The sequence below is a fragment of the Nuphar pumila genome, chromosome 2 (assembly GCF_984573655.1).
Source record: "Nuphar pumila chromosome 2, dmNupPumi1.hap1.1, whole genome shotgun sequence".
Classification (NCBI taxonomy): Eukaryota; Viridiplantae; Streptophyta; class Magnoliopsida; order Nymphaeales; family Nymphaeaceae; genus Nuphar; species Nuphar pumila.
Genome location: NC_143250.1, coordinates 146,991,345 through 147,135,523, shown reverse-complemented (window position 1 = coordinate 147,135,523; position 144,179 = coordinate 146,991,345). Strand labels below are relative to the sequence as shown.

Below are 144,179 nucleotides of genomic sequence, written 5' to 3'. Positions count from 1 at the left end.
TATTTAGGACATATGTTTGATGTATATAAAGCTTCCCCCCAAAATATTTTTGGTAATAAAGCATTAGATAACATACATTTAACCATACAAAGAAGAGTCCTATTAAATCTTTTAGCCACACCATTTTGCTGAGGTGTGCCGAGAGTAGTAGTTTGTGGTCTTATCTCATTGGCTTTTCAATATTCAGAAAATTCATTTGAGGTATATTCTTTTCCCTGATTAGACCGTAAAACTTTAATTTTTCTACCAAGTTGGTTCTCAACCTCTTGACGATATTTCTTACATTTATCTAATGTTTCATACTTATAAGTTATAAGATATACATAATTGTATATTAAAAATCGTCAATAAATGATATAAAATATTGCATTCCTTTATGAGTTTGAGTCCTAAAAGGACCATAAATGTCAGTGTGAATGATTTCTAATAGTTCTGATGCTTTAATAGCATTTTGTGGAAATAATTTTCTTGTCATTTTTTCATAAATACAATGTTCACATCTGTGAAATGTCGATTCATTAAAGTCAGGTATTAATTTTAATTTAATAAGTTTTTCATCTTTTTTAAATTAATGTGTTCAAGTCTTTGGTGTTAAACATTTACATCCACAATAAGAACAATATCAATATAAGTAAAAGGTGAAGGAATTTTATTCATATCATAATCATGAATTTTGAATAATCAATGATTTTTATCAAATACCCCATCAAACAAGACTCGATCATGTTTTCTCATAGTAACCTTTCCTGTTAAAAAATAAACTTCAAAACCCTTGGCAACCAAGGTCGGAATAGATACTAGATTATGTCTCATGGATGGTACAAAGAGGATATTTGCCAATAGAATATTGTTTTTAGTGGTTTCAATGTCATATGTCCTGACACCTATAACATTAGAGTAGGTGTTGTTGCCCATGTATACCCGATGTTTACCAGGTTTATAGTCGATCATGTCCACCATCCCTTCCTTGGTCATTGCTATACGTCGAGTTGCCCTAGAGTCTACCAACCAATCAGAAAGAGCTTGGTTCTCATAGGAGCATTATGATATTACGCAGATTATATCTTGTCTCTTCTTTTGGTGGCTATCTCTTTTATTTATACATGTGTTTTTGTTTGACCGACTCTTGCAATCTCTCTTAAAGTGTTCAATTTTTTCACACTTGAAGCACTTCACATGTGAGGCGGTTGCCTACGGCTTACGGAATGTTGAACCTTTCTTCCTATCAAAGTTGCCATTGCCTTTAAAATATTTCTTCTTAAATTTTGGGTGACTAGATAAGCTATAGCCTCGAGAGGGAGCATCTTTAGGGAAGTGTAATTTGCTTTTCTTGTCTTGTTGCATATGTTGTTGCTTAATTTTTAGTTGAGCAGGAAGCTCCTCTAAGATTAGGTTTTTAAAATTCAACCAAAGAGTTGTTTGTACCATCTTCCAAGATGATGGTAAACTATGCAGAAAGGTGGATATTTGCATCCGGTTAGGAATCACATTCCTAATAATTGTCAGGTTGTTGGCCATAACAAGCATTTTATTGACATGGTCAACAACATTATCATTTTTCTGCATACGATATGAATTGTATTATTCTAATAGTAATTGTATGTGTATTTCAAAAGTAGTTTCTTATTTCTTTGAAATGGCTTCAAACATAGACTTAGTTGTAGGGTAATCTTCAAATACCCTAATAAGGTCATCATCCATATAAGTTAACATGATGGTTCTAGCCAACATATTGTTCCTTTTGTATTTTATAAAGGCAACTTTGACCTCTTGGGTAGCTTCATCACCAGGGTCCCTCATTTCGGTAGTGAGGGCATTTTTTATGCCCTCTAAAATTAAAATAAGAGGTATCCTTCTCTTTCAGACGTGAAAATTAGTGCCTTTAAGTTTGTCAGTTTTGGTTAGTTCAGTGACACAAACGCTACTTGTTATTTTTTTTATTTTTGGTTGTTTTAAGATGGCAAAGCATGATAAGTATAAGTTCAACATTCAACAAGTAGATAAGTAAGAGAATAAAAACTCATAAAATATAATGTTCATAATCAGCAAATTCATGATATCAAACTTATTATGTCATGCAAATACCAAAAAAATTGTATGACAATCAAGTTCATTGATTTTCACTAAAATTGAGCAACTTTGCAAATTCTGAGCACTTTTCTATAATTTTAAAAAAGTAAGAGGTCAACACTGCAAAGACAAATAATAACCCCCCAAAAATAGGACTTAAAAGAAAATAGGGGTTTTCTACAAAAATCAGAAAACTGACCATGTTTTGAAAAATATTTTCTGAGAGTGGGTCCTATTCTAAAATTACCAATAAAAATGAGGACTTTTATTGTAATTTAGGGATACAAAAGTAAAAAAACAACAAAGTTATAAAGGTACTGCTATAATTTTATAACTAAGAGATATAATTGGTGATTAAATTAAAAGCAGGGGCAATACTATAAATAAACTATAACAAGACAAAATCAGAATTAATGTAAATTATAGGGATAAACATGTAATTTAACTAATAAAGGGCTTGATCGAGAATACTGAAAAAAGACGTTGGTCAAATGGTAATATTACCTGACAGGGATGCGATAGGGATTTTCAAAAAAGATCAGGGGTAGTAGCATAATTTTACCTATAAAAGAGTATAAAATCATATTTCTTAAAAATTTCAGAAGCTTCTTGATGAAGCTTCTATGTTTTTTTTTCAGTCTGTGGAAAAAAAAATATTGGTCACTTGCTAGAAAAAAGGGTGATCTTCGTCGATTCGTTCGCCAAAAAAGGAAAGAAGAGACCGATCTATGTCGATGTGGTTTTGGTTTTGTTTTTTTGCAGTCGATGAGAGAATGTTGAACTCCTTCGGCTCGTTCACCAGAAAAAATAAGAAAACCGTCGAGATGAAAATGCAAAAATGCCAAAGTTGTAAGAGATCACTAAAAAATAGATAAACAAAATGGCGATAAAAAAAATGGTAATCTTTTTTTTCTTTTTTTTGTTTATTTATTTATTTTTAATCAGAGATTAAGAAATTTGATCAGGTGAATATCAATCGGTGTGATCTGCTTCCCGGATTGATCTCCAAAAAAGAAAAAAAAAAGGTTATTTGGTTTTCGATGATAAAGATGCCAATAAAAAAAAAGTTTATCCCCTTTAAAAAAAGAGTCAGAGAAGAAGATGTTGATCAACCTGTTCGATCAGCTTGCCGGAAAACAAAGAGGATGGCTACCAAAAAAAATATAGGTAATTGGATACTCAGAAAAAAATGGCAGATGTCCGGTGAGAAAAAAAAAAGATAATGGTTGTTCCTTTTTGTTTTGGTATATAGACCCTATTGCTGATTCTTAGATGATCGGATGATCAGATGATTGGATACTCAAATCGATCGAAAATATTTTTTTATTATTAAAATTGGGTATCGTTTGTGTGATAAACCATCCGGTTTAAACTCTTAGCCGGATGAATTGCCAAGCCAAAAAAAAATCACTAACGCAATAATAAATAAAAAAATTTATTTCTTCTACCCATTCCCTTCTCTTTTATTTATTTTATTTTTTTATATATTATCCCCCCCCCTTTTTTTTTTGCCTGATACAGGGGTTCGCCTGTTATTGACAACCCACTAAGTATGTGAAAAAAAACACACACCTCAACAACCAAATAAGGTTGTGGACTATTGGCGACCAAAACAGGAGGGTAACCTCCCATTTTAGGAAGGTGTCTGCAATCGAGAACCAGCAAACTCTGTATTGTGTTTATGTCCTCTAGAGAAGAAACAATAAAAACAGAGGTCGTCGGTCTCTGCTTTTGAAAAAAAAGAAAAGACTGACCTCTCTTTTGTTGTTGTTCCCCTTTGATGTTGAGTTTGACTATCGAAGGCGGAAGAGCCTCTGTCTGCGGCAACCTGGAAGCTCTGATACCACTGTTGGATCGAGATTAAGGAGTCGACAGATAGTTTATGATAGGTTTGATTGTATATGACCTTCTTCAAAGGGGGTTTATCTCACACACGATTCTACTTTAGTGAATCAGTCCTCCTTCTATTTGTAATAGAAGGGTTGCTGAGAATTTACCTCTTCTTGGGTAGCCGTTTACCCTAGCAGTTACTCTATTTCACTTGGAGCTTATTCATAATGAAGAGATCATTCTCAATAAGGGCAGTTTTACCCTTTAAAGAGAGAATGGGCCCTCCTCTCTCTTTAACGGATGAGATCCTCCATAAAACATGGCAACGGTGATGGTAATTAGATCAACAACCTAATGCATCTGAAGAGTTAGATTTCAAAAAAAACTATGAAAATCTTGATTCATACCAGCAAACATATTTTGTTGGTAAATATATTTCAGTTTTCATCAAACTCAAGTCAAACTCATGACCATGAGCAACGCGGCAAAAAGAATTTGCATTTTGGATCTTTAGCGGCATTCAAGACCGTCGTTGATCGCACAAATGTGATTGTACACTTTACCTGTTTGATTGTTATATATATATAAGAGACCACATTTGATAATTGAAAAAGTTTTCATGTGTATTGGGGATTAGGGTTTTGAAAGCTCTATACTCACATTGTATTTTCTCTTCCTAGTGGATTTTTGCTACTACACTCATGAACGTAGGCCTGAATGCCGGACCACGTAAATCTTGTATCTCTTGTTTTTTGTCTTCCTCTCATCTTGTGGTTTGCTTAGTATGGGTTGTGGTTTTGCATAACAATCAACAGATTCATTTAAAAAAATAAGTAAAACTATTACAAGAGGAAAAAAATGTAAAAAAAAATACATTTTTCACTGCAAAATATGGACTGTACACTAAAATTCACAACAAATTATATTATCTTCTCTTTACGAAGAGAAAGGAAGAAAGAGCTGATGATTAAATTACACCTTTCTCCCTGACACCTCCCTGATTATCCATCTGGTTAATCTGCTCTGATCCTCGGCAGAAGATTTGCATGTGGCAGTGATCCCAAGGTCTGATCCTATCTGCTCGTACTCTTTCAGTGCCACTTCCATCTCCATTTCAACCGTGGAGTCATCTGCGCCTTCCATTATCGGCACCTGCAGGACTTCTGCATAGTGTTTCTCCTTCTCCGGCTCATCATGGAAAAGATCTAGTAGGGCCCTGCTTGTGTGCAACAAATGTAAGTTTTTGCTCATGTTTTATGAATCTCAGATGAGCACTTGTTTTTGTTTGTGTCCAAAGTCAGAAATCAAAGTTGAAATCCAATGGGGACACAGTTTTATCAAGATTAGATGAAGCCTTACGTCTGAATCCTGCGACCTGAGTAAGAGATCGAGAGACGATGACTCTGCTTAAGCAGTAAAAGCAAACTAAAATATACAAGTAATAACGAATCAGATCACCAGAAATATTTGGAACACCCAGTCGAGTACATTCAGTTCACATTACTACTCAGCTCTCTTTATATCTCTCTTTACTAGCTAGCTTGCAGTAGTTTCATCTCATCTCCAGATGTTACGAAAAAAAAACTTTCAGCTAGCAAAATTACAAAACACAGTTTTCCATATCTGAGATTCTAACGTCCCATCCTGCAAATGAGGCATGAAAGTTACCTGACACAGTTCTGCATAATGTATGGAGATTTCACTGCTTTCATGATCAAACAGAAGGTTCCCGCCACCATCACCATCAGGGCAGAAGTCATTGAAAGATAACACGGATCCCATCATCTGAAATAGGATACATTCAATCCTAGCCATCCAATCAATGACTAGATGGTTCTGTTGCCTTAAAAATTTGACATACAGTAATTAAGTACGGATACCTAGCAGCAAATATATAATAAAGATGTAAAAGGAAGCATCCACAAGAAGATACAGTAAAATTCGAAGGACCCAAGTAATTCAGTTGCAGTTATTGGCCATGCATGCATGAAGGTAGATACCAACTACTAGTCTACCTCCCTCTGTGAACTCAAGCTAGCATTGACATAAATAAACTCCCAGGGATAACCAAAGTCCTAAGCGTACATATGGAAACAATGAATATATTTTATGTTTATAACCCGAAGAAACCGCACCCTACACGAAAACCTGGTTGCGCTGGTTCAGCCAGCCATACCTACGGTTGTCTTGCTGGCATAGTAAAACTTCGAAGATAGGACCCCCTGCCACTAGGGCATAAAACTCCGAGACAATAACCATTTTAGATGTGATTAGTTATATTTGGATCAAGAAGTCTTTATAGTTACTTTAACTCATATTACAAGTAGATTCATTTAGTATTGAGCTACACCATCCACTAGGGAACAACAGGATTTGTATGATGTCTATTTGGTCATTGGCAAGATGGTTATTGTCATTGACAGTTTCTTCGAATCAATGCATCAAACCGTTATAGATGGCGTTAACTTTGTGGTTCTTAAAAGTTGAGTGAAATTAGAAGAAATGAAAGCAAACCAGACTTGAGGATGAGTTTTTTTATTAACTTGGGAAAAATGATGCAGGAGAAGAGCAACGTGCAGGCCTAAGTTCAAGAGATATATTTGGATATGGTTTTAGTTTAAGCTTTTATTTATATTTGTACTTTTTAATATAATAAATCTATCTTGAATCCAAAATAGATCTAGGGTTCCTCGTGTTTTTTCTATAAATACTCATTGTAGGGGTTTTTGAATTAAAAGTTGAACGATTGAACCCTTTTATTTTTATTTTTATTTTTTTTAATTGATATTTTTTTATTTTTCGTTTTTCAAGCTTTCTTTTGTAGGAGTTGTAAATGTGACCTCAGCTTTACATCAGATGTCAATGGTTTGGATTCTGGCTGGATATATGAAAATCATTTCAACTTGATTCATTAAGGCTTTGTTTGGCAATCATTATTGGGAAAGGCAATAAAAGAGGCGACGAAATTTGTGGATTTTGCAGCATCCTTGCAAGGACCTCGTTGAGATACATCGATTTTTAGCACCATCACCCCTCCAAACTCCACCCCAATCTTCATCTCCCCTCCCAAATATGGAATCTCGATAAATGGAGATGATGAAAATTCCTTAAGGACATGTTTGAAAGCAAGAAAAACTCTCACTTGAAAAGAAAATTTTGCTTATGAGAAGTTTTGATATAATAAAATTTTTAAATAAAAAATATTCATTTGTTTGGGTAGCTTGAGAAAAATAAAATAGAAAATCTTTAAAAAAATGAAAGAGGACGAGGGAGTGGTGGTGGAGCTTCTATGATGAGGTTTTCGATAGGTGTGTGATGGTGGGTGGTGGATTGTGGTGGAGGTGGTGAGATGGGTGGTGGAGAGTGGACCTCACCATTTTCTCTCTTGTTTTTTTTCAGGCAAGTTGGGGTTAGGTAGACCCTTATAAGTTATACAACCATACCATTGGGCTTTGAACCTGACCCAATACAAGGTGACGTGCACTCACTGCTCCTATCAGACAACTGGAACCCGTTGGTACCTCCACCTCTCTCTCGAGGAATGTTTCCTGCCAAAAAGAGTATTTTTTTAGAAAAAAATCTCTCTCATTTGGTAGACTCAAAAAACAGTGAGAATTTTTCATCTCGCATCACTTTTTGTACATCTCTCTCACTTTATATTCTTACGCCACTCTCATCTGAGCCTAGCAGAAGTGACATCATACTGATATTCTGATTTGGATTTGAACTTGGGTCCCATAGGCATTGATTGTTGAATCCTAGAAAAACCTCAAATATTGGAGATCCAAAAGTCAGTTCCCATTAAACATGTAGGTCACATCCATTGTGTTACATGTGAAAAAAAAACAAGGGGGTTTCACTTCCACCCCTATCTGTTGTATACATGTCAAATTTCTGCCATCCAAAAGTCAGTCCCCACTAAACCAAACATGTGGATCACATCTATGGTGTTAGATGTGAGGGAAAAAAAACATAAAAAAAAGTGGTTCCAATTCAACCCCATCTTCTCGGTCGATTAGGCTTACGACTGTAGCAAATCTTAACCACACGTAAAATATCTCAAATAGCAAACCCGATGTGGACTCTGTATTGTTATATGATTCTGGATCCAGATAAAGCATATCCAATTTTACTCGGACCATGCCAAGCATAGGACTATATGGCTCCGACCTAGAATGTCGGGCCCATCTCACCACTGCGTATGACTAACTCATACAGCCATATATAGCTCAGTTGGGACTGGCCCATTAGCACGACTGGAGTGGACCCAGCCAGACCACTGACCCAGATCTAAATATGATCATATTCGGACTTATGTTGTCTGGCTTTTTTGGATTCAGATACAGATGGGATCTACATTTTTCGTTTGATTATACTTGGATTTAATTAGATTAAATAAGATCCATTCACAATTTGCACATGGAAAATACTTGTTTTTTGGGAGTTTCAGAATCAGCATATAAAACTCTGATCTGGGTTCAACTCTACATCATCGGATCTTATTTGGATCTGGATTAGGACCTATTGCTCAATGTTTAGATTCAGGGTTGGATCAATGTTCCAGCCCTATCCAACCCGCTTGCAGCTCTACCTAGTTAACAGAAACGCCTTGAAGCTAAAATGGGCCTTGGGGGATCCGAATAAGAAAATGGATTTAAAAGAAGAACATATTAAAGAAAATAAAATTGGAAATGAAAAGAAAAAAATACAACAGAAGAATCGAATAGAAGACGAACTCACGACCTTCGGATCCGAAGTCAAACGCAATAATCCACTGCGCTATGCAGTCGCTTTATTTAATATACCCGTAATTATTTAATATTATACTATATTGTTCAGGGAGTCCCCTGTTATTGGAGCCATCTGAATGAGTTTTAATAAGCCAACTCTTGGTGGGCCCTGCAAGGGCTTGGCACCCATAGTGACAAATATCGCGAGATTTATGAAAATCTCGCGAGCGAGAAATTTAAAACGGCAATTTCTAGCGAGATTTATGAAAAAACATAAATATCACGATTTAAACGCGATATTTATGTTTAAAATGGCTATTTATCATGAAAAAAATGTGTATTTTTATTTTTAAATAACTTTTATTAATATTTTCTTATAAAAAATAAAATTTATTTTTTTAATTTATTTTTTTATTGCCAAGATTTTGCCGAAAAAAATGCGAGAATTATGAAAAAATTTCAATTTATCACTAGTTTTTGAAAAACGAAAAATTGCCGTTTAAAACGTTTGTCACTATGCTGGGGTTTACCTTACAGTGACTCGGTGAGGGTTCTTTGTGAAAAAAAAAAACAAGCCAATTCATCACCGATGGACACTGCATGAGCATGAACCATATGAAAACAGGCGGAACTGATTCTGGTCCTCACCAGTGACGAGCCACATTGAGGTCAGGGTGAGCACGTGTCCACCCTAACCCAAAAACTCTCTAATGGGGGATTCAGATTAGGGGTGGGCAGTGCACATCCTAACCCAATGAAAGTAGAATCAGGGTGGATGCTGTTGGGCCAGTGTCCACCCTAATCTTTTGTGCCCCCTCCCCCACACGACTCTCTTTCTCTCTCTCCCAAAAATCTCTCTATTAGAGGGGTTTGATATGGCTGATAAATGAGCTGAGCTTGGACGGTTCAAGCTTGGCTTGTTAAGGCTACACCCCTGCCCTTTGTGAGTGAAGCATGAGCTGGCTCATCTTCTAAAAAAATTATTTTTTAACTGTTTTTTAAAGCTTGATAATTATATATATATATATATATATATGTTTAATCTATGTACAAAACATATATAATATGTATTTTATGCATATAATATATTAGACCTGTACGAGTCAAGCCAATCGAGCTTGCCATGTTCGTGCTCGGCTCATTTACCTAAAACTCAATTTCTAAGTTGAGTTGCGCCAAATGGCAAGCTGTTCATCTCGTTTCCCAGCCCTAGAGTTTGTGTCCACCCTAGGGTTTCTCCCCATTGTTATTAAAAAAAAAAAGAATAGAGATGAACTCAATTGTCGAGTGGCAATCATCACAAACTGGTAGGTTTTTTACAATGTGCCTCATCGCTGTCACCATGGAGAGCGGATCAAGTGCAATATGATTGCGCGCTTTTGGTGCACTGCTGCACCTGATCACCCATCATCTGCTGTTGGGCTCCACAGCTGACAAGCCTTATTCTAAAGATGGAAGGTGATCAGGTGCGGCACCACACTAAAAGTGTGCAATCACATTGTACCTGATCCTCCCTCAGAATGCTTCTTCCTTGTCATCCTCCTCTATGACAAGCAAGACGCTGGATGTGCTTGAGATGTAGTCTGCCATCTTTAGTCTCTCCTTCAACGTCTTTGTATCTATGAGTTCTATTTGTTTATATGGAGCTCTAGAGCTTAACCAATAAGCAATGTGCAACCCAGCGTCTTCTCGATCCTCTGCTTGCTTGTCATCTCCCTCGCCTTCACCTTATCGCCCCACTGATTCATATATCGGAAGATGTGTGATAAAAGCACATAATTCAAACTGTAATTCCGCTCAAATTTGATCAACCATCTGCTAATTCTCACTCCTAATTTGAGGCTGCTATCAATTCAGAACACACTAGGTAACATTCAGCACTCTGTTGCAAGGGGAAGCAAACACCTTAAAAGGGTACTAAGGTAGAATCTGTACCATAAACTAGGTAACACTAACCCAGGGGTGGCGTTCCTTGCCGCAAGGTCGAGGCTGGGCGTACTTCCCGGTGGCCACCGGAGACTGCAAGGGTTTTACCAACCAGATAACAGCCAATATGCAGTCGGTGATGGGGGTGTTTCCCTTGGACTATTAAAAAAATTGATAAACTAGCTGACGCTTATTCAGGGGAGAACTATTCATTAACTTAGTCATTCTCAAGATGTCGGAGAATCAATTTGGTTTTATGCCCAGAAGATCAACTATGGAAGGTATACATCTTCTTAGACAACTTATTGAGAGAAATAAAGAGAGGAACAAAGATTTGCATATGGTTTTTATTGATTTGGAGAAGGCATACGATAGAGTACCTAGGGACGTTCTCTGGTGGACAATGATGAAGAAAGGTGTTTCTCTCAAGTACATTAGTATAATTAAAGATATGTATGAAGGAGTAGTAACCAATGTCCGCACTTGTGGAGGGGTGACAACCAATTTTCCTATAATGATTGGGTTACATCAAGGATCTGCTTTAAGCCATTTACTATTTGCTACAGTGATGGATGAGCTTACGAGATCAATTCAAGAAAATGTGTCATGGTGTATGTTGTTTGCTGATGATATTGTTTTAATTGATGAGTCTAGAGTTGGGGTTAATGCTAAGTTAGAATTATGGAGACAGACATTGGAAGCAAGAGGTTTTAAGTTAAGAGTAAGACCGAATACATAGAATGTCGGTTTAGTAAGCAACGAAGTAGTGATGGGAGTGTAGTGAAGCTTGGTGAGCAAGAAATACCGGTGGATGATTGTTTCAAATATTTGGGATCTATCATTCAAAAGTATGGAGAAATTGACAAAGATGTAAATCATACGATAAAGGTTGGGTGGATGAAATGAAAAAGTGCAACTGGAGTGTTGTGCAATCGTAGAATGTCATTGCGGTTGAAGAAAGTTTTATAGGATGATTATTAGGCCCGCTTTACTATATGGTACGGAATGTTGGGCTGCCAAGAGACATCATATTCAAAAAATGAGTGTAGCTGAGATGCGTATGCTGAGATGGATGTGTGGAAATACAATAAAAGATAAGATTCTGAACGAGGATATACGTAAGAAGGTAGGCATTGTACCCATTGAAAATAAGATGAAAGAGAATCGTTTACGATGGTTTGGACATATTCGACGAAGGCCTAATGATGCTCCAGTTAGAAGGATGGAGAAATGAGAAAATATATTAGTTAAAAGAGGTCGGGGTAGGCCTAAGAAGACATGGATGGAGGTGATAAGAAAGGATATGAATGCTTTGAACCTCGCCAAAGAGGTGGCATTGGATAGAAATGATTGGAGGAGAAGGATTCATGTGAAAGACCCATAATGATTTTCTTTTTTGGTTCATATGGCCGGCCCCAATTGTTTTGGGATGAAGGCGTAGTTGTTGTTGTTGTTGTATTCTCAAGATGTGTATTTTTTGTGAATTAATACAAAGCATCCATGCATGCAAAGTAATAACTATGTTCACTGCAATGAACATCGAGAAGAGCCAGGTTCGAGGCCAATAAGCCACGGTTGGCTTAACTTTCAGGCCTGATTCATTGGTATTTTTTTATGAGAATAGCTGGGGGAAGGCCCCCTACCAACTCCCCTCAGAATTCCTCTCCACTCTCGACTAAGCCAGGGATCTTGGAAATGGCTGCTTCTGACACCGGCTCCCAAACAGAGACTTAGTGACGTTATGAGCCACCCCTGACAAGATGAGCAGAGACGACGACCCCCCCCCCCCCCCTCCCCGGATGATTTTCAACGTTGCCAACACATGTACATTATTTTTTTTTTAAGTAGTCCACAACAAACATGAAAGTTACTTTATACCAGTATCCCATATTGGTATCCTGTTAATAGAAGTCGTCACCAAAAGCTTTGGAAGAAATGAAAATTAGTCTGGCTGTAACAGATGATTCAGGTGCAAACGCAGAAGATAACCAGAATTTAGATAAATAAAGGTATATGGATACGAGAGGCATACAATTCATTAATATTAGGAAATGCCACGACTAAAGCATTTGTGGTTCTGTAGACCCAGGAAGCGACTGAACATTTGACTTGTACTACAGAGCCACCCACCTGCTACATTCAATAATGATTAAGAGACAGAAAAGAGATAAAAAGGCGCAAACAAGCCTCGAATGGTTAGTGTAAAATACTCGGCAGTTGCAGCATCAAATAAGCCATCACCACAGGCAGGCTGTGCCATTGCCAGAAGGTCTCCTGGCCAGACCACCAGGTGCAAAGTAAAAACGGAGAGTTGAAGTTCGGTATGTTTGAGTGTGTAAGAAAGTGAAGCAGATAAAACAGTGAAATTGAGTTGGGTCTGCAAGCAGAAGTAGATGGAGATAATAGAGCCCGCAGCGGTATCAGATGCGTAGAGGCCCACTGAGGGAGTCCCGGTTGGAATTCCCCTGACCATGGCTTACGGAGAGAGCAGCAAACTGTGAATCCAGATCCCTTGTGGTAGCGTTGGAGTTCTGCAGTTCATAGCAACGCTGCTGCGGGTATAGTAACATTCTCAACCTCTGAACCTCCCTCTCCAACACCTCCTGCTCCACTGCATCACCACATATATTTAGACAAGTCTGAAATTTCAAGAAAAAAAAAGATGCATTTATGCATGGTGGATGCAAAAGTGATCCCTGCGAGGGAAAGTTGACACACAAAAACACACACAGACATTGAGATCTAAAGGGATCTAACAACTCGCACAAGACTAAGTATTTAGATTCAAAAACTGCCTAGGGATCTAACATGACCTACATCATATGACTGAAGACAACTAAAGTGCCCTAAGTCTGTCTAAACAAGCACAAGTTTGCTTCCTATGGAGTATGCCAATGGTTTTTGTTTTAATGGTTTATATTTTGATGTTATGGAAACATTAGTAACAGAATTAAACTTGGGAAGAAAAAGAGAAAAGCAAATAATAGTAGGGAAGTTGAGCAAGATTACTTACAATACTTTAGAAGTTGTTCCTGAGCCATACTTTCCAAACGTTGCCTCAATGCCTTGTTCTCTAAGCTCAGTATGAGTCGCTGCTGGTCAAGAAACTGCAGCTCGGCTGAAACTTCAGACTCTTCAGCCTAAAAATATTACACATGAAATATAAATAGCCTGTCCATTGGCGCTTTTCACAAAACAGGAATATTTCTGCAATAAACTTGCCTGCAAAGCCTGAACATTTCTTTCTAGTTCAGCTATATACTGAAGCTTCCGAACTCGAGAACGTTGAGCAAATTGCCTGCATCGTGAAAATCATCAAAGGAAGATATAGCTTAATGGAAGGAAAAGAAGGAAACTTTATAAGAAGTGGACCAGTCAATAAGAATGATTTCCAATTATAGTTCTCCTTCCAACAGCAATTAATGAAAAAAGAAAGATGGAGGTAATCTTTCGTGTCAAAGGTTTTGACAGCTTTTCATTTACAATAAGTCATTATTTATTAGGGAAATCTATTGGGAGAAAAGGCTACCTTTAAATGAGAAGAAACTAATCTAAATAAAAACTGTCTAATAGATGAGGCAAAAATTAGTCATGATGGACTACAGTCTAGAGGCATCCCTAAGAATTGCAGTTCCAGTAATCATCCTGTGAAAGTTTCAGATATTTAACATGGATAATTCTGAAAGGGTGCTGTGTCCATGTTGACACGGTCTGACACAGGCACGGGCGTTGGTACTTCATTGGTTGACATCAGACCAGTTTTGGATCTGACCTGATCCAGACACAAGCCATTACCTCTTATGACAGAGTCATGTAATGTTCATCCACTTTTATGGTGCATAAAGTGTGTGTGTGTGTGTGTGTGTGTGTGTGTGTGTGTGTGGATGTACCACTATACCATTATACAAATTCCTGTGCACACCCTATGTACTCGCACCTGCACTTGTACCTAAATGACATAGGTTCAGGTCCAAGGAGATCAAACTCAATTACCAATAAAACTAATGAAGAGCCAATGGGGCCATATTGTGAAGAGTGAATCAAAAGCCTGGTTCGGGCCGGTCCATTCGGAAACCCCCAGCACATGACATGATATATGTATATAAAAATTCTCTCACACACACAAATGTGTATATATATATACCACATTGGGCAGGGCCAAAAGCCTGGTTTTGGGTAGGTCTAATTTATAGGCCCAAGCTCGGCCCGTGGTGGGCTGGGCTGGGCCAGGGCGCCCAGCCCATTGCCCATATCTACTAAAAAATGCACGGTCCTAACTTGTCCGAGTTACCAAGTCAACCCGTTGACTTGCAAGTCAAGGATCAGGCAACCCGAATCCGAGTCATGAGTTTGCCAACTGTGTAAAACATCAAATATATATATATATATATATATATATATATATATATATATATATAATGTATTGTTTGCATCCTTTTCCTTTTTCAGAAAACTAGGTAGGAGATCCAGGAGTCTGCAACCATTAAACATCAACAAATCATTTTAGGACCAAACCAGATGCATATAAAGTTATAAACTGCAGCAGGCAAGTCAATTAGAGCGAATGCAACAATGAAAGAGTAACCATCACAATTAAATGTGCAACTTACTGTTTTACACGTTTTGTATCCGCCTCAGCAAATGATGGCTTAGCTTGTGAGCCTTCCAATTTGTCAGGTGATACATTTTGCTCATGTGGAACAGAATCCCTTGTGTCTTGGTTTTCATTGGTTGCAGCTGATATGCCTTCTTTCTGAGTGGACAATGATTCGGAGGTTACAGATACAGTACTACTCCGTGCAGATTTATGATTGACAAAGTTTACATGATTTGGGGTTGATGACCATCTCCTATTTGATTGTTGTAATCCAAAAGAATTTGCATCAGAATATAAAGAAGCGTGATAATCATCTTTAGCCCATTGAAAGTCCAGAGAGCCCCGTAATGTCAAAGGAGGTATATTCCTGTACATGGGTTCCAACTGAGGAAAGCTATCTATATTAGATAAATTGTTAGGTGCATCTAAATATGCAAGAGAGTCACTCGATGATCGGCGATGGCCTCCCTTCTTAACAGGTGTGTTGGGCTCATTGAGCAGGTCATCAAGCCATGAAGGCTGCTCCTCAATGAGACAGCTCTCAGATGAGGTTCGCTGGTGTTGCTTATGTCCCTCTCTTGGCTTTGGAACACCTCTTGATGTTGTTGCATGAGCAGATCCATAATCCACAAAGGAAGGGTTTACACTTGGAAACGGGCTCTTGGGCGGAAGATGTGACTGCTGTCTTCCAGTGTATGACCACATACCGGTCTGTGCAAGGCTTTTGTTGTAGGCCATTGACAACTCCTATTGTCCTGAGAAAGTGTAGAAAAAAACGTTTTGAACAATGGAAAGCGGAAACTTAACAAGTCTCAGAAAGATTTTATTTGGATCAACATAGAAAAAGTAAAGTCTCAGAACCAAATCAGAAAAGGGTACACCAAGGAAACAAACCCAGTATTCAAGAATCAAAATTATATCACACTGTACTAGGTGAAAAAGCTCCCTACAATTATACATTCATGCATGAATCTGACTGAGCAATTACAAAGTTTTCTATGCCACTTATTCATAGTTTTCTATGCCGCTTTTCATAGTTGGCAATGAATAAGTGGCATAGAGATTGCTGGAGCATGAGAATCATAGGTACAAAATTCTCAATGATGGAACCACCAGCAAGCCAACCAAATGACAAGTTCTTACAATTTGATGGAATGGATTATGATTGCATCATTCAAAATATGCCCACAAGATTTCTAGCCACTAACCTTCATATGCTTATAGACCAATCTATCATGCTAAATGAAAAATAAAGCACAGAACTCGATCATCATCCTGCAGCACTAAAACCTTAAGAGTTGCTCATCAAGCTAAGTTGAAGGACAGTTCCCAAAGTCTAATGACCAGATCAACCTCAGGAATCAATGAGACAAATCTTACCACACACGCTGGGAATTTAAGTCCCTTCCATTAACACAATAGACATGCATGTACCACATATCAATGGAAAAAAAATCTATAACACCAAAGATAACCACAACAATTCCAACAAACTAAACATCAGTCTGCTCCAAAGCCGTTGTATTTGCCTAAACAATCACTGCACGTGGACAGCAGATTAAAATTCACTTTGGAGGGCCCAACAACCACAATAACTACCAGAAACTAATAAAAACTCAAGCAAACTGTCATTCTCCAAGGAAACTTAACCAACATGGAAAGTCAACTTTCCAGTTGAATTGGCATATCATTTTCCTATTTCTTTTAATCAATTTTCATATTATTTGCCAGTTGCAAATTACTATACAAGATGCTGATTTTGTAGAGTTTCAGATAATTTTGCTAGACCATGGTAGGTACCAGTCAAGGCCCCTAAAGTCTAAACAAATGGAAACAAATGGTGATAGCTTCAGAACCAATATCTTGGTAGCTTCCACAGTTCCACGGAAGCGCCCTCAAGCATTAAAATACTACCGTTTGACAAACACCAAGTCAAGTGTAACTCAAAATGAGACACAGAATCACCACCCCATCTGTTGTTTAGAACATAAACTTGACGACCAACAAATCTTCCCAAAAATAAATCTGTAAGAAAAAGTCCACAAAATAATGGAACGATCATGCTGTACATAAATCAAAACAAGGAGATTATATATACACTAATCCACATCAAAGTATAACATTTTCGAGGAATCCCCACCACTTCTTTCATGTGCAATACAACATTGATAAATAAAGAGAAACACCTCCTTTTAATGATTATGCATAAACACTGCACATGATAATAATTAACAAAGTATATACATTTACGGATCATGTATATTGTATAGATAATTATAAGAAAATGCAAAAGTCTAAAGTTTGACAGATAGTAATCAACATAAAACATCAAAAATTAAAGAATTCCATTACACATTCGCGTAAACAAAGAAAAAAAAAAAGCTACAATTCAAGAAAAGACAGAAAGCTAAACTTACCGATGAAAACAGAGATTGAATACAGAGACCCAAATACAGCACCGATCACCCTCTCAACTGAAGCTTCTTATAACCCGCATCAACAGAAAACTCACGGTCTCCAAATCCTGAAATCTTCATAATGGCTGTAAACTTAAAAATAACAGAAGCAAGCCTTCTGCATCTAAACAAGCTATTCGAGTATCTGCACAGACGGCCTCCTGAGAATTTTTCCCCCACCGGTGCTAGCAAAATCTATCAAAAACGAAGAGTGTTCCAGCGAGAGGAGGGGAGCAAAAGAAACCGTGTTGTACCAAGCAAATGACCACGAAAGTGAAGGAAAATACGAATCAGATCAATTTAACTGCAAAAGAAAGGCACATAGTAATCCGATTTCGATGATTTTGAGATCAAATCAACGATTTTTTTCTTTAAGAGATCCAAAAAACGCATCAAACTATGGACATATACCACCTCCAGCGGACTGGACAAATTCCCTGACCATCAACCAAAGAAAAGAAAAACACAGATCGGATCGAGCCCTGGGATGATGGAAAAACGATCGTTTTCGATTTAGACGATTACTAGGCCAAATCTAAAGAAAGATCGTAGGGAAACAACCAAAAAACACGATCATAAACTACAAAATCCAATTTTTTTTACCAAAAGAAGATCAATGCCACGAATTAGGACGATTCGAAAAGAAAAGAACAAAAGGGGGATAAAAAATACCGTGAGAAAACCCTAGAATCTTCGGGATTTGTGCCCTTTCGCTCCAGAAAAGGGGCGAAACTTAGGGTTTTGGTTCAGGGGAAGGAGAGGGTCGCCGGATTGTTATATTTTAGGTGTTTGGGGGTCAAAAACCAGGGAGCTGCAGAGCTGGAACCAGCGGAGTGAGAGGGAGAGGGGAGATGGGATCGGATTCCGGTCGTCCGATCGGCTCGGACACCGAATCGAACGGTTTTCCAGTAGGGTTTGGGTAAAAAAAGGGTGGGATGACAGAGGAGCGGGAAGAGGACGCCCTCTCCCCCACCTTTATTTATACGTTGCTCGCTCTCTCTCCTCTCTCTCTCTCTCTCGGCGAATAATTATCTCCTTCAACCGACCTACGAATCTGTAAGTGCCGTGTGAATGTGATTGCGGGACAGTTATTTTTCATATGAATCTGTTTTCAAGAAACGTGTATCGTCATAGATGACTCGCCAGCGGATTCGATTTTGGGACTGTCACGGCTTTTATGATAAGTATTGGAACCACTGAAAAATAAGTATTTTCTATTAATTTTCATGTGGGCAAAGCTAAAACGGATCGGGTTAGAGTTAATCATGACCTCGATGTGACATTTTCTGTTCATTGATTTCGACCTGAATTTGACTCTACTGAACTGTATTTATTCATTTAACGAATTAACTCTTAAACAAATGTTCATGCATAGGAGGTAGGGGACCAGGTGCAATCACATGGCACAAAATTTGTGCATTAATATCACCCTCATGAATTTTTTGTTATTTTGTTTTAAATCTAACAGTATCTACCTGCTTGGTTTTATAAGGACATCATTATGATGAAAAATGAGATTCTTTTGAGGCTTTAAAATCAATGGCTCATAATCTTTCAAGCATTTAAAAATTATATTTTTCATTGAAAATATATTATCAGCTGATATTTATATTGCTCAACACACCTACCATGATTGGATTTAAAAAAAATATTGAAAATGCACATATTTCTAGTTCTCATATTCTAGTGATTATATATATATGGCCACTATAATATGTTAATTGAAGTATTATCTAATATTTTTATAAAAAAAAAATTCTTAAATTTCACAGTCTTAATAGACTCTTGGATAGTCCAATTACAATGCATAAGAAGGATCTTTTTAATGCCTAAAAATTGATAGCTTAAAATTTTTATAAATAATCAAACATCAAAAAATCACATTTTTTTATCTAAAATATATGAACTAACAATTGATTTCTAGCAAATAGACCACACTGACTGCATGGTTGGATTTGCAAAAAAAAAATATCAAAAATGCCTAGTTCCCACTCTTATTCACATATTTCTAATTAACATATTTTAGTTTCTCTCCCTATATATATATATATATATATAGAGAGAGAGAGAGAGAGAAATGGTAGTTGTAAAATGCTTAGGTACTAAATCGGTGGTTGCTTCGCATGAGTTGCTGGATGATCATGCAAAAAAAATAGCATCAAAATGATGAGTTTTTTCGTCGAAGGGGCATTAGCAATGACAAAAGTCACCGTTAAAGGTCATAATGCTCGTTTTGAGCATTAGCAGTGACAATTTTGTCATTGCCAATGCCCCTTCGTTAGAAAAACTCATTGTTTTGATGTTTTTTTTATGATGGCCTTTAATCAACACACACGATAGACGGTTAGCGTGTTTGACCATGGGTTCAGTACATATGAATTTTGCAGCTACCAATCGCTATTTATATATATATATATATATATATATATATATATATATATTAGGTGGTAGATGCCTACCACTTCTCCATCATAACACTATGTTATTGGGCTTTATAAGAGTTTTTATATTTTTTTCTAAAATTTGTACATATGTGATCTACATGCTTGAATTTATAATAATTGACCTTTGGATTGTCCTGATCTAACATATAGGTAGGTTATTATAAGATTTAAAAACTGATGGTGTATAAATTTTATAATATTCAATGTTAAAACTTATAATTTTTATAACAAAAATGATCTATGTATCATTTTCTAGCAAAATGACTATGCCAAACACATATGGAGGGTCATATTTGCTCAAAACAACTCGATTCACTGGTTGTAAGTTGGCGATAAGCTCAAAAGTAATAGACAACTATATATATTGTTGCTAACCATCATGCTAACCAGGCTTTTCAAATAATTTTCCCATATATTAGGTAAATCTGACTATAGAGATATGTTCGGCAATGCCAATTTATTAGAAAATGAAATTTGGATCATGATTTTTCATTGAAACATGATTTTTTAAGCCCTGAATATTTAAGAAATTTTTAATTCAATGATGTTTTAAACCTTATAAAAACCTACCTGTGTATGATGATCTAAGAGTCGATTCCTATAAAATGAAGCAATCCGAAATCAGATGATCCAAGAGTAGATTCCTACAAAATGAAGCATGTAGAGAGCATTTGTACGATTAGATTTATAAAAAAAAAACATGAAAAACCCTTCGAAAATCTTGTTAGCACAGCATTAGCTAGAAAAGTGGTTAGCAACTACGGCCCTCTCTCTCTCTCTCTCTCTCTCTCTCTCTCTCTCTCTCTCTCTCTCTCTCTCTATATATATATATATATATATATATATATATATATATACTACATTCTGCTTTCTAAATAAATCCCATAGGTATGAACTTTAATCGATAAAACTAACTCCCCATAAGCATTCAACATGAGTTCCATTTATTAGGAAACACCACTTTGGACAAAGTCGTTTCAGCATAATAACATGAATTTATTAATCATGAAATAAAATTTTGGCATTGAATTTTGCAACCCGTGAAAATTTCGCTCATACCATGCAATCAAACAGACGATCGTAAGCATACTTTTGTCTAAATAAACCATACAAATGATATCCATGGGGTTCGACTCACAAAAAAAACTCAAGAAAATATGAAGGAATTAGCTGTTTCTACTTAGAGGATATATATATATATCAGATCCAATGAATCATATTGGACAACAAATTTTTTTTGATAGGCAAGCTTGGGTTAGGCAGATCCTTACCATTTATACAACTATACAGTTGGGTTTTGAACCTACAACCACCCAACACAAGGTGACGTGCACTAGCTGCTCTTACCAGACAAGCGGAGCCCCCGTTCCACTCAACAATTATGAATGGACCGGACTAGATCATATTTAGTAAACCAAATTACATCCAGTCAATCATATTGGACTCTTGAGTGGACCCAGTTGAACTAAATTGGATCAGATTGGATCCAATAAATCAATGTGTATCCCTCACTCTAGGGTTGCACACCAAACCGAGCTAGCTCGAGTTCGATCCCCGACTCAGAGCAATTAAATGAGCCAAGCTTGATCAGTCGTTCGAGCTTGATTAAGCTCGATTGGCCCGATTAAGCTCGGCTAATAAAAACATATGGGGACTAATTTTAGGATATGTAGTATTTTTGTTGACTATGATTCATACAACTTTTCTGTAGCTAAGTGGGTAACGTGTTTGACAACCACCGTGATAAAATTTCAAAATGACAATTCAAGGAACATGAAATTTTAGACCCAAATCCATTTCAAATAAAGAGCATGTCAGGAAAAGAATAAAAACATTTTTTACTGAAAAGGCTCAAAATTTTCCCCGTGGTAGATAACAAATGAAAATAAAGAAAGGGATAAATGATATTTGAGAGCTTTTTTACAGGTTGGTTGCAGTAAATTCTAGCAAGCAAAAGTAGCAGGGATACCAACGGGGACCGTTTGTCTGGTAGGAGCAGCTAGTGCACGTCACTGTGTGTTGGAACGTTTCAAGTTCAAATCCAAATGGTATCATTGTATAACCCGCCCCAGCTTGCCCTTAAAAAAAATAGCAGGGAGGCTAACAACGTAGGTAGAGTCTGAGAAGGAAGCTAGGTATGCATATGGTGCTCACCCGGACACAGGCGTACCCCACCTTGCGAGAAGGAGGACAGGCATGGCCCTGACCTGTCCTCTGCTGGTAAAGGGCATTCCCCCTCACCAACAGGGGCTTTGCTTGTCTGGTAGGGGTAGCTAGTGCACGTCGATTACAATATAATTATACCTGGTTTGATTTTTCTCTCAGATTTTTTCAGGAAAATATGTGTAGTTTTTTATTGTGGCTACTTGTATTGCGCTCTACCAATGTGCATTTAGTGGTTAATGAAATTTTCTTACAAAGTTCATTGTCTAAGTGCTTTATTCAATATCCAATATGACAATTAAGACACGTGTAAGAGACAACATACAAGAACCTTGTGTGCCCATAAGTGGCATGTGCAATTCTTTGGTTTGATGATTCTATGTGACCAAATTTTGAGGATGAACTTTTTTTTGGTGAGTCCTGACTTTTTATAACCCAATATTTTCTCATGTTTTAATCTATTAAAAATAATTCTATGCATAATTCATAAATTATATTATCGTATATTAGATTTTGTTAGATTTGAAACCCAAAATTGCCAAAATTAGGTTCGAATTTGATTTGATTTGATTCAAGGGCATAATCATAATTTCTCGGCAAGGGATGCACCTGAAAATTTTTAAAAAGGTGAAAGATTATTTTGACAAGGGGTTATGTTAGGTGTTTGCTTAAAAGTTCTTGTTTTTATTGAGAATGACAAAATGACAAATAAATTAACAAAAATAGGTAAAATGGGTTGAAAAGGGTTATGAAGAGCAATTTGGTTATTTAAGCAGGGGCAACTCTCATTGACTTAGACATCTCAGCCACCACCGTTTGATTTTGTTTAGCCACCTCTCAAACCCTTTTTATATGTATTACTCTCTCTCACTTACTCTCCCAATAGAACTCTATCTCACTCGTACACTCTTCTCAACCAAACGTCCCTCTCACTCACTTTTTTTTTCTCCTTCGTTTGCTCACCACTAAATCGTGAGCTTTCTCACTCTTCTCTCCCTCGGTGGTGGAGCGTCTTCCAGCGAGTGTGGAGTTTTGGTGTTGCTTAGAGAAATATTTTTAGTAGTTTTGACGCATGGCATGGATATTTTCTGGCATAGTTGTTACAAAAGACCTTGGTTCACTTAGATATTTTCTGGGTATAGAAGTTGCCAGGAGCCGTGAAGGGATGGTTTTGTCTCAACGGAAGTATGTTCTTGACTTATTAAAGGAAACTTGAATGTTGGGAGCTAAACCAGCTAATATTTTGATGCAATGCTACGGTAGACTCGGTACACACTGATCCACGATCCAAGATCCAAACGCACGCGGAAGCTGAAATGATATAGAGTTTGAACAAAACTCTGGAAAACTGATTTTCGAGATCTGTGCGCTCTATTTTGATAGAGGAGATCCAAATGAAAGTTGTGCGTTATTTGCACAACTTTCCAACGAATCCAAAAATACTAGATTTGGAGCAAGAACGACCGCTCCACGGACTCGACACCAGGACTGCTAAACAAGTCCAACTCAGATTATCGCATTTCAGGGACAGATTGTTTGAAGTGAATTTTGACCCTTCAAACGTTAGAGTTTGGACAAACTCACAATTGACGAAATGAAGGTCAGATTTAGACCTTTTGAGAACACTAAAGATCATAATTTTTTGATTTTTATATAATCTTATATGATTTTTTGAATTTTAGAATGGTATGAGTTATTGTTTCAGAAAATAAAATTCAAAGATTCGATAGTAGCAGAAAAGATCAATATTTTTGAGGCAACTAAGCAACGATTCAATCAAAACCAAAAACATAAAAGTTGTAGGTCTAGATTATAACTTTCTACAGAATAAAAAAAAATCGAAATTTCATTCAAGGAATCTCCAGTTAATCAGAAAATACTGAACACTATTAAGTTGGTTCTGTAGCAGAAATGTAAAGGGGACTTTTGTCAGTCTGACAACTTGACAGACAATTTCAGACGTTCGAAATGACGAATCGCAAAGAGATCTCAACTACAAAGTTGTAGACAATCTTCTTAGCTTTCCAGGAAGCTAAAGAACACAAAAATCCACTCAGTATTAAGTCTGATACAAATGTTTTATCAGGCACTTCTCTGTTAACTCGTAACAGCGATTTGGTCCTTTTGAAAGAACTCGAGTTCATTCACACACATCAACAACCCGAAATAACTTAAGATCAAATGAGACAAGTTTTAACATGAAAAAATACTTCTAACATGCCTTCGCAACTCTTTAATGGTCTAATACAATTTAGCAACATCAAATCATGAACAATCGCAACAAATGCGAATAAAAGTAGCTAAAGAAATAAAACGAAGAATTGATAGAGATATCCGGGCTGAAATCGATAATGTCCGTCTTTGGAAAGCAACCAACGCCACAAGAGAGATACGATCAGTAGGGATGGATGAGCAACCACCACGAACAAACTTAGAACAACCACCACGAATAGAACCTCTTCACAAGAGCACCTTTCACACAAAAATGAAGTTCGGTTTTTCTTTCACACTAAGATAGCTTTCTTTTTAGCACCAACCACACCAAAAACTTGATTTTTCTCACTCTAGAACCAGTCACACTACCAATTTCGAAAATGAACAAGACCCCTCACCCCTTGGACTACCTCCCTAGTTAAGGGCTTAGGTTGCTTGGGAAAAGCCACAATAAAGAGACCTTGGCCTTCTCAAGCTTTGCACAAAAAACGAGTGTGCAACCCTAGATTTTGTCAAATGCTAATAACTCCACCAACAGTCCATTTTTTACTTTGAGCTGGTCAACATGAATTCAAATGAGGTCCAAGATGGACCACACTAAAGTGGTGCCACCTAGGACCCCCCTCATGAAAACAGATCAATATCCGGATCCAAATAGGCTGTGAATTGGATCATGCACCAACACCAAGAGAGAAGCGAATTTGCAAAAAAATAAAAACTACTCTTGGACCCCATACACCCTCTAGTACCACAAAAAGATCCTACAGGGTGCCAGAACTATCCGGATCCGTAGAATCCGACTCCTAAAAAAAATAAAAAAATTACATGAAATAACTATTGATGAAGCAAAATCCAAAAATATGATTCTGTAATGGAATCAAAGCAATAAAAGGATCACGAAGAGCATCAACTAACTGGAAGATCCACTAGGACCACGGATGTCCTGCAAGCGTGTGGATCGCCTTGGGTAGCGATGTCCGGAACGGGTCTGAATATTTGGATTGGGATCTGAATCTACTTCTGTTTCTGGATGCTCTGCATCATATTCCCATGGATCATAAAGTTCAGTTGTTTGAAGAAGGGTCGAAATCGGTTGATAGCAAAAGCTATCGCTCACTAGTAGGGAAGCTACTATATGTAACTGTGACCAAACCTGATATTGCTTTAGCAGTAAGCAAAGTTAGCCAATTTATGGACAAACCAACTGAGGTACACTGGAATGCAGCTATAATGATTCTCAGGTATTTAAAATCTTCTCCTGGAAAAAGGTTATTATTCAAGAAAGGTAAAACTCTGGAGATAGTGGCTTACTCTGATGCTGACTATGCAGGATCTGCAGTGGATAGAAAATCTACCACAGGATTCTGTGTTTTTGGGAGATAACTTAATTTCATGGAGAAGTAAGAAGCAAAATGTGGTTTCTAGGTCGAGTGCAGAATCAGAATATAGGGCTATGACCCAAACAACTGCTGAATTAATGTGGGTTTGTACTGTTTTACATGATCTTCAGGTGAAGGTTTCCTCTCCTATGACCATGATATGTGATAACAAGGCTGCCACTTATATAGCGAACAATCTTGTCTTTCATGAGAGGACAAAGCATATTGAGGTTTGCCACTATGTAAGAGATATGGTTCAAGCTGGTCATATCACTACCAAATATCTAAAGTCGGAGGACCAAGTTGCAGATATGTTTACAAAGCCTCTTGCTAGACCAAATTTCTCAAAATGTTGTGACAAGCTGAGCATGATTGATATCTATGCTCCAGCTTGAGGGGAAATGTTGAGATTAAGAGGTTTTAAGTTTAAGTTTTCTTAAACTGTAGGATATTTGATATTTCTTGTTTAATGAGGGACTTGTATGTAAATTTTTACATTGGCCTCTCTCTATTTAACATAGAGATTAGCCCTAATCAAAATGAACGAGTTCTCTCTCAGCCGACCTCTCTCTCTCTCTCTCCTCTCGTCTGCCTCGGCTCTGGTGCTCCTTATTCAAGTCGCCACATTATTGAAGTAACATATTGGCTCTACTGCAATTATAGCCAAAACCACTCTATGAAAGGATTACAGATAGCTACAGAGATGTGTGTTAATAGGTCAGCAGTTTATTGTATTATAGAAGTGCCTTAGGATTGGCTGGTAGTTTAGTTTTTCGAGATAGATTGAATGCATTTCTATTATTTTATTTGAGAAAGCTGAATTGCAGAAGCCAAATTTATTTGTAGTGAAAATCCAAAAGGATAGGTTCACAAGCGGTCTATCAAATGCCTGATGTAGGTTAATTCGAAGACAATTTTCAACTTGGGGTTAAAATTCCGAAGTCATGTATTCATGGTTTAATTGTGATTTTGCTACATCTTTTTAACCTTTATGTATTTTATATCATGGTTTGTGGTAAGTATGTGATGTTAGATTTTTTTTTGCTTAATGCTATGTCACATGGGTGTGGGTGCGGCACTTTCAAAAACTTGGGTGCGGGGGTGCGGCAAAAAATATATATATAATTTGTGCAGGGGAGGGGTCGAGCTGCTGAGTTGTGGAGCCTCATTCAGAGTTTTTGCCTTTGCAGAAAGGGGGGTCCGGGGAGCAGCGCCCCCCAGAAGATTTTTTTTTAATATAAAAATTAGACACAAATGACCCTGGGTGTGGTCAACGCACCTAGAAATTGGTTGACTGCACCGGGTGCCGCACCCGCGTCGCGTAGACGCGGGTGCGGCACCCGGTTTGCCGAGTCCCTGTGACATAGGCTTAATGTTATTTTGTGTTTGCATGTGAAGTTTCTTCCCCTCTTGCTAGTTGTGAATTAGAGCTTAGGAATCTACTCACTTTTTGTAACTGCTTTGGGGTAGAACAATAATAGTTTGGCAGTTTTTTCATGTCTAGTATACACATTCTTTTATTGGTGCATATTAAGTGCACAAAAGCATGTTGACAGTTGAATGTGATAAAATTTAGTTTCGGTGGTTAGTTTTAATTATCTGGGATATTATCTTCCCCATCCGGTTCTTATAGCTCTTTGTATTTAGTTCATAATAAATTGGATGGACTGTTTAACCCTCCATCTGTATATTGCTTTGGTGTGAGTTTTGCTTAGCATCCTTTAGCATAAATCTGTTGAAAAATATTATCTTTACTACTTTTCAATTGTTATTATTCTTTTATTTTTCTTTTCTTTGTTTGCTTTTCTGTGTTTAGGTTTGATAAGGTTAGAGTTTTTTTTATAGATTCAGACTTTTTGCAAATTTTTTAGATGCTATGAGGCAGAGCAAAAACTTGAGAGGGATAGACACCCAATAAACAGTAGAGAAAAGCACAATCTTTTCCCTGTGAGTTGCTAGTAATATTTTTTTATTTTAATTAAATGAATATAGTGTAACTTTTATCCTTGGTTGTGCTCTTTTTATCATGTGAGTGATTTTATCCAATATTTGGCTCAAGGTGGTGTCATGGTTATCTAATAATTTGTACTTGTGTGCAGGTTGAAATTAGTGATGTTACTGCAGACACTAAAGATAAAGATGAGATTCTAGAAAGTGAATTTTTTGACACCAGACAAGCCTTTTTAAGTCTCTGCCAGAGGAACCATTACCAATATGATACTCTACGCAGTGCCAAACATTCTTCAATGATGGTTCTCTATCATCTCCATAATCCAACAACACCTGCTTTTGTGACTACTTGTAACATATGTTACCATGACATTGAGGCAAGTCAAGGATGGCGTTGTGAGACCTGCACCGATTTTGATGTCTGCAATGCTTGCTACCAGAAGGATGGTGGCATTGATCATCCTCATAAACTGACAAATCTGCCATCTACAGCCGATCGTGATGCTCAAAATAAAGAAACTCGGCAAAAGCGAGTATTGCAGGTATTACACCTAGTTTTTGCTTGCACAATACTTGCTGTTGGATTTGTACTTTATGCATTTTTTTTAGTTAATATATGTTGCTGGTTTTAACTGGTAAGTTGATAGAGTTAGTAGATATTATGTGTAGGAGAAAGATTGATATTTTATGTCTACAAGAGACCAAATGGGTAGGTGAGAAAGCAAAAGTGATAGAACCTTGGGGATATAAGATTTGGTATACAGGAATAGGAATGGAGTAGGGATTGTTATGAGCCGTGAGTTTATAAATAATGTAGTTAAGGTTCGTAGGAAGGGTGATAGGATTTTACTTATTAAATTAGTATTAGGTACGAATATTATTAATATTATTAGTGTTTATGCACCTCAAGTATGTTTAGATGATTCCATTAAGCGTCAATTTTGGAAAGATTTAGATGGAGTAGTACAAAAAATATCTTATAGAGAAAAGCTTTTCATCGGCGGTGACATTAATGGACATGTAAGCATTAGTAGAGATGGATTTGAGAGTATCCATGAAGGCTATGGTACAGGAGAAAGAAACGAAAGTGAAGAAAGGATTTTAGATTTTGGTTTGTCCTATGATATGATCTTAGCAAACAATTGGTTTAGGAAGAGGGAGTCTCACCTAGAAACATTTAAAAGTGGGGTTAATAGGAGCCAAATAGATTTTTTCCTACTTAGAAAGAGAGATAGAGGTTGTTGCATCGATTGTAAGGTTATATCGGGAGAAAGTGTAGCTACACAACATATAGTCTTAATTTTAGATCTTAGAATTAGACAATGCCGCAAAAGGGATAGACATATGATAGATCCTAGAATTAAGTGGTGGGAACTGAAAGGAGCTAAACAAGGAATGTTTGTAAAGCAGGTAGTTAATGAAGCTGATTGGTGTCTTGAGGAGGATTCAGAATCAATGTGGAATAAGACCGTGGGTGGCATGAGAAAGGTGACTAAGAAGGTATTGGGTGAGTCTAAAGGCGGTGCACCGCTAGGTAATGATACATCATGGTGGAATGAGGATGTCAAATTAGCTATTAAGGTTAAAAGAGAGTGTTATAGAAATCTAAGTAAGAGTCGTGATAATGAGAATTTGGAGAAGTATATGATAGGAAAGAAGGAAGCTAAAAAAAGTAGTTCGAAACACGAGGGATAAGGTTTATAACGAGGTTTATGACAAGTTGGATGCCAAAGAGGGCGAGAAGGATATTTATAGGCTTGCAAAGATGAGACATAGGAAATCGAGGGATCTAGGTATGGTTAGATGTATCAATGATGAAACACAAAGGGTTTTAGTCAAAGACAAGGAGATTAAGGAGAGATGGAAAGATTATTTTGATAAGCTATTTAATGGAAGTCATTCTCAGGATCTTGGAGACTTCTCCATTCATTTTCATGAGATGAATCGTGACTTCATGCGCAAGATTCAAAAGAAAGAAATTGCAGAGGCTTTAAAGAAAATGAAATCAAGAAGGGCAGTTGGCCCAGATGGTACACCTATCGAGGCTTGAAAATGCTTGAGAAAGAAATGTTTAGAATGATTGACAAATCTTTTTAACAAGATTTGACGGACAAATAAGATGCCTAATGAGTGGAAGAAGAGTACTTTGGTGCCTCTATATAAGAATAAGGGTGATATACAAGATTGCACAAACTATCGTTGTATAAAACTCATGAGTCATACTATGAAACTTTGAGAGAGGGTGATTGAGTCTAGGTTGAGGAAGGTTGTCATGATATCGGAGAATCAATTTGGTTTTATGCCTGGAAGATCAACTATGGAAGCTATACATTTTCTTAGACAACTTATTGAGAGATATAGAGAGAGGAACAAAGATTTGCATATGGTTTTTATTGATTTGGAGAAGGCATACGATAGAGTACCTAGGGACGTTCTCTGGTGGACAATGATGAAGAAAGGTGTTTCTCTAAAGTACATTAATATAATTAAAGATATATACGAATGAGTAGTAACCAATGTCCGCACTTGTGGATGGGTGACAACCAATTTTCCTATAACGGTTGGGTTACATCAAGGATCTGCTTTAAGCCCTTTCCTATTTGTTATAGTGATGGATGAGCTTACGAGATCAATTCAAGAAAATGTGTCATGGTGTATGTTGTTTGCTGATGATATTGTTTTGATTGATGAGTCTAGAGCTGGGGTTAATGCTAAGTTAGGATTATGGAGACAGACATTGGAAGCAAGATGTTTTAAGTTGAGTAAGAGTAAGACAGAATATATGGAATGTCGGTTTGTTGAGAAACTCTGTTTTGATGTCACATAATATGATACACTGTCGTATTTGATTTTATATGATATGATAATATGTCCTCTTGAAAAATGTTATATTATGACTGAATATGTTTTGCCATAAATTTAACGAGTATTTGATGCAAGGATATCTCACCCAAAAAGGATGGAGACTTCCTGTTCAAGTACAACTAGTGCAATCATACTTCTTGAAGAAAAAGCTTGATGAGTCATGCATTCCTAAAGATCAACTGAAGAGATCGGCTACCTCAAGATGAAGATTTTTTTCTTCTTTAGAGTCATATGTAACAGAACCTTCAGGAATATGCATATTGCATATTACATACTCATTCATAAAAACTATATCATAAAAGTATACGATAGTTTCAAAAAGCTCCTTTTTGAAAACTAATAATTGTACCTTCTTACAACCCTTTATAAAAAAATGTATTTTTGACATGATTTCAAAATGTAATAATTGTACCTTACATCATATACAAGACAACATGAAAAGAAATATAGGAAAAAGACAAAACATGAAATCGGCTACATAAAGAAAAACAAATATAATATGTTTTGAAAAGACTCTAGTTACCATCTTTAAAGAAATGTTTTCAAATATAGGAAAAAGACAAAACATGAAAATCGGCTACACAAAGAAAACAAATATAATAAAGGTTTTGAAAAGACTCTAGTTACCTTTTTACAAACCCATAGAATGTGGACTTACTTAAAGCCATCATTCTCTTTGTATAGCATTAAATACCTCCTGTAAGAAATCCTTGTTAAATATCCTTCTCAAGAATGCCGACTTTCTTTTAGTCCTCATTCTCTCTGAAGACTTTGAAAAACACAACATAAAGAAAACACTTGACATGACTATGTACAAATAAATATCTCAAAGCACTCATTGTACTTACACTCATTTAAAGTAAAGAAGTACTTATGTACCTCAAATCATTAATTAGAATAAAGACAAAACCACAATCCAACATTCAATGTACTATTGTAAGAAATAGACTTTTTACATAAAATATGTATTACCTAAAATATTACAACGACTAGTGTACCCTATATTTTACTTTTATGGAAAAAGACTTTTTCGAATTTCTTCAAAGATGTTTTTGAAATGACATATCATTTCACATCTCAAGAAGGCTACGATTTCAAAATGTAACGACTACTTTTTTAAAAGCTATATAAACACACTCAAATAAACTATTCAACATGGAATGGAATGGACATGTGAGCTTACAACGAGAAAAATTCCTATTCGATATTTGAAAAGAGAGCCTTGAAAAAGAAAGAGAAAAAGAAAAGAAAGAAAAGAGAAAAAGTCAAGTATAGCTCTTTGACAAAAAGTATCCTCTGAGTGACAAATAGAACATTCTGAGAATCCTTCATTCGTGCATTCATATCATTCTGAAGGTTCTATAGGAAGTATTGTAACTCTGTTATTCACTGTTTTCCTTCTTTGTTGAAAGAAGTACACCTCTGTGAAAGAGGGTGTTCCCCTTCTCTGTTGAGAGAAGAAGACCTCTGTGAAAGAGGGTGTTGTCCTTCTCTGTTGAGAGAAGAAGACCTCTGTGGAAGAGGGTGTGCCCCTTCTCTGTTGAGAGAAGAAGACCTCTGAGGAAGAGGGTGTTGTACTATTTATCCGGTGACTCGGATGTTATAGTGGAAAGCTCAAGTGGTTTGCTTGGGGACTGGATGTAGGTCTGGGTATTGACCGAACCAGTATAAATTCTGTGTTTTATGTGTTGTGCCTTATTGCCTGATTATTTTATTTTATCGAGCTTTATCGAATTTCACTATTCACCCCCCCTCTAGTGGAATTTCATTTGGTATCAGAGCAGGTTTGCTGGTTTCGACATAACAAGTCTTCCAGCACAAATGGCATCTACCTTTTATGCTCGTGATATTGAAGGTCAACACGCATCTCGTCCTCCTTTCTTCAATGGCTCCAACTATGGATACTGGAAGTGCAGAATGGCTATATTTCTCAAATCCATAGATTTTGCTGTATGAAAAATTGTTGAGCATCCATACACATCTCCATCCGCAGACTATAACTTATGGTCTGTTGAAGAAAAGAAAATGGCAAACCTAAATGCAAAGGCTATGAATGCCTTATATTGTGCCATTGATCAGAACGAATTCAATAGAATATCTATATGTGAATCTGCATATGATATTTGGCAGTCTTTGGAGGTTATTCATGAAGGAACCAACAAAGTGAAAGAAGCCAAAATCTCATCTCTTGTTAGAAAATATGAGTTGTTCAAAATGAACAAAGATGAACCCATCACAGAGATGTTTACCAGATTCACCAACATCACCAACGATCTGAAATCTCGGGGTGTAACATATTCCCAGACAGAAAAGGTGAAGAAAATCTTGAGATCTCTCACAACTGATTGAGAGAAAAAGACTACAGCTATTGAAGAAGCTCAAGATTTATCTAAGCTTACTCTAGACGACTTAATAGGCAATCTTATGGCCTATGAAGTCCACATGAAAGAAAGAAGGGAAGAAGAACAACCGATAAAGAAAACTCTAGCTTTCCCAGCTCTATCTGAGAATGAAGACTCAGATAAAGAATCCGAAATTGCGCTACTAACCAGAAAATTCCAGCGCTTCATGAGAAGGAACCGGCTTCCAAACAAGCACAAGGAAAGAAAAGATCCTAAGGAAGATCTCATGTGCTATCAGTGTAATAAGCCAGGTCACTTGAGGCGTGACTGTCCCCTTCTCAAAAGAAAATCCAAGACCGAGGAACCAAAGAAGAGGTTTTTCAAGAAAAAGGCTCTGCATGCTCAATGGGATGACTCAGAACCATCCACCAGTGAAGGGACAAGTGATGATGAAGCCGAAACTGCAAACATGTGCTTCAGGGCAAACGAAAGCTCTGTAAGTGAAATTTCTGATTTTTCCTTTGAAGAACTTCTAGATGCTTTTCAAGAACTATTTAAAGAATCTAGAAAATTAAGCTCCAAAAATAAAACTTTAAAATCTGAAAATTTAGAGCTTTCCTAGAAAAATGAAAAACTCAGCAGTGAAAACTCTGAGTTGAAAAAGAAAAATCTTCTTATTACTTCTGAAATCTTATCTACTAGCTTCAAGACTAAAAATCTGCAAGTAGAAATCTCAGAATTAAAAAGTAAAACTGAAAACCTTATGAAAACGGTTTTCAAGTTTACTAAAGGAAAAGAGAACTTGGATAAACTCCTATCTTCTCAAAAAGTCTCTTTCTACAAGAATGGTATTGGCTACTCTCATTTCAACAAGCCTTCTTGTATGAATCAAAAGACCACTTTTGTGAAAAGCACGTCTGAACCAAATAAGGAGTATTATAATGTTAATTTTTTTAACTCCTCTAAGGTTGTAGACAAACCCAAATCCAAATGGATATGGGTTCCAAGGTCTAACAAAAAGGGACCCGATTGGGTACCAAAAAGAAATTTTACTTAATGATTTGCAGGATCCAAACAAGAAGAACAGATGGATACTAGATAGTGGATGTTCAAAGCACATGACAGGACATCCAGACCTTTTTGTTGTTCTTCATCATAAAGAAGGAGGAACCGTCACCTTTGGAGATAACAACAAAGGTTTGATAATTGGCATTGGTAATATTGGTAACATAGATAAACCTCTTATCAAAGACGTTCTCCTTGTTAAAGGCTTAAAACATAACCTACTAAGTATCAGTCAAATGTGTGACACAGGTTATAATGTTAGCTTTAATCATGATGCATGCCTCATAACAAACATCAACGAAAACATCATCTTAAAAGGTATAAGAAAGAATAATATATATGAACTATACCTAGAAAACATCACAAAACATTGCCTTATAGCTAATAATGACTCTCAACATTTATTGCACATGAGAATGGGTCATGTAAATTCTAAGTACATGTCTAAATTAGCTAAAAATAAGTTAGTACGTGGGTTACCCAAAATATCTTTTAAAAAGTATTATTTTTGTGATGCATGTCAATTAGGAAATCTGTCAAAATCTTCTTTCAAATCAAAAAATATCATTTCAAGCAAAAGACCTTTAGAGCTTCTCCACCTGGATCTTTTTGGTCCTTCTAGGGTAGCTAGTCATAATCACAATAAATACGTTTTTGTCATTGTAGATGACTACTCAAGATTTACTTGGGTAATATTTTTGAAAAACAAAAGTGATACGTTTTGTCAATTTGAAATTTTATGTAAAAAATTACAAAATAAAAAATCTTGTTCTATTGTTAAAATCCGTAGTGACCATGGAGGAGAATTTGAAAATGAACTTTTTGAAAATTTTTGTAACTTGCATGGTATTTCTCATAACTTTGCATTTCCTAGAGCTGCACCTCAAAATGGTGTAGTAGAAAGAAAGAATAGAACCCTTCAGGAATCTGCTAGAACTATGCTCCAACACAATAATCTTGCTAAATCTTTTTGGGCAGAAGCTGTTAATACTGCATGCTACATAACAAATAAAGTTTTCATTAGACCCTTATTAAATAAAACTCCATATGAACTATTCTATGACAGAACTTCAAGAATAGACTATTTCAAAGTCTTTGGTTGTAAATGCTTTATCCTCAACACAAAAGATAGCCTAGATAAATTTGATGTTAAATCTATTGAAGGCATATTTTTAGGATATTCAAGTCATAGTAAAGCATACAGGGTTTTCAATAAGTGTTCTAAGTCTATTGAAGAATCTATGCATGTTAGTTTCTGTGAATCTATTGATCAATCTGTTCATAAGCAAACTAATGATGATGATGTTGAAAGTACAGATTTATTTTTAGATAACACAGCTAAGTCTAATGAAGATGATCATCAAAGAACATTTGTCGATATCAAAGATCATCCTCAAAAGCAGATTTTGGGAGAACTGACAAAGGGGGTTCAGACTAGAGCTCAGCTAAAACGGATTGCAAATATGGCATTCATTTCTCAACTTGAACCAAAGAAGATTGATGAAGCCATCATCGATGAGTTTTGGATGCTAGCCATGACTGAAGAACTGAATCAATTACAAAGGAATGAAGTTTGGGATCTTGTACCAAGACCAAAGGATCATCCAATCATTGGGACAAGATGGATCTTCAGAAACAAGCTAGATGAAACATGTAATGTTATAAGAAATAAGGCAAGACTAGTAGCTCAAGGATACAACCAGGAGGAAGGTATTGATTTTGATGAAACATTTGCTCCTGTTGCTAGACTTGAATCTATTAGAATGTTTTTAGCATATGCCATATGCAAGCTATATGGATTTCAAATTATATCAAATGGATGTTAAAAGTGCTTTTCTAAATGGTTTTATAAATGAAGAAGTTTATGTAAAACAACCTCCAGGATTTGAAAATGAACAATATCCAGATCATGTTTTCAAACTCAAACGTGCTTTGTATGGTTCAAAACAAGCACCTCGTGCTTGGTATGATAGACTTAAAACCTTTTTGTTAAAAACTGGTTTTTCTGTAGGCAAAGCAGACACTACATTATTTGTAAAAATAGTGAATAATCATACCCTAATTGTTCAAATATATGTAGACGATATCATCTTTGGATCTTCTAACAACACTCTTTGTGAAGAATTTTCTAAGTCCATGCAGAAAGAATTTGAAATAAGTATGATGGGAGAACTCGCCTACTTTCTTGGACTGCATATTAAGCAAACCAAGGATGGAGTTTTCATCAATCAATCTAAGTATGCTCGTGAACTTCTGAAGAGGTTCAACATGAACTCAACTGCTTCAAAATCTACTCCTATGAGCACTACTACTGTTTTGGACAAAGATGAAGATGGTAAGTCTGTTGATACAAAGGTATACCGAGGTATGATAGGATCACTTCTCTATTTAACTGCTAGTCGTCCAGATATTATGTTCAGTGTTTGCTTGTGTGCTAGATTTCAGTCAAATCCAAAAGAATCACATCTTAAGGCTGTAAAAAGAATAATGAGATATTTAAAAGACATAGTTGATTTTGGATTATTCTATTCAAAATCCTCTACATTTGATTTAATCTCATACAGCGATGCTGACTTTGCTGGAAGTAAGTCTGACAGAAAAAGCACAAGTGGAACATGTCATATGCTAGGGCACTCACTTGTATCATGGTTCAGTAAGAAACAAAACTGTGTATCCTTATCAACTACTGAAGCCGAATACATTGCTGCTAGCCTAGCCTGTACACAAGTTATCTGGATGAAACAAACCTTAAAAGATTTTGGTTTAAATTTTGAAAATACAACTATTTTCTGTGATAATACTAGTGCTATAAACTTATCTAAGAATCCTATTTTACACTCACGAACTAAGCATATTCAAATAAGACACCACTTCTTAAGAGAACAAGTCTTAAACAACATAATTAAACTGGAATTCATACCCACTAATCAACATTTAGCAGACATATTCACTAAACCATTGAAACATGAAGACTTTACACGAATTAGAAGAGAACTTGGAATATGCAAACTAAGTGACTTATAAATTAATCACACTTATAATAATACTTCTTATAGTTTTGTTAAAATCTTATTTTAAAGTTTTTCTTCTTATCGATTTTTGTTAGTCAAACTAGGTTTCCATATTCACGTACACTTTAAACTCTTATAAGACACATTCTTTATGTCTTTCAACTTGTCATCTTTCAAGTACACATCCATTATGACTGCTTGTCCTATCTCCTCTCACTCATATCCATAAAAACTAATTATATTAAAAGTTATCATAACATTGTTCACATCACTCATCTCATAACTCCTTTATTATTTTTGTCCTTTTGTGAAAACTTCTCTTACGATAAATTGATTCACCTTCAACATGATAACATATTAGTTTATGAGAACTCTTGCTTTTCAAATTATTAGTTAAAATCGAATGTTTATTTTGATTCTTTTACCTTTCTCTAAAGAACTAGTTGCTATGATCTCACGTAAATTTTTATTATATCATCTTTTATATCATAGCCTAAAGAACTATCTATTATCATCTCTTCATGCTTTACATCTTTTACAAAAAGTATCATAAAAACACTTGTACTCTACCCATTAGTACGTTTTGTATCACCTTTTTATCTATCTATCTCTCTCTCTCTATATATTATACGAAGCTCCTTCTCATATATTTTATATCTCTCTCCAATCGAGACTCATTAAAACCTTGTCCTTCATATTTTTTATTCTCATTAGTACCTTTAGTACTTTCTCTCTCTCTCATACGAATTGAGCCTCCATTCTTGTCAATTCGTGTTTGTGACTCCTTTACTAGTTTAAAACTTAACTTTATTCTCTAACAACTATGAACTTCCTCAAATCGAGTTTCTTTAAAAATATGTTTATCAAATAAACAATAACTCATGTCAATCATAACTTTATTTTATGTCTTTTATCTCATATCAATCATGATTTTTTATTACTTCTTATCCTACTCGAAAATCCATATATGTCATCTCACTTTTCTCTATGACTACTCTCACTCCTTCCTCACATATCCACAAAAATAATTCTTATATAAGCAATTATTACTCTTCACTCATGAATATCTTTTTGTCTCATTATCTCTCTCACCACTATTCATAGTCAAAGTATGTCCCTCTCATATTTACGTATACTCATAAAAATCACAAATGTGAAGACACATTAATCATGACACATTTTTTTAAGGCATTCTTTTCTTTCCAAAATGTCATATCTTTCAAACCACATATTCGTATCACCCTTCTTTATGTCTATTCATTCTTTTTCCACACATATCAAAATATATACTTATTAAATAACAAATTATTGCCTCTCACTCACTCATCTTTGTTTGTCTTATTCCAAAATCACTCTTCACGAATTTGGAATGCTTCCACATCAAGTAATATCATGTAGAAAAAGTTGTTTGTTTTATTAGGCCATTATTTTCTTCACTCTCTTCAATATGACACTCCATACTCAATTCATGACATTTCACACCACTCGATAAACTCTTCCATAGTATATTTGTTCAAATCTATGTCCTTCTTAACTTACATACCAATATGATACACTATCTTCCACCATTGATTTGATTTGTCATTCACAAGCCCCTTAACTTACAACTCACGAATTTCCTTATTCAAACTACAATCCAAAAATCATTCACTTCCATTGTCATTCAATTATTGTCACAATTATTTTCTCTCTTCTATTTAATCGATTGGTTTATTCCTCACCAATACCACTCGTAGCTCACTATCTTCATACATACCTTCAAACTCGTTCATCCTCTCTCAACTCTCTTTTGCAATGGCTTCCTCCTCAAACTCTATAATCACTGCCACAGATCTTAGGTATCCAGATCTTTTTCATGACTACAACTTACTTTGTTCTCGACCCATTCATGAAGGAAAGTTGGTTCACTATGAAGACTTCATGTTATTTGACCTAGACAACTCTCTCCCCGAACTCAAACACCTACTAGGATCTTCATCCCAAGCTGCCTACTATCCTGAACTAGTTCGACTATTCTATACAAACTTTTCTTCTGATCATGAACAAACTACCATCACCACCAAAGTACGCGGACGACTGATGTTCTTCGATGCTTCCGACCTAGGTAGAATTCTAAACCTACCTTCCACCGGCACAGACCTCAACAACATAGTACCAATCGAACGATCGGTACTACCAATCGAACGATCGATACTTCGAAAAATTCTTCTCTGCACCAACTGCTACCCACTTCCCTGGCACATGAGGAATCTCCAACCTCATGCTCAATTACTTGCCCAGATTCTTCTCCATAACATCTATCCCAAGCTTCCCCGCAAGGGATTAGTTTCACAAAAAATCTCTCTCCTTATCTACGCAATTTTTTCTTCTACTCCGATAAACTGGTCCTCCATTCTTTTCGACCTTTTTATTCGTTATAAAAAATTCAAGCCTCTTCTTTTCGGGTGTTTTATAACTCCCATCCTAAAATACTTCAAAGTACCCCTTCACAACGAAGTTATCCTCCATCCCTCTCAGGTCCTCGATGCTACTACCTTCAATCTAAGGTCCCTGCACCTGCCCGGCTCTGATGAAGAAGATCCAACATCCACCTTTAATTACTTCCCTGCTCTGATGGATGTCCAGCGTTCTCAGGATCGTATTCTTCGCCGTCAAGCCTCGTTGCAGCAAACTCTACAGACCCTCCAGTCGGATCAAGTCAACCGAACACATCAACCTACTCCACCTTCGGGATAAACTTATTTTTTTTACTGTAATATTTATTATTGGTCTGTAATAACTCTCTTACTCTGATCCCTTCCTTTTTGTCTATGACAAAGGGGGAGAAAACCTGCCTCCATTATTGGAGAAATACTCTCTTTAAACATTTTTCAATGTTTTATAATATTATTATTTCTATGCATAATGTCTTTTTGACAGGGGGAGCATATTTTGTCATCATCAAAAAGGGGGAGAATGTTGAGAAACCCTGTTTTGATGTCACATAATATGATACACTGTCGTATTTGATTTTATATGATATGATAATATGTCCTCTTGAAAAATGTTATATTATGACTGAATATGTTTTGCCATAAATCTAACGAGTATTTGATGCAAGGATATGTCACCCAAAAAGGATGGAGACTTCATGTTCAAGTACAACTAGTGCAATCATACTTATTGAAGAAAAAGCTTGATGAGCCATGCATTCCTAAAGATCAACTAAAGAGATCCGCTACCTCAAGATGAAGATTTTTTTCTTCTTTAGAGTCATATGTAACAGAACCTTCAGGAACATGCATATTGCATATTACATACTCATTCATAAAAACTATATCATAAAAGTATACGATAGTTTCAAAAAGCTCCTTTTTGAGAACTAATAATTGTACCTTCTTACAACACTTTATGAAAAAATGTATTTTTGACATGATTTCAAAATGTAATAATTGTACCTTACATCATATACAAGACAACATGAAAAGAAATATAGGAAAAAGACAAAACATGAAATCGGCTATATAAAGAAAAACAAATATAATATGTTTTGAAAAGACTCTAGTTACCATCTTTAAAGAAATGTTTTCAAATATAGGAAAAAGACAAAACATGAAAATCGGCTACACAAAGAAAACAAATATAATAAAGGTTTTGAAAAGACTTTAGTTACCTTTTTACAAACCCATAGAATGTGGACTTACTTAAAGCCATCATTCTCTTTGTATAGCATTAAATACCTCCTGTAAGAAATCCTTGTTAAATATCCTTCTCAAGAATGCCGACTTTCTTTTAGTCCTCATTCTCTCTGAAGACTTTGAAAAACACAACATAAAGAAAACACTTGACATGACTATGTACAAATAAATATCTCAAAGCACTCATTGTACTTACACTCATTTAAAGTAAAGAAGTACTTATGTACCTCAAATCATTAATTAGAATAAAGACAAAACCACAATCCAACATTCAATGTACTATTGTAAGAAATAGACTTTTTACATAAAATATGTATTACCTAAAATATTACAACGACTAGTGTACCCTATATTTTACTTTTATGGAAAAAGACTTTTTCGAATTTCTTCAAAGATGTTTTTGAAATGACATATCATTTCACATCTCAAGAAGGCTACGATTTCAAAATGTAACGACTACTTTTTTAAAAGCTATATAAACACACTCAAATAAACTATTCAACATGGAATGGAATGGACATGTGAGCTTACAACGAGAAAAATTCCTATTCGATATTTGAAAAGAGAGCCTTGAAAAAGAAAGAGAAAAAGAAAAGAAAGAAAAGAGAAAAAGTCAAGTATAGCTCTTTGACAAAAAGTATCCTCTGAGTGACAAATAGAACATTCTGAGAATCCTTCATTCGTGCATTCATATCATTCTGAAGGTTCTATAGGAAGTATTGTAACTCTGTTATTCACTGTTTTCCTTCTTTGTTGAAAGAAGTACACCTCTGTGAAAGAGGGTGTTCCCCTTCTCTGTTGAGAGAAGAAGACCTCTGTGAAAGAGGGTGTTGTCCTTCTCTGTTGAGAGAAGAAGACCTCTGTGGAAGAGGGTGTGCCCCTTCTCTGTTGAGAGAAGAAGACCTCTGAGGAAGAGGGTGTTGTACTATTTATCTGGTGACTCGGATGTTATAGTGGAAAGCTCAAGTGGTTTGCTTGGGGACTGGATGTAGGTCTGGGTATTGACCGAACCAGTATAAATTCTGTGTTTTATGTGTTGTGCCTTATTGCCTGATTATTTTATTTTATCGAGCTTTATCGAATTTCACTATTCACCCCCCCTCTAGTGAAATTTCACGGTTTAGTAAGCAACGAAGTAGTGATGGGAGTGTAGTGAAGCTTAGTGAGCAAGAAATAGCGATGGATGATTGTTTCAAATATTTGGGATCTTTTATTCAAAAGTATGGAGAAATTGACGGAGATGTAAATCATAGGATAAAGGTTGGGTGGATGAAATGGAAAAGTGCAACTGGAGTGTTGTGTGATCGTAGAATGCCAGTGCAGTTGAAGAGAAAGTTTTATAGGATGACTATTAGGCCCGCTTTACTATATGATACAAAATGTTGGGCTGCCAAAAGATATCATATTCAAAAAATGAGTGTAGCTGAGATGCGTAATCTTAGATGGATGTGTGAAAATGCAATAAAAGATAAGATTCAGAACAAGGAGATACGTAAGAAGCTAGGCATTGCACCTATTGAAAATAAGATGAGAGAGATGAAAAAGATGAATAGTGTTTCGGGTCTGGATCCTGTACCAGACCCGAATTCACTCATGCATTAGCCCAGACCCGAGTTCATTCCTATATAAGTCTGTTTTTTTATTTGTATGTTTTTTATTTGTATCCGGGTTCGGATATTACACCAGACCCGACCCGACCCACTGTGTACACTTAAGTGTATTAATATAGGCATTAGGTCACGATTTCTGTAATGAAGAAATCGTGAGCCGCAACCCCCTCTCGTAATCTTTTCTTTGTCTCTCTCTCTCTCTCTCTCGTTTTCTCAATACAGGTACCAAGGTGGAATTCTAACATGGTATCAGAGTTGAGATCTGTCTAAGGGCCGGAAAAGGTTTTCGTCAGGTGCGACAATCGGAGATTAGCACGTCTTCATCTTCTTCTTTCAGTGAACCCCCTTCATCTCCTTCATCTTCTTCAGTCGAAGCATCAAAAGCCGAAATCTTTCAGCAAGTCCTCTCCATCCCCTTCAGCCGAACCCATCAACAGGCCAATCTGAAGCCCTCATCTCCTCTAAACAGGTTCTGACATCCAATCAAAATTTTAAGGGTTTTTTTTTCTCTTCTTTCCTTATCTACTCTTCTTTTTTTCTCTTCTTCTTCCCTCATTCTTCTTCTCTTTTCTGAATTATTTTGTGCACCCACACCTCAAGTGGGTCTGTTTCTCTCTTGGATCTGAGGCTCACGTGAATTCTGTTCACGCGAACCCAAACCGTAAAAGGAGTGGTTGTGTTTCACGTGAATCGCTGAAATCGACTCACGTGAAACACCAGACCAATCACGATCCATGTTTCATTTATTGATATTGCCTGTTTGACATTTCTTTATTGCTTGTCTGTTCGATCTTCCTGGGTCCACCCTTCTCCTCGTACTTGCACATTCAAATATATGTTTATTGTATAGTTCCCTTCCTGATTCTTATTTCTGCAAATATATTTAACATGTGAAGGTGTTTTTCACACGTCGTTGAATAGCAATTTTCACAAGTTGAACCTGAGTTCCTGCATCCTCTGATTCTGACAATTTATGACCCTCTGTTCCAAAAAAAAAGGGTTAGAATTCTTGTGGATACTTCTGTTGATTCTAATTCTCAATGGATTCTTATCACTCTCAATCAAACCTTTCTTCAAGTTTTCTCAACCAGCTTATTTCTGAAAAGTTAAACACCACAAATTTCTTGATTTGGAAGAGACAAATTATTCCTTTCATAAGAAGTCAAGGCCTCTTAGGTCACCTAGATGAAACCACTTCAGTCCCACCAGAATTTATCTCGAGAGAAGAAAAAGATGACCAAGGGGCGAGTTCAATCGTGTATGTCAAAAATGTTGAATTTCTCAATTGAGAAAGGAAAGATCAATCTGTTATTGCATATATCACATCAACTCTGTCTCAAGAAATTCTCGTTGCCATTCCTGACAACTGTACAACGCTACAACTTTGGGAACGACTGGTTCAGACGTATTCGCAGGCTTCTCAAGCAAAAGTGGTTTTTCTAAAAAGGGAATTTCAGTTGCTAAGAAAAGATTCTATGACCATCATGGAATATTTGAACAAGATAAAGATCATCACAGACCAGCTTGCAGTTATAGGGTGTGTCGTTAGTGATAATGACATGGTGCAACACACTCTGAGTGGATTGGGATCTGATTACAATATGATAGTTACATCACTACTATGCCGTCTTGTTCTTCCCACCTTCGATGAGTTACGAGCCAAATTGATCCAGTATGAAATGACTCTGAAAGGATTCTCTGAAGAAACTCATAATCATCCAAATACTCAAGAAGTTTTGACCACATGAGTGACTTATGGTAGAGGACGGGGACGAGGAGGACAAGGGCGAAGTGGACACGGAGGGCGTGGTTTGCTTCCCACTCCAAACATGTCAGCTCATGCGCAGGGACAAAGATCCATTCCTACTTGCTTCCTTTATAACAAGAAGGGGCATATCAAGGCGAATTGTTGGCATAATCCAAAGAATAAAGGAAAGGGTCAGCAGACAGAAAACAAAAGAAAGTTCACAAATACTAGAGAGTGGAGAGATTAAAGATTTGCTGATATCTGCCTTGTCAGAGTTAAAATTGAAGCAGAGTGATGAAGGCACATGGTTTGTCGATTCAGGGGCAACAACTCATGTAACCGACGATGCAGGTAAAATTTCTAACCATATTCCTTATTTCGGAAAAAGTATGATTGTCACTGGAGACAGATCCCACCATCCTGTTTCTCATGTTGGAAAGGCTGTCATTCCCATGTCACATTCCACTCTTACTCTTTCTGATGTTCTTCATGCTCCTGACATTAAGAAAAATATTGTCTCCGTCTCCAAACTTATTGATGATAATAATGATTCAGTTGAATTCACTCTCTTCTCTGTGCAGGTCAAGGACCTACACACGAGGGAAACATTCGCTGAAGGAAAGAGACGAGGCAACATGTATGTCTTTGAAGAAGCTTCATGTCATGATGTTTGCCCTGCTCACCTGATTTCGAAGCCTTCGTTAGAGTCGTGTTCATCTTCTTCTTCCAGTGTTTTTAGTATCTCTGAATGTAATAAGCCATTCTTATGGCATAGTTGGTTAGGACATTGTGGGAGTCATTTTATTGAGAAGCTTGTTTCTAATAATCTTATTCCAAAAGAAAGTCTTAATGGGGATGAGAGTAGTCATAAATGTTCTAGTTGTCTTTCATGCAAGAGTCATGTATTGCCTTTCCATTCCATTAATAAGAGAGCTTCAAAACCTTTTGAGATTATTTGTTCTGATGTGTGGGGACCTGCCCCAATTGTCTCTGGGTCTGGAAGCAGATATTATCTAATCTTTGTTGATAGTTATTCTCGATACACTTGGATATATTTCATAAAAAATAAGTCATAAGTCTTCTCTTTGTTTCAAAATTTCCTTTCCATGGTCAAAAATCAATTTTCTGAGTCCATTCAATCTTTCCAATGTGATGGAGGTAGAGAATTCTCATCCCGTGATTTTATTTATTTTCTTCGAAATAACGGAATAGGAAGAAGGGTGTTCTGCCCTCACACTCCTCAACAAAATGACATTGCTGAACGAAAACATAGACATATTGTAGAAAGTGCCATGAGTATGCTTCATGACAACAATCTTCCCATCAACCTATGGACAAAAGCTTTTCATTCTGCCGTGCATGTGATAAATAGATTGCACATGGTCGTTTTGGAAAATAAGTCCCCTTATCACTGTCTCTTTGGAGCTCATCCTAGTTATCATGATCTGCGTGTTTTTGGATGTGTTTGCTATGTGCATATTGATCGGTCCCTAAGAAACAAGTTTCAGGACAAGGCCCAGAAGTGTAGGTTTGTGGGATACGCAGATGACTACAAAGGATATCAGTGTTATGATTCCACCAACAAATGTATCAGAATCTCAAGAAATGTTGTCTTTGATGAACAAAATTTTGATGACAGAGTTGATCCCATGAATATATCAACTGAAGTTTACTATCCTTGGTTGAGTTCAGAACTTTTTGCTGGCTCCAATGAAGCATGTTCATCAGATTGCGTGTAGCAAGAAAAAGAGATGTATGAGAACATTGAGACGTCGGGGCCACAGAATTCAGAGAAAGTACCGGGCAGATACAAAGGCATTGTCTATTCTAGACAGAGACCAACAACATCAAGCCATTCAGATCATGTCTCAGTCAGCAATCCGACTCCTTCTCACACTCTTGAGGTCAAAAAATCAAGCCGCATACGACATCCCATTGACAAGTGGGTTAGCTATAACAACTTCTCCTTGGATCTTCAACTCTTTTTAACTGCTCTCAATAAGGAAGATGAGCCCACTATGTACTATCAGGCAACCACTTCTACCAAGTGGGTAGAAGCCATGAATGATGAAATACAAGCCTTGCATGAATGTGGAACTTGGGAAGTTGTTCCCAGACCACCTGACAGAAATGTTGTCGGATGTAAAGGGGTCTACAAGATAAAGTACAAGCCAGATGGAACCATTGAACGATACAAGGCAAGGCTCTTGGCAAAAGGATTCACTCAAGAAGCAGGGCAAGACTATGATGAGACTTTTAGTCTGATTGTAAGAATGTGAACAATTCAAATTATTATTTCTCTGACTGTTGAACATGAATGAAAGTTGAGTCAGCTTGATGTAAAAAATGCTTTCTTGCATGAGGACTTGAAGGAGGAAGTGTACATGGAGCAACCCTCTGGATATCAAGAAAAAAATTGTAAAACTCATGTGTGCAGGTTAAAAAGAGCTATTTATGGTCTGAAGCAAGCATCTCGCTCTTGGTTTGACAGCTTCTCACTAGAGATTCAGAAACATGGATTTTCACTTTCCATGCTGGACCAGTCATTGTTTATTTTCAGAAGTCAGACTGTGACCACTCTGTTATTAATATATGTCGATGATATTGTTATCATAGGAAACTCTGCGGCCCACATCCAAGAAGTAAAAGACTTACTAGGTCAGAGGTTCAAAATGAAAGATCTTGGAGCTCTACGCTATTTTCTTGGTGTAGCAGTTGATAATCACGCTCATGGCTTGACACTCACTCAGCACAAGTACACCGTAGATGTTCTCAGCATGGCAGGCATGAAAGACTGCAAACCTCTGGGAACTCCGAGCGTGCTTCATCAAAAATTTAGCGCTCGCGATGGAAATCTGTGTGATGACCCCACCAGATATCGAAGCATAATTGGAATGTTAAAGTACCTCACATTCACTAGACCTGACATTGTTTATTCAGTCAATCAAGTGTCTCAATTTATGCATGTGCCACATACTGGACATATGGAAGTTGTCAAGAGAATCCTTAGATATCTGAAAGGGACTATTGGGGATGGATTGACATACTCACCACAACCATATGGCAAAGATGATCATAGACTCACTGTATATTGTGATGCAGACTAGGCAGAAGATCCTGATGAACGAAGATCTACATCAGGATATTGTGTCTTCATTGAAAGAAATTTAGTCTCTTGGAGCAGTAGAAAACAAAAGGCTATCGCTAGATCAAGTACTGAGGCTGAGTATAGATCTATGGTTGCTGCTACTGCCGAAGTCACATGGATCAGACATCTACTGACTGAAGTAGGATAAAAGATCTCCCACAATATCTTGCTATGTGACAACCAAAGTGCTATAAACATGTCATTCAATCCAGTATATCAGAGTCATGCTAAGCACATTGAGATTGACCAACACTTTGTGAGACAAAAAGTTGAAGAAAAAGAGATTGAGCCAGAGTTCGTCAATACTAAAAGACAAGTTGCGGACCTATTTACAAAAGGGTTAAACAAGGATCGTTTTTGGACGCTTAAAGGCAAGTTGTGCATGGTCCATAACCATGATCAACTTGAGGGGGGGTGAAAAAGGTGAATAGTGTCTCGGGTCTGGATCCTGTACCAGACCCGAATTCACTCATGCATTAGCCCAGACCCGAGTTCATTCCTGTATAAGTCTGTTTTTTTATTTATATGTTTTTTATTTGTATCCGGGTTCGGATATTACACCTGACCCGACCCAACCCACTGTGTATACTTAAGTGTATTAATATAGGCATTAGGTCACGATTTCTGTAATAAAGAAATCGTGAGCCGCAACCCCCCTCTCGTAATCTTTTCTTCGTTTGTCTCTCTCTCTCTCGTTTTCTCAATAGAGGTACCAAGGTGGAATTCTAACAAGAGAATTGTTTACGGTGGTTTGGACATATTCAGTGAAGGCCTAATGATGCTCTAGTTAGAAGGATGGAGAAATGGGAAAATATATTAGTTAAAAGAGGTCGGGGTAGGCCTAGGAAGACATGGATGGAGATGATAGGAAAGGATATGAATGCTTTGAACCTCACCGAGGACATGGCATTGGATAGAAATGATTGGAGGAGAAGGATTCATGTGGAAGACCCAAAATGATTTTCTTTTTGGTTCACATCGCCGACCCCAATTGTTTTGGGATGAAGGCGTAGTTGTTGTTGTATATGTTGCTGGTTGTTAAACCCATTCAAATTAGAGCTACTTTTTGATGAATATCATTCAATCCTATCTCCTTTTCTCCATAATTGTTGGGTGATTATCTTTAGGACGGTGAGCTGGATAGATGTCAGAAAGGATAATTTGCTGGTAGAAACCTTTACTAAGTGTATGATTTGAGTTTAGGACTTTGAATGGAATGCATACATTTCCACCTTGCACCTCTCTAGAAGTTTTAGTAGGATACTTGTTCACTTGATGAATATTTTGTTGTTTCCCCAACCCTCCCTTAATTTAAAAAATTGAATTAATGGTAAGTTTTATATGCAAACTCTTATACATTTTATGCTAGGCAGTTAAGCTATTAAAAGCATATGTGTTTCTCTTGTTAAATTATGTATCAACCTTGTAATCTTGTGTGTGTGTGTGTATATATATATATATATATATAGAGAGAGAGAGAGAGAGAGAGAGAAATACATATGTACTATGTGTATATATATATATATATATATATATAATATTTCTTTTTTGACTCATTGTTCACCTGAAAAAGGTATTTCTGTAAATACTTATTTTACGCATTTTCCATTTTGGAATATGATTGTAACTTTTTTAATTCTTTTATTTTTCTTCTTTTTCTTTCTTTCTTTTTTATTTTTGGTTTTTGTGCCACGTAGGGAGGCTCCCCAAAGAGTCGTTGGGGAGCCTCCAACGGTCACATATGTGACCGTTGGGGGCTCCCAACGACTCTCTTGGGAGCCCCCTATGTGGCTCCTCGTTTGGTTATAAATAGGGGCCTCTCCCCTCTTGTATTCTCATGGCTTTGAGTCAAAGCCCAAGCTTCTAATAAAGTTTGAATATTTATTTTTATGCCTTTGGTGAATTTGTGAGAGTTTGTGATTTTGTGTTTTTATGCACAAGTGTTCTAAGTATTCTTATTGTACATGTGTGCACATATTTGTTATTAAGAATATTAAGGTCTTGATCATAGTATCTTGTTGAAGATACTCTCACATGGTATTAGAGCCTCGTTTGAAGAAGAAGGATAGTGTGTTTGTTCATTTTTAAGTGCCTCAAAAAACGTGCCTTCAAGCTATTGTTTTTTGGAGTGGATCATCTTCTTTGGGCAATATTCTAGAAACATTCTTTATCAAGAAAGACTTGAGAAACCCTTGAGGTACGTATTGTTTTTCATCATCTCTCCTCTCTGATGGGTGAAAAAGACAATCATTTCTCTCTTGGGTTCAAACTCAATGGGTCCAACTATCATGTTTGGGCCGAAAATATGGAAAACTCACATTAAAGGAAAAGAGCTTTGGGGCTATGTCCAAGGCTCGATTACTGAACCGGAAACCAAGATAACCTCACTAGAAAAAGGAGATAAAAATTCTTCAAGGTGATGAAAGGACTAAGACTCTTGAAGAATATACGGAAAAGCATGAAGAATGGGAAATGGGGAATTTTAAAATCCTTTCTTGGATGTTTTCGTCCGTAGACACAATAATTAATGCAAATATCATCAAGTTCAAAAAGACTTCTTAAGCATGAGAATATCTTGAGAAGATGTATACCTCTAGGGATTTGTCTCATAAGTACTATCTCAAAAAAAGGGCGCTAACGCTTCAACAAGGGGAGATGACTATAAGAGAGTATTTTGCCGAGCTCTCTTCTATTTGGGACGAGCTTGCTATGCTCGAACCTAAGTGGAGTGGTGAAGCCATAGAGCTCCGCCGTAAACAATTGGAAGAAGATAGATTTTTCAACTTTTTGAATGGGCTTAGGCTCGAGTTTGAACAAATCCGTTCTTCTCTTTTATCCATTTTCACTTCTCCCTCTCTTGAATATGTAATTACTAAACTTAGTGGGGAAGAGACTCGGATGGGTATAAGCAAGAGCAACCCAAGTGTTCTTGCTACACCTTTCAACAATGAAGAAAATGAAGGTGTTAATGTCGTCTTAAGACCGGGGAGCAATTTAAGGACCTACAAGTCCCCTCACTTCAAGAATCAAAACTCAAGTGGTTAAGGATCAAAGAGGGACTATAGCAAGCTTACATGTCATTTCTGTAAAGAGCTGAGGCATATTAAACCTATTTGTCCAAAATGGAAGAAATTGCTTGCAACGACTATGACATCACAATTGGAGGAACGACCTTCATCGTCAAATGGGTCTCTTTCTCTTCAACAAATTGTAGAAGCTTTACAACCCATTCTAAAAGGAAGGATTTTCGGAGCCGCTATGTCTACTTCCTTACCACCCGGTAAGACATCTTGGCTTCTAGATTCTGGTGCATTCGTTCACATGACCCTGAGTGCTTGTTCTCTTTTCGAGTTTTCTAAAAATTCTTTTCCATCTTTTGTCTCAACGCTGGATGGAACACCTCTTGAAATTAAAGGAAAAGGTAATTTTGAAAAACAAAATTTCTTTATTCCAAAAATTCATCTTATACCAAAACTAAATTTAAATTTACTTTCGGTTTCTCAACTCTCGGACCATCGTTGCGATATAAAATTTTCTTCTAACAAATGTTGGATACAGGATCGCCGGTCCGAGAGATTGGTTGGGAAAAGCTCTAGGAGAGGAGATCTCTACTATGTTGATTTTCTTCAAGTTCCCAAAAATCAATTTTGTAATGTTGCTCAAAACAAAGATATTCATGTATGGCATAAGAGACTGGGGCATCCCAACATTGTTAAAATCTCTTATTTGCCTTTTATTAAACATCTTTGTAAAGAGGATTTTGTATGTAATGAATGTATTCTTGGGAAAATGAAAAGTATACCTTTCTCACAAAGATGCATGTTTACAACAAAACCCTTTGAAATTGTTCATTTCGATGTATGGGGTCCAACTCCTGTGATATCTAAAGGAAGATTCTCATACTATGTGATTTTTGTGGATGATTACACTAGATTTTGTTGGATATATTTTCTTAAACATAAACATGAAGTGTTTTCCACTTTTAAAACTTTTCATATGATGGTTTTAACCAATTCAATGGAGGTTTAAAAATTCTTAGATCTGACTCTGGTGGCGAATACCTTTTAAACAAATTCAAGAGTTATCTTGAAAGCTATGGTATCCTCCATCAAAAATCCTGTCCTAAAACCCCACAACAAAATGGGTTAGCTGAACGAAAGCATAGGCGTATCATTGAAACAACTAGAACCTTGCTCATTTAGCAAAATATTCCCAAAAAACTCTGGGCTGAGACAACCCTCACATCCGTCTATCTCACAAATAGACTTCCATCAAAAAATTTGAACAAGATTTCTCCATTTGAAAAATTGTATGAGAAAGAACGTGATTATAACAGATTAAGGGTTTTTGGATGTGAATGTTTTGTTCTTACTTATAAAAATGACAAACTTTCCCCAAAGGCCATTCCTTGCACCTTTCTTGGTTATTCCGAAATCCAAAAGGGTTTTCGATGTTATGATATCAAAAATGACAAATTATATGTTTCCAGAAATGTAAGTTTTTTGGAAAATCTTAGTGGTTTCGAAAACCTTGAATCTAATGACGAAAACGTAGATTATTCTTTTTTATTTGATCTGTTAACTGAAAGTGATGATATTAGTAATGATGAGTCAAATCAGAATGACTTAAGTGATAATGAAACCAGAGAAACCAGTCCTGTGTCCTCCCCATTTCCTCAACATGTTGATGAGGAACCTCCTAGGACTCCCATCACCTATACTCATAGAGATAAAAACACCTTCAGAAGTGCCTTTGAAAGATATGATGATGCTAGTAGGACTGCTCCTCAAAGTGAGGAGAACCTTCGTAGGACCGAAAAACATAGAAACACTCCTTCTAGGTTCATCTCATATGAATTCTTCTCACCTAAACATAGAGCTTGTCTAAGCGCCATTCATTCTTAATAGAACCTAGAAACTTCAATGAAGCACAAAAATGTTCTGAATGGATAGCCGCCATGGATAATGAACTCGGAGCTCTGAGAAGAGCCAAAACATGGGAATTTCAAGACCTTCCTAGAGGTAAGAAAACAATAGGGTGTAGATGAGTATTTAAGGTTAAGACTAAGAGTGATGGATCCCTCGAAAGATATAAGGCTCGACTGGTTGCAAATGGGTACAATCAAGAATATGAGATTGATTATGAGGAGACCTTTGCTCCAGTAGCTCGGATGGTTACTGTCCGATGTCTTATAACTGATGCCTCAATCAACAAATGGAACATCTATTAAATGGATGTTAAGAATGCCTTTCTAAACGAAAATTTAACTGAAGAAGTGTATATGAATGCTCCTTTTGGAATGTAGACTCCTAAAGGAAAGGTGCTTCGCCTTCAAAAAACACTTTATGGTTTGAAACAAGCCCCAAGGCTTGGTATGATAGGTTTAATTCCGTAATGATAGAAAATGGTTTTTCATCCTGTTTTACTAATACTGCTTTGTTTATTAGAAAATCCAATGTAGGTATTGTCATCTTACTGTTGTATGTGGATGACATGCTCATAACTGGTAGTGATTCTAAAGGAGCTAAGAGCATAAAATCAATGTTGAAAGATAAGTTTGAAATGTCTGATCTGGGTTTTCTGACTTATTTCTTGGGTATTGAAGTAGCATACTCTCATAGAGGGTATTTATTATCTCAAACTAAGCTTGCTTCTGAGATCGTTGATAGATCATGTATTACAGATAAAAAGGTTTGTGAAACTCTTGCTATAATAGGAGCTAAAATGAAGATTGATGATGGTGTTCTCCTTTTAGACCCTACTCCCTGCAAACAACTTGTTGGTTCATTGATGTATATGAGTATCACCAGACCAAATATCTCTCATGCAGTCCATACTGCAAGCCAGTTTCAGCATGCACCATCTTTCGTTCACATGAGTGCCATCTTGCGAGTCGTAAGATACATAAAGGGTACTCTAAATAAGTGAGTTTTTTTGTCATCTTCTTCGGATTTAAATTTAATTGCTTACACTGACTCTGATTGAAGAGGTGACCCAAATAACCGTCACTTCACTACTGGTTTTTGTGTGTTCTTAGGAGACTCACTGATTTGAAGCAACAAAAAGTGTCCTTATCATCAACTGAAGCTGATTATTGTGCCATGACAACTACTACCACGAAAATTGTATGGATCTATCAGCTGCTTGAAGACATGGGGATCACTATTGAAGGGCCCACTAAGCTATGCTGTGATAATAAGAGTGCAATTTACATTGCCAAAAATCATATTTTCCACGAGCGGACTAAGCACATTGAAATGGACTGTCACTATGTTAGTGAAACCTATCTAAAAGGAGTCATTGATCTACCTTATGTTACTTCAGAATATCAGTTGGTAGACTTTTTCACCAAAGCCTGTGCACCTCGATTCAACTTTCTTCTTGTCAAACTTTCGGTCATCATGCCCTAAGTTTGAAGGGGGGTGTTAAATTATGTATCAATCTTGTAATCTCGTATATATATATATATGTATATATATATATATATATATATATATATATATATATATATATATATATATATCTTTTTTGTCTATTGTTCACCCGAAAAGGGTATTTCTGTAAATACTTATTTTACGCATATTCCATTTTGGAATATGATTGTAACTTTTTTAATTCTTTTATTTTTCTTCTTTTTCTTTCTTTTTTATTTTTGTTTTTTGTGCCACATAGGGAGGCTCCCCAAAAAGTCATTGGGGAGCCTCCAACGGTCACATATGTGACCGTTGGGGGCTCCCAACGACTCTCTTGGGCGCCCCCTATGTGGCTCCTTGTTTGGTTATAAATAGGGGCCTCTCCCCTCTTGTATTCTCATGGTTTTGAGTCAAAGCCCAAGCTTCTAATAAAGTTCAGATATTTATTTTTATGCCTTTGGTGCATTTGTGAGAGTTTGTGATTTTGTGCTTTTATGCACAAGTGTTCTAAGTGTTCTTATTGTGCATGTGTGCACATATTTGTTATCAAGAATATTAAGGTCTTGATCATAGTATCTTGTTGAAGATACTCTCACATGTCTATGGGGTTTATGACGGGATATATGCATTTCTCCGACTGTGAAGCATGTTGATTGGTATGGCAGTCATGCGGAACTCTGCCACCTCTTATGTGCAATAAGATATGAGTAGTTACAATTTGCATTGCTTGATCTCTTTGTAATTCATTAGGATTTTTCTTGGCTGCTTTGGTGAGGGAACAACGTGATTTTTTGGTGGCAAACCTGTCAATGATCTAATGCTTGCATTGTGAAGATGATTATTGTAAAACTTACACATAGTTGGTTATGGTGGATTGACTGCGAAAGAAAAAAAGGCTGTTTGTACAGCCTGATAGCATTTAAGGCAGCATGGTTTTTTTTCATCTTCTTCTTGTTCTTTTGTTGGTTCCATGATGACAAGCAAGTCTGCTAGAGTAGTAAAATCTGTAGTGCATAAGGAACTTGATAGATATTCTTCTTTTTCCTTTTTGGATCTTGGCACGGCTTCCCCGTCTTTTTATTCACATAGTGCCAGGCCAAGATTGGCTGATGCGTGCAAGTGATGACAGTCCTTGCATTGCATATTATCACTAAGATTCTCTTAGGGTTCTTTTATTCATGTTCATCAGCAATCAAACATGTCTTAATTCTTCTTTTGCCTAAACCATGACCTCTTAATATCGTGCACGTGATAGGCTTTGGCATCATTATGTACCAATATCACACCCTCAGCCGATTCTATGATCACCTTCAATGCATATATTATGAAAGTTTATACATGTATTGATCGTTGGGTGCATGCATGCCTGACTACTGATGATTGATTATGGTGTACAAAAAGATTGATCCATGTCGGGGTATCATGTCGTGATGTGGACCAGAAAAACAATGCTGGTCTATCAAGCCATGGGGAAGTCTATGCATGACCTATTGTGATACACTAAATGGTAGCCTGCTTATACCTTCCACTTTGGGTGCGCTGGTTCTGAACTTCATGGGTTCGCTTCCGGGTCTAATGGATAGCCACGGGAAGGAACGAGAACCTTTAATGTAAGAAAGGGCGACGTTCAGGGAATGTTTGATTACCTACGAAAAAACAGCCTCTTTCCTTAGCTTAGATAAGGTATCAGGTAGGAAATGTGGTGTAATTGAAGCACCAGTACCCCACCGATAGCTTCGTCCGAGGCATCCGAGTGTACCTCAAATGACAGCTAAGTATCTAGCTGTCTCTGATTAGACTGACACACCTTCATGAAGCATACCATTGTTTATAAATAGGCGTCACTAACTGTTGAGATCCTTTCTACCCTGGCATTTTGGCAATCTGAAGAATCAGAGTGGAAAATGCACAAAAAAGGACTCAGGAATTCAAGTTATCTCCCCTACAGGTGTTGAACAGGGTTTCTGTTGATGATGCTATTTTTTCTGCTTTTCTAGTATTCAACAAACTCCACACTTAAAGAACAGTATATAGATGATAAGTAACAATAGTTTTCTTTTAGATCTTCGAATGCCAAGGGGCATCTGAAAAGTGAACGGGGAGAAAAGGGATTCTAGGCTGTAAAATATTAAATTGTGCCCTTTCCTAATCACGTCTTTGCTGTTTTCTACTGGAGAAATCACCTTATTTGAAGGATGGAACAGTTTCACTTCTGAATTCCTTGCTGATGCATCTTGGTTCCAGTATTTACTTTTTTCTTTAGGAGTCATTTGGAGTCACTGTTGTGAATGAAGCTTATCTGCTCTTTAATGGTTTCTACTTATTTCTCAACGAGTCATATCCGTTGATTATTGTCATGTTTTTTCAGTAGATTCTCTCTCTTTAGAACAAAATATATGGCAATTTCTGTGGTTGTAACTGCTTTTGTTACTGGAAAGATTGGGCTCAATTTCAATTAACTGACTGTTTTGAGCTTGTCTAGGTTACAGTTCTAGCCAGTTTTGCTCAGTTGTGGACAGTCTCCATATTGGAGATTTTTTTTTTGAAATTGGTCTAATGCTTTCCAACATTGACATTGCTGCAGTTACGTAAGATGCTTGATCTTTTGGTGCATGCTTCTCAGTGTCACTCAGCACACTGCCTATATCCAAATTGTCGTAAGGTTAAGGGTCTCTTTCGTCATGGTAAGCTCTGCAAAGTTCGTGCATCTGGAGGTTGCCAACTATGCAATAAGATGTGGTATCTCCTGCAACTGCATGCTCGAGCTTGCAAGGAGTCCAAATGCCATGTGCCACGTTGCATGTGAGTTACCGTATTCATGCAGCTATACTGTTTCCTACCATCATCATCCATTTTTTGTGGATATTTACGTGTTAAAATTGCAGGGATCTGAAAGAGCACTTGAGGAGGCTGCAGCAGCAATCTGATTCACGGCGCAGAGCTGCAGTGATGGAGATGATGAGGCAACGAGCAGCTGAGGTTGCAGGGAACACAGGGTAGCATACTGTACAGATGGATGGAAATGATCAGTGAGTAGTAGCATTCTGCTACTGTATTGCAATGAGAAATCTTGGTCAATCTGCAGATAGAAGAGCGGATGATGCTTTTAGATGCAAGGCCTGATCCACTAGAACCGAGAGCAGCTAGGCCTCAAAGTGGCAGCTCGCCATCCAAATTTGTTGGATAATTTTTCCAGCTCAAAATCTGTCTTGCCACGGTGTAAAACGATGAGCATCCGGTCCACCCAGCCACTCACTTCCAACACTAAGAGCATGCTGACAAGGGTTATTGATGGCTGCCCACCAGCATCATTTGTTGTTTTGAGGGGTTGTGATTCTTTGATTTATTACCTTGTATTCAGGTGCCATTTAAGAGATGGCGGATGTATAATATGGCCTTAATAATTTGATTATCACTCAAGCTAGGGAATCCGGTGGAAGTGTCGTTGATCAGGTTGGCGTTTCTTGTATTTAGATGCCATCCAAGAGTTGGCAGATGTATGATGTGAGCTCAGTAATTTGTTTGACATAAAAATGAGAGAAAAAAAATCCAACAGATGCAATCTTATTTCCCCCATCTGAAGGAAGCTAGTAACTGAGTTGATGTCCACCTGGCGTGACAGCTTCAGTTATTGGTTGGCATTGTGTTTGGTTGATAGTACAATCATTTCTTCAGCAGCGCATTTGCCTGTTGCAGCAGGAGGCTCTGCGTCATGTCACGCCGCGATATGGTGCCTCCTTCCGCGGAACAAAACAGGGCTTGTTTTCTTTCCAGAAAATGGCTCACATGTAGGGATGGCAGTGGGGCGGGGCGGGGGACAAGATCTCCACCCCCGCCCGGGCTCAAGATTTTATCCTCCACCCCCACCTCCATCCCCGGCGGGGAATGAATTTTATCCTCCATCACGGCCTTCATCCCCGTTTCATGTCCTCCATCCCCGGTTCAAACGGGGATGAGGCGGGGCGGGGATATTGCGGGGAAAAGTGGTCGGGGCGGGGTTGGGGCAGGGATGAGGCGGGGTGGGGAAAAGTGCATGTCTATCCCCGCCTCCACCCCAGACGGGGATGGATTTTAACCTTCGTCCCCGCCTCCATCCCCGTTTCATACCCTTCATCCCCAGTCCAAACAGGGCGAGGCCGGGGCCTGCTTTCCCCGGGTCCACTGCCATCCCTACTCACATGTTTGTGTTGCAGATGAGGGGCCTAACGAGACGTAACTAAAATATTTGGTTTTAAGTCTTTTATGATAGATCTAATCCGTTATATATGTTTAGCATGCTTGATTTAGCCACTTTTAGATCATGTTTTTTCAACTGAAAAAATATATTTTTCTGAGCTGAGAAAAACTGATACCTTCGTAGCTATTGATTTTGGATCACCAAAAAAACCTGGATACAGGTCATTACATCTACAGTGTTAGACGTAATAAAAAAAATACTGAAAATTATGATTTTTTTAGGGGCCTAACAAAAAAAAAGCATAAACAATACATTACTTTATATATATATATATATAATATTTGCATAATCTAGGGAAAACCTCTCTCTTTCTTTCCCTCCCCCAATTATCGACCGGCCTCGGGTTGGTAAAACTCTTGAGGTTTTCCGGGATTTCATTCAGCTTCTACCTCCTGGTGAAGGACACCACCTGTGGGTTTCAAACTTGTGATGTTCGGTCAACTTTGTGACATACATAGTTGTTGTGGCAAAAGGAATATTTGTTTTGCTAAAGGATGATAAATGTGAAGAAATTGATTTCTAGCTTTTTGCATGGAAGTTATGCTCGTAATCAGAGAGGGTGACTAAAGCGCCCTTGTTTTTGGTTTGTTAAACATTGGGACAAACCTTTGGTTGTATTATGCAGTAGCTTGTTTGGTAGGAGCAGATAGTGCACGTCACATTATGTTAGGCCTTTCAAAGAAAAATGATGAAAAGGTTATTTTATGCCTCAAGAGGTCATCTGAAATCCTCTTAAAATAAAAGTAGGCAGTTGAATGTGATAACTGAAATATTTGGCCGTTCTTGGTGAATAATGGTAAGTTAGCTGGTTTTTGATAAATTACTCCTTTTCTTTTCGTCTTCGTTGCAGAGGAATTCCCGAGAACAAGTCTACTTTCGCGGAGAGAGAGAGAGAGAGAGAGAGATTTCTTCGTTTCAAAGGAAGCCGATCTCTCTTCGAGTAAGATTTTTGTTTAATACTATTTCTTGATGTTGGTGGTGATGATGATGGATCTGATGCGGTTTCATGGATTCCATTCCTTGGAAATTTCTTTCTCGGAATTCGGTTTCTTTGGAACTTCGAGACACATTTCGTTTTCTTTTTTCTTTCTTTTGCTTATTTGCTGGGATTTTGTCGAAAATCGATGGAATTACGGTTTCGGTTTTGCTGTTTTAGGCGATCATTGAGAAAATCAGATTTCTTTCTTCTTCTGTTTAGTGAAAGTTTTTGCTCCGTAAGTTGGGGTTTTCATATTTTACTAGTTTGAGGTAATTGTGGTTGTTCGTGGATGAAATTATGTTTTTTTCTTTTTTTATATATTGTTTGGATAGTGATTTGTGTCTTTTAGACTGTCCTACATAGATGGTATTGCTTTCTTCTTCTGCTTAATTAGGGTTTTTGGTAGTTTTAGGGATTTAGGTGGCTGCAATAGCTTGGGATCAGTGTAAATGGTGAGCGAACCAGTGGAGAAGGTCAAGGGTTTGGATGTTTCGAAATTTGTGGTTCGACGCTGTTCGGAGGCGCTGGACATGGAGGAGGAAGAGGAAGCACCAACTTATCTGAACACCACGAACGGGTGCGGTTTCTTGGTGGTGTCGACAGATAAGCTGTCGGTTCAATATACAGCAAATGCTCGACATGGGCATGATGTGGGCGCTGTGCAGAGCAATTGCCCCGCACCTGTTCGTCGGCTTATGTATTACTTTGAGATTTATATCAGGGATTCTGGTCAGAAGGGAACGATTTCAATTGGTTTCACGGTCGAGCGGTTCAAGATGCGGAGGCAGCCTGGGTAAGGCGGAATTTGTTTCTTTGTATCTATTCATCTTTTTAATGACATGAGAGAGAGAGAGAGAGAGAGAGAGAGAGAGAGAGAGAGAGAGAGAGAGAGAGAGAGGAGGGGGGGGAGGGCTTCCCTCAAAATCTTGGTCAAATGGGGGCTTTGACCCCCATTTGACTTGGATTAATTGAGGCATGCCTCGCCCTAAGGCACACACCTTAGGGATTTTACGCTATATGCTTGCGCTTCAAGGCACAAAGGGCCTCGCCTTGGGGCAAAGCGTGTTTTTTGCGCCTTGAAATGCCCTTTTAATGACATTGGTTAACACACTTGATAACTTATAAAAGAGTATGGTCTTTGTTTTCCAATTCGCTAAGTAACTTTTTTTTTCTTTCCTTTTGAGAAGGCTGGATACCCTATTTTACTAATAAGATAATCTGAATTTTTATCTTTCAAGCCTTGAACCGATACTTTGTTGAAAACACATACAAGAACCAGGATATCTGGACTGCTATTCTGACCAGACCAAAAAAAAAAAAAATGCACACACCTGAATATGAATCGTTTGCGGCTGGTTTAGATGATGGTGCCTAGCTACAGTGGGAACAAAAGTACCAGTGGTGGATGGCATGAGTTTTTTTTCTCGTTAATGTTTCTTCTTCTCTCTCTCTCTCTCTGTATCTTTATTTTATTTTTCTTAATATATCCATGTTTAACACAAATTTTGTCGTAATCCTTAATTAAATGCTCTTTTATGTATCCACATTTTTTTGATGGGTAACATGCTGAACTTTATTATTTCTTCTCCATCTATGCTTCATTAGTTTTTTTTTTCTTTTCTTTTGTTGTGTTATGTCCTTTTGGTTCATATGAGATATTTTTCTAGTTCTCATCTTTGACAGTTGGGATGCTGGTAACTACGGATACCATGGGGATGATGGCTTGCTTTACCGTGGACAAGGAAAGGGAGAGAACTTTGGCCCAACATTTTCGACTGGTGATACAATTGGTGGTGGTATAAACTATGCTTCACATGAACTATTTTTCACGTATGGGAGTTCCCTATTTCTCCAAATGATTGTTTTAATTTCTAGGCCCTTTTGTTAACTAGATGCTAACATGTGGAATCAATTCTACATGATTTTTTTTTCATATTTTTCTTTGCAAAATTAGTTGCTTCCTGAGTTTGTGAATGTGTAACTTCATTATTCACCTGTGCCATTATATTTCTAAGTTACTTTTCTGATAACCTAGCATTTTTAGTTTCACAACTCTTCTTATCAAAATTAATTGTTTTCTGAGTTTATCAAGGGCTAACTTCATTATTCACCTTTTCCATTACATTTCCACGTTATTTTTTTGATATCCTAGCATTTTTAATTTTTTATCTCTTCCCACTGATATGTGTCTGAAAATTGGTTACCTAGAATTTATTCTATCAACATAATCATCATTGTTGTTTTTATTATTGATTTTCCAGTTAGAAACTTATATTGTGTCACATACAGCAAAAATGGAAAACTGGTTGGATCGGTCTATGAGAATATAAAGGGCCCTTTGTTTCCAACGATTGGTGTTCACAGTCCGCATGAAAAGTATGTTTATCCTACATCCATTTCTTACTTGAATTTATTGAAGATTTTTTGTAAGTTTTCTTTGTTAGTGACCTTGTTTGCAGTTTTGTATGGTGTTTATAGTTGTGATTACTAGTCATTCAAGAGAATATCTGTTAGGAAACGCTCAAGCAAGAAAACAAAGAAACAAGAACAATCAAAACACAAAGAAGGGGGACATACAGATTTACGTGGAAAAACCTCTCTTCAAACTAGAGAGAGAGTAAAAAACCATGGCCGCCCAGAGAAAAATCTTATTGCTCTTTTTCGACTGTTACAAGAGAGAAAGAAAAGAAAGTATTTATACAAGGCAAGGGCGACAACCCTAAACCTAAACAAAACGGGTCTGATCCATAAGACCCGTGCCGGGGTGAGCCCCCGGACCCCCCTTCCTTCAAGGGTAAAAACTCTGAATCAGGCTCCACAACTCATCAATTTCTGTATTGGATCAAATGGAAAAAGTCTTCCTCTGCCTTTCCCTGCAAGACTTTTTAAACTTGAAGGTTCATGTTATCTGATTTGTGCTTAACATCCTTTCATTGTCACCATACAATCTAAACTGCACTATCAAATGTGGTGTTTAAGGAATTCGTTGACGGGAGGAATTTATTTAAGAGATCCAAGTACAGTATTGCATAAAGCAATCACTTGGTAGGAAGGGTTAACTAGGTTTCTGGAAAGACCATGCTGCCTGACTCTTCTTGAAACATGGTGGACACATGCCCATGGTGGTGGCATGGAAATGAGGCCGATCTCCTCTAGGATTATTTGTATAGGAAGGCCTTTAACAGAAGAGAACCTTTGAGTAGAGAATCCTTGGAGGAGGGTGAAGTCATCTTGCAAGCAAATGTCTTGTGTACACTGGAGTTTGAAATACTGAAATATTGTTTTGGCAGATTTAATTGCTTTATATGCCTCTTTGCTTGGATAATGTGAAAGTGTGATGGACACAACAAATTCTGATTGCAAGCTGGTCTTGAGGTGATTGGAATAATAAAATGAAAATCTAGACATGGCGGGTTGTAGAAACTTGAGCTCCTATTTATTTTGAGAGGAACAGAGTACTTCAAAGTTGAGGAACCATGAGTGTACAAGGTTAGTGGGGATTGGGCCAAGTATCCAATGGCCTTTTGTGTACACATGCCAGAATGGGCTGGTTTGGGCGTCAGCCTGATTGAACTGGGCCATGGCCTGGCCTGTTGTGAAAGCAGGTGCTCAGGTCTGGCAAAGTTTCTATGCCAGTGGAGCTTACCGTGGTCCAACTCCAGCCCAGCTTTGTGCCACACATGAACAGGGCATGTTCTGAGGCCTGGAGTGATAAGCATTGTGCAGTCTTAGTCAGTTTCTAAGCTCAATTAGGCTCTTGGGGTTCTAACCGATACCCAGCCCAAGCCCAGCCAACACCCTAGCTTTCTTTCCGTATTCATATCCAGAATAGTATGATAGTCTGTGCATCTATATCTAATCCAAACAAGGACTTAGATTTGAGTGGTTCCTGAGATAGAAGTCTCATTGTTATGTTTCTGTTAATGTCTCACGACATGGTTGTTTCTAGGATTTTGCCAGCAAATGCTTGTCAACCTGATGCTGTTTAGCTAATTTTCTTGTTAAAAATTTTCTTTCATATTTCAAACAAAGGGGGCTTTTGCACCTGAGATATGCTGCAAAGATACAGGCGGCTGTAATAGTACAAACATTTATAGCCAATGGTTTGCATATGGCAAAAGACTGTACTTTATTGTATCTGTTCTGATTTTTAAGCAGATATGGAGGAGATAAATACTAAAAAATAGTGTTGAAATGAAAGTGTTCATCAAGATAACAAGCCTTTAACCAATGGGGGGCTCCGACCATCTGGTAGGAGCAGTTTGTGCAAGTCACCATGTATGGAATGTTGATGGGTGGTTGAATAACTGCTTGACTGTTTGGGTTGCCTAAAAAAGCTGTTCGTAAAAGGGTGGGGCTCTAATTCCCTCAGTCCTGTTATGAAAAAAAGAGAACAAGCTTTTAAACAAGTGAATGCAATAGACATCTTAATAGATCCAAGGAGCAATTATATTCTTCTCATTGTGTGAATAGGATATCAGATGGATCATTTTAGTATTTGAGTGGAGCATACAGATAGGAATGTGAAGCATGTATGATATGGGAAAAGATATGCATTATTCACCTGCATCAAAACAATGTAGTTTGATTTTTATAATGAGCTTTGCTTCCGAACTATCAAGAGTTGGTTACTTAGTTATGATTTAGATGTACTGGCTCATATAATGATGTGAGTTGTACTAAATAAGGCACAAAAGTATAACAAATTGCTTTGATTTTGTTATATGTACTCAAGATGCAACTCCCCAATCTAATATTTTCCTGTCAACAGTCTCTTTCCTCCGGTGACTCCCTCAACCCCTACTGAGTGTTAAAATATGGAAGAAATGGTAGAGTAAGCCTAGTCTATGACACATTAAAACGTTAACTAAATATGGAATAACTGAAGATCTAAAACAGTAGAAATGAACACTTAATGTGGAAAAGATGAAAGCAGCATGTGGCCGCAAGTGTTACAGCACTAAATTTTCCTGCTCTATTGTATGCTGCTGCCAGTTCTTGTCTATTATATAGGTTCATATTGTATGCATAACGTAATCTTGATGCAGAAATCTTCGCCATGCTCTATTTTATTATGCTTCTCATAGTTCACATTAGTAGATGTATACTCTGTAATGTCAACATTACTAGAGATCTGATATGCATAGATTGTTTTGTTGATGTTATTGTTCAGGGTGGATGTCAATTTTGGACAGAGACCATTTGTATTTGATATTGAGGTTAGTTTTGTTTATGAGATTGACAGTTTTGCTTTTATCAATTGATATTTTTGTACCATGTTCTCAGGGCAAAGAATTCTGTTCGTTCTGTATTATGTTTCTCATGGAATTCTCTCAAATTTTTGAGTTTTCATTAATGACCTTGATGAATGTTGACTGCATATCCTACTGGATTTTCTTATAGGTAATGATAATTTTGGTTTCTTTGTTTTCTTACAAACTGAAGCATGTTGATATTCTTTATTTGCTTCTTTTGTATGACTTGAGTTTGCTCAATGAAAGTGAAGAAGTATTTTTAGTGAAGGTAAAGTTTGACAACCATATTTTGGAATTGTAGTTGTTGCAAAGTTGACTGCTGAGTTGAGTCAACTGGTTATCTCGGAAACTAGTGAATAAACTTACTTGATATATCTTGGACATAACTTTGTCACTTTGTCAAAGTGGGATGATTCAACTGAAAGTGATGGAGCTACCTACAACTTATGTTTGAACAGCTTGGCCATGATGGACCTTGGTGTAGAACTTCTCTAGAGTATCCAATGTCTGCCGTTTACACCAAGTTCATTGTGTTGCTTGGAGGCAAGATCAACTTGATGTGGGTTATCCAAATGTATGAGCTCTTGCTGTTATAAAATGGTCTAAGTTGTCCAATTCACTATATCAACATGATAGTGACTTATTTCCCTTCTGTTTTTTCTTTTCTATTTGATTGGCCATTATTGTGTTCCACTTGAAGTTTAGGTGGTTGGATATGGCCTTGATAATTTGATATGGACTTGGTTTCTTTAATTCTTACCTAGGCCACTATATTCAGTCTTGAATAATAACATTGACTTTGAATCATCCGACTATGGTAGCATGTTACTTTGATGTGTTCAGTGCTGTGTCAGATAGGTACAAGCAAGGGTACGGGGCATGTCATATGTGTGAAGGGTACAATACCAAAATTTCTATAAAGATGGGTATGGATATACAGTCAGGCAATTAGGCTACATCTTACAAAATACCTAGGAAATTATAGACTGTGAATCGTGAACTAAAAGTCTAAAACCTGTCAAGGATATATGGTTAACTAACAATTAATAATCAACAAATATGTGGTTAACTTGGACATTTCTGATTTCAGACCTTGACTGCAAGTTGACTGGATCATAGAATGGATATATGGGTTGGTTTAGATCCAAAACCCATTTGACCCATACCCAGAAGTGGTCAGTGCTAGTAGCCGTGTTGGTGTAGTATGACATGGGTACGGGGGCCTAGTAGAAATACCCATGTTACATAGGTTCAATAGATGTGCTAAGGTGGTTTCAATAATCTGATTAGGTCCTTTCTATGACAGTTTTCCTTTTAGTATACCTGCTGGATCTTTAAATATGTCAATGTGTCATGCTGCTGTTTACATTATAATTCCTTCTTGATGATCATATATGGTACAGACTTTCTGATATGCGAATTATTTCATTTGCCTTTGTTGTTTATAGAAGGTTTTAGCGAGCTTTCCATTAAAAAAAAAGAAAGTTCAAATGAACTATAATTGGCAGTTGTTGATGATAGATAACTATGAACAAGTTGGACTTTGCTCTAATTAATGAAAGTATAATTGAGTATGAGATTTGTCCAAGTGGTATTTGGATGAAACTATGTAATATAAAATTCATAAAAAGTGTTGGCATGTCTTCTTATTGGTTTCTGTTATAGAAACCCTTTAAGATTGGTGACATAATTAGAAGGCAAATGATTGCGTGATTTGCTTGTCGCACTTCCAACCCTTGTGATAGCTTGCTACCATGCCCAGGAGTGTGGTAGGCACCCAATCTCCAACTCTGAATACGAAAGAAGGTTGAATGTTTAATGTTTTTTTAACTTGTGGCATATATCAGGGATTCTTCAACTTTCCCTCGTGTTGTGTCCTTTTGTACACTGTTTTAATAGAAAATTGTAAAAAAATAGTGTGTCTCATGTCCTTTTACCTGTGCCCTTGTGACATAGCTTGTGGCTTGCCCCAGAAACAACCCTGGCATTATACACATCTGCATGGCTATTCTGGTGTGATTATATTGGCAACCACCCTGTCCCTTTTACCCAGCTGCATAATGGGATGTCCTCCCAATTATTTCTTTCATATTTTATTATTAAAAAATTGTGAGTTTTGGTCACTGTTATTGAAATATTAATGAGGTTTGGGATGTTGTGGGGCTCACTGTTGGACATACTCAGATTTACTGCATCTGTTGAGCATGCCATATACCAATACCTCCAGAGGTTGCCTAGGAGCCATGGCATGATCTGATTTTTATGTTTGTTTAAGTACTTGAAGTGCTTGATGGAGCTTCTTCTCGGATCTGATATTCGTTATCCTTGTTTATGAACTGTCAAAGGGATTTGGTTATGTTAGTTAAAGGTTTTTAAAGGCATGAGGCTTAATGTGGTATTTTTTGAAAATATGAATGAGGCATAGCGAGGCATAAGCCTCAATATTTTTCAAGGTGTAAATAGTGTTTTAAAACCCAATGTCTTGGGAATTGACTTGGCAACCACTGGAACACCAGAAGTGCTGTGTTCCAATCACGCTGCTCTATGAGAACGATGGTTTGTTCCTTTGTGGTGAGCCTTCCAGCCCAAGGCTTTAAGGCATTGCCTACATCACCATCAACCTCTAAAGATCGCAGCATCGGTCAAGTCAGCTTGGTGACTCGGCCAGGTTATGATAAATTTTAAACTTTTAGACATCTAATTACATATGTATATGTATATATGTATGTATGTATAATATATACATATATTACACAATTATACAAGTGTACATACATATATACTATGTAAAATATATACAATATATTATACATATATATGCATACACAACAATTTGACTAAATCATAGTGTGTGTGTATATTTGTATATAAACTTTATAATATACATATATACATAAATTTTTATATGATGTTTTATTATGTCAACATATACCCATTATCTATGTTACGTGGACACTGGCATGAGTGTCGGTGTTGTACGCTGCGGGCCTTGAAAACCTATATATGGAAACAACTATATATATCTATATCTATATTTATACTTACATATATTAAGATATGAAGGGAGAGAAAAAGAGAAGTAATCAAGTAAAGCATAAAAGAACTATATCAAAAAGAGATAGGGAGACAATGCTGATTTTCCTTCTCTTGTATGTAGTGTTGCACAATTTGATATGCATTAAAACTGAGAAAAGGTTGAGAGTCAGCTCTTAAATGGGGTTAAACCAGAGTTACCGGAAGCGCCTAGCTAAAAGGGGAAGCGCGCTTCCCCGAAGCGCGCTTCGGAAGCGCGAAACGTCGCGCTTCCGAAGCGTGGGGGGAAGCGTCCCCCTTTTTTGGGAAGCGCGCTTCCCTTTAATGGGGGACGCGTTTCCCTTTAATGGGGGACGCGCTTCCCTTTAATGGGAAGCGCGCTTCCCCCACGCTTCCCCAACGCTTCCCCCACGCTTCCCCCTCGCTTCCCCCACGCTTCCCCCACGCTTCCCCCTCGCTTCCCCTGTTTTTTCAAATTTTTTGTATTTTTTATTTTTTATTTTTATTTTTTTCGCTTCCCCCTCGCTTCCGAGACGCTTCCTGGGTCGCTTCCGAGACGCTTCCTAGGTCGCTTCCGAGACGCTTCCCGAATCGCTCCTAAGTGGTCCCACGCTTCCCCGCTTCCTAAAATTTTGAAAGTGCCTCGCTTCCCGCTCCCGCTTCCCGTATCGCTTCCCGCTCCCGCTTCCTCAACTGGCAACCATGGGTTAAACAAGGGAGGAGTATCGTTATAGCAAGAGAGAATTGGTTCAACCCTTTTTTCTTTGGATAGGAACTCACATGCAGAGAGAGAGAGAGAGAGAGAGAGAGAGAGAGAGAGAGAGAGAGAGAGAGAGAGAGAGAGAGAGAGAGAGAGAGAGGGGTCCCATGACCAGGTTCGTCTCTTTGACACTTTCAAGTATGAAATGAGAGAAAATAAAGTTTAAATAGGGAAGACGTCGCTCAAAAGTGTTGGACAAGCAAAACGTTTTTTGACACTTTTATGTTAAAAAATTTTCGTGCTGCGTTTAGGGGTGTCGATGTAAGTGTCAGCGCCTAGAAGTGTCAGATACTGACACCTTGACCCTGTAGAAGTGACAAACATAGCTGATTATATAACACACACCTGACTTCTTATAATATCATCTATTTGTTGTTTCGTATTGAAGGTATGTGTTTATCCAATAAAAAGTCTTATATGTGACTTCTTATAATATCATGTGTTTTTTGGAAAAATGATTGACATATATCATCTACGAAAAATTCTTTATTAAGTTTTGATTCCCTTACCTAATGTGTCCTTTTTATATAAACAATATTTGATTAAGAAGGCGTCTTATAATACCAGTTGAATTAAGTTTTAAAATGGTCTTATGGAATATGGTTATTCTCTTTACATCTTTACACTCTTAAAGATTCTTCAAATTTGATTTCAAGAGTTTGTCTCATTGTAAAATTTATGGTTTTCATTAATGCTTGTTGCATATTTATTGCATTAGGAGTTGGTTATAACCTATTAAGTCATGTTTTTGATAAACTTATGAGTTTTGAATTTTTTTCCAATAAATATTTGATTTTAGAGATTTATGCCATAGTGCAATCTTATTTTGTTGTAAGGTTTTTTAATAAACCTATTATTCTTCTTTGTTGGGATTTCTCCCACTTTAATGAAGTTTTTCCTCTCCTTTTCGTGTATACTCTCCTTTGGGGATCTTGTGTGTTTTTTGTGTTTGAACTCTCTTCGAGGAGCCTTTTGGTCCTTGTAATCTTTTTATGAGTATATACTCTTTATGAATATTTCATGGTTATTGTGAGAAGATTGGTTGTGAGCATCTTTTTTAAGTTACAATAGTGGTTTTCATAAGATTTTCAAACTTCATAATCTTACCATCTTTATGAATGCCTATGTTGTCTTAAATTTGTTATTTGCTCATTTAAGATTATTGTCATTCGACATCTTGTATTGCGTAAAAGTGCGTGCTTGCTCACTTTTTTTTGTATTTTACATATTTGTACAAGTGTGGTGTAAGTGCATTTGTGCACATTTGTTTATCAAGTATTTATGCTTGTATGCTTATAGCCTTTGTGCACGTGACATTGCTTAATATTTTATGTTGTGTCTGTTGCATGATAAACCTTTTTAACTTCTTTGAAGAATTGATCATGATTAAGCATAATTCATACTTATGCAAAATTGTTGTTATAAAGCATATTGTTGTGATTGATTATATTAAACCTTTGATTTGATTTTTTCAAATCAGCCCTCTTTGTAAAATCACCTATTTGGAAAATGATTTTCCTAAGTGTTCATTGCCTTTTTATAGCATTTATATTTATTCATCACAAGTTGTTATATGATGCATCAATCCTTTTTGGCCTTATTATTGTTATATTAGAGATGTTTGTTGAGGTGAGTTATGGGCACCTCGTGTTATGTCATTTTAGAATGTCAACTTGTAGTTTGACTCTAAAATGACTTGTTATGTGATCTCTAATTATGAGTGTGTCACTTATTTATTTTTGACCATTGTTTTTATTGATGCTCTTAATTATATGTACCTGTGATAGATGTATGGAGTTTGAAACCTTAAATGTTTTAAGGTATATTGAAATTAATGCTTTATTTGTTAAATGTTTGTCATTACAAGTCTTATTGCCTCAAAAGTCTTCTTCTTTTTATACCTCTTATCTAAGTGTCATCATATGTAGACAAGACATATTATTACACATTTGTGTGTTGGTAGCCCTTTAGTGGCATATTCTTATGCTCTTTGTCTAGTAGCTGAACACATTTGTCTTGAGTGTCATTATATGTAGACAATGAACATCACCATTGTGTGTGATTTTAGTCTATGTTGGCATTTGTGTCCTTGTTCTAGTCGCTAAGATGTATGCCCATGGTTGGCTTCTTTCACTCATTTCAAGTGTCATTTTATGTAGACAAGAGATGTTTTGTCACACCTTCGTGTGTGTTTTTGCCCATGGTTGGCTTGATACTCTTGTTCTAGTAGCTGAACATACTTGATTTTGAGTGTATTTTTACGTAGACAATAGATGCTTTTGGTCCATGTTGGCGTGTATTCTCTTGTTCTTGTCGTTGATGCACTCATTTCAAGTATTATTATATGTAGACAAGAGGTATTTTTACACACCTTTGTGTGTGTCTTTGGCCTTTAATGACATCATATTTATTTTCTTGATCTAGTAGCTTATACACTTGATTTATGGGTTTTGGAGGACTAATGAGGTACTTGCTTGTAGTGGATGAACTATTGTTGAAATTTGCAAAATTTCATTCATAACTTGTGTTTTAAGATACTTTAGTGGATCATATAATTGATATGCATATTTGGAAACCAATTTAATATTTTGGCATTTAACTTATATATTAAGTGTTTTTTTATTTTTCGGCTACCTAATGAGTTTTTGTATTTGCAAATATTTGAGTAAGGATTTCCTCAATGTGTAAGGCTTTCTACTCAAATATCTTTCACTCTTGACTCTTGGGTGAACATTTTTAGCAAGATCACATGTGACATTTGTTTAGAATTTCTTCTCTCTAAGATGTGAAAGAAATCATTAGATCATCTTGTGTTAAAATGTCTCCCTATTATTGATTTGTGTGTCAAATATGCTTTCGTTCATATGTTCTTTTTAGGGAGCCATTAGTTCTTATGTGAACATTGTGTTCTTAAAGATATTTGTAATACATGAAACCTTTTTAATCTTAATACAAATTTCATAATTTTGTGTCTTTGTGCACTTGTGAGTGTTCTCCGTGCACACACTTCTTACTACCAAACATTGATAAACCCTTTGTGAGAAATATCTTTGGCATCTGTTCTAAATATATAAATTGTGCATTTGTGGGTGTCCTCTCTTGTACCTTTTAAATACATTTATTTAAGTATTCTTAGTATTACCTTTGTGCACAAATCCTTCTTCAAGAACATAGTGTGTTTTATCAATAGAATATTTAAGTTTAAGTTATTTTTGCATAATACTCAATTAAAATGCAGGAAATATCTTTTAAATAGTTGTTTTGATAAAATCATATGTCAATCTTATTTATCTTTTATTTGATTAAGATACGAAGATATTTTTTACTTGGAGTTCTTTTGGCTTGTTCTACAGGATCGCCAAGATGAGACGAAAGAAGTATCTATGATACATCGTGGAAGAAGCTTGAGAGTGATCATTAAAGACAATTAAAAACTGACATTTGCAAAGTTCTTTCATGTACTCTAAAGATGGTGGCTTCCATTGAAGATTCTTTGAAGACCTGGAACCCTTATTTTTGTATCTTTAAACTTTTCGTTATCCCCACGTAAAGTTTGAGGGGGGGGGGGTGTTAAAATATATATGTTCTCACGTGTATATATATATATACACGTATATATATGTGAAATACTCGATAGGGATATTTTTGTCATTTTATATAGTTGTTTTTAGAAACAACTATTTTATGTAAATAATTATTTTTAGTTTTTTATTTTTTCCTTTTATTTTGAATAAGGGATCCACGCATAAGGGGCCCCACATAGAGTCGTTGGGCCCTCAACGGTCACTATGGGGAGCTCCCAATGGCTCCCCCTTTTCAGCCCTCTTTCTTGTATAAATAGGGGTCTCTACCCCATGTATTTCTATGGCCTTTTAGGCCCTCATTCAATGAAGTATGTGCAACTTATGCCTCTTTGTAGGCTTCTTGTGGTGTTCCTTAGTGGACCATTTTGTTATTCCCCGTTATGGGGTTGTGTTTGTCCAATATTGGACTTTATGAATACATTATGCATTCTTGTAATTCATTTTCGCATACTTTCTAACAGTTGGAACATGCTGAAATTGATTAGCAGAGTGAACAACATGAGCTACGTCTGGTCTGGTGATAGGGGTGTCAACGAGTCACGTTTGGTTCATTCGAGGTGTAACTAGACTTGGACCAGATTTTCGGCTATGGTATCGGGTCCGGACCTGAGTCTAATCAGGTCTATTATAAGAGAAACCTTAGCTAGACTTGATAAGAACTACATGAACTAGACTCGGATCATACTCATAAAATAATATTTTTATCATTTTTACATTGAAAAATTATGGGTCTTAATCGAAACTCGGGTCGGGCTCAGGTTTGGTATAAAATTTCACAAACTATACTCGGGTCCATGTCTTAATCAAGTCTTCTTATTTGTCACCATACTCTGACCCTATAGGGTTTGGTCCGAGTAAAATTGACCTGTTGATTATCCCTATCCGGTGAGAGTCAAATAAGTGATTGACCCAATCAATTGTCTATACAATGTAAGGTCTTCCACAAGTGTCCCATCTTCAAGTCTTAGTTTTGCATTGATTATTTCAGGAGTCTCCACTTTCTTGTTGTCTATAATTTTAGACTTAACGCAAATATCACTAGAAAGCTTCATTTGAAAAAGCTTGAGGTTATTCTCCATAGCGGAGACCCACATCATGTAATTGGTACCATTGAGTTTGAAGGAGAGATCAATTTTGTGGTCATACTCCATTTTGAATGAGTGGAGAGATCGAGAGAAATATAAAAGTGTGGAAGAATACGTCTACTCGAGTCATCACCAGCACCACGAACACACAAACACTTTTGGATGCTTTCCACACGACCAAGAGCAACATGACTCTAATACTATTTAATGAAATGAGCGGAAGATAAATAAGAGCCGACTAAGGGCATACAAAAGTACAATTAAATGTGCACAATTACAAGTCCACTAGGGACAATACAAAGAGCCTATTAGGGCTTACAACAGACATAAAAAATATGAGACTATTGATAATATGCTTAGCAAAAAGCATAAAAGAATGAGGACAAGGTGTCCCTATTTATACACATCAATACAAGAGGCAAGGAGCCTTGGGAGCTCCCATAGAGTTGTTGAGAGCCCCCAACGACTCTATGATAGTTTACCATAGAGCCCTTCTATACTTTAATAATTATAATTATATAAAAAACAAAAATTAAACTAACTAAACTGTAAGACCCGAGATTTTAAAAAAGAATGTATCGGATCCAGGTTGGATCTAATCGGATCCAACCAAGATCCGGTTCCCATTAAACCCCTGTAGGGGGGGTTTCTCCTTACGAAAAGAGGAAACCCCCCTTACACTCTCTCTCTCGCTCTCCCTCCCCCCTGCACTCTCTCCCTCCTCGACTCCGGCACTAGCTCGGCGGAGCAGCCACCCTCCCAGGTACGCACCCCTCTCTGCTTCCCTGCTCTCTCTCCCCCTTCCCTTTTCTCTCTAATTGATGCCGGCAGGAGGGCACAAACCCTCCTGCCCCCTCTCTGCTTGTTCTCTCTCCCCCTTCCCTTTTCTCTTTGTTTGATGTCGGCAGAAGGGCGCCAACCCTCCTGCCCCCTCTTTGTTTCCCTATAAATCAAGGCAGAGGAGGGGGCACCACCCCTCCTGCCTTCTTTTCCCAACAAAAGGGCAATGCCCTCCTGCTCTCCTTCTCTCTTTTGACGACAGCAAGAGGGCAGTGCCCTCCTACCCTCTCTCTCTCTTTTGACAATAGCAGGAGGGCAACACCCTCCTGCCCTCCATCTTCTCTTGACGGCAGCAGGAGGGCAACACCTTCTTGCCCCCTCTCTTTTTTTAGCTGCAGGAGGGCGAGCACCCTCCTGCCCTCTCTCTTCTTTTGGTGGCAACAAGAGGGCATCACCCTCCTGTCCTTAATTTTTTACCGCAACAGCAGGAGGGTAGCCTATTGTCCTCTATCTAGGTTGTGGCCTACCCATCCATGGGCTGGAGTCATGCTGGGTAGGCCCGACCGAGTTGAGCTTGGCCGTTACCGAGCCCAGCTCGGTCCCCACCTTCTGCTGGTCGGACGCAGCCGAGTTGAGCCCAGCTAGCATCGAGCCCAGCTTGGTTCCCACTGGCATGAGCTTGGCTCAGCCGGTCGGCTCGAACCAGGTTCGGGTTCGACCCTGCGACGCAAGCATCGCTTATTTCAATGATTTAAAAAGGTTTCATCATTTTTTTTGCAGCACGATAAAATACCTTTTAGCACACCCCATCGGTGCAACGGACGCGACACACGCACTAAGGCACGAGCCCTTGAAAACCTACGCTCGGAATCATCTGCTAGTCCGACAATCTCTGAGCGAGGGTAAAGTTGCATGCAAGAACAATGGCAGAACACTTCTAACATATATATATATATATATATATATATATATATATATATATATATATATATATATATGCTTTTAACTCAAGGATGCAGTTTTGCGTATTCTTGTTTATTTAAATTTATGTCATTTACTTTGCTGCCACGTTGTTACGTGCACAGACTACTGCTTACGCAATTTACTTAGCTGATGTACGATTTTGTACATTGTGCATCACTTACGCAATTTATTTAGCTCGATGTGTGGTTTCACACATTGAGTTTGGTTTTATTTTATTTATTTTGCCGCCGTGCTGTTACGTGCACATGCTACTGCTTACATAATTTACTTAGCCGATGTACGGTTTTGTACATCGTGCATCACTTACCCAATTTATTTAGTTCGATGTGTGGTTTCGCACATCGAGTCTGGCTTTATATCATTTACTTTGCCGCTATGCTGTTACATGTACAGGCTACTGCTTACGCAATTTATTTGGTCGATGTACAATTTTGTACATCATGCACTGCTTACGTAATTTATTTAGCTCAATGTGTGGTTTTGCACATCGACTCTGGCTTTATATCACTTACATTGCCGTCGTACTGTAATGTGCACATGCTTATATATATAGCTTTATAAGGTACACAGTTTTACGTACTCTTGCCTACCTTGCATTACGCTTGCATTTAAAGACGCAGAATGATGCATGCTCGCCAAGTCTTTAAAGAAAAAAAAAATTTCATGCGAGATTCCAATGTTTGTAATATTTGTTGTTTCAAAAAGCAAAAACAAATATCTGGTGGTTGCTTATTCGCAATCAAGCCATTCCCTAAACCCTGCGTAACTCTAAGCGGTACGTATGGTCTTTTGTTTTGATATCCAAAAATGACTCGGATATCTCCAACCTAAAGCACATGTCATTGAGATTTTCTAAATAAATTTGGGGTTTCTTTTTGAGAAACCGATACCCCTCTCATATTAACAATACTATAAGACATGCACGACATGTTAGTATTACGATGATTGGATGAGAGGTTTATGGTAACCTCGTAGCGTGCAAATGCACAATGATAACATGAAAATCATATAAATGGTGATAATCGCCTTCACAGGCAAGATGCTTGAGTTGGTTTGAAAGATCAAAGCATGTAGAATGAGTCGTCAGTTAAAATAGAACATGACATACCCATTTGTATCTTTGGTTCCGTCAAGAGAGAGGATGAGATGATACAAAAACTCTTATGGACAGGTTGTTAACAACTACGCTCATCGAGTAACAATTGACTCAGTGTCCTTGGTCATCGGAGTTAGGGGACAGGGCTATCAAAAATTATTCTAGGTGGTAGTTCCCATGGACTTCTGCATAAGTTGGATGCATTGGCCGTCCTCTTAGGAACAGACTTAGATAGTTGCCCGGTGTATCAAAATATACATAGCATAATAAACCTCTGAGTAGTTTAAGTTGTTTCTAAGTTTTTCCTGCTCTATCAAAACAAGGTTATCATGTTCATTTTACTTATGTTGAATTGCATATCATGAAAGAAACAATGAATGTGTTAGTCTTGTTCTAAGTTGTTAGATCTATGCACGTACCAGATTTTCATCAATCTGACCCGTTTCATTGGTACATGTGATGATTAGGTCGAAACCGGAGGCGATGATGCGATGACGAGATGATATCAAGATCCCATTGTTTCTTTGGCATTTTGTTCCTAAGCACGCATTTTTGAAAATTTTGTACAAGGGTTTCCTTGGGAAATTATACACTGCCGGTCCCAAGCCCGGATAAAGGAGGAGGGTTGCGGTAGGCCTGTGACAGCCAGCATAAAAACTTTGTCATATCCTATGAAAATGAACCAATATGAGAATTTCGTTGGGGCGTTCCCTACTGAGCGACGCGCTGTACTCTCTAGGCCCGGAGGCAGTGATAAATGTGCAAGGGTTGCTAGGTCGTCGCCCAGAAGCGACGCGTCACACCGGCGCCCGGGTGTGGTGTCAAATAGGCAAGGGTTCCCTCACTTTGTTGGACGGGTGGGGGTAAAGAAGTTAGTCCAAGACCATAAAATTAGGTTAGCCACTTGGAACATAGGGTCTTTAACTGGTAAGTTGGTAGAGTTAGTAGATGTTATGTGTAGGAGAAAGATTGATATTTTATGTCTTCAAGAGACCAAATGGGTAGGTGAGAAAGCTAAAGTGATAGAACCTTGGGGATATAAGATTTGGTATACAGGAATAAATAGGAATAGGAATGGAGTAGGGATTGCTATGAGTCGTCAGTTTATAGATAATGTAGTTGAGGTCCGTAGGAAGGGTGATAGAATTTTACTTATTAAATTAGTATTAGGTACGGATATTATTAATATTATTAGTGTTTATGCACCTCAAGTAGGTTTAGATGATTCCATTAAGCATCAATTTTGGGAAGATTTAGATGGAGTAGTACAAGAGACATCTTATGGAGAAAAGCTTTTCATCGGCGGTGACCTTAATGGACATGTAGGCATTAGTAGGGATGGATTTGAGAATATCCATGGAGGCTATGGTATAGGAGAAAGAAATGAAAGTGGAGAAAGGATTTTAGATTTTTGTTTGTCCTATGATATGATCTTAGCAAACACTTGGTTTAGGAAGAGGGAGTCTCACCTAGTAACATTTAAAAGTGGGGTTAATACGAGTCAGATAGATTTTTTCCTACTTAGAAAGAGAGATAGGGGTTGTTGCATCGATTGTAAGGTTATACCAGGAGAAAGTGTAGCTACACAACATAGAGTCTTAATTTTAGATCTTAGAATTAGACAATGCCGCAAAAGGGATAGACATAGGATAGATCCTAGAATTAAGTGGTGGGCACTGAAAGGAGCTAAACAAGGAATGTTTGTAGCGCAGGTAGTTAAGGAAGTTGATTGGTGTCTCGAGGAGGATTCAGAATCAATGTGGAATAAGATAGCGGGTGGTATGAGAAAAGTAGCTAAGGAGGTATTGGGTGAGTCTAAAGGCGGTGCACCACTAGGTAAGGTTACATCATGGTGGAACGAGGATGTCAAATTAGCTATTAAGGTTAAAAGAGAGTGTTATAGAAATCTAAGTAAGAGTCGTGATAATGAGAATTTGGAGAAGTATATGATAGCAAAGAAGGAAGCTAAAAAAGTTGTTCGAAACGCGAGGGCTAAGGTATATAAGGAGGTTTATGACAAGTTGGATACCAAAGAAGGCGAGAAGGATATTTATAGGCTTGCAAAGATGAGAGATAGGAAATCGAAGGATTTGGGTATGGTTAGATGTATCAAAGATGAAACGCAAAGGGTTTTAGTCAAAGATGAGGAGATTAAGGAGAGATGGAAAGATTATTTTGATAAGCTATTTAATGATAGTCATGCTCAAGATCTTGGAGACTTCTCCATTCCTTTTCATGAGATAAATCGTGACTTCATGCGCAAGATTCAAAAGAAAGAAATTGCAGAGGCTTTGAAGAAAATGAAATCAAGAAGGGCAGTTGGCCCAGATGGTATACCTATCGAGGCTTGGAAATGCTTGGGAGAGAAAGGTTTAGAATGGTTGACAAATCTTTTTAACTTGATTTGGCGAACAAATAAGATGCCTAATGAGTGGAGGAAGAGTACTTTGGTGCCTTTATATAAGAATAAGGGTGATATACAAGATTGCACAAACTATCGTGGTATAAAACTCATGAGTCATACTATGAAACTTTGAGAGAGGGTGATTGAGTCTAGGTTGAGGAAGGTTGTCATGATATCGGAGAATCAATTTGGTTTTATGCCTGGAAGATCAACTATGGAAGCTATACATCTTCTTAGACAACTTATTGAAAGATATAGAGAGAGGAACAAAGATTTGCATATGGTTTTTATTGATTTAGAGAAGGCATACGATAGAGTACCTAGGGACGTTCTCTGGTGGACAATGATGAAGAAAGGTGTTTCTCTCAAGTACATTAGTATAATTAAAGATATGTATGAAGGAGTAGTAACCAATGTCCGCACTTGTGGAGGGGTGACAACCAATTTTCCGATAACGGTTGGGTTACATCAAGGATCTGCTTTAAGCCCTTTCCTATTTGCGATAGTGATGGATGAGCTTACGAGATCAATTCAAGAAAATGTACCGTGGTGTATGTTGTTTGCTGATGATATTGTTTTGATTGATGAGTCTAGAGCTGGGGTTAATGCTAAGTTAGAATTATGGAGACAGACATTGGAAGCTAGAGGTTTTAAGTGAGTAAGAGTAAGACTGAATATATGGAATGTCGGTTTAGTAAGCAACGAAGTAGTGATGGGAGTGTAGTGAAGCTTGGTGAGCAAGATATACCGGTGAATGATTATTTCAAATATTTGGGATCCATCATTCAAAAGTATGGAGAAATTGATGGAGATGTAAATCATAGGATAAAGGTTGGGTGGATGAAATGGAAAAGTGCTACTGGAGTGCTGTGCGATCGTAGAATGCCATTGCGGTTGAAGGGAAAGTTTTATAGGACGACTATTAGACCCGCTTTACTATATGGTACGGAATGTTGGGCTGCCAAGAGACATCATATTCAAAAAATGAGTGTAGCTGAGATGCGGATGCTTAGATGGATGTGTGGAAATACAATAAAAGATAAGATTCGGAACGAAGAGATACGTAAGAAGGTAGGTGTTGCACCCATTGAAAATAAGATGCGAGAGAATCGTTTACGGTGGTTTGGACATATTCGGCGAAGGCCTAATGATGCTCCAGTTAGAAGGTTGGAGAAATGGGAAAATATATTAGTTAAAAGAGGTCGGGGTAGGCCTAGGAAGACTTGGATGGAGATGATAGGAAAGGATATGAATGCTTTGAACCTCACCGAGGACATGGCGTTGGATAGAAATGATTGGAGGAAAAGGATTCATGTGGAAGACCCAAAATGAATTTCTTTTTTGGTTCATATCGCTGACCCCAATTGTTTTGGGATGAAGGCGTAGTTGTTGTTGTTTCCTTGGGAAATTTCATTTTTGTATGAACTCTAAATTATCAAAAACTTCATTTTTGAATATATAGTTTCAATGATTGTACGGAGATACAAATCCGTTGCTTAAAGGAAGGTTTGCCGTAATACGCCTAAGGTCCGTTGGCTTGTTATTTTAAATACCATTTTTCGCTGAACTGCTATTTTAAAACTCTGAAAAAGGAAGGATTATGAGGCTTTTCAATTTTTTCCTAAAAGTTAAAGTCCAGGATTTTGAGGCATTACATAAACTGTCCCTATCAGACAGACCTAGTTATAGGAGATGAAATGACCAAAATGCCGCTATTGGGCATTATTACAACAGAATTTTTTTTTATATATATACTTTAATAGTATAAATGTCTCTTTTCTGTCCAGAGCTCAGGAAAATTTGTCTGATACTTCATGTTCTGTTCTATGCCTGTGAAACCTTGATCAGCAGGGCTACTAAATCTGAGAAGACCTGATGTGTAGCTTAAGTGTGAAATATATTGACAAGTGAGAGATAATTAACAGTCCAATGAAGGATTCTGATATCACGCCAACAGGAGGAACCTTTTTTTCTTTGTGGCCTTTCTTATAGTGACCTATTGTTTATTCTCTTTTTCCACTGGCCATATTTTCCTAATAACGTCTCCAAGTGCTATCAGTGCATGACTGGGTCCATGATCCTTACCACTGGATGAATTCCTCCTAATTTACCCCAGATTCAATTTTTTTGGGTAACATTTTTACATATCAGATGGATTTCATCTATGCCACATACGCCAACTAATGTAAAAGCAAATAATAATATATTTGAAAATCTGAAATTATATCTGAACAATTAGATTCAATCTAATCCAATGGTTTAGATACCTCATAAGCTATGTCACAGGGATTCAGCTAGCAGGGTGCCGCACCCGCGTCGATGCGACTCGACGCGGGTGTGAGTGCGGCACCGGGTGCGGTCAACCCGATCCTGGGTGCGTTGACCGCACCCAAGATCATTTAGGTCCATTTTTTTTTTTTGGATTTAAAAAAAAAAATTGCCCTATGAAATGGGCTGCGGAATTTAAAAAAAAAAGGTCTGCTGACAACTGCTTGCTGCTGCTGCTCTTGTTTTATAAAGGGGCACTTTTAAAACCATCTAAAATTGAAGAGCCTTTTCAATCCATATCTTTCTTTTTCGTAAAGGATTTTCTCTCTCCATAATAAATGATAATGATGGTGGTAGTCTTGCTGGCTATTAGTATTCACTGTTCTCCTGACGAGATGAGTGCTCTAGCTGTAGCCTTGTGTAGACCTCTCTTTTCCACATGTCCAATCCAATAAATTTCTTTTAGCTGTCGTGCAGCTGTATATAAAATGAAATTTGAAGAATCCTGTGGCGTGGCAGTGGAGTCGTAGGCCTCATGAAGATTTTCTCTCCAACAAACCACATCAAACCTTGCGCTTATATTTTTTTTCGTGAAGATCAAGAGTTTCAGACATGATTGAATCATGACAGTCAGCAGAACGCAGCAGGCTGGGTCGATCAGATTGCCAATCCTTTCGTTTCATCAATTTTGTCTCGTTGCCTCAAACTACACAACAAGCAGAACGTGGGTAATGAGTCTTCAAACAAACACACCAGCAAAAAATTGGACCCCCGGACCCCCTTATATATATTTTACATTTTTGCCCCTGCCGCACCCTCGCACCCGGGTTTTTTGGAAGTGCCGAATCCCCGCACCCGCACCCGCACCCGCACCCATGTGACATAGCTCATAAGTGATGGTTATAAATGAGTTTTCATGTATGGATTATCACATAAATGATGTTTAATTAGTTACTTGTCTATGACCCAAATTCTGAAATTAAATCTGACCCGAATTCTGAAATTAAACTCTAGCCGTTGGAATGATGTCATAAATGCTGCACACAGAATTTGACTATATATATCTATGTAACACGGTCTCTTCTAACCGGGCACCACACCTGCGTCGCACCCGCACCCATGTGGGTGCGACACTTGGACACGGCTTCCTTTGTGTCAGGTGAAGTCAACCACACTGAGGTCTATTTCTGTCTAAAAGTAAATTTAGTTAACCCTAACCAAGTTCACTTATATATATATATATAGATAAATACATAAATGCACACGTACATGCATTGTTAACTTAAAATTGTTACAAATTATATATATACCCTCCCTGCACCCCCACATCCAAGTTTTTTTAAAGTGCCACATCCTCGCATCTACACCCGAACCTACGTAACATTATATATATATATATATATATATATATATATATATATATATATATATATATATATATATATTCCCCAATGGAAAACCCTGCCAAACCTCCCAAATGGACTTTTTATTGGATTTTTGGTGTTTTTTCAAAATTCCAACCGTACAGCTGTGATCTATATGCTTGTTTTTCAAAAATCAATGGCGTACAATTTTCATAAATTTTCGAGACTCCAAATACCATTTTTTTATCCAAAATTCATGATTCAAGTGTTGATTTCTAGTAAATCAATCATGCTGAACACATCTGTATGGTTAGAATTTTGAAAAAAAGCACCACAAAAATTTTCATTTGGTAGGTTTGGGACAGTTTTAATTGGGGAGGTTTTCATTCCCCTATATATATATAGGGTGCTTCTATGTTGGTACTGTAGGTGGTATACACTATTTACATTGATCCAAGCTCCAAATACCAAATCTAACCTTTGGATCATGTTTAACATGTTTTATTTACTATTTTTGTGTGTTAAAGTTGACTGAAATATGATGTTCTATACCATTTCCCAACCACCCTTATTTTCATGAATTGTGAGTGGTTGATTTTCACTGTCTCAAAAATAGGATCTTATGATGCATTAAACATGATAAAACCTTCTAACCTAGTAAATAAACCATGCCAAACACATTTGTACAATTAGATCTACCATTTGATGATTGGATCCATACAAACAAGAGTGTGTACCACCATATGGTATCATTAGGGGTGCACACAAGCCGAGCTCGAGCCGAGCATGGGCTGTTCAAGCTTGGCTTGGCCAGAAATGTCTTTTCGAACTTGGCTCGGCCAAAAATATGTCTGTTCGAACTTGGCTCGAGCTTGAACAACAGTATCCAAGCTCGGCTCGGTCTCGAGCCGAGCTTGACCGTATTTCAAAAAAAAGTGCTTTGAAGTTTTCAAGGCAAGATTTAAACACGCCACCTCTATAAAACTGTACAAGGCCTCACCACTAGAGTAGGCCGTCCTTTACTGATACAACGGACAGAGAAAAGGTATATTAATTAGACAATGTTAGTCACATTTTTATAAAAACCTCTACAAAACAGATAGGCCTGGCAAGGTAAGCCTCCTTTGCTGATAAAAAGGACAGAGCAAAAAGTACATCAAGTACACAAAAGAAAAATAACATTAATTACCATTTGACCAAAAGCAATAGCCCTGCTCATTAAGGCAAAATTGGATTTTCGTATCACATACACAATACCAGATCGAGCCTGATCGAGCTTACCGAGCTTAGTGCCTTGATCAAGCTCGGCTCGTTTATCTAGGCCAAGCCTAATCTGATGTTCAAACTCTGCTCATTTATCTTCACAAACAAGCCGAGCCCGAGCCAAGCTCGGGTTAGCTCGGCTCGTTGTGCACCCCTAGGTATCATGGTACATAACCACCTTATGTTTTTCAATATATATATATATGTGTGTGTGTGTGTGTGTAGTTTATTCTCCCTTCCCTGTATGTATGTATAAATGATAGATTGGCAGATAGATAGATAGGATTCCAGTGCTTATTTCTTTTGCACTTGCATGCCCCCTGTTTTGATTGACATATTTTGACATTGTTCTTTGTGACCAAATCTTAATCCTCAATGCAGGCATACATGTTGGAGGAAAAACAAAAGCAACAGCGGGCTATAGAGAAAATACCTTTGCCTTTGAATGTCAGCCACTGGTCAGTAATTATAACATTAGTATTCCCCTTTCATGAGATTCACGATGGTGAAAATTTAGTTTTGAGTGTTTTTTCTGATATTATTCATTGTTGCTATTTCATTTGAGGAGTTTATTGTTATGGACCTAACACGTTATTTATTTATTTATGAAACATAAGAGGGGTGAAAATTGGTGATTCTGTGACAAGCTATTGTAGAATTGAAATACTCAATTTTTTATGGCTTCCTTTTGTGGTTTGTTTTGGTTAATCTTCAATTTAATTTGAATCCATATTTCAAAATGTTTTCCACGTGTACTGTTCTCTAATGCATTTGAATGATGGAAGAATGTACTGCCGCCAATCCATCACCCATCAACATTCATGAACGCTGAACTAGCTATTTCAACAAATCGTGTCTTTTTCTCCTTACGAGAACGGTTATGATTTTATTTTATTGCTTATTGTCTGTTTTAGGGCTGTCAACAGGTCGGGTATCAGACCCATGGTTCATTGAAACCTGCCCAAATAAGAGTCAGGTAAGTTTGGGTTCAGTTATGTCAGATTGAGAAAATGGAAGCGGAAAGTTGACCCAGATAAGTTATTTACAATATATATATATATATATATATATATATATATATATAGAGAGAGAGAGAGAGAGAGAGAGAGAGAGAGAGAGAGAGAGAGAGAGCTGCTAACCATTTTTCTAGCTAACCGTCATGCTAACCGGGTTTTCGAAGGGTTTCCCCATAGTTGGCAAACCCATGACTCGGGCTCAGATTTCCCGCCCCTTGACTCGTGGGTTGTCTTGGTAACTCGGACGGGTTATGACCTATTTTTTTTAGTTTTTTTTTTTAAATAATACTTTAAATATTGAATATAACTATGTTTTCTACAATGTGTGCAAATAATCAACTCCATGCCGCAAATTCACTAAATCAAAGCATCAAAGAACAAAAACTACAAAATATCTGCATAAAAAATAAATAAGCTTCATAACTGCACATAGCCCACATATATAAGAGCGATAATGAAAATTGTGAAATGAATATTAATAATTAAGCTACACAGGTAGAAATAAAACAAGTAAATAATGAACAAGTAAACTAGTAATCACTACCTTTCTAAGTTTTAATAATTTCTAACAGCATTATGCATTAAGAATTAAAAATCACAAAATGCAATTAATGCATAACATAACAGAATAAACTAATAAAGAAGCCTACCTGAAATTTTCAATTTCCAAATTTCAACCTGTTGCAAGCATCATTTTGTAATATTTTGGCACTAATAAAAAGTTCAAAACTATAACAAACAATTAACAATTTATCATCAAACTTCAAAATATGCAATCAGCCTGTTTCACAGTTCACAACTTCACAAAATTTAGATTTTAGATAAGTTAAATAATCCCATACGTGCCACCATATGCAATCAGCCTGTCACAATTAGAATTTAGAAGCACCAAATTGGCATAATGCACAATGCAAAAATGTCAAAAACCCAAAAAAGAAACCATCATCTTAAAAGTCATAACTCCTAAGTCCTATTCAGTCCTACAAATCATGATAACCATCATCTTCTTCACCGTCTCCACTAGACACCAAATCCATCATCTCAACCAAGTCCTCATTCGTATTGTCATTAGTAGCATGCACTCTATGTCACATGGGTGCGGGTGCGGGTGCGGGTGCGGGTGCGGGGATTCGTCACTTCCAAAAAACCCGGGTGCGGGGGTGCGGCAGGGGAAAAAATGTAAAAAAAAATTATATATATATATATATAAAATTTTGAAGTTTTAACAGTTTAACATTTAACAGTAAACATTGTCATAAACTCATAATATGATTCATCATGCATGCAGTATATCAACCTAAATATCAAATTATCAATCAAATAAGTAAAGCAATTACATAAATCGACCTAAATATCAATCAAATAAGTATGCATAAAAGAACTAAATTACATACCAAAGTATATCCTGATGAAGTAATGGATGCTAATAATTTTCTTCTTCATCATCAAATGCATCATTAGAAGGAATACTGGGCTCAGCTAAATCTATGTTTGTTACGTTGAATTCATGTTCTCCCTCGAAGTCACACTCTTCTGGGTTTACATCCCAAAATTTGGATGTTTCTTGTCTGCATTATAAACCCAATTTGAAAATGATAAATACAATACAAGTATATTTAAATGAAAACTAAGAAATAATCAAATAACTAAGAGAGCAAATTAGTACCTGTATTCATCATTGCTTCGCGAAAGTAATCGAAGATTTGAATGAACATATACTAAATCCTCTGCACGCTTGCTGGTGAGTTTATTTCTCTTCATGTTGTGGATTTGAGAATATGTGCTCCAATTTCTTTCACAACAAGATGAACTAGCAGGCTGCGATAGCAATCTTAATGCAAGACGTTGCAGAAGAGGTGTTTCCGATCCAAATGTTGACCACCATGTGATAGGATCTATATTATCTTCTTCTCTCGCGAATAATGCCGGTGCATATAATCTCGAAGATGAAAATTTTCCAAACTCTTGTGTGACTTGATGTAGAAGATGTGCTTCTGGAAAAAGTTTTGTCATACACATATTTCTATGTCTTGATAGCTCTGGGTCTAAATTTGGAGGGACACGACCAATACCACCAGCCCGCCACTTATTTGCATAATATTTTGGATTAAGAGAATGTGCCATGCAATGCAAAGGAGTGTTGCTCTTATCCCATCTTCTGACTAAAATTGAATGAATATGATTAAAAAAATCTGAATCATCCAATGCAGGATTTTTTTCTTCATGCATGAAAACTATAGCTTGTATTTTTTCAATCATATTATCCCACATTTCATAAACTCTGTGAAGCATGGGCTCATCCTTATCAACTTCTCTTAACATTTCCCAAATAGGTTGCGTAAATTGAAGGAAGTATACCACTTTGTCCCAAAACTCATCATCAAGAATGAATTTCTTAATTTCTTGAGCCTTCATATCATCATCAACACGATAGAATGTCCAATTTTCATCAGTCACCATGTTAATCAAAGCATTCTTCACTCTTTTAATCCTCTTCATCATCACAATGATGGACGCAAAACGTGTTTCAGCGACCTTCAACAATTTCAAATCAGAATGCCTATTAAATATAGCATTAGCACGATGGTGGTTAACAACAAAATTCCTAATGCTTTTGACATTTCTTTCTAAATCTTCAATCCATGAACATAAAGCATATGCTTGTGAATTTTCTTCTTCTTTGGGGTTGCATATGCTCTTTAGGGCTAGATTTAAGCTGTGTGCTACACAGGGAGTCCAAAAAATATGAGGGTACTCACTCTCCAAACTCAACGCTGCACTTTTACAAACCGGAGCGTTGTCTGTAATGATTTGTACCACTTTCTGATCACCCACTTCTTTTATCACTTCTATAAACAATCCCTTCAAATACTCTGCATTTTTATATTCCCCAGATGCATCAACTGCTTTCAAGAATATTGGGCCACTAAGAGAACAAGCAATAAAATTGATTAATGGACGCCTTTGAATATCTGTCCATCCATCAGACACAATGGAAACTCCATTTTGCTCCCATGAATATTTTTTAATTTCTAGCAACCTCTCCACGTTTGCCCTCTCTTCTGCAAGAAGTGTGGTTCGTATTTTTTCTGAACTTGGAGGCACATAACCACTCAAATTACAATTTGCCAAGGATGTTACTAAATCCTTCCAATAAGGATTTCTAGCCGCATTAAATGGGAGTGAACCAGAATAAAAGTACCTCCCAACTTTTCTATCCAATTCTTTTCTTCCATATGTATTGAATGCTGCTTGTATCGTTCCTCTACCTCCTAGATTGACTTTTCTTTTGTTTTTCAGCATCTTCTTGGTGGCTTGCAAATGGCACACTGAGTGCAGAAGAATCGGCCATTGCTTTCTCTTCTCATATTCTTCTTGTATTTTCTTGTATTGCCTTCGCATTGCCTCATCAACTTTTCTGCAAGCTGAAATGCCATGTTCTGGTATCTTCAACAAATGAGCCTTCACTCTTGTGTAAGACCCAACAAAATCTTTTTCGCAGAGCTTGCATCGAAATCTTTTGTTTCCACCACCTCCTTCTCCAGTTTTTGCAAGTTTATCTACATGTACCCATAGTGGCCCCACATCATCAATCCCACTGCAACTATCAGCACAACTAGCAGCAGAACTCACATGTTGGGATGAGGATGACGCAAGTCCTTTCCCTTTATCCGTCATTTTTATCCTGATAACACAAAAAAAAATACATTACAATTTTTAAATCAATTCGAAAACACAGGGAGAAGGGGGGGCTCAGCCCCTCCCCTGCCAACCCAACAAGAGAGCGAGAGCGAGGGGGGCTCGGCCCCTCCCCTGTCGACCCAAAAAAAAAAAAAACAAATGGGGCTGTCGACCAAAAAAAAAAAGATGGGGGAGGGGCTGTCGACCCCCAAAAAAAAAAAAACAGATGGGGGAGGGTCTCGGCCCCTCCCCTGTCGACCCAAAAAAAAAAAAGATGGGGGAGGGGCTCGGCCCCTCCCCTGTCGACCCAAAAAAAAAAAAGATGGGGGAGGGGCTCGGCCCCTCCCCTGTCGACCCAAAAAAAAAAAAAAGATGGGGGAGGGGCTCGGCCCCTACCCTGTCAACCCCCAAAAAAAAAAGATGGGGGAGGGGCTCGGCCCCTCCCCTGTCGACCCAAAAAAAAAAAAGATGGGGGAGGGGCTCGGCCCCTCCCCTGTCGACTCCAAAATCGACCCAAAAAAAAAATGATGGGGGAGGGGCTCGGCCCCTCCCCTGTCGACCCCAAAAAAAAAAAAAAGATGGGGGAGGGGCTCGCCCCCTCCCCTGTCTACCCCCCAAAAAAAAACAGATGGGGGAGGGGCTCGGCCCCTCCCCTGTCGACCCAAAAAAAAAAAAAGATGGGGGAGGGGCTCGGCCCCTCCTGTGCCGAAAAATGAGGGAGCAGGGGAGGCTCAGCCCCTCCCCTGCCGACCCAACAAGAGACCGAGAGAGGGGGGGGGGTGCTCGGCCCCTCCCCAGCCGACCCAAGAAGACGAGAGACATACCTGCCAGTCGAGAGGAGGAGCCGAGAGGAGGAGTCTGGGAGGCGGAGCTGGGGGCTGCGGCGCTGGGGGCGGCGACGTTGGGGGCGACGGAGCTGGGGCGGCGATGGGAGAGCTCGAGCTCAGGGGGAGAGAGAGGAGAGATTAGGGCAAAATTTTTTTTTTGCCCTAATCCTCCTTTTCATCGGGGGGGGGGGAATTTTTTTCGCCCAAAAATTTGGACAAAAATGACCTTGGGTGCGTTGACCGCACCCAGGGCCATGTTGACCGCACCCGGTGCCGCACCCGCACGCGATCCCGCGTCGCGTCGCGTCGACGCGGGTGCGGCACCTGTTTTGCCGAGTCCCTGTGACATAGTGCACTTGTGTTGATGAACCTGTAACAAAATATGCAGAAATAAAAACAATGTCCTACAATGGACATTCACATATAGAAAGCAAATAACAAGTCCAAAAAGGACATACACAAAAGCCAACAATGGCTTGCAAACATAAATTCTTATAAATGCAAGAAAGGGTTTCAAGAAGCCATGCTTTAGAAAAGGGGAGACCCCACTTATTTATAGGCAAGGAGGAGTGAGAGAGAGGGAGAAAAGTAAGGGAGAGAGAGACCACATTGGGAGGCCCAACAAGGTGTTGTTGGGCTCCCAAGAGTCACAATTGTGACCGTTGGGGGCCCAACGACTTTTAGTTGCCCCCCCCAATATGAATGCATTAAATGCATTTTAGGAAAAAAGAAAACAAAAAAATACAAGAAAGAAAAAGGAAAAAAAGAAAAAGAAAAACAAAAAAAAAAATAAAAAAGACTACAATGCCCCTATTAGGCAGAATTATAGAAATACCCTTATCGGGTATGATTGAATATATATATATATATATATATATATTGATTACATGTATTTTAACACCCTCCCTCAAACTTTACGGGGATATAACCGAAAGCTTGTTGAGAAGGAACATAAAATGAGGAGCAGCAATGGCTTTAGTGAAGAAGACCGCCAACTGGTATTTGGATGTAACATAAGGCAATGCTATGGTTCCTCTTAGGTATTCATCACGAACGTAGTGGCAGTCCATCTCGATGTGTTTAGTACGCTCATGGAAGGTGTGATTGCTTGCGATATAGATTGCGCTTTGTTGTTACAACACATCTTCGAAGGAATAGAGATGACTATGCCCATATCACCGAGGAGACTTTTAAGCCATACGAGCTCCATGGTTGTAGTGGCCATTGCACGATACTCCGCTTATGTTGAGGACAATGATACTTTGTGCTGCTTCTTGCATCTCCAAGAAATCAGTCACCTAAGAAAACACAAAAACCAGTAGTTGAGACTCTATCATTGGGATTTTCTCTCCAATCAGCATCAGTATGAGCAATTAAATCAAGTGATGACAAAGAGGAAAGAAAAACTCCCTTAATTATGGTGTTTTTGATGTATCTGACTATCCTTAAGACTGCACTCATGTGCACAGTTGTAGGTGCATGTTGAAACTGACTAACTGAGTGAACTGTATGAGTTATGTCTGGCCGAGTGATAGATAAGTAGGTCAGAGACCCAACAAGTTGGCGGTAGGGAGTAGGATCCTCGAGGAGAGTTCTATCTTTCAACCTTAACTTTGCATTGATAACTTCAGGGGTTTTTGTCTTCTTATCATCGGAGATGCCAGACTTGGAACAAATGTCAGCAACAAGTTTTATCTGAGAGAGAATGTACCCTCGGGGAGAGTACGCTAATTCAATTCCTAAAAAACATCTTAAGAAACCAAGGTTAGACATGTCAAAATTCTCTTTTAAAACTTTCTTAATATCATTGATTCCTTGTTCATCACTTCCAGTGATGATCATATCATCAACATAAAGTAGTAGAATAACTACTGAAGACCCTGCAAGGTCTTCACTTTTCACAAACAAAGCAGTGTCAGTATAGCATGAGCGAAAATTTAAACTTGTCATTACATTGCTAAATCTATCATGCCAAGCCTTTGGAGCTTGCTTTAAATCATATAATGCCTTTTTAAGTTTGAGAATTTTATTTTCACCAATACATACTCCTGGTGGAGGATCCATGTAAACCTCTTCATTTAATTCACCATTTAGGAATGCATTCTTAACATCTAATTGATAAATAGGTCATTTTTTAACTGACTCAACCGCAATAAGAGTTCTAACACTAGTCATCCTAGCTACGGGAGCGAAGGTTTTTTTATAGTCTATACCGTATTCTTGAGCGTATCTTTTTGCTACCAACTAGGCTTTATAGCGTTCTAATGATCCATCACTTTTAGTTTTAATTTTGAAGACCCATCTACATCCAATAGATTTCTTTCCAGTGGGTAATGAGGTTATTTCTCAAGTTTTTGCCTTTTTAAGGGCACTAAGTTCTAAGTTCATGGCTTCAACCCATTGGAGAATGTTTTTGGCTTCATTATAATGTGAAAGTTCATGAAAGAGTGTAATACAATTAGACACACTCTATACTTTGGTGTTAGAGACTCATAGGAAACAAATCTATTAGGAGGATTGGAGATTCAGCCAAATCTCCTTAAAGAGGTTTCTTCTATGTTGGAACCTTGAGAGTATTTTTCTAAGGCACTCATGGGAATTTGTTGACCGCGCCTAACATAGGTTTGGATGGGTCTATCACTTTCATTTTCAACATTGTTAAGAGGAATATCCTCTAGATCATTCAACAAATCATTAGAGATTTCCTCTTCTTGAAGAGTCACATCTTCTTGAGAGAGAAGATCAAATAAGAAAGCATATTCGCTTTCGTCAATATCTTTAGTTTTCTCAAAACCATTTTCATTTTCTAAAAAGGTTACATCTTTAGATACATATAGTTTGTTATTTTTAAGGTCGAAGCATCTAAAACCCTTTTGATTTTCTCCATATCCTAAGAAAACACATTCAATAGCTTTAAGAGATAATTTATCTCTTTTATGTGTAAGGACAAAACATTTACGCCAAAAAATTCTTAATATATTGAAATCGGGTGTTCTTTCAAATAATTTTTCATATGGAGATGTATTTTGTAAGGATGAAGATATCATTCTATTTATCAAGTAAGTTTAAATTAAAGCGGCTTCGACTCAATAACTTTTTGGAATTTATTTGGAAATAAGAAGTGTCCTAGTGGTTTTCAAAATGTGTTTATCTTTCTTTCGGCTAGACCATTTTGTTGAGGAGTCCTAGGACATGATCTTTGATGACAAATTCCATTTGTTTCTAAATAATTTTGAAATTCATTTGATAGATATTCCACCCGAATCAGATCTAAGAGTAGAGATGTTACTTGAAAATTGATTTTTCACTATCATATGAAATTTCTTGAAGAAGTCAAAGACTTCGGATTTTAAATTGAGAAAATAGATCCACACATATCTAGTATAACGATCAATGAAAGTAACATAATAGAAGTATCCTCATTTCGATATGATTGGAGAAGGGCCCCAAACGTCCGAATGGACTAACTCAAAAGGTTTAAACACAAAAGTTCTATTTGGAAAATGAGTGGATTTCATTTTTTTAAAAATACAATTCTTGCAAACAAAATGTTTCTCATTACAAAATTTCTTTCCAAAAGGAAAGGAGTACATTTTTGAGAAACTTGGATGTCCAAGTCTTTGGTGCCAAGTTTCAATATTTTTATCTTGGACATGATTACAAAAAAAGTTAGTGGGAAGTTTCAAGTTGCTCATGTAATAGAGATCTCCCCTCCTGTGGCCTTGCCCAATTTGCTTCCCAAACCGGAGATCCTGTATAGAGCAATCCTTAGTTGGGAAGAAGATTTCACATCCATGATCACATATTTGAGAAACAAAAATAAGATTTAAATTAAGTTGAGGTACCACTCTTACGGTTGGCACAAAGTGTTAAATTATATACTTAAATATATATATATATATATATATATTTAAGTATATAATTCTATTGTATTACCAAAATACCCGATAGGGGTATTTTGGTAATATCACTATGTATTTTACTTTTAAATATTTTTTCTTTTTCTTCTTTTTTCCTTTTTTCTTTTATTTATTAGTTTTGGACCACATAAAGGGGCCCCACCTTCTAGTCGTTGGGGCCCCAAACCGTCATAAATATGACCGTTTGGGGCTCCCAACGACTAGAAGGGAGCCCCTCTATGTGGTCCCTTGGGTCCTCCCTTCTCTATAAATTGAGGGCTCCTCCCTCATTCATGTATGACTTTTAGCCAATCCTTTTCTCTCTTTCAATAAAGTTATTTTTTCCTTTGAAGGCTTTTCACCCCTTAGTGGGTTATTTGCACTTGTATTGTGCTTGTGTTCTCTTTTGCACATTGTGGGCTTGCGTCTTGCTTCTCCTCTATTCGCATGTTGGTGCTTCCGCGTCTTTTATTACATGGTATCAAAGCAAGGTTGGTGATCTTGCATTCTTGTTGAAGCCTTTGGGAAGCGTGCCTCTTAACTTATTTGAAGAACAAAATCCTTTTTGGTATCTATGGGGTCCGAATCAAAGGTAGAGCTCTCTTTTAAGCTCAATGGATCCAATTATCTCATGTGGGCTTCCGCTATGGAGAATCACTTAAGAGGTAAGAAACTTTGGGGTTTTGTTATGGGAACCTCTCCCGAACCTTCTCTTAATCTCACTAAAATGGAAGGGGATGTTGAAAAAGCTTTGGATGACGATGAGCGCATCAAGGCAATCAATGATCACCAATCCAAATTAGAGGATTGGGAAAGTAACCATGCCAAAATTTTGGCATGGTTCATGAACAATGTTGATATAAAGAATTATGCCAATATTGCGAAATTTAGAAGAGCCAATGATGCATGGTTCTTTCTTAAGGGTATATATAGCCAAAAGGACCTTGCTAGGCAATTCTTTTGTCAAGAAAAAATTAGATCTACCAAACAAGGGGACATAAGTGTCCGGGATTATTTTAGTGCTCTTACTCCCCTTTGGGATGAGCTTGCCCTCCTTGAACCTAAATGGATGGTTCCGGAATATATTGAATTAAGAAGGGAACAAGTTGAAAAAGAGCATTTTTTTCAATTCCTCCATGGCCTTAGACCGGAGTTTGAGCAAGTTTGGGCATCTCTTCTTCATCGTAACAAAGCTCTACCTATTGAAGATGTTCTTGCCGAAATATGCCAAGCCGAAACTCGTCTTGGCATTTCCCTAAAGAATGATGATGTATTGGCCGTTACTAGGCCCGAAAATAATGTTAAAACCTATAGACTTCCTCATTTTGGAAAGAACAATAGAAGATGTATCATATGTCACTTTTGTAATGAACCGGGGCACATTAAGCCTGTTTGTCCCAAGCTTAAAGCTAAGGTTGCCGCTGTTGAAGAAAATGCTTCAAAAAGGGAAGAAGATGGAGGTGATATTAAAGTAGCTCTCAATCTAATCTCCGAAGTTCTCCAACACCTCAAAAATTCATCTTCCTCTACCTCGGGTGCCGCAGTTGCCTGCTCTTCATCACCTCTAGGTATGTGGATTCTTGACTTTGGCGCATCCTTTCATATGACATCTCACAAAAATATTTTATCAAATGTGTTTACCGACCCCATACCTTCATATGTTTTAACGGTTGATGAGACATCTTTAAAAATTGATTGTATTGGGACACTTGATTTTAATCAAAATTTTATTCCAAAGGTAAGAGTTGTTCCAAAAATCAATCTAAATCTTCTCTCAGTTTCTCAAATTACCGATCACGGTTGCCAAGTCTCTTTTTCACCCAAAGGTTGCACCGTGTAGGATCTCCAGTCAGAGAAGCTGATTGGGCGTGGCCATAGAAGGGATGATCTTTACTAGATGGATTTTTTGTCTCTTCCAACAAAGGCATTTTGTAATTTTGTAAATGCCAAAAGTATCGATATTTGACATAAGAGACTTGGCCACGCTAATTTTCTAAAGATGTCTCTCTTTCCTTTTTTGAGCAATTCTTGTAAAAACAATCACATGTCTTGTAAAGATTGTATCTTTGGAAAATCTAAAGCTATTCCCTTTCCTCAAAGAAATTTTGTCTCCACTAGGCCATTCGAATTAATTCATTTTGATGTATGGGGTCCCTCTCGGGTGGTATCCAAAGGAGGTTTTTCATATTATGTCCTGTTTATTGATGATTTTTCTAGATTCACATGGATCTATTTTTTAAGTAAGAAATTTGAAGTTTTCTCATTTTTTAGAGAATTCCATGCAATGATAAAAAATCAATTCTTAGGTAACTTGTCCATCCTTAGATCCGACTCAGGAGGCGAATTTATTTCAAATGAATTTCAAAATTACTTAAAAGAAAATGAGATTTGTCATCAACGTTCTTGTCCAAACACCCCGCAACAAAACGGTCTTGTGGAAAGAAAACATAGGCACATAATTGAAACGACTAGAACCTTGTTGATTTAAAAAAGCATCCAAAAATCTTTTTGGGCTGAGGCGGTTCTAACTTCCGTGTATTTAATTAATCGAACTCCCTCATCTTCTCTAAAAAATATTTCTCAATTTGAAAAGATTTACAACATGACTCCTGATTACCAAAGGCTAAGGATTTTTGGGTGTCAATGTTTTGTCTTAACTCGCAAAAATGATAAACTTTCTCCAAGGGCGATTGAATGTATATTTTAGGGTATGGTGAAAAACAAAAAGGTTATAGGTGCTTTGATGTAACAAATAACAAATTGTTTATCTAAAAGGATGATACATTCTTAGAAGATGAAAATGGATTTTCACACAAATCAAATGAAAAGGTTGATCACTCTTTCTTGTTTGATTTATTACCACGTGATAATAGTTCTGAAGAAAATTTTAATGAACAACAGTAAATACATATAGATGATTTGGGTTCTGAACAACAAGATAATGTAAATAAACCTATATCTAGGCAAATCCTCCTTGTGCTCTTGAGAGATACTCTCAAAATAACACAATGGAAGAATCATCTCAAAGAAGGTCAAGTCGTATAATTAGAGCACCAAATAGATTTGTATCCTATGAATCTTTTTCACCAAATTTTAGAGCATGCTTATTAGCTTTGCATTCCTTTCATGAACCGACTCATTATCATGAAGCTAAACAATATGATCATTGGGTTAAGGCTATGAAACTTGAACTAGATGCTCTTAAAAGGGCACAAACATGGGAAATTGTTGATTTTCATAGCGGGAAGAAACCCATCGGGTGTAGATGAGTTTTTAAAGTTAAAACAAAAAATGATGGGTCTTTGGAAAGATATAAGGCCCGATTGGTTGCAAAAGGATTTGCTCAAGAATACAGGGTAGATTATGATGAAACATTTGCTCCTGTTGCTAGAATGAATAGTGTTCAAGCTCTTATTGATGTTGCTTTTATTAAGAAATGAAACATTTTTCAACTTGATGTGAAAAATGCATTCTTAAATGGTGACCTTAACGAAGAGGTTTATATGGAATCTCCTCTAGGTATGAATCTAAATGGAAAAATCTTAAAATTAAAAAAGGTCTAAAACAAGATCCTAAAGCTTGTTTTGACAAATTTAGTAATGTCTTGATTAATTTGGGTTTTATATCTTGTTATACTGACACTGCTCTCTTTGTCAAGAAAACATGTGATCTTATAATCATTCTTCTTCTGTATGTTGATGACATGATCATCACAGAGAATGATAAAAAGGGAATAGATGAGGTTAAATTCGTTCTAAAGGAAACTTTTGATATGTCTGACTTGGGTTATCTGAGATATTTTTTAGGTATTGAAGTAACATATTCTCCTCGTGGATATATCTTGTCTCAAATGAAATTGGCAGTTGATATTTGCACTAAGTCAAGGATTTCAGATGCCAAAATTGTCGAGACCCCGAAAGTTATAAATGCAAAACTCTGACTTGAAGATGGTGTTCTCCTTGAAGATCCTACGCCTTATCGCCAACTGATTGACTCTCTCACCTACCTATCCATCACCCGTCCGGATATAGCTCACGCTGTTCATGCTGCAAGCCAGTTTCAGCATGCTCCTACTTCTGTACATATGGCGGCCGTGACGAGGATTGTGCGCTACATCATGAACACCATCTCTAAAAGGGCTTTTCTTATCCTCTTCTTCATCTCTTGACTTAATTGCTTATACTGATGCTGATTGGGGAAGGAATCCCAATGATCGAATCTCAGTCACTGGTTTTTGTGTTTTTTTAGGAGAATCACTTTATCTCTTGGCGGTGTTTGAAGCAACAAAAAGTTTCTCTCTTCCACTGAAGCCGAATATCGGGCGATGTTAATGACAACTATGAAAATAGTATGGATTAAAAGTCTTCTCAGTGACATGGGCATCTTCATTTCTACTCCTACGAAGATGTGTTGTGACAACAAGAGTGCCATTTATATTGCTAGAAACCACACTTTTCATGAGCGTACAAAGCATATTGAGATGGATTGTCACTATGTTCGAGACGAATACCTCAAAGAGACCATTTCATTGCCATATGTTACAGTTTCAATTAGTAGACTTCTTCACCAAAGCTCTACCAGCTCCAAGATTTATGTTCCTTCTTGACAAACTTTCCATCTTCTCCCCGTAAAGTTTTAGGGGGTGTTAAATTATATACTTAAATATATATATTTAAGTATATAATTCTGTTGTATTACCAAAATACCCGATAAGGGTATTTTGGTAATATCACTATGTATTTTACTTTTAAATATTTTTTCTTTTTCTTCTTTTTTCCTTTTTTATTTTTTCCTTTTATTTATTAGTTTTGGACCACATAAAGGGGCCCCACCTTCTAGTCGTTGGGGCCCCAAACTGTCATATATATGACCGTTTGGGGCTCCCAACGGCTAGAAGGGAGCCCCTCTATGTGGTCCCTTGGGTCCTCCCTTCTCTATAAATTGAGGGCTCCTCCCTCATTCATGTATGGCTTTTAGCCTCTCCTTTTCTCTCTTTCAATAAAGTTATTTTTTCCTTTGAAGGCTTTTCACCCCTTAGTGGGTTATTTGCACTTGTATTGTGCTTGTGTTCTCTTTTGCACATTGTGTGCTTGTGTTGTTGGCTTCCTTGCTTCTCTTCTATTCACATGTTGGTGCTTCCGTGTCTTTTATTACACAAAGAAATCTTTGAAAAAATTTAAAGTTCCAAAACTTTTTACTTGTAAAGATGTATCATCGACGGTTGAAATATAAGAGTTTTTAGAGTTATTATACAAATCGGAAAGCCCATTTTCAAGGGGGGTCATATGAAAGGAAGCTCCAAAATCAAGAATCCAGGAAGGCACGCCTGGATGAGACGAAGAAGCTATGGTGACACCCGAAGTTGATGGCGATTTGAGTAGAATTTGAAGTGCTTCCGATAGTTGAGCAAGAGAGAAGGACTCCTTCCCTTTGATAGTGTCCTTCTTTTGAGTCATTTCTTCAACGGAGGCAACCTTACTTTTTGGTGCTTCATTTAGCTTAGGTCCATTAGGTCTTATATCACCCAATTCTTGGCAATGATGGCAAATGACTTTTCTATAGTTATTTTGCCTCCCAAAGTGTAGAGGCTTATAGGCTTTCACATGATTGCCGGGTTTAGACACGGCCAAAACTTCATCTCCTTCCTTAATCATGCCAAAACGAGTTTATTCTTGGCATATTTTGGCTATGACATCTTCCAAAGGAAGAGGCTTAGATCTTTGAAGTAGGAAAGATCTAAATTGTTCATATTCGGGCTTAAGCCCATGTAGAAATTGAAAGAAATGATCTTTTTCCATTTGTTCTCTTCTTAGTTCCTTATCTTCACTAGAAACCCACTTTGGTTCTAGTAGAGATAGCTCATCCCATAAGGGTTCATGGGTGCTAAAGTAATTTCTTACACCCATTTCCCCTTCTCTAATAGTCCGGATTTTTTCTTGGAGAAAGAATTGATGATCAAGGTCTTTTTGAGTATACATACCTTTCATAAAGAACCATGCTTCATTTGCCATCCGAAATTTAGCAATGTTGGCACAAATTTTAAGCTCCACATTGTTCATGAACCAAGCAAGATTTTTTGCATGCTTGCTTTCCCAATCTTCCACTTTAGATTGATGATCTTTAATGGCCTTCATGCAGGCATTTCCTTCAAGAGTTTTTTCTTGATCACCATCCATCTTGATGAGTTGGAGTTGCGGTTCCGGAATAGTGCCCATGACGTATCCCCAAAGTTTTTTACCCTTGAGGTTGTTTTCCATGGCGGCAACCCACATCATGTAGTTGGAACCATTAAGTTTGAAGGAAAGATCAATCTTTTGTTCTCCTTCTATTTTAAACTCAAGAAGACGAACCGAGAAAGAAGAATACAATATGAAAAATATAACTAGTCAACTAGCTATATCAAGAATCAAGAACATACACTTGACTCTGATACCATGTAACAGAATATACGGAAATAAAAACAATGTCCTACAATGGACATTCACATATAGAAAGCAAAGAACAAGTCCAAGAAGGACATACACAAAAGCCAACAATGGCTTGCAAATATAAATTCTTATAAATGCAAGAAAGGGCTTCAAGAATCCATGCCTTACAAAAGGGGAGACCCCACTTATTTATAGGCAAGGAGGAGTGAGAGAGAAGGAGAAAATTAAGGGAGAGAGAGACCATATTGGGAGGCCCGACAAGGTGTCGGTGGGCTCCCAACGGTCACAATTGTGACCGTTGGGGGCCCAACGACTCTTAGTTGGTTCCCCCAATGTGAATGCATTAAATGTATTTTGGGAAAAAAGAAAACAAAAAAATACAAGAAAGAAAAAGGAAAAAAAGGAAAAGAAAAACAAAAATAAAAAAGACTACAATGCCCCTATTGGGCAGAATTACAGGAATACCCTTATCGGGTATGATTGAATATATATATATATATATATTGATTACATGTATTTTAACAGAACCAACATCCTCATTCTCTTGATCTTCATTTTTCTCTTCTTCACACCTTACCAATTCCATGTCCACATTCTCTTCTTGAGAATCATCATCCTACATTTGTAAGAGAGAAAAGTATAAGAAATATTTCAATTTTCAAGGATATTTCTACTCAAATGTTCATTATAAACTAACAAAAGGGTAAGATATATTTAATATTAATACAATAATCTATTATACTTAAAGTCTTAAATCCTTAAATTGTTAAGATATTAAATCTATTATACTTAAATCCTTAAATTGATAAAATAAGCAAATAACAAACACTTGCTTCACCAGTCACACCATTTTCGACATCTCGTAGTAACAAACACTTGCATTTCTTCACCCTTCTCATCTTTCCAATATCTTCAATGATGAGATCCAAGCAATGGGCGGTGCAAGTAGTAAAATAAATTGTATTTCTTTTCCAACATTCTTCCTGCAGCAACAAATTTGCTGCATTATCAGTGATCACTTGAAAATAAGAAATGGAGAAGTTAAAAAATAAACAATTAATATATAGAATTAATTATATATTGAATTGGAACAGGAAAGAGTAAACTGAAAATTGAAAATGCAAACATCAATTAGAAGGTTCGAAAGTTAAAACAATAAAATAATTACCTGCACAACATTCTTCTTTCTGACATAAAGCACCGCTTGCTCTAACATCTTAAATATATTGTATGCATCTTTAACAATATCAGATGCATCAACAAATTTAAAAAAATATACCCCTTTTGGGCAATAAACCAAGAAGTTGATCAATGTCCTGCTCTGATTATCCTTCCAACCGTCAGCCATGATTGTGCAACCAGTTAAGCTCCATAATTCTTTAAACTCTTTTAAAGATCTTTCAATCTTTTTTATTTCATCATTAAAAAACCTTCCTGCAATTTCCTCTATGCTTGGAGATTTCAAACCAGGTCCGACTTCACCCACAACTCGTAACATCTCATGAAAATAAGAACTGGCTGCATTGAATGGGATTGCAGCATGATAAAAAACCTTGAAATTGCTGTTTCCATTCTTTGTCTTGCTTGTTTATCCATTGCAGTTTTCAGGTTTAATTGTTTGAGATGTATGAACTTAGGCATTTTGTTCACTAAAAACTTGTCCAATGATCCTCCAATCTTTAAACCTTTCTGTATATTCTCTCTTGTGTTTAAATCAGATCTTAATGCTCTTGGAGTTGGAGTTTCTGCAACAAATTTTCCTTTTTCCAATCTAGAGGCATTCAATGCATCTATGTTTTCATCTTCACTATCTTCCAAATCAAATTAAGCCATTTCTTGCCTCCTATTAATGTCTGATTTTGCAGATTTATACCCTGAAAGATTTTCATACATTTCCTCTTTAATGTCCTTTGAGTTTGTTTTACATGGAAACACCTCTTCTTTCACATGTGCTAGATGTTGTTTTAAGCTATTTATTCCAACAGACATCTCCTTTCCATAATAAGAACACCTAACTCTCTTCCTTTTCTTGTCAATAAGCACTCCATGGTCCCAACCATGATCTCTATCCTTTGTCTTGCTGATCTCTGATGTGTCTCCCATATTCCACACTCCACACAATCCCACACTGCACATACACAATATGGTGAAAACACCCAAAAGTGTGCATCATGCATTACCTCTCAGAAGCTCGCCTTGCTGAGAGAGAGAGAGAGAGAGAGAGAGAGAGAGAGAGAGAGAGAGAGAGAGAGAGAGAGAGAGAGGCTGGTGGTCACCGGCAGTCATCGGTGGATGCTGACAGAGAGAGGGTCGTCGAAAAATGGAGGGGAGGGGAAGAATGCTCATCTTAGTAAAATGGGGGAAGAGGAGGGGAAGAGTCAATTCAGTAACAAACCAGTACAAATACCGGTTTGACCCATTGAATCGGATCGGAACTGGTTGGTCATGTATCAGTCCTGAATTGTCCGATTCAGGACTGACTCGGCGAGTTGCTGAGTCGGGTGATTCCTAGCCGATTCACGCCTGAACCTGGCTAAAACAGGTTTGGGCTGGATCGGTGGCCTAGTTACTGGGCGATCTGATATCATTCGAACAATTCCTGAGTCGGATCTCCGGGTTTTCCAACTATGATTTCCCCCATATATTACTTAAATCTGATCGTGCAGATGTGTTTGTCCCGATCTGTTTACTAGGAAACAATACTTGGATCATTTTTTTTATGAAAAAATGTAGGAAAATCTTAGACCGTCGATTTTTTAAGCCTTATAAAAACCTACCTGTGTATTGGGATCGGATGATCCAAGAGTCGATTCCTATAAAATCAAGCATGTAGAACACATCTGTACGGTCAGCTTTAAGGAAAACATGGGAAAACCCTTTGAAAGCCTGGTTAGCACGGCGGTTAGCTAGAAAAGTGGTTAGCAGCTACCACGTGTTACTTGGGTCGGGTTCTGGTTGACCCAAATAACATTCAGGTCAGTGTTTTTTTTTGCCCATATCTAGTTTTAGGTCGGGTTCGTTCCAGTACCTGAGACAAATCTGACTCGTTGACAGCCCTGGGCAGTTTGAATGTTTTGAGGTTTCCTGCAACTTTATAAAGGATTTAAAATACAGTTGTGAGCCAAGGAATCGAGTTTTAAATGTTCTTCATTTCATTTAAACAGAATCTTTAGCTCTTGGGCACTCTGTCAGCCACTTTCTGTACTTATGTATTTCAATTTTGATATTAGCTGATCCACTTGTTGTCTCGATCCCAATATGGGCCTTTTGTTGCTTTTATTTTGTACTAATAGTACGACTCAAGCTGGAACGAGAACGGAAAGGGAAGAGGAAAATTCTCTTGTATCACAGATTTAAAGAGTGAGCCTTCACATGGATACTGTTAATGGTCAATTTAAATGCCTAATTAACAAAACCAACTGTCATTCAGCTTTTATTAATGTTATTTATTAACAATATTGCATTTATGTCATTCGCTTTGGAATTTTTTGTCTTTGGTAGGACCTCTCTTTGGTTAATGTTTCTTGTGTGTTGGCAATCAGGATAGTTCGTTCATATTTATTACACTATGGTTATCAAGATACTCTTACCTCATTTGATGCGGCAAGTAGAAGCACATTTCCTCCTATATCAGTTGGTGGGGAAGATAATAATGCAAATGAAACTGAAGGCTCATATGCACTAGGCCGTCGGAAATTGTTACGTCAGGTGAATGGAAGTTTATTGCTGTTTGCAGGATGGGAAACCTTTTCTTATATTTAGTTGATGAAATTTTGTGTGTTACCAAGTTTCAAACGAATGCAGTTTTGGTTCCAATATGTTGACTATAGTTTTCCTAGTTATACAAATAGCAATATTTGGTTTGCTTAGAATTTTTTCTTATTTTCTGATCCTTTTCAAAGTGTCCACTAAACTTTCAGTTCTGTGTTGTTTTAGTTTTTGCTGTGATTGAATTTTTCTGTTTTTTAACTCTTGATGTTTTCATGTTTTTATTGGTGAGGAAAGAGCTATTGTGGTCTCCTTTTGATTGTCATAACCTTTATTATCTAAAAGTTATAGTCCTTCATAAAAAAAAGAAAAGATTATAGTCTTTTGACACATCAAGTTCTAGCAAGCAGAGCAGATGTATGGGTATTTTCACAGTGTTTGGTGACTTCAGTGTGCATAATTCCATGGGTTTATCAGCTCATGTTCTGAATACTGACAAATAAATTGCTTTATGTTAAGGTGGCCAGGCCCACTTTTTGGGGACCCTGTCCAACCGATCTACTTGCTGGGTAGCCTGGTCCAAAATGGACCTTTGTGGGGCCAATGCAGCATGGCCTGTGCCCAGCCCTTTGGAGAAAAAATGGGTGACCGTCCGGCTGCCCATGGTTTCTGCAACTTTATTGTAAGCAAAATAAATAGGGCTTGATTATATGTGTTTTTTTTTTCCAAAGATGTATTCGTTTTATATACTGTAGTCACCCTTTTCCTTCCACCACGCACCCCCATTTTTTTTCTTGAAGTTGGTTAGGTTTTTTAGGTTTTTCTAATGCCTCTTAGAAATCTAGATCGTATTCTGACATATAATTATAAACTTGAGACTTATTTGTTTAAGATGTGCTACTACTGTCTCTGAAATGAAGGTTTTGTTTACCTAAAAATGAAGCTTATTCAGATTGGAGATATTGATGCTACATTCAGTAAACTTCGGGAATGGTATCCTCAGCTTTTGCAGGCAAGAACTTTACCTCAAGTAGCCAGCAAGTGTAGAATATGTTACCTTTTTTTTATTGCTTGTTTCTTTCGTGAGTTTATCTGTATTTCTTTTTCCAGTTAAGTAAATTTAGTTTGAAACAAGTAAGCCTTGCATCTTAGTTGTTGTTTTTGCCATATTCAAGAGGAAACTTTGTTTGGAAAGTGCTCTTGATGGAAAATAATATTCCCTAGTGATAATCTTTTGGAATTTAGATATCAGACAAGCACCTCTGGGTATGACAGTTGCCAAAAGCATGAATTTCAGCTCACATCTATTCTGGATTCATATCTAGGATTACTGAGCAACATAGACTTTTGTTTTGCTATGAAGACACTGCAACTCTACTTGTTGGGTGCTTTTATCGAAGAAAATTTGAAGTACACTGGCCTCCATTTAGCTTCCTCAAAAAGTGCATTTAGCAAGAACATCTACAGCTTATATTGTAATTTTGCCCCTGATTGTATAGTTCTCTTATGCAACGGTGAGTTGTAGCATGTGAAACTTACTTTTGGGGAAAAAATGTTGTGAAATGCATAATTTTGGGTACAGGTACGTGAAACCCTCAAAAGTTTTGGGTACGTTTTGATTGAAATGAGTTTCTAAAAAAAATTGGTATGAGTTTCTAATAAGCATTGGTACAAGGTTTTGGTACATGATTTTCTTAACATTGGTACGAGCTTCTAATAAAATTGATACGAGTTTCTAGAAATTAGACCTCATCATTTTCCTTGTAATAATAATATCTTATATATTGAGATAAAAGAAAAGCTAAGAACAAGAGCAAAAGAACTAACTTTTAAAATCAAATAATCACATAACTTCGCCATGGATAGCTATAGCAATGGGCTAACGTCTCAAGCTATATGCAAAATATTGAAAGCAAAATGTTTTCAGACAATAATCAAATAAAAAAACATGGAACAATATCAAACTAAATACAAAAGAATTATAAGGAAAATGGTATGAAGATTTTCCATATACAAACTTCAAGTGCATATCATCTATGACGGTAACGCCCCAAAATTTCAAACTTGCAAACCTTTCAGAAAAAAAAAAACAGACGAGACTAAAAAGGAATCTCTTTATCTCAGAGATGGTTTACGAAATCAGCGGAAGACTATAATTTTGTTAATTTCAGAAAGGCAAGCTGACAACTTTGGGCGCGTTAGCTAAAAGAACCAAAACACACAACCCATGCTACTTGCAAACACTTGGAAAAGCCACTTTCATTTAAGAAGTTCTCCAAATAGTATAAAATTCGGATATCCCAAGGAAAATCCGTTACAAAACCCCAAACAATAGGACACGAGCTAAGAGCAGGAAGAAGAACGTCTTGGAGCCATCTTGCCATGACGCCATCGCCTGTGGTGTACCTAATCATCACCTGTACCCATAGAATGGGTTAATTTCACGAAAAACTAGTAGGTGCACAAGAAAGACTGCAGGAAACTGAATTATGTGCATTTAATTCAGCAGGTTACGCAGTTTAAAGCAAATATGCAGTCAAACAGGTAAGCAATGCACAAGGTAAAATAGTGCAAACGCAAAAGTAGTGCAAGCGAATAAGTAGTGCAAGCGAGTCAGTAGTGCAAGCGAATAAGTAGTGCAAGCGAGTCAGTAGTGCAAACGAACAAGTAGTGCAAGCGAGTCAGTAGTGCAAGCGAGTTAGTAGTGCAAGTGAGTCAGTAGTGCAAGCGAGTTAGTAGTGCAAACGAGTTAGTAGTTTAAGCGAATCAGTAGTGCATGCTAGTCTCACGACCCAACGACAAGTGTGAACAAACATTATGTTTCGATAATTACTAGCCTGCGGGTACGCGCAGGCAAAACATAGAAACAACTGAGACTAGTTCGGGCGTCTGTTATTCTATCTATTTTCAATAACTCGAATAGCTAGTTGAGTTCGCTACAAAGGGACGGCTTTAGCCGAGAGAGGATTCCCCAAAGGAGGCAGTGCCACGGATGCATCCAACTTCTGCAGAAGTGTTGAACTAACTATTGTAGCCTCTTTCCCCTAACTCCAATGATTGGGGAGGCCGGATCGTTGCCCGTAAGGTGGTTGTTAACAACCTGTCCATTGAAGTTTGTACCGCTCTGTCCTCTCCCTTGACAGACATATAGAAGCGAATAGGTACGTTAGGGGTTGCTTAACTAACGACCCATTCTATGTTGTGGTCTTTAAACCACTCGAGCATCTTGCCTGTGAAGGCGAATGCGAGGTCATTTATATGATTACAGCATTGTGCATTTAGCACTGTTCGAGGTCGCACGACCATCTCATCCGATCATCGCAGTACTAGACGTGTCGTGCACGACTACAAGTATTCTAGGATGAAGGGGGTATAGCTCCTCAATAGAAGTCTCAACAGGAGTGTCTCACAAAGATGTAAAGTTTATCAACTTTACTTTATCCTTTGAAACAACAGTACCTTGTGCCAACATTATGCATGTGATTTTCTAGAACCTCATCCGCTATCGGGGTATCTACATGCCTCGCATGACTCGATACCGGTCTCGATAGACGGGATACATGTTTCTTAACAGAACCCCAACTCGTCTGCAGGACTGCATACTCAAGGAGTCAGGATCCTTGCAAGGTATCCCTCTCCTTAAACGAGGATGTAACGCTAGCTCCCAACTCAACTCTCGTCGCAAGAGAGAAAGTGATAAATGCCCCTTGCATCCTCCACGAGGATGCCCTTAAGGCATACGCAAAGGGCAAGAACCTGCATGTCATCTGCAATAGCAAGGCAATACCAACACATATGCAAAAGCAAAAGCCTAGGCGCAGAGTGCGACGTCAAGGTAAGCGCGGTAAGCAGAAGTGCGACGCTAAACCTCGGCAAGGATCGCGAAACTGCGTCCATGAGTTAAGTGCATACTCGTATAAATATATATATATTTGTATATATATTTATTTAATGGTCATTTTTAGTTTAATTAAACTTAATTCAATTATCCAAGTCTTTCGTGCAATCTTCCCCTACCTCGGAGAGTTACGAGCTTGCTGGCGTCTGCGGATGTACACGACTGACGGCTCGGGTCGCGGAGCGCGAGTGAGATCCGTTGTAGCTGCAAATATGCGACAATCTTAGCACGCTAACAACAAAACAGAAGGTCGGAGTCATTGCCACTGACCTAACGTGAAGGAAGCAGAAGCAGGGGCAGCGCCCCCCTGTTGACCTGCTTTCGGCAAAGTACGAGGATAGGGGGTTGTACCCCTGCCCTCAAAGAGCGAGGGCAGGCAGGGCTGCGCCCCTGCCTGACGAAGAAAAAGAGAGGCTGGGGGCTTCACCCCTGCCTGACGAACATGCACAGAGGTAGGGGCTCGGCCCCTGCCTAATGAAATGCGAACAGGCAGGGGGCGAAGCCCCTGCCTGATGCCAAGGAAGAACGAGGCGAGGGGGCTTGCCCCTGCCCCTGCCTAAAGAATGAAGAGGCACAGGGAGGGGGCTCGGCCCCTCCACTGCCATAATAAGAAGCAGGGAGGGGGCCGACCCCTCCTCCCCTACTTACAAGGTTGCAGGGAGGAGCTGGGCTCTGCCCCCTCAACAAGAGGGTATCGGGAGGGCTCAACCCCTCCCTTACCAACCACAGCACAGGGATCCCTCGCTAAAAAGAATCGCAGGGAGGGGGGCTTTGCCCCTCCCCTGTGATTCAATGGGGCAGAGAGGCGGCCTGCCCCCCCCCCCCCCGCGCAACGAAGAAACGAGGGGGAAAGCGAGAGAGACAGACGAGCGAGGGAGAAGAAGGGGAGGAAGAGCGTACCTGGTGGTCGGCGGCGGAGAGAGTCGCCGGCGGCGATGGGCTGATGCTGGTCTCCGGCGAATCGAGGAAGACGAGAGGCGGTGGGTGTCGGGGAGAGAGATGAGAGAGTCGAGGTGGAAGGGCGGTGAGGAGGGTTTCGTAACCCTCCTCCCGCCTGCCTCGCTGTCTTAAAAGACAGCGAGAGGCGGTGGTCCGGGTCCGGATCCGGCCCGAATCAAAACAATTTTTTTTTGCTGTTACAATGACTACATCCCTTTTCCCTTTGAGTTGCTAGATTGACCTATTGGCTGATTGGTTTCTTTCCTTGTCTTGGAATTCTGCTTCCACCTTATTTGACCTTGCTCCAATTTGTATACTGACATTTCTTCTAAGGAAAAGCCAATCTCTAAGCCCACCATCATGTTACTTTTTCCAGTTTTCTCAATACTTGAGAAGTCTCCTGCCTCCAAAAACATAGGACTAAGCAATTTGAAATAATAACATTAACTAAAGCTTGGTTTTGCACATTTGTCCAACCATCTTATATAATAGAACCCACATAAATTGGCCACTTTTCTCGAATGCTATTCAATTCATCCTTTAACTTTTGCTTTTCAATATTAAGCAAAGTAGTTCGTGCGGTCTCATATGGACTCTTGAAACCTTGTGGAGCATTATTAATAGCTTCAATCATTTCTGTCCAATAAGGATATCACAACACATTAAATGGCACTCCACATGCACATAAAAATCAGTCTTTGATGCTACTGCTGCCCTCTCTTGTTCTTTGAATATTGTAGTTAGCTTTCCTGAGCCGATGTTTTTAGAGCTAAAAGAACCTTGGACGGTGCTTTTTGTCTTAGATCTTTTCAATGGTGGTCCTCTTATAACTAATTCTTTGCGATTTTTTCAAACTCCTCCACTATATTTTACAGCTCCATAATCTTTTTCTTGTTATTTTTTTAAAGAGTCACAATGACAAATTCCTGCCTCTTTTGGTTCCCATGAGGCGTGCATAGACTCAAGTCTATGAGCCTTAATAAGTATTCTTGCAAAAAGAGCACTCCCATGTCTTAGTACCACCATAAGATTTTCCTTCTGTCTGAATAACTTTCACAAACTTCCATAATGGCAATTCTGTTTCTTGCTCTGAAACTACTGGACCTGCTTCTATAACTGAATCATTGAAGTCATGAACACTTTGGCATGGAGAGTCGTGCTCCTCTTCAATTGTGTTATTTTCTTCCGTGATTTAGTAGAACTAATTGAAAACAATAGCAAATATTAGTTCATTCATCCACACAAAATAAAAACATTAAAAAATATATAACCATGAAATTTTTTTATTTATCAAAAAGACATATTGCAACAACTAGAAAGTTAGGAGCATGTATAAATTCAAATCACTGTGACAACACTTATAGGCCACAATCAGAAAATCATAATAGGAAAGGGCTATCTAAGAGGGTTACATAAGCTTTGTATTGGAACAACCAAGTCGTAATAGGGTTACATAGGCATGTGTGTATGCTACTAAGGAAATAATCATGTATATGTAGCCAAGTAAATAGATATTCCAAAGCTTAACTTCATTGCCTGTTATGAAACTTATTAACACATTATTTCATCTAATTTCTGCCCCCAGTTAAGAATAATGTAAGTTAAGCAATTGCAACATGTAGATTTCAAGATCAAAATCTAAGATTAAAGGCAAAAATTTAAGGGAACGACTATTTATCTGTTCATCATAGAGTGACAATGATCCTTTAGCACTGATTTGACTATGAGTAATTCTAGCATAAGTGCAACAGAAAATAAAACTCATTTTTTTAACAGGGGTGACCTTAGTCAAACTTGCTTAGAAAGTGGGACTTGAACGTATATGTCCTGTATACTTAACTGGACCCTCCCGTTAAATTTTTTCCCTGCTTCTAATATCATAGGGATGGGCTGATTATGGGTCTCAAATCTTGATTGCATATCAGATCCACGAGCTCCATTATCTGACTTGGTAAAAAAGCTAAAAAACTATGTACATCATTCAAAACGTGAAGAAGAGGTTATTTAAGACCTTTAGGTTCTATTGTAACTGGTTGTTAGCCATGCAGTTGGAGGTGGTGGAGCAGATGCTGCCTATCACACTGTTGGTGTTGAGGACAAAAATGGGGTTATATGACATAGAAGAAGGATGGGAAGAGTTAGATTGAGTCTCACAAAAGGGAGCTGCCTCTGATCTGTACATGGTGTGCGGTGCAAAACCTGGTAACATGGATATTTGAACTATATGCACACCGTTTATGAAGAGACAATGCAACCATGCATACAAGGAACCAAGAGAGAGAGAGAGTTGTGTTGGATTTAGGTTAGAGAAAAAAGACGAGAAAGGTTTGGGTTGAGCTCTAACGATTCCCAATATAAAAAAATTGTGCCTCATTGTGGCTATTTATATTCACTTTACACAAATACATCTTTACTAAAACACCCTTATTAACACAAAATACAAGAATACTAATAAAGGGTATTTTAGGAACACAACATATAATAAAATGCAATAGGAAACTAGGAGATGTGAACAATAACGTCCTGAACAGTAACATCATGAACAATGGTGCAAGTGATATGGATATTGATCAAGATCTAGATCTGACCACTTCAAACCTCATGCTCTAATAGCCTCCCTCAAGTTGTACATGGTTAACAACCATGGACAACTTGCTTCTTAAATACCAAAACCTATTCTTTGTGAGGCCTTTAGTGAACAAGTCAGCCACTTGGTGTCTCAATCTCCTGATCCTCCACTTTCTGGCGAATAAAATGTTGATCAATTTCCATATGTTTTGTCTTTTCATGTTGAATGAGATTTACTGAAATCTTGATAGCTCCTTGATTATCACACAACAAGAGTGACTTGGGGATGAATTCTCCCAAATCATATAACATGTGTCTAGTCCATGTCATCTCAGCTGTAACTGCAGCCATGAACGATATTCAGAAACTTCATGGGAATCTTGATTCCCCACGCTTCTTCTATGCTTCCCATACACATGGTCTATGCTTTCTATTTTCTTTTCTCATGTTTCTTTTCATGTTTTCATGTATTTTCTCTCACGCTTTCACTCACTTTCCATGTATTTTTCTTTATATTGGTAACCATCTTTGTTAGATTTTAACAAAAAATTAACTCTTTTACTGAAAAATCACGAAATATAAGAATGATCAATTTTATTTAGTTTTTATTTGTTTCTTGTTCGATTCCTATTCAGTTACCATATTGCTTCATTTTTTATTCATATTTCACTTTTAAATTGATACTTTACTTCCCGCTTCCTATAAATTTTAAAATGCCTCGTTTCTCGCTTCTGCTTCCCATAGCGTTTCCCGCTTTCACTTTCTAGTTTGACAACCTTGATCTGGATCAAGATCCACATCCGACCACCTCAAACCTCATGCTCTAATATTTTGTACTAGCACCAACAAACCGAGTACAATGATCTCAAGCTCTCTTCTTCCTCTTTTTCCATCAAGTGCAACTTTGAAAGGCTCAATACCATCAATCTCAAGCTCTCTAGGTTGTTGTTCTTCTTTCTCTTGTGTTAATGAACTTAGAGCTTAGAATTTAGATAGAACATGAGGGACATGCATAGTAGAATAATAGTTCTCATGTAGAATTTTAGTAGGTTATTTATTACTTTTTCTCTATGTCACATAGACAACTAAATGGCCCACGTACTCGTGTAGACATGGCTTGATACGGGGACGGTACCGGGCACGGCATGAGTACGTTCGGGCCCAGGTTGAGTCTAACCTGGACCTAACTCGAAACCCAAAAACTCTCTGTTTTTTGTTGTTTCATAAAACCCTCAAAAAAAAAGTGGGGAGGAGAAAGTGGAGAAGAGGAAGAAGGAAAAGAGAGAGAGAGCACCATACCTCCTCCTCCTCATTCTTTATTGCATCGAGAGAGAGTAGAGAGAGAGAGCAACAACGATGGCTTCTCGTTCTTCTTCACATCAAGATCGAGTTAGAGAGAGAGAGCATCTCCACCTCTTTCTTCTCGTTCTTCTTCTTCACATCGAGATGGAGAGAGATTGAGAGGGAGAGGTGGTGGGAAGAGATAGAGTGAGAGAGAGCAACAACACCGAGAGATCGAGCGAGAGATCGAGCGAGAGATAGAGAGAGAGTGTGCGTGTATGAGGCGGTTGTGAAAGTATCTTCAATAAGATACTATGATCAAGACCTTAATATTTTTGATAGAAACACGTGCACTCATGCACAATAAGAACTCTTAGAACACTTGTGCACAAAAGCACAACCCACTAAATCTCACAAATGCATAAAAGAATAGGAAAGCCTTATTAATCACTTGGGCTTTGACCCAAAGCCATAGAAAATACAATAGGGGAATGCCCCTTTTTATAGAGGAAGTGGATGCCTTGGAGGGGCTCCACTTCTAGTCGTTGGAGCCCCTCCAACGGTCACAAATGTGACTGTTGGAAGGGGCCCAACAACTAGATGGTGGGCCCCTCCAAGGTGTACATTTCCTTTTACAAAAAAGAAAAATATAAAAAATAAAAAGAAAAAAGAATTAAAGAAAAATACAACATATTCAAAAAAGAATATGCCCAAAATGACTAAACTACCCCTACAACTATTACAAGAAATAAGTATATATATTATATATATATGTAGGTAGGTACACATGGACATATATATGAAATATATGTGCATGTATCTTCCTATATATATAAAATATATATATCATTACATAGATTTGATATTACAAGTTAACACCCCCCTCAAACTTAGGGCATGATGACCGAAAGTTTGCCAAGAAGGAAGTTGAACCGCGGAAAATACAGTGCTTTGGTGAAGAAATCTGCCAACTGATATTCTGAAGTGACATATGGAAGTTCTATGATTCCTTTCAGATAGGCTTCCCGAACATAATGACAGTCCATCTCAATGTGTTTAGTCCTCTCGTGAAACGTATGATTTTTGGCAATATATATTGCACTTTTATTATCACAGCATAGCTTGGTGGACCCTTCTATTGTGATCCCCATGTCTTCTAGTAGATGATGAATACATACAATTTCCATAGTAGTAGTTGCCATAACACGATATTCAGTTTTAGTTGAGGATAAAAACATTTTTTCCATGAGATCAATGAGTCTCTTAAGAACACGCAAAAACCAGTTATGGAGTGATGATTATTTGGGTCACCTCCCCAGTCAGAGTCAGTATAAGCAATTAACTTTAATTCAGAAGAAAAGGACAAGAATACTCCCTTATTTATTGTGCCCTTTATGTATCTTACGACCGCAAGATGACACTCATGTGGACTGATGTTGGTGCATGTTGAAACTGACTTGCAGTATGAACTGCATGAGAAATATCTGGTCTAGTAATACTCAGATACATTAATGATCCCACAAGCTGTTTGTAAGGAGTGAGATCGAAGAGAGGAATACCATCATCAATCTTCATTTTGGCTCCGAATATAGCAGGAGTTTCACAAACCTTATTATCTGTAATACCTGACTTGTCAATAATCTCAGAAGCAAACTTAGTTTGAGATAAAAAATACCCTCTATGAGAGTATGCTACTTCAATACCAAAAAAATAAGTTAAAAATCCCAAATTAGACATTTCAAATCTATCTTTCAAAATAGTTTTTATGCTTTTAACCCTCTTAGAATCACTTCCGGTTATAAGCATATCATCCACGTATAAGAGCAGAATGACAATCCCTGCATTGGTTTTTCTAATAAATAAGGCAGTGCTCGTGAAACAGGATGAAAAACCATTTTCTAACATTACAGAGTTAAACCTATCATACCAAGCCTTGGGGGCTTGTTTTAAACCATAAAGTGTTTTGCGAAGGCGAAACACTTTCCCTTTGGGAGTCTCCATTCCTAGTGAAGCATCCATGTATACCTCTTCATTTAGATCACCATTTAGGAAGACATTTTTAACATCCATTTGATAGATGTTTCATTTATTGATTGAGACAATGGTGATGAGACATCGGACAGTGACCATTCGGGCCACATGGGCAAAAGTTTCTTCATAGTCAATCCTGTATTCTTGACTATAACCCTTTGCTACCAATCAAGCCTTATATCTCTCAAGATGTCAGTTTTTACCTTAAATACCCATCTATATTCTATTGCTTTCTTACCCTTAGAGAAATCTTGAAACTCCCAAGTCTTTGCCCTGTTGAGAGCTGAAAGCTCACATTCCATTGCTTTTAGTCATTCATCATTCTTTTTGGCTTCTTCGAAGTTTCTGGGTTCTATATAGGAATGAATGACACTAAGGCAGACTCTATGTTTAGGAGTAAAGGAGTCATATAAAGTGAACCTAAAAGGTATCTTTCTACTTCTATCAGTCCTTCGTAGGTTTTCATCATTGGTTGAGTTGAAACTACTAGGTTCACCGTATTTTTCAATTGCACTCCTAAAATTGGTTCTATCTCTATGGGTATATGTTATGGGATCTCTTAATGCTCCTTCATTACTATGTTGGGAGATAGGAGGATGGGAAGAATCATCTTCTTTATCATTGACTTCATTATGAATGAGATCATCATCACTATCATCATCATGAGCTTACATTTTAAACAAAAAAGAGTAATCCATGTTTTCTTTTAAGGGTTCACTCCTTTCAAAACCATTGACATTTCTAGTAACATATAGCTTATCATTCTTAACATCATAGCAATGAAATCCTTTTTGAGTTTCGGAATATCCAAGAAAGGCACAGGCAATGGCTTTAGGTGAAAGCTTGTCGTTCTTGTCAGCAAGAGCGAAGCATTTACAACAAAAAATTTTCAACCGACTATAATCGGGTTTTTTGGTGTATAATTTTTCAAAAGGCGAGATATTGTTCAAGTTTTTTGAAGGTAGCCGATTTATCAGATAGACAAATGTTAGAGCCGCTTCAGCCCAAAAACCTTTTGGGATATTTTGAGAAACAAGTAATGTTCGAGTTGTCTCTATATGTCTATGCTTCCTTTCGGCTAATCTATTTTGTTGAGGGGTTTTCAGACAAGACCGTTGGTGAAGAATACTATAACTTTCAAGATAATTTTTGAATTCACTTGAAAGATATTCTCCACAAGAGTCGGTTCTAAAAATTTTTAGATTCCCATTAAATTGATTTTTAATCATCATATGATAGGTTTTAAAAACCGAAAAGACTTCATATTTGTGTTTAAGAAAATAAATCCAACAATATCTCGTGTAGTCGTCAACAAAAATGACATAATATGCGAAGCCTCCTTTAGATAGGACGGGTGCCGGTCCCCATACGTCCAAATGAACAATTTCAGAAGGTCTTGTTGTAAACATAGATCTTTGACAAAAAGGTAATTTTTTCATTTTCCCAAGTATACAGTCGTTACAAGTGAAATCACTTTTACATAGACTTTTAGCAAAAGTTAAATGAGAAATTTTTACACTGTTTGGGTGTCCAAGTCTCTTGTGCCATACATTAATATCCTTTTGTTGGACAACATTACAAAACATTTTTTTTTGAAATTTGGAGGGAATCGACATAGTATAGATCGCCCTTCCTAGAGCCTTCCCCAATAAATCTTCCAGACCGACGATCCTGTATCCAACATTTGTTAGATAAAAACTTTATATCACACCCATGATCCGAGAATTGAAAAACGGAAAACAAATTTAAGTTTAATTTGGGTATAAATCTAATTTTTGGAACGAAGAACCCATGTTTTTCAAAATTTTCTATTCATTTTACTTCAAGAGATGTTCCATCCGCGGTTGAAACAAAGGAAGGAGAGAAATTTTTTGAATATTCAGAAAAAATTAAAACTTGGGGTCACGTGAAAAGAAGCACCGAAATCTAAAAGCCAAGAGGTCTTACTGGGAGGAGAGGAGTTGAGTTTGACATGGCGGCTCCGAAAATAGCCCCTTTTAGAAGAAGTTAGTTGCCACATCTAGTAACTTTTTCCACTTTGGGCAAATAGGCTTAATGTGCCCCGGTTCCTTACAAAATGGCATAAAAGCTTGCTATAATCCCTCTTTCCTCAACCATTTGAGTTTTGATTCTTGAAGTGAGGAGGCTTGTAGGTCCTTAAGTTACTCCCCGGTCTTGATACGACATTAACACCTTCATTTTCTTCATTATTGGAAGGTGTAGCTAGAACACTTGGGTTGTTTTTGCTTATACCCATACGAGTTTCTTCCCCACTTAGCTTAGTAATTACGTCTTCAAGAGAGGGGGAAGTGAAGACGGATAAAAGAGAAGACCAGATTTGTTCGAATTTTGGCCTAAGCCCATTCAAAAAATTGAAAAATCTATCTTCTTCCAATTGTTTATGATTAAGCTCTATGACTTTTCCACTCCACTTAGGTTCGAGCATAGCAAGCTCGTCACAAATAGAAGAGAGTTCGACAAAATACTCCCTTATAATAATCTCTCCTTGATGAAGAGTAAGAACGCTCTTTTGGAGGTAATACTTATGGGACAAGTCCCTAGAGGTGTACATCTTCTCAAGGTACTCCCACGCTTGAGAAGCCTTTTTAAACTTGATAATATTGGCGTTAATTCTTGTTTCTACGAATGAGAAAATTCATGAGAGGATTTTAAAATCTTTCATCTCCCATTCTTTATGCTTTTTGGTATAGTCTTCAAGGGCCTTTACTCTTTCTTCGCCTTCAAGGATTTTTATTTCTTCTTTCTCCATCAAGGTTATCTTTGGCTCTGGTTCGGGAATCAAGCCTTGAACATAGCTCCAAAGCCATTTTTCTTTAATATGAGCCTCCATGTTTCCTGCTTAAACATAATAGTTGGACACATTGAGTTTGAAACTGAGAGAGAAATGAGTTTTTTTCACCCAGTAGAGAGGAAAGATGAAGAAAAAAAATACGTACCACAAAGGATTTTTAGATCTTTTTTGATAGAAGAATCTTCTAAAATATTGGATGAACAAGAGAATCCACTCCAATCTTCAAAAATTCGAGAGCACGCTTTTTGAAGCACCGAAAAAGGTAGAATCCACGATCTTTCTTTCTCCAACCTTGCTCTGATACCATGTGAAAGTATCTTCAATAAGATACTATGATCAAGACCTTAATATTCTTGATAGAAACACGCGCACTCATGCACTATAAGAACTCTTAGAACACTTGTGCACAAAAGCACTGTTAAAATGTATCTCTCTTTATGTAAATATTTACATATATAAAGAGAGATACATATACATATATATATCACGTATATATGTATCTATCTTTATATATATATATATATATGTAAATATGTATGTTTCATATACATATATATATCACGTATATATGTATATGTATCTAACTTTATATATATATGTAAATATGTATGTTTCTTTTCTTTTCTTGTAAAACCCACAAGGGTATTTTAGTCATTCACCTTTTGCGCATATTCATAATTATGAATATGCTGTAACTCTTTTTGCTTTTTCACTTTTATTCTTTTTCTTTTTTTTTCTTTTTCGTTTTTGTCCTTTTTTGTGTTGACTCAAAGTCAACTTGGAGGGCTCAACACTAGCTGTTGAGCCTCTCCAACGGTTAGAATTCTAACCGTTGGAGGGGCTCCAACAGCTAGTGGAGCCCCTCCAAGGCTTCCTTTCTCATTATAAATAAGGGGGTTCCCCCTTTGTAATTCTCACTTCTTGGAGCTTTTGTTCTCTAAGCTTCTCAATAAAATTCTTTATATTTTGTATGCCTTTGTGCATTTGAGTTTCTTTATTGTACCTTTGTGTACATTTGTTCTAAGTGTTCTTGTGCATTTGTGCACATTGGTGGTGTTGTGCTCATCGCACACTTTATCTCTTTTTTGAGATATTTTCACATGGTATCAGAGCTAGGCTTAAAGGAAAAGAAGATCGTGCTCTTTTTTCTCTTCGTTGGAATACCTCGTAAAGCGTGCCATTAAGTTGTGGTGGTTGAAGTGAAGACTCGGCTCTTCATTCTATATTTTGGAAGCTTCCTACATCAAGAAGGGACTCATTTCGCATTGTGGTACGCATTTATTTCTCTTTGTATCCTCTCTAATGGGCGAAAAGGATTCTCACTTCTCTCTTGGCTTCAAATTGAATGGAACGAATTATCATGTATGGGCCGGGAATATGAAGGCCCATATAAAAGGAAAGGGTCTTTGGGGATATGTTCAAAGAACTATTCCCGAACCCGTACCAAAAATTACTACCCTTGACAAAGAAGAGATAAAGGTTCTTGAGGGAGAAGAAAGAGAAAAGGCTTTTGAAGATTACAATAAGAAGCATGAAGAATGGGAAATGAAAAACTACAAAATACTCTCATGGTTCTTCTCTTCGGTTGAGACCAAAATTAATGCCAATATTCTAAAGTTCAAAAAGGCATGTCAAGTATGGGAATATCTTGAAAGAATGTATACTTCAAGAGATTTGTCCCATAAATACTATCTCCAAAAGAAGGTCTTAACCCTCCAACAAGGAGAAATGTCCGTTAGAGAGTATTTCGCCGAGTTATCCACTATTTGGGATGAGCTTGCCCTCCAAGAACCTAAATGGAGTGGTGAGGCTATTGAATTGAGAGCCAAACAATTAGAAGATCATTTCTTTAATTTTTTAAATGGGCTTAGACCTGAGTTTGAACAAACTAGATCCTCTCTCTTGTCTTCTTTCTCTTCCCCTCCGTTGGAAGATGTGCTTACCAAATTAAGTGGAGAAGAAACTAGATTGGGAATGAATAAAACCAATCTAAGTGTGTTGGCCGTCCCCTCTAAAGATGAGGATGAGGGTGCTTATGCCGTCTCAAGACCGGGGAATAATGTTAAAATCTATAAACCCCCTCATTTTAACAAAAATCAAGGAGGAAGAGAAAATGGTGGGCATTATGGAAGGAGAGATTATAGTAAGATCATATACCATTTTTGCAAAGAACCGGGTCACATTAAACCGGTATGCTCTAAATGGAAGAAGATGGTGGCTATGTCTACTACTTTCCAATCAACCAAGGAGGAAGGTCCTTCTACTTCCAATCATGCTACTTTGGCTCTCAATCAAATCATGGAAGCTCTTCAACCACTCCTCAAGGGATCCGTTTCCGGAGCCGCCATGACCTTCTCTCCTCCCGGTAAGACTCTTTGGCTCTTAGACTCGGGTGCATCCTTTCATATGACTCCAAATGTTTTTTCACTTTCTAAATACTCAAAAAATTTGTCACCCTCTTTTGTCTCCACCGCGGATGGGGCTTCTCTTGAAATAAAAGGAATTGGTGATTTTGAAAGACAAAGTTTTTTTATTCCAAAAGTTAGATTTATACCAAAACTAAATTTAAATTTGCTTTTCGTCTCTCAACTATCGGATCATGGGTGTGATATCAAATTCTCATCAAATAAATGTTGGATACAGGATCGCCGGTCCGGGAAGTTGATTGGGGAAGGCTTTAGGAAGAGAGATCTTTATCTCATGGAGTTTCTTCAAATTCCAAAAACCTCTTTTTGTAATGTTGCCCAACATAAGGATATAAATGTTTGGCATAAACGCCTTGGGCATCCAAATATTGTCAAGCTTTCGTATTTACATTTTGCTAAAACCTTATGTAAAGACAATTTCAATTGTAATGATTGCATTCTTGGTAAAATGAGAAGCTTACCTTTTGGACAAAGAACTATGTTTTCATCTAAACCTTTCGAAATTGTGCATTCGGATGTATGGGGACCGGCACCCGTTGTGTCTAAGGGAGGTTTTTCTTATTATGTTATTTATGTGGATGATTTTTCAAGGTATAGTTGGATATACTTCCTCAAACATAAACATGAGGTTTTTTCTACTTTCAAGATCTTTCACATGTTAATACAAAATCAATTCAATAGTAAATTACAAATTTTTAGAACCGACTCCGGGGGAGAATATCTCTCAAATGATTTTAAAAGTTATATTGAAAATAATGGGATTGTTCATCAAAGGTCTTGTCCCAAAACTCCCCAACAAAATGGGTTGGCCGAACGTAAACATAGACACATAATTGAAACTACAAAAACTTTGCTAATTTCTCAAAAAATTCCAAAAAGATTTTGGGCCGAAGCGGCTCTTGCATCGGTTTATCTCATCAACCGACTTCCATCCAAAAACTTAAATCAAATATCTCCATATGAAATCTTGTATAAAAAAGAACCCGACTACAATAGGTTAAGAATTTTTGGTTGCAAATGTTTTGTTCTCACCGATAAGAATGATAAATTATCTCCCAAAGCTATTCATTGTGCTTTTTTGGATATTCGGAAACTCAAAAAGGGTTTAGGTGTTATGATATTAAAAATGATAAACTATATGTTTCAAGAAATGTAACCTTTTTAGAAAACATAAGTGGTTTTGAAGAACACAAAAATCATGAAGATAATACCGATTATTCTTTCTTGTTTGAACTTTTATCTAGAAATGAAGATTTTTTTAGCGATGATGAATTAAAAGAGAATGAGGATATAAGTGAAAGTATTCCTCAAATCATTCATGATGAAGAAGAAATGATAAATGAACCCATTACCTATACTCATAGAGATAAAGGCACTTTTAGAAGTGCAATAGAGAAATATAGTGATCTTAGTGAATCTTCTAACAACTCTCGAAGAACTGAAAGATCTAGGAAAAATCCTTCTAGATTTATATCCTATGAGTCTTTTTCTCCAAAACATAGGGCATGCCTTAGTGCCATTCACTCATATCAAGAACCTAGAAATTTTAAAGAAGCTAAGGAAATGATTGAATGGAGGGATGCCATGGACAACGAACTTAGAGCCCTCAACAAAGCCAAAACGTGGGTTTTTCGATGTCTTCCAGAAGAAAAGAAAACAATAGGATGTAGATGGGTTTTTAAAGTCAAAACCAAGAGTGATGGCACTCTCGAAAGATATAAAGCCCGTCTTGTCGCAAAAGGATATAGTCAAGAATACGACATCGATTACGAAGAAACCTTTGGTCCTGTTGCACGAATGGTTACTGTAAGGTGTTTGATTACCATTGCATCTATTAAAAAATGGAATATTTACCAAATGGATGTTAAAAATGCATTTTTAAATGGGGATCTTAATGAAGAAGTCTACATGGATGCTCCTCCTAGTATGAATGTACCAAAGGGGAAAGTCCTTCGTTTGCAAAAGGCGCTTTATGGTTTAAAACAAGCCCCTAAGGCTTGGTATGATCGATTTAATGATGTAATGGTTCAAAATGGTTTTTCCTCATGCTACACTGACACTGCTCTGTTTGTCAAAAAGTCTGATGCAAGAATTGTGATTTTACTGTTGTATGTTGATGATATGTTGATAACAGGTAGTGACATAAAGGGCATCAGAAACATTAAAACCACTTTAAAAGAAAGGTTTGAAATGTCAGACCTGGGGTATCTGACTTACTTTCTTGGTATCGAGGTAGCCTACTCTCATAGAGGCTATTTTTTGTCTCAAACTAAACTTGCCTGTGAGATTCTTGACAGATCAGGTATTACTGACGATAAAATCTGTGAGACCCCTGAAGTTGTGGAATAAAAAATGAAGATCGATGATGGGAAACCTTTGGAGGATCATACCCCCTACCGGCAACTTGTGGGATCTCTAATGTATCTTAGCATCACAAGGCCGGACATCTCTTATGCCGTGCATACTGCAAGCCAATTTCAGCATGCTCCTACATCCGTTCATATGAGTGTCGTTCTCCGAGTTGTCAGATACTTAAAGGGAACTTTAAACAAGGGAGTTTTCCTTTCCTCTTCTTCTGAGTTGAATTTAATTGCATATACTGACTCTGATTGGGGAGGTGACCCAAATAACCGTCACTCCACTACAAGCTTTTGCATTTTCTTAGGTGAATCCCTGATCTCATGGAGATGTAAGAAACAACAGAAGGTGTCTCTATCATCCACCGAAGCAGAATATCGAGCCATGGCGTCTACAACTATGGAGATTGTCTGGATTCATCAGTTGTTGCAAGACATGGGGATTCCAATTCAAGAACCCACAAAGTTGTGTTGTGATAATAAGAGTGCAATCTATATTGCTAAGAATCACACGTTTCATGAGCGGACAAAGCATATTGAGATGGACTGCCATTATGTCCGAGAGACATATCTACAAAAAGTCATCGACCTTCCCTATGTAACGTCAGAATATCAGTTGGCAGATTTCTTCACCAAGGCGCTTTGCTCTCCAAGATTCAACTTTCTCCTTAGCAAACTTTCGGTCATTGTGCCCTAAGTTTGAGGGAGGGTGTTAAAATGTATCTCTTTATGTAAATATTTACATATATATATAAAGAGAGATACATATACATATATATATCACGTATATATGTATATGTATCTATCTTTATATATATATATGTAAATATGTATGTTTCATATACATATATATATCACGTATATATGTATATGTATCTATCTTTATATATATATATGTAAATATGTATGTTTCTTTTCTTTTCTTGTAAAACCCGCAAGGGTATTTTAGTCATTCACCTTTTGCGCATATTCATAATTATGAATATGCTGTAACTCTTTTTGCTTTTTTACTTTTATTCTTTTTCTTTTTTTTCTTTTTCGTTTTTGTCCTTTTTTGTGTTGACTCAAAGTCAACTTGGAGGGCTCAACACTAGCTGTTGAGCCTCTCCAACGGTTAGAATTCTAACCGTTGGAGGGGCTCCAACAGCTAGTGGAGCCCCTCCAAGGCTTCCTTTCTCATTATAAATAAGGGGGTTCCCCCTTTGTAATTCTCACTTCTTGGAGCTTTTGTTCTCCAAGCTTCTCAATAAAATTCTTTATATTTTTTATGCCTTTGTGCATTTGAGTTTCTTTATTGTACCTTTGTGTACATTTGTTCTAAGTGTTCTTATGCATTTGTGCTCATTGCACACTTTATCTCTTTTTTGAGATATTTTCACAACCCACTAAATCTCACAAATGCTCAAAAGAATAAGAAAGCCTTATTAATCACTTGGGCTTTGACCCAAAGCCATAGAAAATACAATAGGGGAATGCCCCTTTTTATAGAGGAAGTGGATGCCTTGGAGGGGCTCCACTTCTAGTCGTTGGAGCCTCTCCAATGGTCACAAATGTGACCGTTGGAAGGGGCCCAACGACTAGATGGTGGGCCCCTCCAAGGTGTACACTTCCTTTTACAAAAAGGAAAAATACAAAAAAAGAAAAGAAAAAAGAATTAAAGAAAAATACAACATATTTGAAAAAGAATATGCTTAAAATAACTAAACTACCCCTATGACTATTACAAGAAATAAGTATATATATATATAGGTAGGTAGGTACATGTACATATATACGAAATATATATGTGCATCTATCTTCCTTTATATATAATATATATATATATATATATCATTACATAGATTTGATATTACAATTTAACAGTGGTGGGAATGGGAACGGGACCCCCTTCCCTTAAAAATAAAAATAAAATTCAATCATCCCCCTGTTTTTTAAAAAAATTCATTTTACCCGCCATTGTTTTTAAAAAAATTCACTTTACCCCTTATAAAAAAATACAAACATCCCATTGAAATATTTTTAAATATTTTAAATAAAACAAACATCCCCCCACCCCATATATATATATATATATATATATATATATATATATATATATATATATATAAAGAGAGAGAGTGGTGCTTAATGATACATGCTTAATGGGTTTTTCCGCTCTTTCGGTTTTTTTTTTTCGCAGTTCTGACCCCATAAATGCGTTGGGCATGGTTGATTTACGAGGAATCCACACCTGGATCATATGAAAAAAAATGATATTTGGAGCCTAAAAAATTTACAAAGATTTTGGACCGTTGATTTTTCGAACCTTATAAAAACCCACTCATGTGTTGGAATCGAACACTTCAAGAGCTGATCCTTATAAAATCAAGTACATAGATCAATGTCAGAATTTAAAAATAAAACGAAAAAACCCATTAAGCACGTATCATTAAGCACCTACCCTGCACTCTCTCTCTCTCTCTCTCTCTCTCTCTATATATATATATATATATATATATATATATATATATATATATATATATATATATATATATATATATATATATATATATATATATATATATATATATATATATATATAGCCGTGTCCCCGTACCCACATTTTTTGAACTTGCTGTGTCGTACCCCTCCGTACCCGCGCACGTACCCATACCCATGTGACAGTTTTTTTTATCCCATATTTTACCTGACTAAAGAGTTGCAGCCTTACGTAGTTATTACTATGACTACTACCAATACAAATGAAACCAGGTTTGGTACTGGTTTCATTCATACATGGAACTGGTTTCAATATTGACAAGGACTAGTTTCTTATGAACTTAGAAATGACGTCTCGTGTGTTTTAGAAGCGAGTTCCTGTTTTTCTGGAACGGGTTTCGTACCAGTATCAGATACTGGTATGCCTGAAATGGCGTACGCAAGGCAAACTGGTGTTTCTATGCAACTATTGTAAAAAGTGTATTATAATAAAGAAATACATTTGTAAAAGATACACCATTTTGAAAATTTAAAAAATTAAGAAAAAGAGAATATAAAAATATCAAATCCTAATTGATTACAAAGAAAAACAAAATGAACACATAAAAGGTAAAAATAAACACACCAATTATGGGATAAGTAGGTTGAGAAGATAGGTCACAAACAATAAATGAGATGTGATATCAACAAAATTAGCATAAAAAGTGTTCTATCTCAAGTATGGCCCACCCTTTTTTATTTAGGATTGTGTGTGATGCCATATGAGGGCTTCAGACTATGGTAAACCCCATCATACAGTACAATATGATGTGATTTTTATGGCATTGAAGGTAATGTCTACAAGATATTAGGACCTTGGTTGCCATACTTGTGACTTCATTCAGGTAAATCTGAACGAGGCTCTAATTGTTCAGTTCTTTATTCTTTGCCCGATTTTCAAATTTTTTTGTAAAACCTGAACATATAACTCGCTGACTATGTCAACCGACTCCATTTTGGCTTCCATTCTGCATCCCCTTGTATACTAGTTATATTGAAAATGTTACCCTGTATCCACAGAAGTATCCATGTGACAGCTGTGGAATTTGCACGGTTCCAGTTCAAGATATTTTTGCTCATCCAGATCAAGGATTGACACTCATTTTTGTTTTCAAATGATTTTTTTCAGTTACTCCAACAGATGAGATTGATGCAATCCTAGATATCGCTCAAGAGAGGAAGAGGGAAAGGAACGATCTATAGTTGATTTGAAGGAACCCTAGCCTCCTCAACTACTTGCATGACCCAAAAAAAGCTCATCATTAATTCTGAAACTTATTACAATAGGTATTATTGACTTAACTGTAACCCTAACTTTGATGTTGTGCAACCCTAATGCATATTGACGGACCACTCAACTCAAGCCATTCCAAACTAATTTACCCGACCAAACCAAAACAAAATTGGATCTAATTACAAATAAAAGATCCATACTCATAGCCAAGACCCAAGCCAAACTCCAAAACCTAAATTAATGCCAAACATCTATTCTGGACATGTGATATCATTCCATCATGCTTCCACAGGCCTTTGTCCTGAATGTGTGTCTAACCGTGATCCACTGGTTTTGATTTGCCAGCTTGTGCTTCTTCCAATCTATCTCAACCCATGGTTTAATTATTTTAATACATCTTTCAATGGATGCATAATTGCTATAGGATATCATGAGGGCTTAGCAAAGGTGGGGACCCTTCTCTATAGACTAAGAATGCCAAGTATATGGATCCTATCTTTTGATGGTTGATATGAAAGAATTGTGAATGGATCCTATCTTTTGATGGTTGATATGGACATTCAAGCATCAATTCTTTCATATCAACCATCAAAAGATAGAATTGCCTAGGCACCTAGGTTGGGGGAGGGACACCAAGATTAGTATTTTGTATTTGTTTTTATACTATTTAAAACATTATAATCATGTTTCGTTTGAGTATTTTTGAAATATTTAAGTTTTCTTTTCTTTTTTTTATGTTTTATGTGTTTATTTTAAATAATTTTATTCTTTTGTGTGCCTCTAGGTGATGCAGCTCAACAAATATTTGTTTAGATGAAATCAAATGTTAAAAATGTAATTGTGTTTTAATTGTTTGGATTCATTCATGATTTTTTTAGTTTAGCTTCATAAACTTTTGAATATGTATTTTATATTATTTTTAAGATTTTATCGTAATTGTTTAATTGTTTTTTTCCTTTTTATGGTCCCGACTAATCCTGCCTAAGCACTGGCTAGGCTTTTAAGGGGCTGGCACCTAGGCTCTGATTAACATTTTTGGCTACTTAGCACACAAGGAGCATTTATGAAATAAAAAATTTGATCAATATAAAAAGTGATTCTAGGACAGGTGAAAATAAAGCTGGAAAGACCTGGTAATGCCATATTAGACACAAAGGTTTGGAAGTAATTCATCTTTGTCAGTAACGAAGTAGTGATGCTGGCAGAAGGGATCTCATGGCTAACTCCTAAGATTACTCTTTGTAGTAAAGACACAATATAGCTTCTATTTTTCAGTTTCAAGAAAAATGTTGCGTATGTAATTCTTGTGGTTACTTTGTTGATTCTTAAGGAAAATTCATGAACTAACTTGTACAATGTAATACCATTTATTTACTTCGTAAGAATGTGATGCAATGGCATGTCTTTCTCAATAAGACAGAATCATGGAACAAGTTTTGTGTTTGAAGTGGTTGTATTTGGTTTTTACCTCTTCTGTTGAAATCATTACATGCTTTTGTAATTATGTTGTTTGACAGTTTGAGAGTTGGCTTATTTTTCTCTCAAGGTAATTATGATTTGTATCCAATTTTGCTCTTTAAGTGGTCTTCAGTTCCTCAAGTCTCATTGCTATTGGTTTACTAAGGATTATTATCGTGAATACTTTGTGCAGGATGGGAGTTCAACTCTATGTTTTTTGCTGCATTGCCAAAAGTTTATTGAACTTGTCAGAGTATGTTCCTGCACCATACTTTATTTTAAAATACATTAAGAGAAAAGGAGAAATTGTATCAGTACCAACAAATGAGAGTTTTTCTAATAATGTCTTGACTTGATTGAGTGGTAACCGTATATTTTATTCTTGGTGGTTTCAGCTACCTGAGCATGATATATTTGTTTGGTACCTTGTTTCCAGTGACATCAAAATGTTACATTATATTTGTTCATTGAACTTTCCGACTGCTGAAACTTATGCAATGCACTGATCATAAAACTGCTACCGAGCATTCGATGTAGCTGGTAGGGTATTATATTTTTTCTTCTGTATGCATGCTTCTTAGGATGAGAATGATTTGCCTTTTGTATGTATGCACAGGTTAGGCTGTTTAGGGTTTATTTGATCTAATTCTAATTTTGTTTCTTTTTGCCATTATTTTGCGAATTTTGAATTTCTCATGAATTTAACATTTTGTTGTGATTTTATACTTGTCACTATGCTCTTGGTTCAAAAAATCTACACAAAAAAAAATTATTTTGGTTGGTAACTTGGTAGTTGCACCTTTTATTGGATAGTGATCCATGGTGTCAGTTATCTGGTAATTGCTGTGCTCATCTACGATGCAAGACAGTTTGAAGGTTGAGGGTTGTACATAATTCTGTAAATGTTTTTGAGTGCTTTTCTAATTTATAATGCTGTTTTATGAGGAAACTGCATTTCTAGTAGTTTGAGTTTTGTTTTCCTTTTTTTATATCTGAAACATTGCGATGCTTCGGTTATCCCATAAAAGCGTGATGCCCCTGCTTTCATGAAATGGATCAATACTACATGAAAGTGCTTCTTCCTCTTTCCTTGTTCTTAATAGTGGAGAACCTGGTCTACTGACACCATATAGCTTTCTTATGATTAAGATGAGTGGATTGTATGAGTATTGCTGCCTATTAAGTTGTTCTTGGCCATATATTTGGTGTCTTAACACTAGAGTGAAATGTATGCCACTGGATTGAGGCAGTTAATTGTGTACTCATTGTTTAACAGAAATATGATGCAAACAGCTCTAAGCTTTATTGATGCAATTATGGAATTACTATCAGCTTTACTATATTTTTTCAGTTGCTGTTGTATATCCATCAGGCTAATATACCATCATTTCCATAGGTCAGTAATCTGGAAGCTGCTGTGACATATGCTCAGGTGGAACTGGCTCGATTTTTGGGTGTTGAACCATTAGAAGGCCTACTTCAGGTACTTCTTTTCATTAAATTTGTCTTGTTATTCACTTTGATATTTGGACCATGTGTGAATAAGCATTAGATGATTTTTGAAAAGAATACAGATTACCTACTTGCTATGTCACAGGGACTCGGCCAACTGGGTGCTGCACCCGCATCGACGCGACGCGGGTGCGGCACCCGGTGTGGTCAACCTGACCCTGGGTGCGTTGACCGCACCCAGGGTCATTTATATCCAACTTTTGGACTATATATATATATATATATATATATATATATATATATATATATATATATATATATATATATATATATATATATATATATATATATATATATATATATATATATTGCCGCACCCAAGTTTTTTGAAAGTACCGCACCCCCACACCCGCACCCGCACCCGCACCCACACCCATGTGACATAGCCTGCTTGCAAGCCTTTAAGATGCTTCCCTTTGTCAAATCGTGAGAAGGTTGACGGTGTATTAAAGATGATCATGCTGTTAAAACTTTTTCTTAATTCTCCATACGATGTTAAAGATTCGTCCTGTCTTTGTTTTTAGAAGGGATTTTGCGTTCAAACATAATTTTTCTTAGCCCATACAAAAATAATTTATTGAATAGACAAAGAGTGAATTATCATGGAAAACCCTTGAAGAAATCCTCTCTCTATATAAAGTATGTGTAGATTCTAATTTTCCAACCATATTAAGGCTATAAGATCCAGTGCAACTTTCAATCTATCAAGAGTTAATTGAATTCAATGATACAGAACAGACTAGGATTAATTGATCATTGAAGCATAGCGAGTTGGTATTGCTGCAAGCAATGGCAAGTCTTGGTCAATCTACATGCTCAGTGAAACTTGCGACGGAGCTGTTCTCTGAAGATTAGAACCTTGCTGACCTAGGCAGGAACCAAATTGGTCAGTCATGACTTGGAAACAAGATGAGCCACTCATTGCTTAGCTCATGTTTGGCTCCTAAAGAATTAATTTGATTAAATAAAATAGGCTTAGTAAGAACATGAACAATGAATGTTGTGCTTTGCCAGGTTTGACATATATAGGCTTGTTAACCAGCAATAAATATATTTTATCGTAAAACACAGTTGGTTGAAGTGTTTGGCTTGCAAGCAATAAGTTTAGAGTTCAAATCCTATTGCTTACAGCTTCGGAACAATGTATTTATTTTATAAATGATCAAGTTTGAGCTTTGGTCAATAGGTCTAGAAGTCAATTCTATTATTTCAATTTTGAAATGCATTTTTTGTAACTCTAAGACTTGCCATGAGCTTGAGCTTGGATGGCTCACCACAAGAATGAGCCAAAGATTGAACACTCTGTTAAGTTTGTATGGCTCGTTTATAAGTCATGACTCTCTTCTAGTCCATTCAAGTGATCAAAACAATTATCAAATCCTAACCGTCTAGTCCATTCGAGTGATCAAACCAATTATCAAATCTTAACCGTCTAGCAAAGCAAGGGTAATACAAGCTGCAAGTCTGAATCAAAGTGCTTAAATGTCAACTAAAATGGCATATCCAAGGCCAAGTGGGTCCATATATATAGCACCACAACTCATCCACTGATTCTTCAATTGCTTGGCAGGACTGCAGTGCCTTGCTGGCCTACGTGGAACCGTCAAAGTCATCTGTTGGTTATCTTCTAGATACGGCCCAGAGGGAAGTGGTGGCTGACGCAGTAAATGCCACAGTTCTATCATTGAACCCTAACTTGAAAGACCCACAAGGCTGCTTGCACTCTATCCTTGAGAAATTGCTTAGGCAGTTAACTGCTGCTTGCCTGGAAAGGAGGGCCTTGGATGGAGGGCAAGGGGAAGTTTTCTATCTGTACAGAGTATTGCATAGTGGCAAGGGATGCTTTTAACAGCAATCTGAGGGTCTTGCCCTTGATAGTAACAGAAGATCCCACCCTGTTTATCTAGTCACTTATGCCATAATCTTGACACTTGAGTTGAGAACGAATGATAATAATCATAATTCTTTTTCTTCTTGTAGTTTTCATTCATTTGAGGACTTCATTTGTTCAGGGGCTACTAAAATATTGAAATCTTAGGTCATGTTTGTTTTGGAAGCAGATCAGGTCATGCTGAACATGAGCGTTTTGCTCATGCCGACATCGTGGCCATCCACGTGGCATTCATCCAAAATGCAAACAGACCGCCACGATGTTGGCATGAGCAAAAACGCTCATGTTCAGTATGACCTGATCTGCTTCCGTTTGTTTTGGCCACAGGTGGAGATGAACAATCACATCTGAGCAAAGCGTTATTATTGTGACTAACTTTCACAAGATTAAAGTCCAAAACAGTCACAGCTGGCAATCACAATGACTTGTATTTTTATCATGATTCACTAACCTTGAACCTTGAGAAACTATTGTGATTTATAATTATAAAATCTTGAAAATTCCAAGAATCACGGGGCATTGCAAACATGCCCTTAAGAGCCATAAACAAAACCAAAGCGAGCAAGATATTCTCCTCGCTGCGTGTTTGGTACAAAGGTTTGGTGGCGTGCCATGCTCATGGCTGCAATTTTCAATTTGGATATATATAGTTTCTATGTGCTTCCTCCTCTTTTAGGGGGTTGTTTGTTACACCCTCTCTCAAGGGAAGCCACTTTCCCTTGATGCCCTCTTGTTTTACATTTTTCATAAAGATGTCTGTTCCACTTCTTTATTGCACGTTTGGACCTGAGAAAAATTCTCATTAAGAGAAAATTGTGCCTACAAGAAGTCTTGATATGATATATTTTTTGAAATGAAAAAATTTTACTTGTTCGTGTGCATGAGAAAAACTCCCCTGCAGTAGTGGATCCCTTGAGAAGTCGTGCCTTCTTCCCGTCCGGCATGCCGAGAGGTTTCCTCCATTTTCTCTCGCCCCCAATAGGGCCCTTTCAACCTCCCCTCTCCTTCCTCCCATCAATCCCCCTGATATCAAACCAGACCTCTGATGGTGATCAGAATATGGTTATAACTGCCACAAGAATGGTTATACCTGCCACAAGAATTTGTGGACTCTCTCTGGATAACCCAAATGAGATCTCAATAAGTCGTGAACTCTCTCTCGATAACCTAAATAAAACTTCAAGTATTCGGCCCAAATCAGAACACTTATAAGTCCATTGAATTCTTGTTCATTATTTCTTATAAAAAAATAATAATCCGATATTATCATTTTTGGTAGTTCTACCAAAAATGATAATTGATGCTTATCTTTGCATTTGGTTATCTAAAGTTTTCGGTTGTTTTAAATTGTGTACAAATGTACATATGAGATTATAAATAAAATACTCGACCTCGCGGTGAATAGAGAGCAAAATCTCGAGTTTATTATTCTTTTAGTTATTCTTTCATGGTATTAGAGCTATATTGCTTCAACGAGTTTGCAATGACTTCCTCATCGTCTATTTCCTCTTCTATGACCCATTGGAATGCTATTGCCAACCTTGTCTCAATAAAACTAAATCGGGATAACTATTTGTTATGTAAATTGTACCTCGAATTGATCATGATTAGGCAAGATCTTTTCAAGTTTGTCGACGGCTCCTCTCTTCAACCAGATTTTTTCATTATCGTGATAGATGGTGGTAAGATAGAGAATCCAAATTATTTTATTTGGATTCACTCCGATCAATTGCATCAAAGCCATTGTATCTGAAATTGTTCTTGGTCAAATTATAAGAACAAAAATAGCCTATGAAGCATGACTTGTTCTAGAAAAATCATACGGGTCTCAATATTCTTTGAGACTCATGATTTTAAAGAAAGACCAGACGTTTATTAAGAAAGAAAGTATGGATATGTTGTCTTATCTTGATTGCATAAAGTTCTTAGCCAACTCACTTGCAGCAACCAATCACCCTGTAGAAGATGAAGAACTAGTTTAAATTATTTTGAACGGTCTTCCTCTCGAATATGAAAGCTTCGTGACCTCTTTCACCACAAATTCAATGTCATATACCTTTACAGATCTATATGATCTGCTTTTTAATCAGGAAAACATGTGCTTCTAACTCATGCCAAGCTTTCTGAAACATCAGAACCTCAGCAAACTGCCTTCAGGAGTCAAGGCCACAATTTTAATCGAGGTTGTGGTAGGGGATAAGGAAAAAATTCTCTCCCAACATTACTAATGGTAACCTTGCATACCGACCTCAAGGTGGTTGTGGGGCAGTTATTTGTCAATATTGCGAAAAATGCGGACACACTGCTAAAACATGCTAGGATATCCCTAAAGCTTTCTCTGCCATGTCTCTTCAGTAATCTACTAGTGACTATTGGTATCCTAACACTGACGTTATGAATCATCTTACCATGGATGACCAAAAGTTATCTAAAAAATCACTATATCATGGAGGTGAACAAGTCATGGTGGGTAATGGTAATATGCTTCCTATCTCCCACACTGGTAATCTTATTCTGAATTCTCAGGGCTCTGCCTTTGACTTAAAGAATGTTCTTCATGTTCCTACTATTACGAAGAACCTTTTATCTATGAACAAATTTATTGAAAATAATGATTGTATTTTTTAATTCACTCCATTTGAATTCCTTGTCAAGGACCGTTAGACATGCAAGATTTGTCTATGGGGACCAAAATCCAGCGAAAGACTCTACCCAATTAAATCATATGCCTATATGCAAATAAGAAGAATGTTTGACACAAATATCTTGGGCATGCAAATAAGAAGAGTGTTTCTTAAACTCTAGTTATGTTATTTCTGTTAATAAAAATAACAAAATAAGGGTGTGTGAAAGTTGTCTTGTTGGTAAAGCTCACAAGCTTTCTTTTGGAGACTCCTTTTCCTCTATGACATCTTCACTTGAACTTCTCCTATGCCGATGTTTGGGGGTCGTTCCAATCTTCTCACGTGAAGGATTTTGCTTTTATCTTCTTATTGTGGATGATTTTCTCATTTTTCATGACTCTTTTCATTGCATACTAAGTCTCAAACTGCAACTCCCTATCCAAACTTTTTAATATGATAATGGAGGTGAATTTACTGGTCGTGAATTTGCAACTTTTTTTACAAGACCATGGAATACTTCATCGATTTTTATGCCCACATACTCCGAAATAAAATGGGCTCATTGAGCACAAACATTGACATGTCATTGAAACTGGGCTCAATCTGCTTCACACTTCCTCTTTGCCATATTCTTTTTAGGTAGATGCTTTTCGTATTGCAGTTTGCATCATTAATCATTTTCCAACCCTAGTCCTTAATTCACAAGTCTTCCTACGAGCTTATTTTTTACAAACTGACTGACTATCATCATCTACATGTCTTTAGTGCCTGCTGCTATCCACTTTTAACACCCTATCATACCTTTAAATTTCAACCTAAGACTACTACTTATATCTTTCTTGGCCATGCATCTCACCATAAGAGATATCTTTGCTTTGACTTGTCCTACAACCGTACCTATATTTTTCATCATGTTTATTTTAACGAATCTATTCCTGGAACCATCTCTCCATCTGCTTATACTTCCTCACCTCACCCAATCCTTCTGAATGGGGCCTCTCTCTAGTCGTCGTCCTACCCCTTCCTGATCCCACTCAATTGCCTCCTTCCAACCCACCTAATACTCCACTTCTCCTGCTTTGCCCGCACCTTCCATAAGTCCCATCCCCATTGTTGGCCCAACAGACTCCTTTTCACCACCCTCCTCTTCCTTCGTTCTTCCTGATTCCATCATACATTGTCTATTTGATCATACCCACCCCATGATCACTCACTCTATGACCAACTCTCTTAAACCCAGTGTGTTCACCACTACTGGCTATCCTCTCTCCCTTGCTTGTTTTAGCTCTGTTTTACTTACACCCAAACATACGCTATTCAAACAAGCTAATGCAGACCCTAAGTGGCGCACAACCATGCAAGATGAGTTTAATGCTCTCTAACTTAATAACACTTGGCACATCGTTCCTCCTCTTTCTCACGACAATATCATTGGCTCCAAATGGGTATTTTGGATTAAACGACATGCTGATGGCTCCGTCGCTCGCTACAAAGCTTGCCTCGTTGCTAAAGGCTTTCACCAAGAAGAAGGCATTAATTTTTTTGAGACTTTTAGTCCAATTGTGAAATCTACTACCATCTGCATGGTTCTTGTTCTTGCGGTTTCATCTAGATGGCCGATACATCAATTGGATTTTAATAATGCCTTTCTAAATGGTCTCCTTTCTGAAGATGTTTATATGGTACAACTTCTAGGTTTTGAAGACCGTTTTCATCCTAATCATGTATACATGCTGGATTGAGCCTTGTATGGCCTCAAACAAGCCTTGCATGCATGGTACCAACGTTTTAGCTCTTATCTTCAGTCCCGTAGATTTTATATATCTCTTTCTGATGCATCATTATTTATTTTTTGGGATCACGACTTGGTTATCTATCTACTAGTTTATGTTGATGATATTATCATCACAGGCAGCTCCAAACTTGCCATCAAGCAGTTGATTCAGCATCTCAGTCTTGCCTTTTTTATTAAAGATCTTGGGTGCCTAAACTAGTTTTTGGGTATTGAAGTGCATTATGCCTCTTTAGGTCTTTTCTGATGTCAGTACACTTACACACTCAATTTACTTCATTGTGCATCTATGGCTGATGCAAAGTCATTTTTCACTCCTCTGAGCTCCACCACTCGACTCTCTAAGGATGATGCTCCTTTTCATGACTACTTTATATCAGAGCATTGTGGGCGGTCTTCAATACTTCACCATCACAAGGCCTAACATAGTCTTTGCAGTCAACAAGGTTTGTCAGTTCATGCATCAACCCACAGTTACCCACTTCTCTACCGTCAAACACATCATTCACTATCTTAAGAACACCATTCAGCATGGACTATTTTTCTCATGGTCTTTCTCTGATGCTGATTGGGTTGGTAACCTTGATGATCACAAGTTTACAAGTGGCTTTGTCTTCTTTCTGGGATCAACGGACCATAGCTCGATCCAGCACTTAAACCGAGTACAAGTCTCTCGCCTGCGCTGCGTATGATCTTCTTTGGCTCAAGTCACTTCTAACTTAAGTTGGCTTTGTTCCCTCTTTGCCACCTACTCTTTAGTGTGACAATATTGGTGTTCTATCTCTCGCAGCCAATCCATTTTTTCAAGCATGAACCAAACACGTTGAAATTGATTTTTATTTTGTCTAGAACCATATGCAAAAAGGTTATCTTCAAGTTAAATTCATTGCCTCCTCTGACCAGCTGGCTGATGGGCTCACTAAGCCTCTTTTATTTTTGCGGTTTATTTTTATTCATGACAAGCTCAACGTCATTGACCCCACGTTGAGCTCATAGGGGCATGATAAGAATACAGTTATACTTGCCACAAGAATTGGTGGACTCTCTTTGGATAACCTAAATGAGATCTCAAGAAGTCATGAACTCTCTCTGGATAACCCAAATGAAACTTGGGGTATTCGGCCCAAATCAGAACACTTATGAGTCTACCGAATTCTTGTTCATTCAAGTTTTATAGGATTATAAATAAAATACTCGACCTCTCGATGAATAAAAAGCAAAATCTCGAGTTTATTATTCTGTTAGCTATTCTTTCAGATGGTGCCCTGAACTATAGATTTTGCAAGGATGAGGGATCTTGGGAATTCTATAATTGAATAAACACAATCTGATTGAAGGAGGCGAAGGGAGAGGAAGAGTTTGTCTGGGCCGATCGCACAACTTCAGAAGTGGCACCTCTCATTCTCATCTTCAAAATCGTCATTCGCCTCCTCCAGTGATTACCACTGCTTCCCCGAGAGCGACAGACCGGGAGCCACGATCAATAAAGAGATGGATGTGATCCCTCCCGTCCTAAGGCTAATGACGTTGCTTGAGTTGCCCATCGTCCTCATCTCCAAGAGTGACATTCCAGTAGGGTTCACGCATCTACTTTGTCCATCTCTATTTCCCTCTCTCATGAAGGTTTGATGATGATGATGGTGGTGGGTGGTGGTGGTGAGATGGGTGGTGGGGAGTGGACCCCACCATTTTCTCTTGGTAAAAAATATTAATATTTTTTATCAAAAGAAATTACTTTTTAGAAAAACTCTTAGAGAACAAATCTTTTGTTTGGAAGGGTTCACGAATTTTTCATTTAGTAACACTTTTTCTACAACTTTTCCCACTTCAAGAAAAACGCCCCTTCATGATAAAGCGCATGAAATAAATGGCTCTTTATAAACTATAATTTCTCCAATTTGTTCTCGGTAACGAATCCTTCGGCCGATTGCACTCTTAGCTCCACTACATGGTAGTTTGTTCTCGACAGATGAAAAAAAGGACAATTATTTCTTCCTCCTCTTTGGCGAATTGTAGTAGTAGCCATTTGCTGCTTGTCCACATTATTTATGGGCATCAGGGTTGACGCATGTATATTTGGGTCTGATCCATTTGAATTGGGTCCACTTTCCTAGTGGGGCTGAGCCTGGTGCAAGATTTATCATTGATAGCCGACTTGGGAAAGAGATCGGATCATGTTAGGGGCGCCCCTAATGACAGTGTCTGAATACCGTTCATCTCAAGTTGAAGGGCATGCAAACTACTTTGGGGTGTAATTGGGTTGGGTTTCTAAATCAGATTTAAAGGTTAGACCCAAACCCGACCCAATTTAATTCGGGTGAGGTCTAAGTTGCGTATAGCTGGAACTCATTTTGTTAATTAGATCTAAAAATTAGACCCAGACCTGATCTATTTTTATTAGGGACTGGATTGAAGTCTGAGTATGGTTGAAACATAGACTCATAGGGGTTAGCTGATTCGGGTATAATCAGTTTGGGTTTTTGCTCATGAAAATAAATTGGTTTTTATAGAAACAAATAAGACAACAAGATTGGAGGGTCAAAGGTTTTCTTCCTCAATATATTTTTTTCTATCAAAATCAAGGCAAAATAAAAAATTTTAAAAAAAAATCTATTATTTAAAAGTTAAAACAAATAAAAAATTTACCACAATTTCTCTGCCACTTATACTAGGATATAGCCGTTGTTTTGGCAACCCCAATCCTAGGAGAGTAAGATTATGTTTGGGAGCCTTACAATGAGATGAAAACACGATTTTTGAACGCCACTACTCCCAAACAGGAAGAGAGTAAAAGAACCACAAATTCAAGGCTCCGTTGCCCGCTAAATGCAACAACCATCGGGATTTGTATTTACTGTCTATTAAACACCAAAACCAACCTCTTTGAAATCAATTAAGCAACACCGACTCTGACTCTGACTCTCTTTTGTCACATGTTTCAGTATGCAAACGCCATGGTTTTCAGGATCCAAGCGCCACGCATCCACACCCTTTTTCTTAAACACATGTCTCATGTCAACTCTGCATGCCCTCCTTTTCCGGATTCAGCTCCAGTTCGACCATAAACCAGTGGCCCCACACTCTTTCAATTTTCACCCCTCTCTCTCTACCGAACCCTAGTGTGAACTGGTGGGATTTGGTTCAGGCTCATATAAAATTCAGATACAAACTTGACTTAAGATGATGATACCGAGTTCAGACCTCAGTCTACTCAAATTCATTATAAAATAATCATATTCGGATCACATGAAATAAACTTGAACCATACTCAGTAAAATAATATTTTTTTATCATTTTATATTAAAAACTTATGGATCTTAATCAAAACCCAAATTAAGCTCAAGTCTGATATGAAATTTCACAAATCATACTTAGCTCCATATTCGACCCAGACCCGAATCCGACCCATTGACACCCCTAACCCCCTCCCCACTCTACTAGTCTTTGTTTTCCCATATTTATCCCTCCACTCCCTCCTCTTTCTCACCCCCCACCACCATTGTCACCAACAATGGCGAAACGACCATCCTCACCACACTCGCACTCTCGATCTTCTTGCCTTCTGAGCGACTGCTCCGTCTTCACAGGCGGCGCCATGGCTGCCCTGCTCTTCGTCTGGGCCGCATGCAACATTCTCAACCCTCCGCTAATAACGTCCACCCCTTCTCCACCCCAACTCACCTATCTTCCTTCCCACTGGCGACCCTCCGAGTCCCCCGACCCAACCTTCTACGACGACCCCTCTCTGGACTACACTATCGGCGGCGCACCCATGAGGGACTGGGACCGGAAGCGGTCCGAGTGGGTGAGAGCCCACCCGTGGATACAACCAAAGAAGCACCTCCTGGTCACCGGGTCGCAGCCCTCCCCGTGCCGGAACCCCACCGGAGACCACCTCCTCCTGCGGTTCTTCAAGAACAAGGTCGATTACTGCCGCATCCACGGCTGCGATTTGTTCTACAACAACGTCCTCCTTCACCCCAAGATGCACACCTTCTGGGCCAAGCTCCCCGCCGTGAAGGCGGCGATGGTCGCCCACCCGGAGACCGAGTGGATCTGGTGGGTCGACTCCGACGCCGCGATCACGGACATGGATTTCGCGCTCCCGTTGGACGCTTACCGCGAGTACAACCTCATCGTGCACGGTTGGGACAACATGGTCTATGAGAACCGCAGCTGGGTCGCCCTCAACGCGGGGATTTTCCTCATTAGGAACTGTCAATGGTCTATGGAGTTCATGGAGGCTTGGGCGAGTATGGGTCCCCAGACACCCAATTACACCCAGTGGGGTCAGATTCAGACCGCGGTCCTCTCGGACCGCATGTTCCAGAACTCGGACGATCAATCCGGGCTGGTTTACCTCCTCTTGAAGGAGAAGGAGAAGTGGGGAGACAAAATCTTCCTGGAAAACAGCTTCTACTTCGAGGGGTACTGGATCGAAATCGTACCCAAGTTGGAGAATGTCAGCCTGAAGTACGACTCGATGGAGAGGTCGGATTCGCGTCTCAGGCGGCGGCACGCAGAGAGGACGACCGAGTTCTATGGGGGTCTGAGGGACACTCACCTGAGGGACGAGGGTTACCCCAAACAGAGCCTCCGGCGACCCTTCATAACCCACTTCACGGGTTGCCAGCCCTGCAGCGGTGACCACAACAAGATGTACTCCGGGGAGAATTGCTGGAAAGGGATGGTGAAGGCCCTCAACTTCGCCGATAATCAGGTCCTCAGGAACCTGGGGTTCTACCGGAGTGACTTTCTCGATACGGAGACTGTTTTTCCGGTGCCCTTTGATTTTCCGTCGACCACTGATACTGGTTCGGCCTAGTAACTTTTTTTTTCCTTCCCCATTTGGGGTTGAATTAAAAGACTAAGTTTTACTAAGTTGTGTCATCTTTGCCATCACTGTCAATGTATAGTAACAGTAGTATATACACTTTTGCAGTTAACAGTAATTAATAGTTTGTTGGTAATGAAGGACAAAGAACGAAGAGTTTAAAAATAATGACTTGATTTCAGAATTTGGGTGGATGGTCCTTTGGATTTTGCCGACATTGCTGCATGAATGTCGGACGCGCAGGTCTCGTGGAATGGTAAAGTTTATCTAATTTAAAAGTGGTGGGAGATTCCAAAGAAAAAAAAGAGGGTGGGCGAGTACTAAAAGCATGAAATTTGAGGGTAGGAGGATCAAAATCTAATCAATTTTCTTGTGGAATGTGGATTGCTCGTCAAGGCTTCAATTATTGGAGAAGATAGGCGTTCATAACAAGTGCAAACAATCACCTTTTCTTGTTAAAATGGAATTGGGATCAGGTGTTGGGCTCTTACAGTTGACAGGTTGTATTTTAAAGGGAACCAGATCGGGTCAGAGAGCTGCCTTGGATGCCATTCATCTCAAAATGAACTGCATCCAAACCACCACGAATGGTATGACCATCACTTGGATGGGTCCTACTTTTTTTGATGGTATCGGATTGACGGTATTGCTGTCAGAACTGCCTCTGGCCTGATTCAGTCTCATTTTTAAGATGGTGAGTGATCAGGCGCAGCACCATAATGACAGTGTACAATCACATTGCACCTGATCTTCCTTGGTTAAAATGGGTTCACAGTCAGTTAAAGCATTTTTTCCTTCTTGGGCATCCCTTTTTAAGAAAAAATAGCTTTCCTTGGATGCTAAGTGTAAAAAAAGGACCACTAAATGGCTGAGGGAAGCAAAACTGAGCCTCTCGTTGGGATGTTCCACTCATGTTTGGCTAGGAAAGAGCTCGCAAGCTTAATGTGAACAATAAATACTCGGCTAAGCTCGACTCATATAAGCAGGTTAGATAGTAAGATACATATTGGATGTATTTTTTTGTAAACCTCTTTCCGCTAAATCCAACTGTAAGCTAGAACCTTAAAAAGTTCTTGGGTTGTATTCAACGTATCGATACACAAATAAAAGAGTGTACCAGTCATCATAATTGCACTATCATCAGGTGCCCCACTGCCACCCTCAAAGGTTCTCCTTGTCTAGTATGAGAGGTTTGTGCAGGATCACAAGTGAATGGACGTTGTAAGTGGAGGTGTGGAGTTTAACAGGACTGGACCTGTACACCACACCCTACAGTGTTAGTGTTTGGTGATTTTGATGAATTTTTTTCATTGTGAAAACAAGGATAAATGCCAATATTTTCAAGTTTGAGATTATCTTGAGAGGATGTATATCTCAAAAGATTTATCCCATAAATACTATTTTCAAAAAAAGGCAGTGACCCTTCAACAAAGAAAAATGTTCATTAAATAGTACTTTGCCGAATTATGATTCATTTGGGATGAACTTGCCTTCCTTGAACCCAAATGGAGTGGAGAAGCTATTGAACTAAGACATAAGCAATTGGAAGATGATCACTTTTTCAATTTTTTGAATAGGCTTAAACCCGAATTTGAGCAAATTAGATCATTGCTTTTGTCTTCTTTTACATTTCCACTTCTAGAAGATGTTCTCACTAAATTAACTGAAGAAAAAACTAGATTGAGAATAGATAAAACCAATCAAAGTGTGTTGGCCGTTCCTTCTAAAGATGAAAATGAAGGAGCCTATGCCATCTCTAAACCGGGGAATAATGTGAAAACATACAAACCCTCTCATTTTAATAAATTTCAAAATCAAAATCAAGGAACAAGAGAAAATAATGGCCAAAATGGAAGGTACCAAGGAAGAGACTATAGTAAAATTATATGTTACCCAAGTTTCTATTAGGATCCACGATTTTCAATGTAAAAGAGAGAGAGAAATAATATTTTATAGGGTATGGACCGTGTTTAGTTCATTTAATCCTTATAGGATTCGGGTATGGTCCGGTACCCGCTCCTCAAAATCAAATCTGGGTTCGAATCTGAAGGTTGATACCCCTAGTTGTAACTATTTGTAAGTTTGAAACCCACAGGTATCTACGTAAAGATCATATCAGGGGTACTGCTGTTTCCTGCCTTTCATCCATGTGAAGAACAAAATCTCAATGGCCATCATTGTTACGGGGTTACTTTTTTCAATAAGCCAATGCGACGCGATAGTTCTTTCTTACCGCCGTAAGCCTACTTATCGCTCTATCATGAACATAGAATGCTTCACAAATTCGTGATGCATTAAGTTGTTCAAGCTGGCTAGCTTAACGGCCAAAGGTCACGTACCAATACGTTTTCATATGCTGAATCATTTTCATTGGCCCTACGCGTATGCACTACCCCATGCACAACTGCTTAGCGAAAGTTGATCAAGCGCATTTTCAGATACACATTTCATGTAGTCTATACCGCTTGGTGCATAGTTGTCTCATACTAACTATCAATTTTGAAAAAGGCACAAACTTTGCCTTAGCCTTGCGTATCATGCAGCGTTTTGCGACTCCATGCACACAACATAGCAAAACTTTGCCACTAAAGGAATAAAACCTTGTGGCCTCAAGTCCGAAGACCAGTTGATGATTCAACACCATAGCGAAGTGCACCACCCAGACTCATTCGTCGGTGCCTAGGCATTCACTCACCTAGCCTTGAGTCACCGTACTTAGTTGGAACCACATAAGGTGATTCTTGAAAGAATTAGCCCTAACCCACACGCACCCCCGTGTATCCAATTGCTAGGCGTGAGAAACTCTTGTAGGTCGAGAAATCCTTAACTAAATCTCTAAAGGCAACATCCTCTAATCCGCTGGCACTGCTTAAACGAACAATGTTTCACGTCGGTGCCGCTATACAATGATGTACTAATGACGATACCGATGCCTATCACATGCCATGCTATCACCGCACGTCACCGATCAAGCCAACGCATACCACGCATTTTTATGCTCGATGCATTTTTTCACTCAGTAGAGCTCCGCATTGCACATGCCCCATTTTGAAAGATCGACCTGACTATTGCCCTTGATTTCATCCATTCATTTTGCATGTTCTAAATGCCATTCAATTAGAGCATCAATAACACTGGAAAAAATTGTGAAGCCCATCAAAGAGATATGCAACCCATCCACGGCTGATATCGGCATCAATGGGTCACATTGCACAATTTGAGCATGCGACTCATCTGTAGGGTGCAGCCTGTCATCTGTGGGGTCCAACAGAAGAGCAGAGCTCTTGTTTGCCAAAAAATCATATATTTGCTGCAATCAGTTGTTTGAATTTACTTGGGATCCCAAGATAAAAGTTGCTTTGACTCAATCTGAAATTGTAGTTATATTCAGCATGGTTGATTTGGTAGGCATCCTTATGATCGATTTTTTTTTTTTTGGCAAAGAACATGTTTTAATACCGACGTTGCTCCGCATGGTTGGTAGGAGATGTCAGTTCACGTCTTCTTGTGGTGGGACGTTGCAGGTGCAAACCCCAGTGGTACGTTGAATAGTCACTGGTGGGGGTCTGCCTAACCCCTTAAAAAAAACATGAATTTTAATGAGACTAGAAAGTTTGAAGCCCTTACAGCCAATAATTTTTGGATTGTTGGAAAAACCCATTCCTAAACAGCCGGCAATCCAAATGTTAATTCTCACAAAATAGATCATGTAGATTACAAGGTCAAATTTAGCGAAAAAACAAAAAGTAAAAGAAAGATATGCTAGTCTTGTACATGCAAAAAGCCCTTGCAAATCTTCACACACAACACACACTATATATATATATATATATATATATATATATATATATATATATATATATATATATAGAGAGAGAGAGAGAGAGAGAGAGAGAGTAATGGGTTCGTGCTAAATGAGTTTTTTAGATTTTTTTTTGTTTCATTTTTAAATTATAACAGCAGAGATGTGATATATGTACTTGATTTTATAGGAATCAACTCTTGAAGTGTTATACATGAGTGGACTTTTATAATGTTAGAAAAATCAATGGTCCAAAATCTTTGAGCCTCTAAATATCATTGTTTTCAGCAAAAATACATGATCCAGGTCTGAATTCCTGGTAAATCGACTATGCCCAACACATTTATTTGGTTGAAACTGCAAAAAAAAAAACAGAAAAACCCATTTAACACATTTCATTTAGCACGGACCCTTTTCTCTCTCTCTCTCTCTCTCTCTCTCTCTCTATATATATATATATATATATATATATATATATATATATATATATATATATAAAAGAGACAGGGACATGCATGCAAATAGGTCAAAATGGGTTTTTCTACACTTTTTTCATAGTCCTGACCCTTTAAATGTGTTGGCATGGTTGATTTGTTAAGATTGACACTTGAATCATGTTTTTTTTATAATAAAAGATAAATCTGACCTTTTCAGCCTCGTAGATTTAGAAAATTTGGGGATATTGATTTTTCAAACCCTATATAACCAACTTATGAGTTGGAATCGGATGATCAAAGAGCCAATACCTATGAACTCAAGCATGGAGATCATATTTTTACGCTAAAAAAAAAAACCTCATTTGTATGTTTTATTTTTTAGGTTTGATCAATCTACACACCCTAGTAGGGAAGCCAAAGTGAATAGGGACATGAGCAGAATGTCGAATAAACAAGATTCTAATAATTTTAAAGCTACTACTTTAAAGAACAATTGTGTTATGAGAGAGAAGAATAATTTTTTTTTTTTTGATAGGCAGACCCCTACTACTATACCTTTAGGTTTTAAACCTGCAACATCTCACCACAAGGTGACGTGCACTAACTGCTCCTACCAGACAAGGGGAGCCTCCACTGTTATGAGAGAAGAATAATTGCTGCTGTTAAGTATTGAACTAAACTTGGTGAACTAGGTTGAAGCAGTAACTCAATTGGTCAGGTCGTGCTTTAGGCTCGGTTTGAGAGACTGACTTGAGAGGGATCGAGACGATAATGGAGGTGGGAGCCGGGATGGGTTGGCGGAGTCTTAATGTGGAAGGTTAATATTATAATTTGACTTACCTGAGTTTAAAGGACAACAATAAATGCAGACCCTTGCTTTACAGTTTTCAAGAAGAGTTTAGACAATATTTGAAATTTCAGAAATATGTGGCCCATATTTGAAATGAAGGGTAGTAAAAGGTTTAATTACTACTAAAGGAATTTTCCCCCAAAAAGAAAACCTAACATTGCTTGATTGTGTCATTCAGACGCTTTCTCAAATTTAGGGCTGACAGTAGTCAGGATCCAAACTCTAATACGTAAATTTGGACCCTGATTAGGTGCTAATCAGAAACAACAAGATTCAATCCTAGGCTGGCCTAGGGAACATGACTTGCACCTAGAGCCGGGCATTTATTCTGGCATAAACTATGAATGGATCTGGGCCATGTATATCTGGAACTCGTTGGACCAGTTAAGGCTTAATCACAAATCCATCAATTCCAAACCTGGATTCCTATCTCTGAATTAACCCTACGTGGAGCTCAAGCTGAGAGTAAGGGGTGTCAACGGCAGTGGCGGAGCCAGAAGTTTTTCGTTGGGTGGGCAGACTTCGGGTCTCAGGGACAATGCCAGAAGTTCCCGGCGATGACTCCATCGTAGGTGGGCTTGCCGAAGGTGGGTTTGTTTGGGTCCTCGGCGGAAGGGAGGGCTACCCT

At 37.7% G+C, this 144,179-nt stretch overlaps 3 protein-coding genes and 3 long non-coding RNA genes across 6 annotated transcripts; 5 read left to right on the top strand and 1 right to left on the bottom strand.

Annotated features, from left to right (window-relative positions):
- Nucleotides 1–12,550: 12,550 nt before the first annotated feature.
- On the bottom strand, nt 12,551–17,787 carry LOC149847553 (uncharacterized protein At4g06598-like). The gene is made up of 5 exons (XM_089997089.1): nt 17,571–17,787; nt 15,167–15,908; nt 13,779–13,854; nt 13,570–13,696; nt 12,551–13,167 (listed from the first exon to the last, which is right to left on the bottom strand). The coding sequence occupies exons 2-5, from the start codon at nt 15,889–15,891 to the stop codon at nt 12,977–12,979; spliced, it is 1,119 nt and encodes a 372-aa protein (XP_089853215.1). The 5' UTR covers nt 15,892–15,908; nt 17,571–17,787; the 3' UTR covers nt 12,551–12,976.
- Nucleotides 17,788–27,672: 9,885 nt separating this feature from the next.
- On the top strand, nt 27,673–30,506 carry LOC149847552 (uncharacterized). The gene is made up of 2 exons (XR_016430392.1): nt 27,673–27,756; nt 27,909–30,506. It is a non-coding gene; the product is annotated as an uncharacterized LOC149847552 (long non-coding RNA).
- A 25,715-nt stretch (nt 30,507–56,221) lies between these two features.
- Nucleotides 56,222–57,057, top strand: LOC149847551 (uncharacterized). Its single transcript, XR_016430391.1, has 2 exons — nt 56,222–56,439; nt 56,523–57,057. It is a non-coding gene; the product is annotated as an uncharacterized LOC149847551 (long non-coding RNA).
- A 1,660-nt stretch (nt 57,058–58,717) lies between these two features.
- Nucleotides 58,718–109,272, top strand: LOC149847550 (ran-binding protein M homolog). Its single transcript, XM_089994208.1, has 9 exons — nt 58,718–58,814; nt 59,260–59,646; nt 60,537–60,683; nt 61,143–61,229; nt 64,027–64,072; nt 83,111–83,187; nt 102,123–102,288; nt 103,241–103,318; nt 109,174–109,272. Exons 2-9 carry the CDS (start codon nt 59,303–59,305, stop codon nt 109,270–109,272), a joined length of 1,044 nt encoding a protein of 347 aa, XP_089850334.1. The 5' UTR covers nt 58,718–58,814; nt 59,260–59,302.
- A 16,602-nt stretch (nt 109,273–125,874) lies between these two features.
- LOC149847549 (uncharacterized) lies at nt 125,875–129,345 on the top strand. Its single transcript, XR_016430389.1, has 3 exons — nt 125,875–126,062; nt 127,206–127,292; nt 128,892–129,345. It is a non-coding gene; the product is annotated as an uncharacterized LOC149847549 (long non-coding RNA).
- Nucleotides 129,346–137,130: 7,785 nt separating this feature from the next.
- On the top strand, nt 137,131–138,588 carry LOC149847548 (putative glycosyltransferase 7). The gene has a single exon (XM_089998455.1). It carries the CDS (start codon nt 137,140–137,142, stop codon nt 138,451–138,453), a length of 1,314 nt encoding a protein of 437 aa, XP_089854581.1. The 5' UTR covers nt 137,131–137,139; the 3' UTR covers nt 138,454–138,588.
- The last annotated feature ends 5,591 nt before the right edge of the window (nt 138,589–144,179 follow it).

Bases quoted from the DNA above. Each gene is read 5' to 3' on its own strand.
- LOC149847548 (XM_089998455.1), top strand. From the start codon at position 137,140: ATGGCGAAACGACCATCCTCACCACACTCGCACTCTCGATCTTCTTGC.
- LOC149847553 (XM_089997089.1), bottom strand. From the start codon at position 15,891: ATGGCCTACAACAAAAGCCTTGCACAGACCGGTATGTGGTCATACACT. The intron at 13,697-13,778 runs GCAAGTTTATTG...TAATATTTTTAG, and splicing joins GAAATGTTCAGGCTTTGCAG to GCTGAAGAGTCTGAAGTTTC. The intron at 13,168-13,569 runs GTAAGTAATCTT...GTGGTGATGCAG, and splicing joins GGAACAACTTCTAAAGTATT to TGGAGCAGGAGGTGTTGGAG.
- LOC149847550 (XM_089994208.1), top strand. From the start codon at position 59,303: ATGGTGAGCGAACCAGTGGAGAAGGTCAAGGGTTTGGATGTTTCGAAA. The intron at 64,073-83,110 runs GTTAGTTTTGTT...TCCTCAATGCAG, and splicing joins CATTTGTATTTGATATTGAG to GCATACATGTTGGAGGAAAA. The intron at 102,289-103,240 runs GTGAATGGAAGT...AAGCTTATTCAG, and splicing joins GTCGGAAATTGTTACGTCAG to ATTGGAGATATTGATGCTAC.